Genomic DNA, 144,179 nt, shown 5'->3' on the forward strand with positions numbered 1-144,179 from the left:
AACTAGAATTTTTATTTTACCGAATATATATGCACTTTCCTTTATGTCTTGTATGTTTTTCTTAGTGAAAAGCCCAGAGATGCAAATTAGCCCCTTCTATAATCTACATGTACAATGCATCATTTTGTGCACTAAAATCATGCCTAATTATTGCACTGAAATCAAGCCTTTTCAGGGCTCTACAGCGGTGATTCCCAACCCTGTTCCTGGAGGCACACCAACAGTACACATTTTGAATGTCTCCCTTATCTGAACCATATATTTCTGGTCTTGGAGTTTCTACTAACGAACTGATGAGTTGAATCAGGTGTGTTTGATTAGGAAGATTTGGAAAATATGCACTGTTAGTGTGCCTCCAGGAACAGGGTTGGGAAACACTGGTCTACAGTGCGCTCATTTCACTCATATTTGCTCCTGAAAATAACTGCGTGCAACTGTGAAAAAATATTTAGGCACACTGGTGCGAGTGACTCGATCAATTCTCATGAACAGATCTACAATCGGAAAAAAAAGTACAACTCCCAAAACGCATCTAAACTGAACAACAGTTATGTTTCGTACTGCAATCGGCTGCTTTTCTTGCTTTAATTCAAAGACTTTGCTTCAGTCAGCAGAAGAGAGCAAGTGCACTTCAAAGATTGTTTATAAGGTGCAACTAGTGTGACAGCCACGCACTTACCAAACAGTCTCATGCTGCCGTTTCTTTGTTAATCCAAATGTATGTACAATTAATTTGGCTGCAATCAAGGTCGGAAATTAACGGGGGCTTAGGGCAAAAATGCCTCCAAAAATAAAAAAAACAAAAAAAACATTTGTGCTGCGACTCATTCGGCTCACTGAATTGAGCAGATGCATTCAGTTTTTAACTGTGGTGTTAAATTATTATTATTATTATATAAAAAAATAAATAAATCAAAACGACAGTGGGGCTGGCGCCGCGGTCACGGTGGGCAAGTGATGTAATCGGTGTTGCGGTCTGCAAGCCTAATATGTGCAAGTAAAGTACTATCACTATCACTGTTTCTCTGAGTATTGGCATGATTGCAAATGTGATACTTACTGATCTGACTGAAGTCCAATAAATAAGCTGATATTAAGTGACAATTTTAGCCACAATACTGTGTTTTTGCTCTATTTTGTGAAAATAGTTTCAAACAAAGCCACACCAGAGCTGCTGCGCATCTCCAAGCAATGTTGATTCCTGAATGAATCTGCGTTTTGAACGACTGAATGACACATTAAGATTTACCGCCACCTACTGGCCATTTTATTTTCACATTTATTTTCATATTTACACTTATATTATAATTAAGTAAAAACAGTCTAATTTTTAAAGATTCTTTTCCTTTTTTTATACATTTCTAAATTTAAAACATTCGTACAACATTATTTACCACTGAGCATTAAGCGGTCTATGTAAATGTCTAAACAATACCACTTCAAATGGAGCTTCTGTGCTACTTCTGCAGTGCAAAGATGGATTTTTTGATGATTTCTTTTGATTGGTAACAGCCTGATTGGGTCTTATTTGTCATAATTGAATTTATTGTTCAACATTTAAAAATACATTTTCTATTTTAATTTAATAAATTAAATATAATGCACACATTTAATAAGATTACAAAAATTGCTCTTATAATGATACAAATTTGGCCCTTTACATTAATTTCCTGGGGCATATCACCATGTAATGGGAAAGTTAATGTCTGTTACAGAACAGAACAGAATGTGCTCCTAAATTTTTGACTGTGCTCCTAATTTTTTTTTTTTTTTTTTTATTAGGAACACAAGTGCTCCTAAAGAAATTTTTTTTTTTACCATAGAGCCTTGCTTTTATACCATCCCTATACAAATTCTAGGCCAGAACAGCAAATTCTGGATGAGCTTGGCTGAAAACAAACTGCTTTTTAAATTTTTTTTATTTTTTTTGTATAATAGGTTGTTTGCACATGACGTCACTGCAGCAGCGCTGGAGGGCAGGAAGCGATTTTTCTATATAGGAATCCTATCAAAAACTCAATTCATGTTTTGCGTTGTTTATGGTTGCTCAAATAGATAAAATAGAGAACCCAAAGGGTGTTAATATTGTTTACATAACATACCATTTTTTATAACTTTTTTTTTTTTTTTTTTTTAAGTTGTCGCCTTTATTCATTTCAGTATCAGCAGACGCAAAACGCTATTATTGATACCTGCTTACCTTATTTGTTTTTGACTTGGTTAAATATCCACATTCATCATGGTATCATTTGCAGGGAAGAGATGCTATTTTATCCCATTGAATGATAATTTGGTGTTTTCACTTCAGTTTTGTAGTATTCCGTTCACAATGTTGATCTGGTTACCATGAGAACAGTGTCACGCGCTGCTGCTTCAGCCATCATATGGTAGAAAATGTCCAAATAAATAAATGGTGACATTTCTCACAATCACGACAGAAAATCAAAAATACTGCCCCTGACACTAGTAGAAAGGAAGCACGATATAAACAAGCCAGACTAGAACTGAACACGGCATGACGGCAGCTTCACATTCTCTAATCTACCTACTCGATGGCAGGAAAGTCTTTCAATTCAGTGGAAAATTCGCTCATCTTCATAAAGATCACGTCCAACATATGTTATAGTTTTCTGTTTATACCTTTCTAAACCAGCACAGAATGGACTTCTCTCCATCCCTTCCATTCTAATTTTCACTGCTTGCCCTCCACCGGTATTTCGCGCATCACCAGAACCACGTGATTGCAAACAACCTATTGTATTATTACACTTTGATGAAATATAATTTTAATGATACTGTAAAAAAAAAAAAAAATACAAGCCAATAGAATAAAACCACACTTTTTTTGAAAGTAACACTAAAATTGGACAAAATATATTAATGTAAATATTAATATATTATTCTTTATTTAGGTCTATGCAACAATCAGATTTAATGGGTTTATTTTTTGACCAATTATTATAATAATGTATAGTCCTACAAAGATGCCATTATCAGCGCATGTGAGCAGAGCGGATCAGTGAAAGAGTTTAGCGTCATTTAGTGTTGCCCAGCACGGCATGTTACAGCACAGTATAGGGCTATTGCAAACAGAAACAAGACTACTACAGAGAAATTTCACATCTGCGCATTATTTGAGCAGATTTTGCTTTTCGGGTGAGCATGAGCGGTACACGAGTAGAGCGTTCTCATGGGCCATGAGCAACTGAGCAGAGGTCACATGCATAGAGCAAAAAAAGCAAAGCGTCACACCGTGCAGTCATGATGGCTAGAGCAAAAGTGGAAACCCGAGTGCTGAACACTGAAGGGTGAGGGGGGGCATATATTTTCATCCGTTTTTCTCTTGCAGCCAAAAACTAAAAACACCATTTTCGGCCGATATTTTTCAGTGCATCCCGAATACAAATAATTTCATTTATGGATTACTTTTCTGTATTAAAAATTAATTTATAGCTGAATCATGAAAGCACATGCTGCTACAACCCACTGAAGGGCCATACAAATCTTGGAGGAAATGTTTACTTTATCAATAATGCAACCATTTTAACACCCCTGAGCTAAAAATCAGAGTAATTCATGGCCTCTCATGGATTATATTCTACAGGACAACTCAAACTCTTACCGGGGGCTTTGACTGGAGCACAAGGTGTCAGTGTTCCAGGGGGCGGGACGGCACTGAATTGGCCTGTGAATAGAGAGCTCTTTAATTTCAAATTTGTCTTTTCTTTTTCAGAAACACTTTTGCCTCATAAGGTGCACTAAAGTTGACAAATGTTCTAATATACTATATGACTATATAAATCATATATTGTCATATGGTCCAGAAAAGCAGTTTAATGTTACGTAGAGCTCACATGATCTGGTGAATGCTGCACCCATGGTGAAGTTGTTAGTGTAAAGTCCAAGATCACTGTAATATTGGTTGTTAAAATGTTAAAATGTTAAAATTGTTTGTTTCTTAGTGCACCTTCAAGACCAATGTGAAAGGAAAGCAGTAATACCAGTCTTGGCTTTCTTAGTAGGAGGGGCATCTTCCTCATCTGAGGATGACTCATCACTACTGGACTTTGCAGTGGCCGCAGGTTTGGCTGGAGGCGTCTTCACCGGGACTGCTGCTTTTACTGCTGTCTGTGATAAAGTGAGGGGAATATATCAAGCCCAAATCAAAACAAAATGCATTTAAATGTGGAACTGTGAAGATTTCTTCACCTTCACATTGATGTCATTGGTGTACATAAAAAGAATAAACTAGCCTTATAAATGTCAGGATTTATCTGAAACTGTAAAATTAGCTGGTTCTGGAGGGTGGAGGGTTTTGAGTGCCTCTACGGACTACATGAACAGTTATTAGTGATAGCATTAGATAGTATTAGCTGATAATCATCAATGAATGCTAAGAAAGTTTAAAAAGGAGATAAGCCTTCTTATATAGTCACAGTGAGTGAATTTTTGCAACGCAACTGCTTTGTGCAAAAACAAAAAACAAAACAAACACGTGTTCATTAAAGCACCACAACACATGCGTGTTGACATGAGAGCAGACATTGTGCGTTGGGGATTAATATTTTGTTAAAGGTGCCCTAGATTGTTTTTTTACAAGATGTAATATAAGTCCTAGGTGCCCCCTGAATGTGTCTGAAGTTTCAGCTCAAAATACCCCATAGATTTTTTTAAATCATTTTTTTTAACTGCCTATTTTGGGGCATCATTAACTATGCACTGATTTTTTCAGCACAGCCCCTTTAAGAGATGCGTTCCCTCTGCCCCATGAGCTCTCAACTATACATTGCATAAACAAAGTTTACACAGCTAATATAACCCTCAAATGGATCTTTACAAGATGTTCGTCATGCATGCTGTATGCATGCTTCGAATTATGTGAGTAAAGTATTTATTTAGATGGTTACGTTTGATTCTGTGTGAGTTTGAGGCTATGCTCTGTGGCTAAAGCTAACATTACACACTGTTGAAGAGATTTATAAAGAATGAAGTTGTGTTTATGAATTATACAGACTGCACGTGTTTAAAAATGAAAATAGCAACGACTCTCATCTCCGTGAATACAGTAAGAAACGATGGTAACTTTAAACACATTTAACAGTACATTAGCAACATGCTAATGAAACATTTAGAAAGACAATTTACAAATATCACTAAAAATATGATATCATGGATCATGTCAGTTATTATTGCTCCATCTGCTATTTTTCATTGTTGTTCTTGCTTGCTTACCTTGTCTGTGCACAGATCCAGACGTTAATACTGCCTTTCCCTGTCTAATGCGTCGAATGGGCTGGCATTATGCAAATATTGGGGTCATACATATTAATGATCCCGACTGTTACGTAACAGTCGGTGTTATGTTGAGATCCGAGTGTTTTCTGGAAGTCTTTTAAACAAATGAGATTTACATAAGGAGGAGGAAACAATGGAGTTTGAAACTCACTGTATGTCTTTTCCATGTACTGAACTCTTGTTATTCAACTATGCCGAGGTAAATTCAAATTCTGATTCTAGGGCACCTTTATAGTTGTGTTGTGCTGCAACAAAGCACTCGTCACTTCATAAATTTGAGAATAAACCACAAGGAGGCACATGGATTACTTTAATGATGTCTTTACCTTTCTGTGGCTTGAAAGGCATGAGGGTGAGTAAATAATGACAATTTTTGGGCGAACTAACCCTTTAATACTCTGAGGTCTGAAAACGCGCCGGCACGTTTTGCAGGTTTTTTTTCACATTGCAGCAAAACAGACTTAAAATACTCCGTCATTTTTTGTCATATAGACATAAGTAATATATCAATTGAAACTATAGAATGTCTTTTATTTGTGTACACTCAAAGTAAAAACAAAATGTTGTGATTTTTGTAAAATAAAGAAAACTAACATGATGCGTGATTTCTCCTCTCCCTCTGAACGAAACTTAGTGAATACTAATCACAGAAAAATTACACTTATGTCTTAAACGTTGAAATGTAAGGTTTTAAATCATGCAAGTCAAATCGAAAACAAACCTTCTGTGTTTATGTAATCTGTATGAAAAGAGAGCCATGTCAGAAATCCGTGATTCAGCTCATTATCCGCTAATGCAGCCACGCCCACGGAGGGAGCGCTATTCAGACGCAAATTCAGAGGCAATACATGCATTCATCATCTCAATCGTGTATTGTCTTGAAAAGTGTTTATCTGGATGTAAAAGTCATGGTTAGCGATCTCTAGAAGACATGCAGTTAGTTCCTGTTTACTTTTCTTCTATTGATGAATTTTAGATGAGTTTGTTTCTTTAGCGCCCCCCGGCTGCAGTATGTATTGGAAACTCCATTCATGGAATAGCCTCTTCTTTTAGATGAATTTGTGGACTAAAGCACAGAGCGCCCTCCGACTTCAAGGATGAATTGAAAACACAAGTGCTCATAGTAATGACAGTGAATATTAAATAAAAATAACTCCTCTGTATAGAAAATTGACAAACATATGAGAATCCAATATTTCTCCATATGTGCATGCTTTTAAACTAAAAGCCTATATTCAGACACTTTGCATCACAGAAATACATTATATTTTAAAGTATAATATAAAACCATTACTTTATATTGTAATAATATTTTTCTGTATGTTTCATATATCATTATGAGCTTGAGACATCACAGAAGGTTTTTTTCACATCCTACCTGACTGAAATGCCTCATTAATATGCAAGTCATTTCAGCTCATTACTATCAATTCTTTTGTCTTAGGTGAGAATGGCCCATTTTCAGTGGTGATTCACGCCTCCTCGCATACTGCGCTTCTTGGCAAAAAGTGTCTTACAAAAACTAAATCAATATATTGTTTTATATGAAGGAATAGGCAGCATAATGTTTACATAATTTTGAAGCAAAAACTCTAGTCTACAACCTCCAATACCCAGAAGTCTTGTAAACACAGATTTACTATACTTTTTTTGGCCTTATTTCAGTGACTTAAGTTTTTTGTTTTTTCAATAATCACGCATAAATGTTATTCCTTCAAAAACACAAACATCATGCACATACATGTTCCTCACATATTATTGTAGCCTAATTTGTGCCGAATACAGTGTAATGACACTTTTGTCATTAATATGTTTATGAACAACTGAAAAAAGCACAAATGTCAGGGCATGTCAAAACTTCTCCAAGCCCCAAATCAGCCTCAGACTCAGGGTTAAACTACAGAAAGACTGACATTTAAATTCAAAGTTTCCATGTTCTCCATGCTGTGCAGTACTTTGTTCGCCGAAAAATAAAATGAATTGTTCAAATCTCATTTGGCTGCACTTTAAAAGATTAATCTTATTGTTAATTTCATGCACTCATTTAGATAATACATTTATATAGAGTTAATATTGTGCCATAATTAAACAAATCCAGCATTTTGCAAACAAACATGATCTGCTTTGCAAAGGAAAACTCGACTCGCAAACAAACAAAGTGATGTGCAAATACTAGGGGTGTAAATCAGACAGTTCATCACGATTCAATACAATATTGATTCTCATAGCCAGCGACACGATACTTTCGATACCTCAAAAAGTTCTGCGATATGATTCGATTCAGGGGTATATCGATCAATATTTCGATATTACGTGCCTATTTTACACTAAAGGTCATTGCACACCGAGTCCAAAATTCGCATGCGAAATTTTCGCACGTTAAAAAATAAATTCGACCTCACGTTATGTCAATCACGTTTGGGGGGGAATAATTTCATATGTCATTTAAATTAATACATTTAGTTTGATCAATTCAATTGATTAGACATTTTTGCTTATTAAAATTAATAAAGCCATTAAACCAGAATTTACAAAAAATTGCGGACAAAACATAAATTTGTGAAAAAGAAAACTGAATTCTGATGCATGATTATATGATTATGTTGTATGTTAGCATGTTAAAGTACCTTAGCTGGAGCCTTGTCCTCAGATTCACTCGAGCCGTCCTCACTGCTGCTGCTCTCCTGCTTCTTCTGAGCTGCAGCTGCTGGAGTGGACACCAACTTAGGGGTCCCTGCCACAGGCTTGGCCCCTGGAGACCACAGATGATCATTTTGAACATGTAACGGACTTTAGTGAGCAATAGTGTTATCACGGTACCAAAATTCCAGTAGTCGGTACCGATACCACAAACATTTTACGGTTCTCGGTAACAATTTCGGTACCACAGCAAAATCTATTGGAACTATTTTACTATTTTATATAGCCTATTTTAAAAACATTAAATATGATTTGGAGTGTGTGTGTTTGTGTTTATATAGGCTACCTCAAATAAATTTTGAAATATAAAAAAAATAAATAAATAAATGCTCAAACATCCATTGTGTACTGTTGAAAAAACCAGCATGGTAAGGTAGGTTTTGAAGCTGTATGCTGGTCCTAAACTGGTCCTGCTGGTCCATGCTAGTCCTAAGCTGGTCCTGGACCAGCATAAACCAGCTCAAACCACCATACCAGCTTCAAAACCTACCTTACCAGCATATGCTCGTTTTTTCAACAGGGGTAACAGACGTGCATGTTCATTTTAGCTATTCCATCAGTGAAACAACACACTACAGCCTGTAAAACTATGAAATAAATATCGGTAAATAATGGTAACCTAAATAATAAGAAAGTTAAATATTATTTCAAAAACCATTCGTTTTTTATTTCCACACAAAGAAACGTCATATAGCCAAAGTCCCGTTATTACTTTGATATAGCCGCTTTGCGCTTTGAGAGGGATGCGGGACACGAGCAGGAAAGAGACCATTTCTCTTTAATAATATCTTCATGTTATCTCCTGATGTTAGCCTAACAACAACTGACACTAGTTGTAAAAGGTCTGAAGAGTGAGTTTTATCCTCCGCAGGGGCAAGACATTCAGGCGATGTTTGATTTAGTGCTGCCAGAGAAAACAAAAGTAAAAATCACTGGTGTGTGAAACGTGCTAACGTATAGGGATGCACCGATCCGATATTCAGATCGGTATCGGCACCGATACTGCCATTTTTGCCGGATCGAGTATCGACCAGACAGGACCGATCCAAAATCCGATACGTGCGTGTACTATTCTGTGTTACTGTTAAGCTCTACAAAAGGCACAAAAACATTAAAAAGCACAATAAAGTTTCTGTGCACTATATTCCAAGTGTTCTAAAGCCATTCTGTAGTTTAATTTGAGGTACAGATAAATATTTTAGTTCACGTAAATGCCTCCCTCCGCTGCGGCTGTCAGTCATTCTCCATTCAGCATTCAGACTGCGTTCGGTTACGACAGTCAACACAATGAAACTCTCTCTAAGATGAATCAATGTTTCTATTATTATACTTAATCAAGTACCGGCAATACAATACGCATCAATATATCTTCACTTTGTGCTTTGAACTTTTCCCTGTGGAGCGCTGCTGCTGCACGCTGTGACTCCATGATGCTTCAATCGCATCATTCTACACACGGGATGCGCATAAAAGCGCTTTGTGCCGCTCATGGGAGCCGTTCATATTATAATACTTTTGCGCAATGAAAGATTGTTTAATATCTTTTTTTTGGGGTCTGTCCTATCTATCATATGTTGCTGCATCATTTTAATTTTTAAATTTTAATTATAAGACATTTAATAGCTTCTGATTTCGTCCACATTTTCATATGTATTCACAAACGTATAAGATAAATAGGCCTAGGCTATGCAGTTATTTATATTATGAAAAGAAAGTATTATGAAAATCTCATGTCTCATGTCAACAGTTTTTGAGGATCGTGAGTGAACGCGATCATCTCTTCTTTACTACTTTACAGAAGGAAATAAACATGAATGAAAATCAAAAAAATGTTGAACGTTGCAGTAGCTTACCGAAATCTGTATCACGTCAGTTCAATCAGTGTTGTAAACAATGTCACGTAGGAAAAGCCATTCATTGACCATAAACTTATAGTCAGCAGCAAGAAAAATAAAAAACTATTTAAAACTGATTAGAAACTGCAATTATGAAAGCATAAGTATTATAATATTATATGTAATAAAATGGACAAACTGGGTGCGTGTAAACGCAATGTTTTCATTTTGTTCTGGAGACTGAACTCGCGCTCACACTGGAGCGCACTCGCCACCTACTGGACAGGGGTGGGAATTACAGTTACAAGCTACATCAGCCTCAGTAATCTATCAAAATGACGGACAGGCTGCAGATTTTTTCCGTCACTGCTAAAAAAAAAATTCCATCAATGACGGAAAATTCTCGGTTAAACCTACCTTTGAGATTATATATAATACACGCCACACTACCGCCGGTGACACTCCACGACCGCTGTGGCACGGTTGTCATGCCGACCGTCACAGCCCTAAGTGAGGCATACAGTTCATTAGGTAATTTAGCGCTTTTCTTATTACTTGAAGATCGGATCGGATTGTATCGGCCGATACTGAATCCCAGGTATCGGGATCGGAAGTGAAAAAGGCGAATCGGTGCATCCCTACTAACGTATATACAAATAAACTTGACACGCCTTATAAAGTCTAATAACGAGCACAAACTGTGTTAAATAGAAATTGACGTGCAAGCAAAAAGGTTTCTGTCCTACGGTGTTTTGTCTACCACAGTAAAGAATGCGAATAGCCTATAAGATTTGGGAAAAGAAACAGATGTTCAGTGGAATAACTAATGGAATATTGTTAAATTCTCTGATAATCAGTTGACCAGATCCTGATTCGGAAAACAGAATACGAAGCTTAAATATATGGACTCACATGCCTCTCATTCGGCATTAACCAAAATGTTTCCATGGCTGCGAAGTCACATTTAATTGCTAACCTATTATTTCTTCGTTAAACAAATCTTTGTGCTTCACTCGTGTCATATTCACGTAAATACTGGCACAGCCCTATCAGTGGGTACCAAATATACCCGGAATCTCGGTACTACAGAAATGCTGGTATCGTCACATTTTCAAAATTTCAGTACCGACTTGGTACTGAAGTACCGGTACTTTTGACAACACTGGTGAGCAATTATACCTAGAGTAATACATGGGTGTAGTGAATGAGAAAGTGAAATCACGCTTCAGCTCACCTGTTGCTGGAGTTTTGGCAGGCTCGTCATCAGAGTCAGACTCCTCACTGCTGGAACTGGTGTCTTTCTTCCTGGCTGCGGCCACAGGCTTCACAGCTACAGGTTTCTGTACAACAAATGAACAAGCAGAGATTCAGGAAGAGGCACCCTAGCAGAAAAATCCCACACACGCTCACCTAAACAGCATCAACTTCCTGACCTTTGCAGCTGTTTTAGCCTGAGCTTCATCCTCTGAGTCACTGGAGTCTTCAGAGCTGCTGCTCTTTTTAGCAGCTACAGCTGCTGGCTTCTTTGGAGCAGGAGCTTTCACTGTTAAGGACATAATACATCAAAACCGTTCAAATGTCTGGGGTCAGTAAAACGACAAAAAAAAAAAAAAAAAATATTTGAAAAATAACAAGGACATAAACTACTCAAAAGTGTCAGTCAAGATTTTTCTCAAATAAATACTGTTTGTTTGAACTTTCAATTCATAAACAAATCTTACACACATACACACAATACTAGAACCCAAATTAGGTTCATGACGTTTTTCTAGAGAGAACATGCATTAATCAAAAAACACATTGATTTTCTACTCCGCAATAATACATTTTCATTGCAATGTTGCTGGCTGCACCATCAATACAAACATACAGTCCAACCAATGAAGTCTAATTTGTGAATCATTAAGTGGAATCCTAATAAACACACTTGTTAAGTCCCCATGAGAAGATAACTAAGTGACAGCTATGTACCTTGTACGGCTTTCTTAGCAGGTGCTGCAGCTTCCTCCTCACTGCTAGAGTCTTCACTACTTGAACTTTCTGCATCTTTCTTTGCTTTCTTGGCCGATGGTCCGTTTACTGCCGCAGGGCCAGTGGTGACCGCTTTACGCTTTTTGGTTTCTGGGGACCTTGAGGAAGCAAGTTGATGTAAATTACAACCCAACAGTGGAAATGACCACAAAACTACCAGCATGAGCAAAATTTAACAATTGCAATATGAACAATTAAAAGACAGCTTATACATACTTCACCCAGAAATTGAAGATGTCCAGGAGACTGTCCTCATTTTGGTCCTGAGGTTTCTGATGAAACAGATTTTAAATGATAATATTTGTACAAAATTAAAATGTTATAAAACTTAAATATTCAAATGCTATATAAAAAGTAAACTCCAACTTTGTGGTGTAATTAGTGGCAGAGACACTCTGAAACTAAAAGATAGTAGACTAAGACTTCTATAGCTACATAAAACATTTGTGTGAGTCTTTAATGTAGTTTGTTTTTTATATAGTTCATTTTAGTCATCCGTTATGTTGTATAAATGTATTTTATATTCAGTGTTTTATATTCCAAGCTTTACATGTTTAACTAAGATCTATAAAATGTTATACATTTATAGTTCATTGATTCCAACATGGTCCAACACTCAACCTGTTGCAAGAATCTATCTTAAAAGAATCCTGATGAATTTAATTAATTTTGTACCGAGAAGAAAATGTTAAACGTATAACGAAACAGCTGTAATATGGCACAGGTCGAAATTATAAAACCAGCAGAAATGTAATGTATTTAAACCCATTCTACACAACGGCTCTTAAACACGTGTCCGGCTCAAACTGCGTGTCAATCCCCACGCGTGTGGAGAACTACACGCCACGACCGACACATTACTGCACTAACACACCCGCGCGCAAGACAGGCTCTAATAAACACGTGAAAAGCCTCTTACCACTTTAGCCTGCTTTAAAAACTCTTTCGCAGCTTTGGCGAACTTATTCTCCACGAGAAACGAGTACACATGTTGATAGAGATCGCTGGGCACCTTGCCGTCCTGCGCCATCTTCGTTGCACTCATGTGGAGGAAGAGCGCGAATGGCTATTTCAACATCACGTGGGCTGCTGAAAATGGCGCACAATGAGTGCGTCATACTAAATGTACGATTTTTACATTTTCGACTTTTAGAAACGTCTGTATATATTTTATTTGTGTATTATATATATATATATATATATATATATACGGATAGTTGTCAAAGCCCGACATATGAAATAACATAAATCTTTTTTTTTCTTTTTTTAATGACCTTGCAAAAAAAAGTTTTTATATGGCTAAAAAGTAAGATGAAATTCTGATAGCTTGTAGGCTAATGTAACTGAATTATATTTCATATCTTAAAGGTGCTCTAAGTGATGTCACGCGTTTTTAGGCCAAAACATTTTTTGTCACATACAACATCTCCTCACTCTACGCTAGCTGCCTGTCCCCTGAACACACTGTAAAAAAAACGCGGTCTCTGTAGTCGCCACAAGCTCCAAAAACGGCGTTAAAAAGAAACTGGTGCAGCCTGGACAACAAATCATAATAAACATACTCCAGCCAATAACCGACAAGAATGATTTTAAATGCGCGTTCATGACTGTGTCAGGAAGCACGGATGGGAGGGGAGGAGGATGCGGAGGGAGGGTCTAGCCAGCCTCTGTTTTGTTTGACAACACTAAGAACGTCAACAGGAAGTTACTCCATACAGGATCGCTTAGAGAACCTTTAAAGGGTTAGTTCACCCAAAAAATGAAAATTATGTCATTAATGACTCACCCTCAGGTCGTTCCAAACCCGTAAAACCTCCGTTCATCTTCGGAACGCAGTTTAAGGTATTTTAGATTTAGTCCGAGAGCTTTCTGTCCCTCCATTTAAAATGTATGTACGGTATACTGTCCATGTCCAGAAAGGTAATAAAAACATCATCAAAGTAGTCCATGTGACATCAGTGGGTTAGTTAGAAGTTTTGAAGCATCTAAAATATATTTTGGTCCAAAAATTGTCTTCTCTTCCGGGTCTGTTGTATATATCCGCTTTCACTCCGCAGTGACGCTGCTTCTTCTTCTTTCCTGTTTTATGGCGGTTGGCATCCAGCTTATTGGTGAATTACCGCCCCCTTCTGCTCTGGACAGTGACGCTGATGACGTGTTATCTAGTGCGCCCGAGCTTCGTTTACAGTCTGAGGGAGACGCACGCTGTATTCAAGCTATTCTACATTGTTTGTATTTTTGTATTGCTATTTTTTTTTTTAAATGGTGCGTAGGTGTGCATGTCGCGGATGTCCTAATCGCGTCACTGTCTGGAGCAGAAGGGGGTGGTAATGCACCAATAAGCTGGATGCCAACCGCCATAAAAGACCCGGAAGAGAAGAAAATGCTGAATAAAGTCATAGTTTTTGTTATTTTTGGACCAAAATGTATTTTAGATGCTTGAGAAACTTCTAACTAACCCACCATGGACTACTTTGATGATGTTTTTATTACCTTTCTGGACATGGACAGTCTACCGTACATACATTTTCAATGGAGGCACAGAAAGCTCTCGGACTAAATCTAAAATATCTTAAACTGTGTTCCGAAGATGAACGGAGGTCTTACGGGTTTGGAACGACATGAGGGTGAGTCATTAATGACATAATTTTCATTTTTGGGTGAACTAAACCTTTAAGTAGCCCCGCCCCTTTTCAGCGCTCGTGGTCTGTTGTCTTCCGGTTTGTATTTCCACAGTGATCTTATGTATTTATGAATGAGCTGCTTGTTTTAAAATCTTCCCGGTCAACTGACATTTGTTAAGACATCTTCTTTAAACTGCACAATGCTCATGATAACCTCCATTAACTCCACAACAAGTAAATCCACTTCACCAGCCCAGCTAATAGGGACTTTAAGCAGCAGCTGCTGATACAACGGCAACGGTATTCTGGCGTTCCATTGCGCATGCGCAAATTTAACTGCTACTTCTTGACGTTCTACTGTAACCGTCTACAACGGCAGGGTAGCCGATTTGCCGTAGTCGATAATACGTGACAGACTATATAAGTAAATGTTATGTTCTATGGTTATGTGGTATTTTAGTTGTATCTGTATGTCATTTAATGCCAACAGCAACCATTCTCTTGCTTTTATTTACATGTAATGTATTGTTTACTATGTCAAATGATTAAATGATCCACGCCATCCTCTTTGTTGTTGATTAGTGATTTTTGCGTTCTTTAGCTACGGCAGTTGACAGTTTACTTCCGGTCGTCGTTGCCGTTCCATCAACAGCTGTTGCTTAAAGTCCCTATTCTTTGACAGCGTTGCCATAGAAATATACAAAGCTAACGGAAGTTCAAAGACAATAATAAAAGATGGCGACACGCTTGTAGGCAAATGTTATTAGCTTGGTCCCTCATTTTTAAACACAATTTTACACCTCACTCACATATAATTTGGAATAATAAGGACCTACTGTATAAACATAAATCTCTTTTCTTCGATAGTTTAAAAATTGAATTATTTTTGTATCTTTATAACTTTTCAATCAGAATGGTTCAATTTGTAGTTATTCTGAGTTCTTAGTAAAGCGTGGGACTCCTGTTACTCCAAAAGAATTTGCGATTGTGGCTGATGCAGTGCCACAAGGAGTTCTTTTGCGTTTTAAAGGGTTTTCTTTTTCATCCTTTTGTCACTCAGTGGATCTGTGTAAAACATAAACAGTGCCTTTCTTCATCTAAATCAATAAACAATAATAATAAAAAAAAAAATTTCAGGAGTCTTGTTTCTTACTGGAATGGACTTGTAAGTGACATTCCCTGGAAAAAAGTTTGGACATACATTACCTCACAAGTATCTGATAACTAACAAAATAAGAGAAATAATCTTTAATTTAATTCATAGGTTGTACCCAGATAAGTGCTCTCTCATAAGACTTAAGAATGATATTAATACCCTCTGTTCTTTTTATTTCAGAGAAATGTGAATGTGAAAAGAAAAATATTTATTTTATAAACCTTATTTTTCTGTTAGCCAAATATCACATTCATAAATGTAAATTTTCAAAGTGCAAACCTCTTTTTTTAAAGATTCAATCATGAGATGAAAGTGTATTTTGACTGTTGAATCTTCTATGAGAACGGTGGCTGTGTTTAAGGACTTGACACTTAATCTGGACTGAAAGACTGTTGGACTCTGGCATATTGTTTTATTGCTATATGACAATGATGACAATTGTTGTTACTGTTATTTTTTGTTTTGTTTTTTCATTCCACCAAGCATTTAATAAAAATAAATAAATAAGGCCAATTCTTAATAATAAGTCTAAGTAAGATTATATTTAAATGTTAGTTTTATGAATAAAGCTCTGTAGTTTTATTGTGGGAGGAAAACATATCCTGTAATGTGATACAATGACAGAGATAATGTTCCTCAAAAGCCCGATGTTTGTTTGATACTCACATTTTAACATGATGCACGGATAATCAAGTAAACCTAAGTAGCTTCAATAAATGTTCTTCTTGAAATATTACTAAAATTAGCCAAAAGGTTATTCTTACATTTACTTTATAAAAATATTTAAACCTGATATTACGACCTGAATGTGGTTTTTATAATTATATTAAGGCTGCACTTGCTTAAAAAAAAAAAAAAAGATTAAGATAATAATCAGAAAGCATGTAGCCTAGATTGTTGATGTTGATCATTTAGATGCCTGGTCTGTAAAAATGTTATACATTTAAACACTTTATTGATTCCAACATTGCAAATTATTTTTATATTTTTTATTTATATATATTTTTTAATTAGCCTTTTTTTGGGGCTTCAATATCTAAAAGTTGCTATAAAGCCCCACACATGGGCAGTAGCCAAGGTTTTATTTATATATTTGCATTTTTTTTTAGGTGTAATGTCTGAAAGCCGATTCTTCTTCTTCTTGTACAATTCCGGCACTGTAGACGCTGTAAAGCGTATTACTGCCCTCCACAGGTCAAAATTTGAACTCATTTCTTATATACAGTCCTGTATCATACAAGAACGGAAGAACTGCCTTGGGATCAGTTTATGCTTGTTGTCACTGTATCCAAACAAAGATATATCAGAAAAAGCCTCAACTCCAAGTCCTGCCAGTTTAAAAATAATACTTTCTACATTACAGGAAAACATGTCCTACTGTCTCAAGACTCCCACATTCACACAAGCCAGAAAGATGCTGTCCTACAATGAATGCAAAACTCAAAGCCGAGCATAATCCTCCGATGCTGTAGGTGGAGCACTACAACCAAACCTACACGTGTGGTTCCACAGTTTCTCCTTGAAGAAGACACACACATGCACTTCAGAGCAGGCTCTGAGACAGATTTCCACTGAGAGACATTTATCTTTTTAGATAAACTCTCTAGTCCCTCCGTTCAAACAGCACCGGAAGATGCCGCGGTATGAGCTGTGTGTGATCCTGAAGGCGATGCAGAGGCCGGAGACCGCGGCTGTCCTGCGGCGCACGGTGGAGACTCTGTTCGAGCGGGGCGCTGTGGTCCGGAGTCTGGAGAACCTCGGGGAACGCAGGCTGCCCTACAAGATCTCCAAACACAACTGTCGCCACACGCACGGTGGATACTTCTCGATCGATTTCCACGCCTCGCCGAATATCGTCAGCGAGCTGCTGGATCACCTCGAGCGAGACGTTGACGTGCTGCGACCGACAGTTTTAAAGAAAGACACTGAGGTTTCAGAGGCGCAGGGCTGTGGCCTTCAAAATGAGAAAGCAAAGGGTGCCACATCCCGCTGAATGTGAGAATATCCATGTTTCCCTGATCTGTTTTTACTCCGAGATATTCTGTTCAGATTGGAACTAATATAAAAATATGAATAGAGTGTTAAAAGTTTAGTGTTTCTACATTATCAAGGAGTTAAGGTCATGAACCCCTCCGCTAGGACACCTGTGTGGATTGTAGGAGAGCTGAGTTCTTCACTAGTTAAGTTTATTTTACGGCAAGAAACGCAGTTTTCCATAGTCGATTTTGATTTTGTCCATTTGGGAATTAAGTTGTATGGTTGTGGTTTGCTATTGGTCGAATCTCATGTGAGTGACGGGTTGTCCCTCCCTCGCGCCATTAAACGCGTCATCAGAGAAGAGATGTTGTTGCAAATGGGAGGGGAAGTTATTTTGATTACGAGGCACTTGAATAATGATAAAAAAAGGTATACACATAAGTCATTTATGATAAATACTGCAATATTCCATTAAAAATTAGATTTTATTTCAAGTCATTGCAAAAGTGATAAAGAAAAATTAAGTTAGTGTTAGGGGTGTAACAATATATTGTCACAATATATCGCAATACAAAAATGCAACCATATGTATTGTGGATGGTGACAGCCCAGTTTCACAGGCAGGGTCTTAGTTCAGTTAAGATATTTAAGTAGCTTTTATAAACATACCCTAGAAAAACACATTACTGGTGTGCATCTTGACAAAACAATAGCACTGACATATTTTAAGATATGTCAATGCAAGTTGCTAAACAGCTCAAAACAGTTAAAACAGCTCAAACATGTATTTTAGTCTGAGACCCTGTCTGTGAAACTGGGGGAATATGTATTGTTTATAGTTCACCCAAAATTAAAATTACTGTGCGAGGAAAAAATGAAAATTTTTCAAGTTTTAGTGTCATTTCCTCTGAGCCCCTCACATGACATGCAAAAAAAAAAAATTAAATCATGCGCACAACTTATTAATACTTCTCTTGATTTACTAAATTGTGTGCACGATTTACTAAAACGTGCACACGATTTACTATTTTGTTCCATCGTTTTATAAATCGAGAAAATGAAAAGGTAAATTGTGCGCACGTTTTAGTAAATTGAGGGAATTAAATAGTAAATAGTGCGCACGTTTTAGTAAATTGAGGGAATTAAATAGTAAATAGTGCGCACGTTTTAGTAAATTGAGGGAATTAAATAGTAAATTGTGTGCACGTTTTAGTAAATTGAGAGAACGAAATAGTAAATTGTGCGCACGTTTTAGTATATTGAGAGAACGAAATAGTAAATTGTGCGCACGTTTTAGTAAATTGAGGGAATTAAATAGTAAATAGTGCGCACGTTTTAGTAAATTGAGGGAATTAAATAGTAAATAGTGCGCACGTTTTAGTAAATTGAGGGAATGAAATAGTAAATTGTGCGCACGTTTTAGTATATTTGAGAGAACAAAATAGTAAATTGTGCGCATGTTTTAGTAAATTGAAGGAATTAAATAGTAAATAGTGCGCACATTTTAGTAAATTGAGGGAACGAAATAGTAAATTGTGTGCACGTTTTAGTAAATCGAGGGAATGAATTAATAAATCGTGCGCATGATTTAGCCTACTATTTATTTTATTTTTTTCCCTGCATGTCATGTCCGGGGCTCCGTACAGTTCTACATTGAATTACTATATATAATGTATAATAATGCAATGGAATATTTGTGGGTCCTGATAATTACTATATATAATGTATAATAATGCAATGGAATATTTGTGGGTCCTGATAATGCCAAATGACTTGTTACCAGTGAAAAGTGGCCTACAGTATTTTAAATATATCTAGTCAATGACAGGGTGTAAGCATGTTCATATTTTTCTGTATTTTCAGTCTTAGAATCGTGAATATTTTTTGTTAACCTTTTACCATATGTCATGGAGTATCTCAATAATATAGTATCGTGATATGAGGGTATCGTTACATCCCTAGTTAGTGTTGAAAAAAGGTCAAGCATAGTATAATTATTTTCAGGTGCCACTTGCATTGATATACAATGAAATCTATGCCAAAGTGTTCAAATGTTTTTGGGGTCACAGCCCCCACTTTTGCTTTTCATTTTTTAATAAGACTGTTGTTGATCATATGTACCACAAGTAAATTCCTGTCATTTTCCCCTATAGGACGGTGACGGTCACCTCATCTGCTGGATTATGTGAATGGACTTTTGCAACAAGACAAGCTAGTAAATGCCAGCATCCTTTTTTTTGGTTTTGGAGAAGTGCATTTACTTCAGCTAATTATGTGTGATATGTATTTCTGTAAAGAACTCTGTACATATTATCTTTTTGCAGGATCAACTTTTTTTTTTGAGTATTTAATTTTAGTATGACAGAATCTGCTTCAACTACATGCTCAGAAATAAATTATATGAAATTGTTTATCTCTGTCTATGGCAGTCATTTTCTTCCACAAAAGGGCATGCAAATAAAGAAATACATTTAAGTGGTGTAGAGGAAAGCTATAGCATAAGTGATTTAACCTTAGTACATTAACAGAAGTATGCAAGACTAAAAAAAAATCATCTTTTCCTTGTAGAGAATATAAAATAAACATGCCAGTTTACACACAAAAGTGTTCAATTAAAATGTTAATCAATTCAAAAGCAAATCAAACAAGATGCTGCGATTAACAATACAAAGTTCTTTTTTTTCTCAGTCTCTCTTATCATAACAGTTCATAACCCTAACTACTTTGTTTCTTAATCTCGTTTTTTTTGTATAGTGGCTTTATTCATTCTTTATCTTATACAAAGAGTTGCCCTTGACTAATGTCATCAATATTTTCATAGTCATGGGTTCTTCATTTAAGATGTTTTCCAATTGTATAAATTTAAATTGTCTTAATCTTATTGAGTCACTTATAGCAATAGGTTAAAATTAAATAGGTGTTAACTTATTCCAACCATACTACAACTACAACCCCTGGTTTCACAGATAAGGCTTAAGCTAGTCTCAGACTAAAATGAATGTTTGAGCTGTTTTAACTGAAAGTAACTTGTACTGCCATATCTTAAAATATGTCAGTGCCATTGTTTTGTCTCAAGATGCTCATCAGTAATGTTTCTTTTTAGGGTACATTTATAAAAGCTACTTAAATGTCGTAATTGAACTAAGGCCTAATCCTGGCTTAGTCTGTGAAACTGGGTCCAAATGTGTCAAAAATGTGATTTGTAATTCATGGGGTTATATTTGATAATAGTAGCAATTATTTTTGGACCAGCTGTTCCTAGTCAAAACAATTTTTGATAAAAAAAAGAAAGAATGATACATAAATCTGGGACAAAGTAGTTTAAACCGCAGTAGAAGTATTGTTGAAAACCTAATATAACCAATTTGAGTGTAAATTTAGGAATGAACCACGTCAGTTCTATTACATTCATAAAGATATTATCTACCTTCAAGCAGAACTATATATATATATATATATATATATATATATATATATATATATACATGTGTGTGTGTGTGTGTGTGTGAACTTATTAAATGATGCAAAAACTCACACAAATGTAAATGTTTGAACAATGCTGGAAGGTAATATGGTACCACCGTGATATACAATTGAAATTGTCGTATACAGTGATATTTACATGTACTGTACATGGCCACAATAGACGTCCAACAAAACATGGTGATTTTGTAATTGCAGAAATAGCAATAGCAAATGGCAATTAAATGTAACATCAAAATACAGTTGATCTGTCACACATCGGCCTTTTGTGACAATATGCACCAATAGCTGCTCACGTTATGACACTATAATGGGTATAAAAATCCTATTCTAGGCTTTTCAACTAACATTAAACAATTACTAAGCACAAAAACGATTCATGAAACAACAAAATGGTATCATACAAAAGTATCAAACCATTGTTTTAATGTTAAACCATTGTAATTAATATATGAAAGACATAAATCACATCAATACTTTGTAAAAAAGTCACAAATACTACAAAAATACACAATTCAAATGATATTTTTTGTCCCCTATAGACACGCCCCAGTCACGCGGTCAGCTGACAGTGAGATCAGCATAAAGCCTCATCACACGACCTAACGATTCATTGCAGCACAAACACCATCATCCGACCCAGACGAGACTCAAAACACGACATTGCTGTTTGAAAGTAGCGTTTCCGAAGTCATGATGCTTCTCACGCTTCTTTTTATCTCCACGGGTAATATATGTGGTTTTACTAACCTCCACTTTATTCTGTGTGTGTTAGTTGTAAGAAATGTGTCATAGCCGCAGTTAATGGCGGAGGAAGTGTTTGGTAAACATGTCATGTAGGTTACTGAAAGTCGAGGAAGTGTTATCTTCAAATACACATCCTAACTTGGTCTTTATTCTGGCTTTCATGAACAGAATAATCTTATCTAATAACCGAGATATTAATGTTGTATACCAGTGTGTTTATTAGCAAGTCCGTCGAGTGTTGACGTGCTATGCTAACTGGCTAAGTGTTAGGCAACAGACTTGAGCCCACGATAAGTGTCTTATGACGTTTTTAAAATATTTTGTCCAAAATTAGTTGACTCAGCCGGTGTCTGTATTTTTATACGTATATATGCGTTTGTTGCGCAGATTTGTTTAAACTATGACTAAAACTAAAGTATATATGTTAACAAATTAGTTTGTCTGAAACCGACGTAAGTATGAATACTGGGATAAATTACTATATGTTGTAATCATGAATGTATTGCTTATATTTTAATTTCTCTTCTTGCACTTAATGCCAATCTTTTCCGCCTTACGACGCATCACTAACGGCCATCTCGTGCTTGATCGATTTAAATGATTTAATCAACTTTATCTCGTTCTCTTGATCTCTGACAGTAGTCATTGGATGTTGACACGGTAAATGAAACACTTTTTATCAGCGTTGCACTGATGCTGATGTACTCAGACTGTCTTTTAACCCCAAGTTTCCTTTATTCTGAGACCTGACCAATCATATGCGGCGTTGTTTGTATCCAAGCAAGTTTTGTTTCTCATGGCTTCAAAATGACTTCTGTTCTCGCTTCCAGGGGATCAGATCCGTGCTACATGCACATCCTCTTCTGTGTTCCTCTTTAGGGTTTTTGTTTAAAGGTTCAGTTTAACTTGATCATTTGCAGAAAGATCTGCTCATGGAAGCACAGAGGTCTGAACAGTCCTTCATGGTGTCTTTCATAAGTGTGGTCAGATAGAGCTTATAGCTTGTGAAAAATGGTTTTAATAATAAACCCACATATGCCTCTCAACTACAGAATCTTTCACTTCTCATTGATATGCAGTTTTCTCAGTAATTGCACAAGAGGAAGCTGGAAACTATTGGCCAAACAGACTCATGACTTTTTATAAAACTTTAGTGCTGTGATTGTAAAGGCATTTTGAGTATGTGACTGTTTTCTCTTGACTTATCACTGGGATCACTTCTGCATTTCATGTAGTTGATCAAAAAAAGACTTTCTTAATCCATTTTCTTAATGAAGATTTGCTTGATTCATGTCCATTTTGTACTTGTCAGTTTTAGCTTTTTGCTGTTCAGTCCAGTGAAATTTAAAAACTGATTCCATTAGTGTCTTATAATATGAGCATACACATAAACCGCATACGCTGTTATGAGAGAATTGGAAAAATGTTGTTTAGAGAGGTTTCATGTCGTTGCTTGACATGCTGTCAACTACCCATTTCACAATGAGTTGACTGTTTTCTGTCTAGCAATGATCTTTTATTGAATCCTCTTTCCTCATTTATCATATGTTGGTAAAATGTAAGTACTTTATGGTGTGTAACACTTTCATATTTGAATAATACCATGGTCATTCAAAGTGGGCCGTAAGTTTATTGCATAGTGCTCTGCCATAATCTGTACTGTCTGCACTTTCTCACCTCTTTTTATTGCTTTTGTTTTTAGGCAGTTTCTGATTTGTTTTTGACAACTGATAAGGATTGCAGTGGCAGACCAGAAGTGAAACCCTGGTGGTTTAACAATGTTTTTCATAGGGATGTGCATGAGTACTCAGTTTTGACTGTGACAATCGATCATAAAAAAAATTAAAGTTACGGTAATCTTTTTTTTTTTTTTTTTTCTGGATTGGTTATTCAGCATTTTGTGCGACACCCAAGGTCTGATTGGATGGTGTTAGTGTGCAGGGATATCTGAAATCTAAGGGTGCTCTGATCAAGATTTTTGGGGCTGATCCCCAATTACAGATCACTGAAAGCAGTATTGGATGATACGAATCACTGAAATAAATGAGATGAGCAAGTGAATTGACAACTCTTAAGGCCCTGTCCCAAATGGCATCAACCATTTGGGACCTTCTGAAAGCTAAAATGAAAAAATGGGGCACCCTACAGTCTCCTGGACTTAACGTACATGCGCAAGTCCACAAGAGCAAAAGTGCATATAAAGTGTGCCATTTGGGACCGGGCCTTATTAGCAAGCAACATGTATTCCATTCCCTCTTTTGGAGGTGATTAGGTACAGCTTAACAAATATAGCTTTCCTGTGAAATAGGTGGTGCAAATAAAAACCACAGAACAGACTTTATCAACAAAAGGTAATCAAATGTAAAACAGCACTGCATAGTCTTCACTGTATACATTTTCAATCTAGATTAGTCCTGATAAATCTACTAAAGAGCAGGGAGTGTTTTTTTTTTTTTTGTCTTGTTGTTTAACGTTAATTGGCTGCTGTTGCTTTAAGGCTGAATGCACAGATCCAATATACTGTTACACATGCAACTTATTTCACAAGTGTTTAATCACTTAAAGGGATAGTTCACCATAAAAATGAAAATTGTCATTTACTCGCCCTTAAGCAGTTCCAAACCTTTATAAATTTCTTTGTTCTGCTGAATGCTAAGGAAAATATTTGGAAGAATGTCAGTAACAGATCTTGCCCCCCCATTAACTACCATAATACTTAGTTTTCCTACTATGATAGTCAATGGGGGGTGAGATCTGCAAAGATGTTGCAAATTTATTGTCCTTTTCAGATACCTTGTAGAACTGACAGACCAGTGAATGTAGTAAAGCAATTTTGGCTGCGCATAGAAATATTTGCATGAGTTTTGTGTCATCTGATCGGCTCTTCTGACTGGCCTTTATAAAGACTACTGATTAAACTATAAAGGTTTTATCGACCCGGATCACCCTTAGAATCACTTTGATCGTGAAAAGTTAATTGTAAAATGTACAGCGCCAATCTGCCATAGCCTACATAACATTATAATGAGAACTCTATTGTAATAGAATGTGGAAAATTCTTTGTGCTTTAGTTGCCTGTTACAGAAGGATCGCATCCACGACAGGAGTTACACATTCAGACAAGCACATTCAAGTTAACGTGCGCATTCACATCCTTTTGTGCAGATTTTTGTTGTAATGTTAAAAAATTGATGCATTGATAATCCAGCAGTGTTATTTTTCTAGTCATATTTTGATTGATAAATAAAAATGACATGAAATATGTACAATGTTAATTTTCACAATAGTGTTTTAATTAATTTCGGGAAAGGACCACAAGCCAGAACTCCAACTCGGGTCCCCTGAAGTGCAACCCACAAGGCCATTAGCTTTGATGAAATAAAAAAAAATTGACAAATACCCATCCCCAGTTTAATTGGTTATTGGATACTTCATGTTTGTTGCTTTTGGTTTTAAGAGATTTGGCCATTAGGGATGATTTCAAGTTTACTCATGGGCATTGCACAGTTCATAAATCATGTGATGTTGACTCATGAATATTACTGTCATAATTCATTACAGTAAAATACATCGTCAGTCATTTGGTAAAAGTGCACTTGCTCTTTCACATCTGGGCAATGTGTCAACTAGTCTTGTTCAGTCAGCTATAAAGGCTGATGCTGAGCTGGTGGAAACAGAGGCTGGATCATAAGACTCACGCTTCTAGTTTTTGTCAGTGCATGTGTCATATGTCAGATGAGATTGCCTACAAATTTCAGACTGGAGTCTGCATGTTTCTTTTTTTTTTTCTTTTTTTTTAAATGGTGATTCAGCAGTAGGAGGAATAATCCTTCAGATATGTACATCTGTCCAAAACTGCTTTCCTGACTACAGAGTCCTATCATCCCTAGGTGGAAACTCTAGAAATCTGCTGGCACTGGCTTCACTTGAGTCTGTTTATTCCTGATTTGACTCTTCATTTCATGGGAAGTTTTAAAGGAGCTGTAATTAAGCATTGTACTTGGTGGAATCGGTATTAACTGGCCTAAGTTCTGGGGACTTTCCAGGCACGAACTTTTTTTTTTTCTTTTTTTTTTTTCTTCTTCCCTCTTCCTCTTTCCCCTCTCTTTAAATCCAGTGTCATTTCTTTAAAGCAAAGTAGCTTTGCTCTGTTTGCCCAGAAATTGATTGTGAAAGCCTAAGGTTTGTTTTTTGGCAGCTAAGATTTGCTTCTAAAATGTTACTTGATTAGAATTCAGTGGAGAACAAATAACAGGTTTTTCCAGTGTCTTTTCTGTGATTAGTCACTAGGATGTAATTTCACTTGTATACAAAATGTTAAAGCAGAAAATTGAATAGATGATGCTTCCTTATTCAATGTTGATGACAATCCAATTACAATACAAAACATGTTCTAAATGTTTTTTTTTTTTTTAACACATTGTGTGAAGTCATGACTCATTGCAGGCCATCATGTCTGTGACCATTGCAGCTGTTCTGAACCTGTTCTGAATCTGTTTTCTTGTTAGCTGTGGCGAGTCCCCTGTTGGGTACGGAGCAGTGTGCCCGCGGTCCCCCCTATTGGTGCCAGAATGTCAAGACTGCTTCTCTTTGTGGTGCCGTCCAACACTGCCAACAGAATGTGTGGAGCAAGCCTCAGATGGTGTGTTGATGGATTCTCAGAAGCGCTTTAGTATGCCAGTGTGTAATTTATGAACACCAAGTGTATTGAACATTCATTCTTGCAGAAATCTGTGCCATGTGATCTGTGCAAAGAGGTGTTGATGGTGGTGGAGCAGCTTTTGAAGGACAATGCCACAGAGGTATGCATTGATAACATTGATAACAGTGGAGTTTTGAGTACTTTTAATGGAGGTCAAAGTCTAAATTCTTGTTTTAATCTAGAGCGAACTCCTTGGATACATGGAGAAGGCCTGTCAACTGATCCCTGATGAGGGCCTGGCTAGCCAGTGTAAGGAGATTGTGGACGACTACTTCCCCATTCTCATGGGCATCATCCAAGGAGAGCTGGTGAGCTGAATACTTCCATTCCCTTTTAACTGGGTAACAATATCCCTTTTAGTTGAAAGTTTGTGATTGGTACATGGTGGGTGTTCCGTATACATTTTCATTACCTCTTTTCCAACACAGGCTGCTGCTTTTTGAGCAGAAAGACAAAGATTCATGCTGTTACAAACCTAATGAACAATCCTAACTTTGTGGATGTTTGATATAAACTTTATTTAAACAGTTATTTGCTTAAAATAAAGCCCAAAGTATACTGTGGTTTTTACGTATATGCAAGGGTCTGCGTAACGGTGCGCATGATGCAAATTTCGTCACAAATTGTATATGTGCTGCCTGACATTCATTTATTTTATTGTATTTTATTTTAATTTTTTTGTAACCGTGCATATTTTGTACACAGGTCACACATACGAATTGAATTTGTTTTGCATTTAATCAGTAGTTCAACAAGGTGGCAACACTGGTCTGGGCTGATGTTTCACATACCCCCTTTCCACCAGCATGAACCAGGTGCTAGTTCAGAGCTAGTGCTAGTGCCTGTTCTGAGTTTGTTCAACTGGAGCCAGGACTTATGTCACTGTATACGTCTCATATTTCACAGTAAAGCTAGCACCGCAGCGCCAAATACAAACATACCAAGCTTGTTTGAGATGCATCGGCTTCTCGCATAGCGATCGGTGCATGACAATAAAGCTCCATGAGAACGATCCAAAAGCACAAGGAGTCAAATGCTCTGCAAACGCTCCCGTGGACCCACGGCACCCGCCGAATCGGTCCGCTCTGCTCCGATGCATCTTGAACAAGCCTTCTATCAACAAGCGCGGATGTTTCACTACTGTTGATGCTCATGGCTTTGTGAACCTACACTGGCATCCAAACACGTCTCGCCGTAATTTGTATATAGACGGAGATTACAATCGAGCTGCTATTAGCTCGATTAGCTATTTCAAAAATGGCGGTCTCAAGTTTCTTGTTGGTCATGGTAACCCCGCCCCCAGCCCCTCATGCAAGTGGTTCTTACTTCTAGCCCAGCAATGATTTGGTGCTACTTACGAACCACTTTTCCAAAAGGCAAAGAACTGATTTGAAACTAGGCTCTGGCTCCGAACCAGCACTCAAACTGCCTTGGTGGAAAAGGGGTAACGGTAGAAAACAAAATTAAAGGGACGGAACAACAAAATACAGGAGACTGCAAAACTAGAATCCCTGGTAGTTCCTATTGTGCTGGGTTAGACTCTACTCTGAAGTAAGGGCTAAATTAGTTCCCCCCCCAAAAGGAGTTTCTAGAACTAAAATCGTTCCTGCAGTGTGAACACGCCAACAAGCAGGTACTTCTGCCAAAAGTTCTAGGAACTATGAAAAGGTTCTTCCTGTGCGAAAGCCTCTATAGTTTCATGTGACCAAATGTTAACCAGCTTTTTACCACCTTTCTGTAAAGGAAAAGTGTTGATGGCATGCATCAAAAAAACACGAAGACATTCATTTTGGCTGTTCTTTTACACAACTTCCTGATACTTTTAATCCATGGTATTATCTCATTGGATACTAAATCAGACCCTGTAGAGTACAACAGTAGAATATTTCTATTCATTACTACTTCATCAAAGTTGATTGTGGCTTTTACAAAACCAAAAAAATAAGCGACTTTCAAACATGCTGGTGAACTAAGCTACCCATGACCCTGTTAAGAGAATCAATCAAACCACCAGTTAGAGAAGTTGCTCAGCTGAAATATACTGTGGAAAACTGAAACTAAATGCATATAGACAAACTAAAGGCTTTAGGCTAACAACAAAGCAGCCTTTGTGTAATGGTCTCTTTCCTTCCTATTGAGCCTCATCTTTCATTCAAAGCATCAGTCACAATCCTCTTTAAAGAACTGAAGGGGGTCAGTGTATTCAGCTGCAGATCCTATTTGTGTTGATCATGTTCTACAATGCATCTGTGTTCCCTTCTTCTTGCAGGATGACCCCGGTGTGGTGTGCGGTGCCATGGGCCTGTGTGTGTCCCAGCAGGCAGCTCTGGCTAAAGCTCAGCTCATGTCCAATGAGATCCCTCAAGTGGACCTGAACCAGCGTGTCAACCCCTTCCTGCTCAACATCCCTCAGCTGCTCTACCCCCAAGAGAAAGTCAAGGAGACCCCCAAACAGGTGAAGCTGTCACACACCTGTATGTTTAATGGGGATTCTAAGTGTTGAGCCTGAATAATGTTATGCAGTGTTGTCAGCTGCTGATTAAAACATGATTGAATTCATCTCATCCTGTACGTTCACTAACTGATTGGTGTTCTTTTGTGTGCAGATGGATAAAGATGTGTGCCAGGACTGCGTTACGTTCCTCACTGACACTCAGGAGGAGGCCAAATCCAATGCCTCATTTATCAGTGCTCTGCTCACGCAAGTGGAGAGCCAGTGTGAACTTTTGGGACCTGGCATGTCTGATGTGGTGAGAACATGAGAATTGGGTTTACTTGGTTTGTGTGCTCAACGTAAAGAGAACTTAATTTGGTGTGAATTGCTAGTCCGGTACATATCATTTTTTTTTTTTTTTTTTTTTAACAGTGCAAGCAGTACATCAGCCAGTATGGCCCACTGGTCTTTCAACAGCTCATGTCTATGGTAAGTAATTTTGCATAATTAAAATGTCTTATTTGTGTAGGCATTTCAATGGTTTCATTCTTCCATCCTCCATTATCAAAATGGTGCTCAAGGTTCTCTTGTGGCACACCGCAGTGAGTTTTAAAGGGGTCATATAAGGAATCATTTAATGTTATTATCATAGTGTACATAATTTCCAGAACTCTACTTTCTCCCCATTGAAAGAGCATTTGTTAGAAGTTGAATAAGTTTCAGAATGAAACTCTTTTGCAGCTCTCTTGCAGGTGCCCACATAAAACTTTCAGGATAACACTTTATAATAGGCTTCCATTTGTGAACATTAGTTAACTATATTACAGTAATTAATAATAATACATCTAAAACATTGATTAATCATAGTTAATGTTAATTTCATCATTTACTAATTTAAATCGATGTTGTATCTGTTAATGTTTAATGGACTTGGGATAACCTGAACAATTAACAGTTATTAACTAAAGGTAACGACTATTAATAAATACTGTAACAAACATATTGCTCATTGTTATTTAATGTTAGTAAATGCACTAACTAATGGAAACTTATTGTAAAGTGTTACCCATTTCAGCAATGTGCATTTGACAGTGGATCAAATGAGCAGCTGAAGTTTTTTTTTAGGATCAGGATGATTGACTGTTGGGATTGAGTCTACAATCCTGTTTCGCAAAGAGGCACAAGCAGCAAAAAGCGTCCTGTTGAAAGGGTCAAAGACGGGGTGGGAAAATTGTTGAGAAATGTGGCATAAATGACTGACGTTTATAAGTGAAACTCAGGGGAAAAATGCTATTAAAATATGACCCCTTTAATATGTAGAGCTTGTTGGAAACTTGGTCAATCAAGTGAGCAAAGCTGCTTGTGTTCCCTTTCCTGTTAAGACACTGCCTGTCTGCCAGCTTTATTTGCATTTCTAATCACTTGTCTATTCCCCCCCCCCCCCATTCTTTATTCCCACCTTCATTTTTTTTTTTTTTTTTCTCTTGCGGTTTTGTTTGCTCTGGTCTTCAGGAGCAGGTATGTTTCTCTTGAGCTGCTAGTCTCATCCTAGTTTGTCTTTTAATCTGTCATGTGGCTAATCACTTGTGCTGTTTTCTAATCCAAGCGACCATTGCTAATCTGTGCTGTTGTGTAGAGTAGCCACTCGCATGCTCTTAAAATAGCCCTAACCTTGAGGGTTTCATGCTTGTTTGTAGATGTAGTACCAGACTAATCATCCATTATCATAACACTCATCACTCATAATACACTACCTGTGAGTAGGGTTGGGAACTATGTGCTGGTTCTTATTCAGTAACTTATATTTCACAACAACAAAAGATCACTAATTTCTGTGCCATTTTGGTTCTGTTTGCAATCTGCATTCTTCCCCAGAAGGATGGGAGTGACATTAAAGCCCCCTGTTTCCTGAATACCATTCAGTGGCAATTAAAAATAAGACTTCACATTTCCGCTAACACCGTAAAGTGGCCGGTTAATTATCCTCCATCAGTATCAATCAAAATTATTTATTTTCCTACTGTATTGGAGAGAAAAGTACCATGTTGATCTGCCAGTTGTGGGTCTTTTCATGCAGGGAACTCTTCTCCATATTTTTGCATAATGATGCATTTAAAACGGATATTTCCAGATTATATAAAACATTTCCAAAAAGATAAATTCACATTGTTGTTGCAGATGAAATATTATAGTTGAACATTTTATTCGTGTTTGTAGTTCTGAACATGATCCTCCAAAGCGCAATATTAGTGTGCATGGATCCACACTTCCACAAAATAAACCAGAAATAGTAGACCATCAGGGGACTTTTGGCATACTGTTCAACATACTATGTTTTGGGACACACACATTCTAATCTCACACATTATTTAGGCTTGATAGTATGCACATTGGGACGCAGGGTCAATTTATGGGTTTGAATCTGTCTTGAATTGACTCCTTAAGTGATTGAATCATTCTGTGAGGATCTTGACTTGGGGCCTGTCCCAGTACCGACGCTTACAATATTTGCACTCCTTTATTTGCATGAAGTATTTGGCCAGCGTTTAAGTGGGTACAAACTTTTGCTTTACCTGATGTGTTTATTTTTTTTGATGCTGTAAATGCTTGTCAATGGGTAACAGGTGCCACTGCTTATTAATTGTGGTGCTTTTTAATTGAATAAATTGCAAACATCTTAAATGCATTCTTATCGCTCACCAATAAAATGTGCAACACTTTAGTTTTACTTAATTACTAGGGCTGGGAGCCTGGGACAATACATAGTTTCTCGATTTGCGATAAATATTTCTGGATCGATACTGATATTTTCTCTCATTGATTCTGAGCTTAGTTTTAACATTCTTGTTTCAACACGATTTTGGTAAAGTGTTGAATTGAATGAATAAGTGAACCACCAGCAGCTTTTGCCATTCATCATACTTGAACACAATCCTGTTTGTATGCATGGCAGTCATTAGACTGACAGGGTGATGTGGGATAAATTGGGCATGATGTGGAGCAGTATCATGGATAATCAGTTATTCAATGTTGCAATGAATGCTGCATGATGTCATCCTGGAAGATGTTATAAGCATATCAGTCAGTGCATGTCTGAGATTCTGCTTATGTTGACACGTCATGGTGACATGCTGTTCAATGAATGTGTCTGTGCCTCCTACCATGCCTCTAGCAACCCAAGGACATCTGCGGTCGTGCTGGCTTCTGTCCCCTTCAGAAAAAGTCTGTGCCCATGGAGACTCTGATGCCTGCCAAATCCATCCCTGCTGTCAAGATGTTTCCTGCAACCAAAATTGAAACACCTGCCCTAGCCAAGCCTGCTAAGGTACAAATCCTATAGCTTCTGTATTCTTAACAGTGAAGTAGGGAACCGTTTAAAGGATTCCCCAAATGCAAGATGTTTTCTAGATGCACATGCATTTGTTTTGACAGAAGCTGGTGCGAGTGCGTGACTCCCCTCAGTGTGCCATCTGTGAGTTTGTGATGAAGGAACTTGAGGGCATGATTGAGGATCACACATCTGAGGTATGAAGCCAATGTTGATGATATTTTACGTGTTAAAAAAAATTGAGGCTGCAACAAATGGAGTACATGGAAATAAATTTGGTAAGCAAGACAGCAATGAGATGTCGAGGGTTGATTAACCCTTTTAGCTCTTAAAGGCATTTTTAAAGTGACAAACACAAAAGCAAAGACTCATAATTCCAAAACCATAGCAAGGAGAGTCAAAAGGTTATCGTTTGATAGAAAAGATACATTTGGACACTTTCATGCTGAGAAACTGTTGAGAATAAGACCTAATTATACATTTTAAATATATTTTATGTACATATTTATCTTATTTGACATGCAATAACTCAGGTTGGACTATATTATTTATTTTTTTATTTCTTTCCCTTGTTGAAGTTTCCCTACATATGAACTGCATTTGAATCAAATTTTGTGGTGATGGCATAAAGTAATCCAAAAGTTACAGCGTTTGGAACCAAGGTTCAGTTTATTGATCTTCTTAGGGAAAGTAAGGTTGCAGCGAACCCGCGCAGTATAGCAACTTGCACCCTTGATACTCCCCTAAAGGGTATTTAAAGAAGTAAACAAGGGAAAAACTTAACAAAGCTACATTTTAGTTTTTAGCCAGTGGTACACTTCTGGTTTAAAAGTTTTAAGCCAAAGAGACCTTATCAGCAAGTGGGACTGATGAAATACAGTCTTCATTAACTGAAGAGAAAGCAGATTTATGAAAATGTAATGGATGCTGGATTTGCAGCCAGGCAATTGGCCAACAATCCCCTGCAAAAAAAAGCACACATAAAACAAAGAATCACCACCACCACTAACAAAAACGCAGTACAAGTAAATTGTTTTGTTTTTTTAAGTTAAAATATTCGTATTTTTCTCGCCATAATTTGAACTCAAACCAAAAATTCATAACACATCTGGCATCAGTGGAAAAATTGCTTCATAATATGAAATACTTGGATTAAATACTCAAAACAAGACAACTAATATTTCAATATAGTTCTGTAAATTATTCTTAGAATAATGCTTGGATAAGCCACATTTCAGACTTAAAGGGATAGACCTTATGTAATTCCAAACACATAAGACTTTCGTTAATCTTCAAAACAATTTTTAGTGACGCTTAGAGTTTGTTCAGCTAGCTTCATGGTACAGGCCCTGTTACAGGATTGGCATTGACTCCATGATGCGGTTCATAAACTTCCTGTGAACTCTGGTGTTGATCCTGAGCTCATGGTTGACTATGGAGTGAGTGCACATGAAAGTGTGATATGGGTAGCAGGGACTTGTTGCAGCAGATGTTCACTTTGCTGACAGCTGATTGGTCCAATTTCAGTTTGCCCTCTTACCCAGTACAAAACCTGCCTCCCAACAGATTAGCTGTGGAGCACAAATTACTATGGTGATGAACACTGGTATAAGAATTCATGGTACCTAAAAACAAGGGTTGGTGTAAACTAACCTAAAACTAATCTGGTTAGCCTGCTAAACCAGCTTCATGGTGCAGGCCCCTGGATTTGTCCCTCATTGAAAGTCCAGTGACCCAAAACTACGAAGCCTCATTGGTTTTTGTGCATCAAGCACGATTGTGCTTATATTAACATTATTTGATGTGCTGTATGTGTCGACCAGTGCTTATGTGAATAAAAACAAACTAAATCGGTACATATAAAGTGATGTCTCTTCAGAAGAGTTTGATTTTTAAATCACTCAATTCATATTACATATGCATTATGAATTCGTTTTTGCAGCTGAAAAAGTTTGGAATGGACTTTCAATGGAGGGACAAATCTCTCATTTCATTTAAAAATATCCTCATTTGCGTTTCAAAGATGAGTCAAATTGTCAATTTATTTCACCCTCATGTCGTTCCAAACCCATTAATTTTTAGGTGAACTATCACATTGCTTTAAATCTGTAAGTATACAACATTCTCCTGTTTAATTTGTTGCCATTTTGTTAATTTTAGCAAGAGATTGTGCAGGCTGTGGAGAAAGTCTGTAATATTTTGCCCTCCTCGCTCACGGCTCAGTGCAAGGATCTTATTGACACCTACGGGCAGGCCATCATTGAGCTGCTCGTGCAGGAGGCCGATCCCAAAACGGTCTGCTCTTTCCTCGGGCTCTGCAATGGGGTCAGCCATGTCCGTAAGTGCTGATGATGATGTATTCAGCATAATCAATTTTTATTTTTTTGTCTATGTTGGATGCAAGAAATTTACATTGCCTTGTTCTTATTTTTCCTGTCTTGTAAAGCTGTAATGGACAAGGAGCAATTTGAGGCAGGCGGTTTCTGTGATGTCTGTAAGATGGCAGTGCGTTATGTGGATGGGATCCTGGAGCAGAACGCCACTCAGGCAGAGATCGAGGATGCCGTGAGGAAGGTCTGCAACTTCCTGCCTGATTCAGTCAAAGATGAGGCAAGTCAAACCTTTTGTGTCACACTTGCAGTAAATGGATATCATTTCTTACATCTATACTCAACACTTGCAGGGCTTCCAACAAATGATACAAATTCAGTTTAAATTTCTCAGCAAACTTTCTACTGAGCTGCTGTCCAACATGTATGGCCCTGTGAAATAGGTTTTATTTTTCCCAATATTTTTTTTTTTTTTAAATAGAAATTGTTTTAATTTTTCTGGATTTATGATTTATTATTAAATCTGTGGTAATCAAATGAAGGCATAATACATTAACAATTTATTTAATCAAAATGTAAAAATTAAAAAGTTTAATAATAATAATAATAATAATAATAATAATAATAATAATAATAATAATAATAATAATAATAATAATAATAATAATAATAATAATAATAATAATTTATTAATTATTATTATCTAGAGATGAAGTTCATGTTGAATGTCTGAAATAAGAGCATCACATGTCTTTTTTTTTTTTTTGAGATATTCAGACGCTAGTCCATATCGTGATTTGATCATGTACAACCCCAATTTTCATTTATTATATAGTTCCCTTTGAATTATACAATAAATTTCCGTTCCGTATGACTGGATTCAGTCTGTGCTTTCCACGTTGCATAAATCATAGGGCTCTAAACATGCAGTATACAATTCATTTGTGACATCCGATTTGCCAAAGCTGGTTCTGCGTTGAGAATCGGCCTGTAGTAATAGATCAGTGTTTGTCTGCGTATTAGGCTTGCTGTTGTAGTCGGTGTTGGTGTTTGGTCGTACACACATTACATTACTTGCCCACTGCGGCAATTTTTTTTTTTTTTTTTTTTTTTTTTTTAAAATGGAAAATAAAATCCATTTAGTTCAGTGGGACAACGGACGCTACAAATATAAACTGCAGCTTGTGCTGAGTGAAGCAGACGCTTTCAGAGTTTCAGCAGGAGTCAGATTTCACTTATGGTACAAGAGTAAGGAGATGACCGACAAGACAATGGCAGGATTGGGAGAACAGCTCCTGATTACAGCGTCCTTATAGGCCTCTATACAGAGTATGTGTGATTTGCTAAAGCAAAAGTTAAAAGTGAGCGCTCATTCAAATGCGATTCACTTCCTACTGTGTTATCAGTAAATACCAGTGTTGATGCAAGTTAATATACAAGTGAACATTTCCTCACCGTGACATTCTGTGTATGTGACTGACCATGTGCTGTCCTCCTCCCTGCAGTGCAACCAGCTCGTTGAGCAGTACGAGCCTATGCTGGTGCAGCTGATGCTCCAGGCGCTCGACCCTGACTTTGTGTGCATGGTAAGATTTACACAGCACTCTCAAGCTCAAATCGTGCCATCAAATGGTGAGCCTAGACTGAGCCTTATTCTCTTTTTCTCTCCCTTCTGGATACAGAAGCTGGGAGCATGTCCTGAGGCAGTGCAGAGGCTGCTGGGATTGGAGCAGTGCAGCTGGGGGCCAGCATTCTGGTGTAAGAATGTGGAGACTGCTTCTCGCTGTAATGTGAGTTTTGTCTTTCTGCATTACAGAAGATGCCAATTTATGTTTTGAGCATATAAAGATGTCTTGCACAACAATAGACTGATGTAAATGAAGCTTTGGTTTTTGTGTCGTAGGCATTGGACCACTGCAGGCGTCACGTATGGAGCTAAAGGATGAGAAGAGTGTTCCAGAACAATCTTAGGAAACTAAAGGAGAATTGCTGTAGCGCTGCTTTTCTTTTCTGAAATCAATACTTGGGTTTTCTTTTAAAGTGGCATTTGTAATTGATCTGTCACAGCTAATTTAACAGCCTTGTTTCAGGGGAAAGAAAGCTTTTACTGAAAGGACATGCACACTTTTGAGGGGGCAGGGGTTTGGAGGGAGATGAGACTGACAGGTGTAGCTATTTGAGAAATACTTGAACTGAAACTGGATTTTTTTTTTTTTTTTTTTTTTTTTTTTTTGTGCGCTATTGTGGGGATTTTTATTTTTAAAGTAATTTCTTTTAGTTGTACAATGCTTTAAATATGCACATGCATCTAAGCATTTCAAGAAGTATATATGGAAATGGATTGTGCCTTTTTAATGGAAGTGGGAGTCTGGCACCCCTGAGAATGAAGATGAAATGATTTAGGATGCTCTAATATCCCTGCCTCCTTTAACTGCAAATACATCTGCAAGGCCAGTGATTTAAACTTCTATTTTTTAATGGGTGACATTTTGGTCCTAATGGATGTTGATTCTCTAACTTTGTCACTGTGTCTGTTATTAATGAGCTAATGGGGAAAGTTATGTTGACATTCTTCATTTGATCCACTAATTGTTGCCCCTCACTGAATGATCAGTCACTGCTCCCTAAATGTTGATAAATGTCATTTTATCCTCGTGCTTCACACTGTTATGACTGAGCCTTTGTTTTTTTTAAAAATTAAAATTTAAATTCCAAACCCATTCTGTGGTTTCTTTGTTTGAAAGTTGAATGCCATTCAGCTCCTCTAAAGAATTTTCATATGTATAAACTTTAATGCATTAAATAACTTGTTATTCCAATGTAAACATCACTTTTCCAATCAGGCTTAAACCCCACCCCTTTAAGGTGTGGTCATATTTACCATCGCTCTATTGAATTTTCCCAGCAAAAGTTTCACTTGAAAAAGTTTGCAGATTTTGTTAGTATTCAAGTGGATCATGCAAATTCGCTACATTGACCAACAGAAAGCTACTCATCTTAAGTGACAGAGCAGTGCTTCATGAATTAATAATGGACCCTTTTTTTTTTTTTTTTTTTTTTGTCAGTGACCACACCACAAAAGCAAGTTCACATTCAGATCTGCCTCCATTTTTAACTGCAACATCCACCCCTCAAATGATGGATTGTATTCAACTCATGTTGTGGGGGGGGAAGTGTATCCAAGGTTTTTACTACTAGTGAGATTTGCTAATTTAACATCCTTTGCAATAGATGCTGCACGTCTCAAGATAAACGATAAAATTTTGCTTAGATTTAAAACGAGCCAAAATAAAAGCACATGTTAGCCATAAAATCAAAGTATAATTTTTCAGGTTCCCAGGATCTGAATTCAGTTCACAACAAATACAACTATAAAATTGTATTTTTAAATGTTTCATTTTTACAAAATCATACAATTTTATACTTCATGTCAGAGGTAGAAGACGAGATAACTGAGGTAGTGAGGTTTATGGTTGAAAGGCTGAAAAGTATTTCCTGATTTCAGGGTTCAGAATTTTAAAATGAGTGACGCTGATTACACAACCAGTGTCATTCCATCACTTCCAGCGATTGATCCGCCGCAGCTGCACATACGCAAGAATCAGACACACGCACATAATGCCTGTCAGAGCTACCTGGTTCTGCCAAAAACCCCAAGTGCTGTGGTCAATCTCTTGATGATCCAGGTACATGTTGCCTGTCATCCTGCCAGTCAGAGAGAGTTTCTTAGTTATGCAAGTGAAACTAAAACTTCTTACTGACCTCTTGTGGCTAATTCAGCTCAACAGTTTTTATAGTTCTGTTTTTTCCAGTTGGTGATGCTGTTGAGTGCGTCCTACCTGGTGTAGTTACTGGTGAAGACTTGATCTTTTAGTTCATTGATGGCAAGTGCCTGAAGAGAGACCATATGATTGGATTACTGCTAAACTGCATATACAGCCTCAAATGTGTTGTGATATGTTTTATGGTCTTACATTGTAGCCATATCGGAAAATACTGGCCCACTTCAGCCAGGACATCCAGCTCAGCATTGAATTCAGGTTCACCAGGAAACCCCCAAACACCTGAGAAAGCACACAGGACAGGAAAATCAGTGCTGTGTCCCCTAAAAATACTGTGCATGAATTCCATGATGTTTAGCATCTAGATATGACCATCTCTAAAATTCCCAATTACTTCCTAGAACTGGAATCTAAGAGCATTTTCACACCTGGATTGTTTGAAGACTTTATTTTGGAAACTGGCAATAGTTTCATTTAGGCACAATAGTGCAACAAAGTAATTCATATATAATCCATGTGTTTGTGTGTGTATATTATATATATATGTATATATTATATACATAAACACACACACACTGTTAAAAAGCAAACCCAAAAAAGAAAATGTTCTGAAAACACTCTCTAAAGGGCCATTTAGTCAGAACATATTTTTGCATTTAAAAACGCAAGACGCAGGTTATAGGAACAAAAAAAGCAAGGTCTAGTGATGTGTGTTTTTGTTTTTTTGTAAAGTTGAACTTTTAACTTGAGTGCGCAAGACGCAAGAAGTGTGAAAGTCACGCAAGAAGAGAGTGCAGCGGTCAATCATGTCCGTCTAGTGCATCACTATGGAAAAACAATAGAAAAGTAGCACAGTATAATGGAAAAAATACACACTGTGTGAATCAACCCCAAAGCAAATTTCATCTGTTCCACTAAACCAGGGATGGACAACTCCGGTCCTGGAGGGCCAGTGTCCAGCAGAGTTTAGCTCCAACCCTAATCAAACACACCTGAACCAGCTAATCAAGCTCTTTAGGATTAGTAGAAAGTTATAGGCAAGTGAGTTTTTATCAGGGATGGAGATAAACTCTGCAGGACACTGGCCCTCCAGGACCGGAGTTGTCCAACTCACCATCATAAAGACGAAAGGCAGTGCGATGAGGATGTTAGCCATGGCGAAGGAGCCCACGCTGGCACTGACCAAGAATGCCAAGCTCACCGCTGACAGACTGACCATACTCATGGTCAAACAGTACAGGAAGAACGCCTCCACATCAGACTTCAGACCTGAGCTCGTTCAGAAAAAAAAAAAGCCAGTTTAAAAGTTATTAATGTGATTCATGTTAATACATTTCATTTTAGGAGATGCTATTGCTAATCATTTGTGACACAATAACAATGAGAAATTTTAACTTTATTTTATTTTGGCCACTTCCTTTTGTCAAAATAGAGAAAAACAAGAGGACAAACCCCCTTTCTTGCCGTCTACATAGGGAGCTGTCTTTTATGGCGGCAAGAGTCTGATCTGAAAAACTCTACATGTGCATCAACTCTTTGTGTTATACAGATAGCGTTCTTCATCACAATTGATTTCAATAGCATTTTGTTAAGCTAATAACACCATACTCTAATAAAAGCATTACATTTATCAATACAATCAATTTATAAAATTGTGACATTTCTCTTGCTTCATTCATCATTTTGGATTTTTGTTACAATTCACTAAGGGATTGTCGTCTTGGAGATGGATAGATGCAACATTTGCCCAGAGAAGGTAGTGCCACTACTTTACCCATCATGAAGTACGGGATGGCAGAAAAGATGAAGACGGGGAGGATACGGTTTGGAATGAGGTCAGCAAACACTTTAGACAGGAAGTAGACAGAGGTGCGGTAGAAACCACTGGAGTTCTCGTGGCTGAAGATGAGAGGAACATGTGATGATGGTCTTCATCTATTAGGAATAACAGGTTGGAAAGCTCGTGTTTAGAGGTTGACTCACATGAAGAGCACTCTCTCGCTGATGAAGAGCTCCACCGCTGACAGATTGCCAAACACCATATTGATGACCAGAAAAAAGAAAGCTCCTGTTCTGAAGAGAGAAAAAATGAAAAACATTCAATATATGCAAAGAGTCAATATTTACAGTGTTGACCCTTCTTCTTCATAACCTCTGCAATTCGCTCTGGCATGCTGAATATCAGTTTCTGAGCCAAATCCTGACTGATGGTGATCCATTTTTGTCTTATTAGATGATCACAATACATGGGCTGTTGACTGTTTACTCGATATTTGGGGATTGACCACAGGTTCTCTATGGGATTAAGATCCGGGGAGTTGCCTGGTCATGATCCAAAATTTTAATGCAATGATCTCTGAGTCACTTCATTATCACTCTTTGCCTTGTGACATGGTGCTCCATCATGCTGGAAAATGCATGGATCATCACCAGACTGCTCCTGGATCATTGGGAGAACTTGCTCCTGCAGGAAGTTTTGATACCATTCTTTATTCATGGCAGAGTTTTTGGTCACAATTGTGAAAGAGGCCACTCCCTTGGATTAAAAGCAACCCCACACATGGATGCTCTCAGAACGCTTTACTGTCGACCTGACACAGGACTCATGGTAGCGTTCACTTTTTCTACTCTGGACAATTGATTTTCTAGATGTCCTAAACAGTCAGAAGGGGAACTCATCAGAGAAAATAACTCTGCACCATTCTTTTAGTCTATCCTTGATGTTTTTCTTGGAGAAAAGTGGCTTTTTTGCTGCTGTTCTTGACACCAGGCCATTGTCCAAATTCTTCACCTCACTGTGCATGCAGATGCACTCAAATCCACCTGCTGCTAATATTGAGCAGCTCTGCACTGGTGGTGCAATATATATATTCATAATTCACATACCATGAATGCAAATTCAACAGTTAAGTTAGGACCCAATGAACACATTTTGAGCCATGGATCTGGTAGCAGGTACTCACCTGTTCTGAAGAGCCTCTGGTAAAGTGTGTGGGATCTGGTAGTAGATCAGTCCCACTAAAATACCAAAGAAAATGTTGAGGAACAGTTGGGCATAGGAGGTCTGAGGATTCCTCAAGATGTTTCTTACAGTGCGGCCACTCACCAAAAGGAGCTGCAACATAGACATATGCTCATCACAAATGTACAGAAGTCAGGTCAAGTCACCTTTATTAATATTATATAGCGCTTTATACAATACAAAGCAGCGTTACAGGGATAACAGGAAAATAATAATTCAATGGCCCTGTTTCCACCTGGTATTTTAATCCATCTCTTTTGTCCACTTTCAACCACTTCTGTCCTGATTTCTTCGAGAAGAGAGAGTCTATGGGTGGGTAAATGTATGGGTTTTTTCAAATCTTTTGATCTAATAGATGAAATAAGCTCTGCAATTTACATATGAATGTGCACAGAGATGAAGAAAAACATACAGAGAGCATCAGCTTTCGTTTTTGCTCTGAACACCGCAAGACCAGCTGAACGCTGTGAGTGCGTGTTAGAAATCAGGAAAACGTTGTGTTTGGTACGTTTTTCATCTTCAAACCAAACTTGGGTCTTCAGCTGACAAAGTATTAATCCCATCTGGCTAGCGCACTTCCCATAATGTTCATGCATTAGATCAGTAGGCAGAGAGAAGGCAGTCTTTTGTGGCTGTTTGAACACATTCGACCACATGAGCATCTACACTACGAAAGCAATCTGGTTGAATGCTTTTTCGACTACCTCTGGAAGTAGTCGAAAGTGAACAAGCTCAAAATGTTTTAGGCCACTTTTGATCCGATCGAACAAAACGCATCTTAATACCAGGTTTAAACAGGGCCTATTGATGCAAACAGACTTCAATTCTGCTGTAAAAAGACAATAGTATATTCATTATTCAGCTGAAATAAGTGCAGTGTTGATTCAGTTTAGTTCAATAGCTGTGTAAAGTTCATAAATTATGGAAGGCCATCTATTGATGTTACTCTTGGTTATCTACCTGATGTGTCAACATAGGTAAAGCTAACCAGTCGCTTCTACGTACCTGGTAATAGAAAGGTGTGGCATAACTGACCCTGTCACCTTTAGTGACCTCAGGGTCAAGCCCATCTGAAATCTGGTTGAGTCGGTCTTTCACTTTGATGAAATGAGGGGACTGTTTGTAAATTACTGCCAGAGGGTTCTCATTTTCCACAATCTCCTCACTGCTGCTACACTTTTCTAAAAAACACCCCAAACACGGATGGTTAGCTGATCACATAGTAGTCGATAAATTAAAAAATATATATATTTTAGAGTTTATTTTAGAGCAAGAAATGCCCATGTGAAGTACCAAGAATGATATACAGTAGTGGCCAAAAGTAATGTCTGGAGGTTATATTTGTTTTTAATGATCATACAAGTTCAATTCAACCATCAAAATAATATATATATTTTTTTTTTTTTTTAATATTTTAAATAATAGGGAAGAACAAAAAAAGACTAAACTTGGTTAAGGTTTTTATCTGACAAAATTGTTTGGCAAAAAGGCAAAAACTACAGCTACAGGTTTTATTTTACTATGTTTAAAAAAAGAATGCATAGAAAAATAAAAAGCATACACTGACTACAACATAGTTTTTGCATTGGTTCGCTCTTGTTTTTGAATATGTTCATAATTTCTTTGTATGTCAGCCTGGCCAAAAATTATGTCCGCACAATTTGGCATGTTTCATTGCGTTATCGCATATAAAACAATTGACTCCAAACACATCGAGGGAAAAACCTTAAAAAATCTTTAACAACTTTTTAATAATATTTAAATGAAGGGTGAAGATGTCAATTCTCCTAGGCCGGATATAACTTCTGGGGACTACCATATGTTCATTCAAATGTATCTTTAAACAGACAGTTCCAGTTCTGTATTCTGATTGGTCAATATAGACTTACAGCCAAGCTAAAATATATAGAGTATAAATCACTGATTGAGACAGTGATTTATTTCTGGGCAATTTGTCTTTTTTTCAAATTTGTATCCTTAATTTGTAAGGATCTTGCAGCAAAAATTATAATTAAATGATATTATATTTTTATTTTTATTTATGAGTATGATCAATTTTTTTTTTTTTTTTTTTATGTGTGTGTGTGTGTGTATATGTGTACAATATTTTTTTTTTTTTCAGGATTCTTTGAAGAATAGAAAGTTCAAAAGAATTTGAAATCTAATCCTTTGTAACATTATAAATGTCTTTACTGTCACTTTTGATTGATTTAATGCATCCTTGATGAATAAAAGTATTAATTTCTTTAATTTCTTTTCAAAAAAATAAAAATAAAAATTCTTACTGACCCCAAACTTTTGAAGGGTAGTGTATAATGTTACAAAAGCTTTTGTATTTCAGATAAATGCTGTTCTTTTGAACTTTCTATTCATGTGACACTGAAGACTGGAGTAACGATGCTGAAAATTCAGCTTTGCATCACAGGAATAAATTACTTTGTAAAATATATTCAAATAGAAAACAGTCATTTTAAATTGTAATAATATTTCACAATATTACTGTTTTTACTGTATTTTTAATTAAATAAATGCAGCCTTGGTGAGCAGACGAAAATTCTTTTAAAAACATAAAAAATCTTACCGATTCCAAACTATTGAACAGTAGAATATTATACACGTATACATTTTCAGTTTTATATATATATATTTTATAATGTGTATAAATTTATTCCTGTGAATTTTCAGCATCATTACTCCAGTCTTCAGTGTCACATGATCCTTCAGAAATCATTATAATTCTGATTTGCTGCTCAAGAAACATTTCATACTGTTATCCGCATAAAAAGATGAATAGAAAGTTTAAAATAACATTTATTTGGTAACATAAGCATCTTTACGGTCAGTTTGGATCAATTAATGTGTCCTTGCTGAATAAATAAAAATAAAAAGCACCTGATTTATTGTTGTGAATTTGAGGAAGGACAGTTCCATTTGTGACATCCAGGAAGAAGTCTGCCGGGTTGTTGAATGGCTCACACTTGTATCCTATGACACAGTGACAAATTTGAGAATCATAGTACACATACAGTGATTAGCGAATTACTGCTCATTTGCATTTGAATGTTTGGATTATCATCAGTACTGTATGTCTCTCAGTACCCAAGTCCTCAAAATAGGTAATGGCTTTGTCGGCGGCCCCGGCGTAGATGATTTCTCCTTTATTCATGAGGGTGAGGTGGTCAAACTGCCTGAAGATGGAGTAGCGTGGCTGGTGAATGGAGAAGATGACAGTCTTACCCTTTTTTGAGAGCCTGAATAACAAAACAAAAAAGTGTAAAAACTAGTTCACATGGGTTCTAAGTAAATATCAAAACATCAATCAATCTCTAACTTGCCCAAATCTGACAAAAAACACCTTGCTTTGCATTTAAAGTGGAATGTGGTTTCTTCTGACAGCTACTGCACGAAAAACTTGAAGGTGAAATCATGGTGAATACATGTTGTGCATTTTTACGAGAGTTTCAATACAACTTAAACTCATCTGTGACAGGCTGTCATTTACCACACATCATTATTTTGACCTGTCCCTAAATTGGAAGCACAGCAATACATGTACAGGATGCATTTTGAATGGATGTCTATGGGAGGAATGCACCAGAGGGTTTCAAAGCAAAAATATGAAGCTTGTACTTTTTTTAAAAACACTTGAAACAATGTTTTGAAAGACCAAAACACACTTTTATGAAAAGGTTCAAGAATCCTACAAGTGACTTATTGTTGTCTCAGCATATTAACCCTAAAGCCTACTGTATCATATTTGATGCACACATTTCTAATGCCTCTAAATTATCAACATGATCAAAACTTTGCTGAAAAACCTTTGGACACAATCTACTTCATGACTTCTGTTGACTAATTGATAGTTTATATTTTTTTAGTGAAAGGCCGTTTCATATAATTCTTTAAACATTCACCTTCAGGTTGTGGTACACGTGTATTTTTGCCGTGAAATCTTTACTGATTTTTAAAAACTGAACATGATAATACATTTTATATTCAGTAATATTTTGAGATGAACATTTATTGGAATGAAGCAACTTAGGTTTACTTGATTATCCATACATAAATTTTAGAAAAATCATGTTAAAATGTGACTATCAAATATGATCCATCAGGCTTTTGAGGATCAATTATTTGTTAATCTCTCAAACATTGTATTGCACTGCATTATATGTTTTGCCCCACAATAAAAACTACAGAGCTTTGATCATAAAACTAAGCATTTAAATGTCATCTTATTTAAACATATTATTGGGAGATATAGAGTGACAACTTATATTTATATGCAGTTTAAGTAATCTGCTGTACTGTTATGACGATCTTATGGATTTACATTACATGCTATCAGAATTTCATCTTACGTTTTGACCATATAAATATCAGCAAATGCACCAAATTTCATATTTTTGTTTGGGCCTCTGAATAAAAAATGTGTTTATTCCTCCTTGAGTATGAGCTCCATATTCTCAATAAACATACTATATGAGCCACAAAAGCCTGATGTATCAAATATGATACTCAACAAAAAACTTTTATTTATTTATTTTTTGGTTTTGTTCTATTCTGTTTTTAAGTCTGGCGTCATGCGGCAGCGCTTCTGGGTCCAAACGCTCTATTTCATACCACAAGAAAACAACAAACGGCGATAATGTACGCACATGATGTGGTGTAATACTACCAAAAGATTATAATCATAACCTTTATCTCCATACCATAATCCCAGAAGGCCGGACAGTGATTCATCATTTATAAATCGTTAATATATTAATGTCTGTGACGCTGTGAGCACGGAGACTGTTGTGTAGACTTGTAAGTATTTTTAATATTTAACTTTAAAATGTTAAATGTTTCATATGAATAAATAGCACTTATAAACGGCCGTCAAGATGGCATTCTCAAGTGAAACGAGCCGGGGCTTGGACCCTGAAACAACGTTCCTTATGTCATGACTTAAGCAGATAGATCAAGGTTCAATAAACTGTTCCATTAAAAAAAAAAAATGTGACTATTATTTCATATGTCTGGCTTTACAGGATGAAAGGAATGAATATAAAAATGAAAATTTCCTGATTATTTACTGACCCCAAGGACATCCATGGTGTACGCTATATTGCCAAAAGTATTGGGACACCCCTCCAAATCATTGAATTCAGGTGTTCCAATCACTTCCATGGCCACAGGTGTATAAAATCAAGCACCTTGGCATTCAGACTGCTTCTACAAACATTTGTGAAAGAATGGGTCACTCTCAGGAGCTCAGTGAATTCAAGTGTAGTACCGTGATAGGTTGACACCTGTGCGATAAGTCCATTTGTGAAATTTCCCCATTACTAAATATTCCATGATCAACTGTTAGTGGTATCATAAAGTGGAAGCAATCAGGAACAACAGCAACTCAGCCATGAAGTGGTAGGGCACATAAAATCACAGAGCGGGGTCAGGAGGTCTGGAGTGATGAATCACGCTTCTCTGTCTGGTAATCCGATGGACGAGTCTGGGTTTGGCGGTTGCCGGGAGAACGGTACCTGCCTGACTGCATTGTGCCAAGTGTAAAGTTTGGTGGAGGGGGGATTATGGTGTGGGGTTGTTTTTCAGGCGTTGGGCTTGAACCCTTAGTTCCAGTGAAAGGAATTCTTAATGCTTCAGCATTCCGAGACATTTTGGACAATTTCATGCTCCCAACTTTGTGGGAACAGTTTGGGGATGGCCCCTTCCTGTTCCAACATGACTGCGCACCAGTGCACAAAGCAAGGACCATAAAGACATGGATGAGCGAGTTTGGTGTGGAGGAACTTGACTGGCCTGCACAGAGTCCTGACCTCAACCCGATAGAACACGTTTGGGATGAATTAGAGCGGAGACTGTGAGCCAGGCCTTCTCGCCAACATTACTGCCTGAACTCACAAATGCGTTTTTAGAAGAATGGTCAAAAATTCCCATAAACACACTCCTAATCCTTGTGGAAAGCCTTCCCAGAAGAGTTGAAGCTGTTATAGCTGCAAAGGTTGGGCCAACTCCATATTAAACCCCATGGATTTAGAATGGGATGTCATTAAAGTTCATGTGCATGTAAACGCAGGCGTCCCAAAGCTTTTGGCAATATAGTGTATATAATTTTCTTCCCTCAGCCAAAGAGAAATTAAGGTTTTGGAGGAAAACATTCCAGGATTTTTCTCCATGTAATGCAAGTGAATGGTGCACAATGTAGAAAATGTACAATGTACAAAATCCACATTTGATACGTTGTAAATAATAGGAAAACAATAAATCACACAATATAATACACAGTAATAAATCAACAAGAGAATCAACAAGAAAACAACTGCAGAAGTAAATAATTTGCATTTTTGCCAAAACATTAAACACCATTGTTTGCTGGATAAATAGCATGGACACAACCGACGATTTTAGACACTTTCCTTTGTTGGATTGTTGGAAATCATTAGAGGCGTTGTGCCGAATTTTGACTGCCTGCCAAATTATTACTCCCCTTGTTGAAGTCACTACCTGATTGCTTAATCTTAACCCCACCTCTAATCCTAACCCCTCCCCCACACCTAATCCTAAACCTACCAATACTATGGGGGTAATAATTTGGTGGGGGTCAAAATTCAGCACAACACAGGAAAAATGATCACTACACATTCTGTTATTTATGAGAATGTTCAGGTGTGTTGATAGCCAAGTGCAGCATGAGTGACCAAAGCTTCAATCGCTCAATATCATCTACAGGCAATCTGTGAAAAGTTATGTTTTTTCCCATAACTGCGAAAGTAAACTTTTGGGTTTTGTGTGATTGAGTCATCCAGGATACACATGAACAGACCATTTTTAACAATAAACTGAAAAAAATACTTATATACAGCAATGACCAATTGTTTTGGACAGCGCTCTTTTTCCACACTTGTGAACAATTCGTGCCGCTCTCCTCCATTACAAGGTGAATTCTTGCCACATGACCTTCCCATCCCAACCAGCGAAAGGTTGTGAACTCAACCGTCTTGTGAACGCACCTCACAGAGCATTTGTAGGCAAAATGTATATGTTTTTGTTTTTGTTTTTTTCTGAAAAAAGGAAAAAAAATATTTATTTAGGATATTTAGGAGCCCTCTGAAGCTGCCTAAATATGGATATTTGACTCAAAATGGTTTACATTGGGCACTATTCACTTGCATTACATGGAGAAAAATATTGTAATGTTTTCCTCCAAAACTTTAAAGGGATAGTTCACCCAAAAATGAAAATTTGATGTTTATCTGCTTACCCCCAGTGCATCCAAGATGTAGGTGACTTTTTTTCTTCAGTCGAATGCAAATTATGATTTTTAACTGCAACCGCTGCCGTCTGTCATTCAAATAATAGCAGTGATTGGGAACTTGAACAATAAGAGTCGAAAAAACTTCCATAGACAAATCCAAATTAAACCCTGTGGCTCGTGACGACACATTGATGTCCTAAGACACGAAACGATCGGTTTGTGCGAGAAACCGAACATTATTTATATAATTTTTACCTCTAATACACCACTATGTCCAACTTCGTTCAGCTTCCTGTTAGTGAGGTCAAAAAACGCGTTCTGAAGACGGAAGTGATGTCTCGCCCATATACTTCAATGAGCGCGAAGTATTCGACACTTCCGTTGTCAGAGCGCGATCAGACCTCACTAGCCGGAAGCTGAACGAAGTTGGACATAGTGGTGTATTAGAGGTAAAAAATGATATAAATACTGTTCGGTTTCCTGCACAAACCGATCGTTTCGTGTCTTAGGACATCAATGTGTCGTCACGAGCCGCAGGGTTTAATTTGGATTTGTCTATGGAAGTTTTTTCGACTCTTATTGTTCAAGTTCCCAATCACTGCTATTATTCGACTGACAGACGGCAGCGGTTGCAGTTAAAAATCATAATTTGCGTTCGACTGAAGAAAAAAAGTCCTCTACATCTTGGATGTACTGGGGGTAAGCAGATAAACATCAAATTTTCATTTTTGGGTGAACTATCCCTTTAATTTCTCTTCAGCTGAGAAAAGAAACTTATATACATTTTGGAAGACCTTCCGGCGAGTAAATAATCAGGAAATTTTTGGGTGAACTATTCTTTTAAGCTGGGTTAGGAGAAAGTGTGTTTTTTTTTAATGTCTCACTTGCAGTGAATCTAAAAACACTCTGTTTACAGCAGGAAGTAGGTATATTTGATAAGAGCGTGTGGTACTTCTGCAGCAGTTCCATGATGGAGTTGGCAGTGTTGGCGTCCAGGCCTGTGGTGGGCTCGTCCAGGAATAGGAGAGGGGGGGAGGTGATGAGCTCCATACCGATGCTGCACCTCTTCTTCTCTCCACCAGAAACACCACGCAAAAACATCGTCCCTATCTGAGAGAAAACAAGCCCGTATAAAGTCCTGTCAGTATGGAAGGACACATACTGTAACTACCATCATACAGGATATACTGACATAGCACCAAACCCAATTGTTGTTGTTTTAGAAATAGTTTTTGTGTGACTAAAGCACATATGACCTTGACCCAGTTCTTTCACACACTCTTTGTTCATACCAACACAGCAAATCATTTTCAACATTCCTCTTCACGAGGCTGAAGTCTATTACCTTAGTGTCTGCGCAATCTTTGAGGCCGAGCTCCTGGATGACGGAATCCACCCTCATCTTTTTGTCAGATGAGGAATACTCCTTTCGTGACAAACGAAGATTGGCAGAGAATGCCAAGTTCTCCCTTATTGTCAGAGTACCCATCAGAATGTCATTCTGAAAGATAAACAAAAGGAAATGATGTATGATTTCATCACATTTGCTTCCAATTATCTAGCAATTAATATACAAGACATGCTGTGTAAAATACAACATTATACACACCTCCGTTCAAAAGTTTGTGTTCAGTAAGATTTTTTATTTTTTAAAGAAATTAATACTTGGACACATTAAACTGATAAAAACTGACAGTAAAGACATTTATAATGTTACAAAAGATTTCTATTTCAAATAAATGCTGTTGTTTTGAACTTTCTATTCATCAAAGATTCCTGTCAAAATATTAAGCAGTTTTCAACATTGAGAATAATAAATATTTTTATATTCATATCAGCATAATCAACAACATCAGAATCAAGTAATGATGCTGAAACTCAGCTTTGCATCACAGGATAGAAGTTATTTTAAATTGTAGTACTATTTCACAAAACTACTGTTTTTACTGTATTTTGGATCAAATAAATGTAGCCATGGTGAGCAGAAGAGACTTCTTTCAACAACATAAAAAAAATAAAAAAAATTACTGACCCTAAACTTTTGAACAGTAATGTATATATCAATTCTTTGTGTATTTTGGAGAATTAATTTATTTAAATTATTTAGAAGCCACAGAGAGTTTTGTCTCCCTACCTGAACTACATATGCTGAGCAGAGCCTGAGGTCAGAGGTCACGATGGTGTTGTCAACTAGAACTTGACCTGATTTTAAACCCTTAGGGTCTTTTCGTCCTGCAATGACATCCAGAAGCCTGAAGACAGACAAACTTAATTAATGCCACATACACTGCGTTTCAAATTATTATGCAAGTGACATATCAGTAAGATTTCTGTACAATAAACATTCAGATTTTAGTTTTTCTAAGAAAATGTTTGTTTGTTTATTTATCCATGTCTTTTTAGATAACTGGTATCAATCTCAGACAAAATAATTTACCAGATCTATGGAAACCCTACTTAGAGGTTGTTCCACATTATTAAGCAAGTCACAGTTCTCATGCCATATGGAGAGGAAGAAAGATATTTCTGAAGATGAAAAGCATGAAATGGTGCAATGTTGTGCATAAGGCATGAAAACAACTAATATTATGTGAAACTGATTGGAGATTATCGAATTATCGTAAGATTTGTGAGTGATTTAGAGCACAGCAGAACTCGGTCAGATAAAGGCTTATTGAGGAAAGTTCCTGTCAAAAAAATGTATTGTATTAAAAGGGCAGCTATAAAAAAAGCCAGTGTTGAGCAGCAAACAGGTATATGAAGCTGCTGGTGTCTCTGGAGTCTCAAGAACCTCTTCATGCAGGCTGGCAGTTGTGCGTAAAGATGCATTTTAGACACTTCGCTAACCAAACCTCACAAAGAGAAACATTTACAGTTTGTGTAGAAATACATTTTCAAACAGTTTTAGTGCTGTGGTGTTTTTTTTTTTTGCAGCATGGGATAGTGCATTGTGCATTGTATTTCAGAAGGCACTATCCTACTTTTTATACCATAACTGAAAATGGCCAGTTATGAACTCCACATATCTTGCAAAAGTCATTTTAATACCCTCATAGACCCTAAAGGGACCTTCCATCTCACTTCCCAATATTCCAGCCCATATCATCACCCGCCAGCTCCCTGCTGACATCTTGTTGAAACGTGGTGGCCATTCACCAACTATCCAGAAATCCATCCATTTAGACCATCCATTGTAGTACGGCATTAGTCAGTGAATAAAACTATTTAAAAATGAGTCTTCATGTATCTCTACACCCACTGTAAATGTTTCTCTTTGTGAGGTTTGGTTTGGAGCAGCTGAAATGCATCTTTACGCACAACTGCCAGCCTGCATGGAGAACATCTTGAGACTCCAGAGACACCAGCAGCTTCAAATACCCGTTTGCTGCTCAACACTTTATAGCTGCCCTTTTAATGCAATTAATTTTTTGGACAGGAACTTTCATTAATAAGCCTTTATCTGACCGAGTTCTGCTGTGCTCTAAATCACTCACAAATCTTACGATAATTCGATAATCTCCAATCAGTTTCACATAATATTAGTTGTTTTCATGCCTTATGCACAACATTGCACCATTTCATGCTTTTCATCTTCAGAAAGATCTTTCTTCCTCTCCATATTGCATGAGAACTGTGACTTGCTTAATAATGTGGAACAACCTCTAAGTAGGGTTTCCATAGATCTGGCAAATTATTTTGTCTGAGATTGATATCAGTTATCTAACAAGACATGGATAAATAAACGGACAAACATTTTCTTAGAAAAACTAAAATCTGAATGTTTATTGTACTGAAATATTACTGATATGTCACTTGCATAATAATTTGGAACGCGGTGTATGGTATGCAGATAACAACTTAAAATTGTGAGGTTAAAAAAAAAAAAAAAAAAAACTAACAAAAAAATTAAATTGAACACTTAAAGGGATACTATACAGAACCAAACTACACTGGACTTTCATTGTAGGCATACAGGATTGTAAATAATAACTTCCCAATCTGAACCAATTCATTTTCGCATGAAACTTGTGATCGTGATATTTTTCTTTAAAATGAATTTCACTTACTTTGATTTTGTGTCTAATGCAATAAGATTCAGAATTTGTTTAGCATCCGAATACTATTAAATTGAACCAAAAGAAGTAAATGAATTTGCGCTTACGATGTCTTTCCACTTCCAGTGGGGCCCATTATAGCATTCATTCCAGGGTTCATGATGCCACTGCAACAGATAAACCAAATGAATATTGATTTTTAATGATACCACTGAAAAACCAAATGAAAAAAAAAAAAAAAAAAAAACTTTTTAGACTGCTTTCAACTAGACAAGAAGTTTGTTGCATTGAGAGCAGCTTTAAACTGTACATCACTGTTTCTTCTCCATACAGGGCTGATATTGACTATACAAGAAAATACCCATTAACAATGACATTAAAAGTAATGGTGGATGGCCAATATGAGTTTTTCACTACCTAGACTAGAGAACAGGGTGGCTGATATTAATGCAGACATAAACGGATGTCCTTTACTTTTGAGGTACATCAAAAGTACAGAAATTGAGTCTTTATTACAAACTGAAATAAATTTTTAATTTTAATATATTTTAAAATGTAATTCATTCCTTTGATGTCAAAGCTGAATTTTCAGCATCATTACTCCGGTCTTCAGTGTCACGTGATTATTCAGAAATCATTCTAATATGCTGATCTGCTGAAATGAAACTTTTCTGATTATTATCAATGTTGAAAACAGTTTTTGTTGCATAATATGGAAACTGATACACCACCATTCAAAAGTCTGAGGTAAGTAATATTTAAATAAAAAAAAAGAAAAAATATATTTTTTTTCCTGCAGAAAAAGTGACAATAAAGAGATTTATAATGTTACAAAAGATTTCTATGTCAAATTTTTGTTCATCATTCATGTTATATGGTTTCCACAATAATATATCACAGAGGATGTTTTGTTTTATACATTTTTGCAATATTACTTGAAACTGTCTTTACTAACTAATATAAGAATATTTATTAGGTGCACTGAAAGGAATAATATTAATATACATCATCTGTGCACAAGGTAGGGCCTTAAAAACATCAGACCAATCGTTTACGCGATCATCGCATAAACGTTTGGTCTGATGTTTTTAAGGCCCTACCTCGTGCAGAGACGAGCGCTGCTGCGTGCTCCAGTAACTTTCCACACTCCACAGGTGCCGTATGCAATGTTTTTGTCAGGAGACAGGAGTAACAACTGCAGATTATGAGTTACCTGCGGTGAGTCCGACATAATGAATCCAAAAAACACGACACAGCGAATGCCGGTGTAAACACTCATTTTCCAATACTCGTGCATGAGTTTTGGGAGGCGTTCCTTTGAAATTGCTGTTTTTGGGGTTGTTCTTACGCATGCGCTCATTTCAAAAACTCACTAACAGTCTTTGGTTTCTCAGTCGACGAAAAGATCCTCTTTAGCACCTTTAAGCAGCAAAACTTTCAGGACTGATACTGGTGGATCCAAAATGATCAATATTCATATTCATACATTTTATTAATATTTCATGTTAATCATTTATACCTTATGATTTATCAATATTACTTTTGATTTCATGTACTCCTACTCCATGTATTAATCCTCATCATATTTTCTCATTTATGGTTATTCTTCTTTTATCTTTAAGAGTATGTATATTCAATTGTTCTTCAAGTGCTCCAGTGTGACAGGTCATGTTGACACGTTTGTGGTTAGATATTGGGTGCCTGCCAAATTTCACAAATGAAGATATTCTCCGAATTGATGTTCTTGTGCACCTTTTCCTGCAATAATATTTTGTATTCCAATGAAAGGGGATATTTGATGTTACTATTCTTTGGTTCTGACAAAGGTGTTAAACCCACTCTTTGGGTGCTATTTTTACTCTATCTGATAATGTCTACAGTCACGGGACCATAAAATTACCCAATGACTGTTTTGATAGCAGGAAACCCTAAAATTTAATAATTTCTTTAAATTATCCAAAACAACGTAAAGGTTTGAGCTGACCTCTCTTATCTATCCAAACAGACCAAAACATGAGTTTGAGTGGGATGTAAGTTTTCCTATGCTTATGGTATAAAACGGACTGGGTCTTTGATAGTTTAGTTTTTCTTTGCTCTTTTTGCTTCTCGCATCTCTTCTGCATGTTCTGCTTCTTCTCACCTACCTCTCATTTCATTCTGCAATATCTTAATTTTCTCTATATTCTGATCTTCATCCTCAACTGTTAGATATAATACTCTGGATCTCATTGCCTCAAGTTTTTGCATCAGATACTAATAAGAAACGTTATTAATAACTGAACACCAATAATAACTGATGATAATTTAGCAGAATAATTTCTGAATTATCATGTGACATTGAAGACTGAAGTAATGATGCTGAAAATTCAGCTCTGCATCACAGGAAATTACTTTTTCCAAAATATTTTAAAATAGAAAATAGAATATTTTAAATTGTAATAATATTTCACAATATTACTGTTTCAACTGTTTGTTTGATAAAATAAATGCAGTCTTGTTGAGAAGAGACATCAACCACATTAAAATGATTCCAAACTTGTGACCTGTAGTCAAAAGTTTAAATTTATGTTTCACGTGACCTGCAGGTTAATGCTTAAAGAACCAGTAGTTGTCACCAAACATGTCTAACCATTACCTGACATCTTTGAGAATGTCCTTTACAACCCACTGCCTACTAAACATTCCTAACCGTTCCTTGACACGGTAACGGAGTTGATGGAAGGTGACAGTGGGGCCTGGAGTCTGGAAACATGGCATCGACTCCTCTGTGTCTGTGGACGGCTGCTCGCTCACAACCACCTCATCCAGCATGATGCCTTCCTCTGTCTGCAGGATACATGAGGATTTAAATAACCTACACAACTACTTTTAATTTGCACCACATCTAACATGTAAAATGCTTTAAAAATACAAGGAAAAATCTAATTATCTGCAGAAAATCATTACTGCAGGAGAAAGTGATCAACGCAGTAAATAATGTCAATGATAATGTTGTGTCATATGTGTCAAACGAATACAATTTTGTCATTTCTGATTGTACCTCTTGAAAATTAATCTGATTATGTTTAGGAATGTGTTTAAAATAGTACATTGAACATTTAGAAATATTTAGCTTTATTAATATATTATGATAAATTTAACTATTACACAATGCCAAGAAATCGATTAGGATACCTATCGGGATGGAAATAAAGAGCCATTGATCAGTGAGTATTAGCCTTTACAGTCTATGGTATTAGCTTACACAAGGGTTTTCATATTTTAACCACATTTTGGAAGATTTCTGTCATCCTATTTAAACGATATAAAGTTTTAAAGTTGGACAAACCAAGTCATAGCACAGAACATTCATTAAATTCATTGCTACGACTTACTGATGCTGGTGCTGTTGTTATCCCACAAAAATGATGTCACTTCCTGGAGTATGAACCAGAGTATGAACCTGGCTTTTGTTACGGTATGGCACTGCAGTAGGGTTAATAACGAGAAGCGGCTCTTATTTAGAACAAGCTTCGTTGTTTAGTACGAAATACCGTGGCTGCGTCCGAAAACCTAGGTAACGTTAGCTGTCTTGCTGCCTCGCTATCTTATAAGAGAATGACTTGTACAGCAGCATTTGTGCATGAAGGTACCTCACGAAACTGATTTCGGGCAGACTTCTGAGGCAGTTTAATGATCTACAGCAATATAGCGTGAGCTTTGGTGAGAACTAAACAAATATTTAATTATTACAGTAGTAATTTTTCTCGATAGAAATGATATCAAAATTGAAATATGTTGGTCAAAATCGTACATTTATACACAAACTGAGCAGCAAATGCAACTTTCGGACGCCATCTTTATTTTTCTAGCTCAACTGTCACAGAATGGAAAGCACAGGATTGTGGAATATCAAAGGCAGCTAAGGATACATCTATGCTTCCTTTAAAAATCGATCTGAGGAAGGTATCTCATGAGACAGGAAGTGAAGCTAACATTGGATTCGAACGTGCCTTGATGCCTTACTACTTTGAAATGTGTCCTCAGAAGGCAGCATTTTCCAGTTTTCGGACGCAGCCCGTGTTTACTACAGTAGTATTCACTGGTGCCGAGTAACAACGTGAAATCTACAGCAGGTTATTTATAGAGAATCATACAGCGTCCGATTCCCGAGCGAATCTTGTGAGTCGATTCATTTCAGTGAATCATACAAAGCAGTCGGTTTAATCTGACTCCTGAACAAATAAGAGCTGCCTGCTTTATTTTAATGGATCAAAAACCTACTACTTTCTTTGTTGATAACTTTACTTCCTGATTTACAAAGTTTCAAACGACAGATCAGAAAAGCAGCTATGAGAAACTGACACATTAACCTGGGTGATTTTAGGTTGGCTAGTCTTTCACTGGCATAAAGTTGGTTTGACGTTTGATATTCGCAAATTTAGGGATCGTCTCTAAAGTTACACTTGAAAATGGTATGCATGATTCTAACTTCAATAACATTTGAAGGGAATAATTTACAGCCATAAAACCAACTGTAAAGTGTTCATCTACATGTCAGCTATGATGCACACATTTATATTTTTATTATTTATTAAAATAAACTGTCAAATCATGTGTAAAAATGGCAGTGGGTTTTATGACTGTAAATTATTTCCTTCAAATGTTATTGAAGTTAGAATCATGCATACCATTTTCGGATGTAACTTTAGAGACGGTCCCTAAATTTGTGAATATCATCAAACGTCAAACCAACTTTATTTTTCACCTTCCTGCAAGACAATTTTGCCGTTATGCTTTCAAATGTAACGTTAGAGAGGAAACTGTAATATCAGTGGATTTCGATAGAATAGGCCTATGCGACGTTATCTAAACACACAAATCAGGAATAACAAAATTTATCACGTTTTAGTATGTGTTCCGGTGTCCAATAAATCGCTAACATACAACTTTTTACTACGTTTCCGACTTAAGAAGAAAACTGTGATATGACTTGTGTAATTTAACTTTATCATTATTGTGTTCGTGAAATAATGCTGATGCTCCTCACTGTTCGTGGTAAACACTAACCTATCGTTATAAGTAACTTAATTCAACTAGTTTAATGCTAAAATCGTGACGGGTAAAGTACAGACACAACTTCACACGGAATTTCCCATTTGTTTACCTCAGTCGCTGATACATTCTCCCATCTCAGGTGGTCGTTTTTAATATTAAACTCCTAAAAATATAAAAAAGGAATATGTGTTTACATACCATGTCTTTGAGGAGATGTGCTCTGGTGGGTTTACCTGTGGTGGTCTTTTGGTCAGTTTGTATGGGTGGGTGGGCTTTAACTCACACTTCCAAGAGCATCACAAACAGCTGATATCTCTCCATATTTGCACATCAATGCACATCACAGCTTTACAATCACACAGGATATACATACAGACACATGAACAGGTTTGTCTGCATATGAAGAGTGTGAAGTTTGTTTTCTCATGCAAAAGGCAAATAATTAAGGGGGAAGGGAGGTCAGACAGAGGTGATCGGTGAGGAGTTTTTTCAGCTTACTGTGTTAGGTTTTCGATTTTTTTTTTTTTTTATTTAGATCACAAAGGAACATGAAAAATGTTAATGGTTTTGCCCAGTTGTCAGCAATAATTTTTTACTCATTTAAAATGCAATACAATTTAATATGCTCACTTCTTTTATATATTTTAATATGTACAGGTCAGAATAAGTATGTTATTTCCATTTTCACATAAAAAAAAAAGTGATACACTGAATGACAGTGGACCATTATTTCACCCACATTTTGACATTTTATTCCCCCAAAACACATTTTAAAAACCTTAAAAGTAGATATTTTACTTGCATTTAATGTGCTTTCTATGTATATTAAATAACTTTTGTACATTTGATACGGACATCTAAATGCCTTTGACCCATGAATGAATGTTCTGATAAGAAAACTATAAAACAGTATATTATATTAAACAGAAGAATCCTGTAGACCCTCATGGTTGCACGGCAAGGTCAGTATGTGTTTAAGAATTATACTGATTATATACAGTGCACAGCATAAATGAGTACTCCCCCTCTGAACAAATACAAAAGATATATTTTCTTTATGATCACTAATACAATTCATAGAAAGATGGCAAAATTATAATGTATTAAACATGTACATAATAAAAACTGAGAAATATATGTCAGTAATAGCCATAAAATAAGTAAATTAGCCAATTTTGTTTAAATTACGGATTGCAGAAATGAGTACACCCTAGATTTAATTCAACAAATGTATAATATTCTAGTACTTAATATGAATATATTGAATATACTGCTCTGACCCTTCTTGGCATGGAGTGTATAAGTTCATGACAAATTGTCACATCTGTCCTGTTTAACTCCTGGATGATGAGCTACTTAAATGCTCTGATCTTTAATGGGGAGTGTTGCTCAACTCGTCTCTACAGAATCCCCCACAGGTGCTCAAGAGTGTTAAGATTGAGTGCAATACATGTCCACGGAAGGTTTTTCACCTTGGGAGAATGCATATCCTCATTGTCATGTTGAAAAAATGCCCAACAATGCAGGGAATGAGGAAAGGGTAACATCTTCAGTTTCAGGTTTGTGTATTAAATTACACAGAAGTGTGGGAATTCATGACAACATTGATAAAGCACAACTCCCTCACACCTTCAGCACTCATTCATCCCTATATAAGAGCTTTACTACCACTGAACTTTACTGTGGGAACCAGGCACTTCTCACTGTACTCCTCCTCTAGCAACACCATAACATTTTGGATGCTGTTAGATCCATAATGATTGATTTGGTCTCATGAGACCAGAGTATTGATTCCCAGAATCGATATTTTGTAAATATGGGCTTTGGAAATGGCTAAGTGACTTTATTGTGCTTTGGCTACAGTAGGTAGTTCCCGTGAGAACAACAACCATGCATGTCATTTCTGCAGGCTGCATCTTATTCTGTGAGATAAACAGTCACTCTTTTCATAGCTTTTGCTGGCTCTGAGACACTCGCTTGGTATTTCTCCTGCTCTTTGTCTAGCAAAAAAAAAAAAAATCCCTCATTACTAAATGAAATCTTAAAATGAAGGCCTGATTATTTCAGGGGCCTTGTCACAAATCCATTGTTTTTGAATTTCTGTGTTACTTTTGCTATATTTCCACACTTAAAACAATGTTTTGGTAATCCTCTTGTACCACTGTCCTCTTTTGTTCTGAGAAATAAGTCTCCTGACAGTTCACTCCCAAGTGCTTCCACTGTTGTCAGCATTAAGTCTGAGAATGATTCAGTGGGCTATATAACACTTTTAAATTGTCAAGAAAAAATATTTCTCTTTAAATGTTTTGGTTTAACATACTTACCTGTTGATCAAACATTGCCTTAAACTTACACCTGAAAATTTTTATTTCATTTTATTTAGTAACTTTTTGGAGGGTGTACTCATTTTTGCAACAACATTTTATCACCTTAATAAGAAAATCGAAGAAACAGAAAATTGAAACAGACTTGCTGGAACATTATATCTCTAAAGAACCCTAACATGTCTTCTAAGTAATTGAGTAATTGCTGACTTTCAGAGGGGGTGTACTCATTTATGCTGTGCACTATATAAAAATGCTGATATCATGTTACTTGACCTTTGTTTCAACACTGAACTGACTTGAAAAATAAGCTGAATAAAGAGAATTAGAAATTATCAAAAAATGTACTTGACAAAATACAAAATGCATCGGAGCTTCTTTGTCTAGTTTCCAGCTCTGCACAGTCCAGGCTTCTAACAACCAATTTAATGAAGTGCATCCTGGGATGCTTATTTATCAGTATCTAAGGAGTTTAAACAAAAATAACATTAATGTCAAAATTTGCCAGCAAAATTAATTTCAAACATTTAAGCAAATGGTTTCAGGTCAAAGGTTAACAGATGATTGTATGCTGATAAGTTTATATTTCTGCATTCATTTATATATATATATATATTTTTTTTTTGCATTGAACATTAAACATGACAAAACCCTTAAAAAAAGCACTAAAACCCTTCCAGTGTATCTGTGTATTATGTCAGGAAAATAATATACAATGCTTTTTATACAAATGTTTTATTATAAAATGTCTAAATGGACTCCAAACATGACCACATATTTTCTATTAAAAGATGAGATAGAATTCAACTTAAAATGCTTATAAAATGAATTTTGATAATAAAAACATTTTAATATTAAAAGATTAAAACCAATTAAAAAATATCCATGTCATTGAGACCATTATAATGCATAAAGACTGCATAAAATGCATAAAAAATATTTTTTTATAAATGGCATAAGACCCCTTGAGTGCTGTAGTGTAAACGATCAGTCCTGTGGCAACACTTTAAAAGTCATTGGCACTCAGATACCGTGAACGAGCGCCACAGAGAAGGCTGAACCCACAGCTAGCCCAAGTGTGAGGAAGAAGGACATGACGACACCCGCAGGTTCAGCCAGCTCCCGCGGCACGACTTTGGGCCCGTAGATCATGGGCAGTGTGCCCAGGTACCCGTTAGAAATCCCCAGCAGACAGATGAAGACCACGGGGAAGAGGTCATGTGCAAAGAATACGTTGTGCAGGTGATACCGCGGCTGATAGTTGCAGAACATGAACAGAGGAACTAAGACGGTTCTGGAGATGACTAGAAATGGCAGTACGCGGCTGGTCGGGCCCGGCACCTGCAACCAGGCGGTGACCTGCCGGCCACAGAAGTCTGCAACATTGTACAGTAAAAAACTAGTCAGTGGCACAAAATATGTGGTAGCCAAAGGGCTTCCAGAGTCTTTATTCATTGACTGGATTCCCGAGGAGACGGCAGGGAAAATCATGATGGAGATGAAAAAAACGTAGAAGACGCAGGCACCCAGCACCCATGTCTTCTTCAGGATGGGTTTGAGGGGCGGGATGGATACAGCTGACGAGTCTGAGCTGCTGTTGGGGCCGTCAGACTCACTAAAGGGTACAGCATCCAGTTCCATGTAGTATCTGAATGAGAGATAAATTAACAACTGGTATTATGGTCAATGAAAATGAAAAAAGAAAATTAAAACTGCAATTTATACAGACAATGACTGTGATGAATAAGTTTTCCATTTCTGTATTGTGTTGTGGGGCTTAGATATATTTTTTATTATTTATTTATTTATTTATTTTTTTTATTGGCTTTTGACAAACAGGGAACATTAATGACACTGAATATGTTATGCAGTTGTAAGTATACAAATCAAGGTATTATATACTGCCGTTGTTAGAGATTAATATACTTAACTTAACTTACAAAATAAACAACTAAATAATCAACTAACTACATAAGACATAAATGTTCTGTATGAATATACAATATATATACATACATTCCATATATACATACACTCATACATATACACACACTCATTATATAGACATATATACACATGTATATGTACGAGTACATAGTCTCATTATACCTTCACATACACCTTAAACATACACATTCCTAAACTTGCATGTTAGCAATTGTTTAAAGCATACATACAGCCCACATATACATATTCAACACCTAAAATGGAAAAAATATAGGCCTACTACTTGTTCCTTTAACATGAACAAAAACTAAACAAAGGCGGTAGAAGGGCTTAGATATTTTGAAGAATATGGGTAACTAAACAGTTTATGGACCAAACCCATCCAAAAAATTACTATGGAAGTCAAAGGAATCCAACTTGGTTACTGACATTCCTCAAAATAACTTTGTGTTCAGCTGAAGAAATAAATTCATACAGGTTTGGAACAACTTGAGGGTGAGTAAATGATAACAGAATTTTCTTTTTCTATCTATCTTTTTTTTTTTTGGTGAACTATCCCTTTAATACGAGGAGTTTACATTCACTTTGTTGTACTGTTTACCCCTCTCAACAGCTAGGACCTGTGGTTCTAATCTGCGGGGCCCCAAAGGCATCATAACATCTCCAAATTATCCCGTCCAGTACGAGAATAATGCACACTGCGTGTGGGTCAGCGGTGGATCCAGAAAAGGTACGTCTGTAATTTAAATCTAAATTGAAACCCAAGGCTGACTCCAAGTCATAGGAGTATACAATTCCACAAAACACGCATATGGTTCATTTTTAATCTGCCAAAACAAAACATGATATGCTTCTGAATAGCCTCCAAGACATAATTGAATGAGACCTCGCATAAATGTCAAAAATAATCTTAAAGATAATTTGTGAGGACATTTGCATTGCAGTCCACAGTGTTTGCATAATTGTCAACCTCTTACCCTGGTTGTCTCTTGCTATTACTGCGTCTCCAGAATTGATTAGGTTCAACCACACATCTTCAGCTCTGTGGCAAGAGTGACGGTTAATACATCCAGCATGACCTCAACACACACCGCGAGAGTGACTCATGCTTTTGTTAATAACATATTAGAGTAAACAGGAGCTCCCCATGTGTTGCTTCTTTCCATGGCAGATTTTAATGTTAGGAATGTTTGTGTATGTGTGTGACCTAATTGAGTTTCCTTGCAGATCCTGAAATTACTCTAAAATGATGTAACATTAAAGGGGTAGTTCACCCAAAAATGAAAATTTGATGTTTATCTGCTTACCCCCAGCGCATCCAAGATGTAGGTGACTTTGTTTCTTCAGTAGAACACAAATGATGATTTTTAACTCCAACTGTTGCAGTCTTTCAGTCTTATAATGCGAGTGAATGGTAACAACATTCGCTTAGTGAGGTCTGACTGCGCTCTGACAACGGAAGTAATGTCTAGCACTCATTGAAGTATACGCACGAGACATCACTGCCGTTGTCAGAGCGCGATCAGACCTAACTAAACGAGTGCTGAACGCAGTTGGACATAGTGGTGTATTAGAGGTAAAAAATGATATAAATACTGTTCACAAACCGATCATTTCGTGTCTTAGGACATTAATGTGTAGTCACGAGCTGCAGGGTTTAATTTGGATTTGTCTATGCATATTTTTTGACTCTTATAAATTGTGTTACCATTCACTCGCATTATATGACTGACAGACGGCAACGTTTGGAGTTAAAAATCATCATTTGTGTTCTACTGAAGAAGCAAAGTCACCTACATCTTGGATGCGCTGGGGGTAAGCAGATAAACATCAAATTTTCATTTTTGGGGGAACTAACCCTTTAATTAATGTAACATCATATTACATATATTAGCTTTGTGTCTAGGACTTGATGATACTTTGTTTCCCTTTTTGGATTATTCTCGTTGTCATCAATGTGTTTCAAACTTTTTTTTGTCCTTTGTTTGAAAAGTCAATGTGGTGTAACTTATAAATTATATTGAGCAGAAAACCACTGTAGGCCCTCATGGTTGTGTGTTATATACTGATTTAAAGAAATACTGATATAATATCTAATAATGATGCTTGATGCTTGATGTTTTATGTCATGGAAATGTTATTAATTCAGGTTGTCAAATGGTGAAGCCCCCCCAAAAATTCAAGATTTTTAAATAATACATCTATGTAAAAATGTGTTTAAAACTCTATTTGCAAAAATAATGATTATGATGTGTACACTTATGCAAAAACATGGTTTACTACTTTGTGGTTATTCTTATTTTTGGGTGAGAAACACACAAGAGCAGCAGGGTCCAGGGACACAAAGAGAAAGGGTAAATTAACACAACAAAAGCAGACGTTCACCTCTCTCAGGGGAGCTTCTACAAAGACAGTACAGTGTATTTGCATCACAGTTGTATCAAATCACATCAACAGGCCATTAACAGCTAAATGTCCCATAGGTGTGCAAACAGGAACAAAGAATGTTAATGTTATGCATACATGTTAACCCTGAATTAAAAGATTAAAATTCTTAAAATTCTTTTAGCAGAAATAAAATTCAGCACTCCAAAGTTCCAAAAATATAAGAATTTAATAATATACTCTCACACATATTATTATGTTTTTGGAGCTTTTATGTGCCAACATTATATATTATTTTTCTGGTCTAATAATTTTCTTGGTGGAGCACCCGATTTGAGCAGTTTGCCAGTGAGGTGTGTGCTGTCGTTTTGTTATTGCTTTATTCTATTCCAATTATTCCAGTAATAGGAATGGACCACAAAAAATGTTTTTCTATTTTCATCTGCATTTGTTTGATCAAAAATACAATATTGTCAAATATAATTACAATTCAAAACAACTGGCTTTCTATTTGAATATATTTATTCCTGTGATGACAAAGCTGAATTTTCAGCATCATTACTCCAGTCTTCAGTGTCACATGATCCTTCAGAAATCATTCTAATATACTGATTTGCTGCTCAAGAAACATTTCTTATTATTATCATTGTTGTGCTGCTTATTTTTGTGAAAACCATGATACATTTTTTTCAGGATTCTTTAATGAATATAAAGTTCAAAACAGCATTTATATCAAATAGAAATCTTTTGTAAAATAATAATAAAAGTATTTTATGTTACTTTTAATAAATTGAATGCATCCTTGCTGAATAAAATTATTAATTCCTTTTAACAAATAATGAAAACAATTCTATGTGCCATGAAAATAATGCTATGAAGGAATAGAAAATATTAAATGTTCTTCTTGAAAATAAGGATTTACAAGCAATGAATTAGAAAAAAACAAAAAACAAATAAGAAGTGCATCATTATTTAAATCATTTCTTTTGATTTAATTATTTAAGTAATAATTGAATGATTTAGTGACATTGTCTTATATATGTTATATAGTTCTAGTGCCACTTAATGGTAACTCTGAGTACTGCATATATACCACCAGTTGTAGTCCAAAAATTCATTTACTCACCCTTATATTATTCTAAAATCTGTATAGCTTTCATGGAACAAAGAAAATATTTATCAGAATCTCCAAGATGCTCTTTTCCATTATTCCATACAATGTAAGGGAATAATTGAATGTGAATGAGATTCGAGAGCTGTTCTTCAAACAGTTCCATCATATGGTTTCAGAAGATGTGAAATATAATACACAGATCATATGAACTGTTAATTATTCTTTCATGGTTATTTTATTACATTTTTGGGGCTTGATAGAGTCTCTCACCTTTCAGTGATATTGTATGGAAGAGAGATTCAGCTAAACTTCTCCTTTTGTGTCTGACAGATTTGATAATCAGCATGGTATTGCTGAATTTGGTAGATGTAGGGTTTTGAAAAATCCTTAACCCAAGTGTATAATAATAGTACACACTGGCACATCAGCAACTGCTGATCTCTACATCACAACTGTGTCACGAAACTGCGGTTTGACCCCAGACCACTGACGAAACTCATGGATTCACTATAAGCAGCACAGTTCCTCTTTCTGCTCGCTTTCAAAAGTGTCTCTCAACAAAAAACACTGTGAATATCATGTGGTCATGAGGTTTTATGGGAGACACTCACGAGACATGTGAAAGAAAACTATGCTCCTTTTGTATTTGCGGGGTCAAATATTTAGTGTAGTGAAACGTTCATAATGGTTATCAAGTGCTGGGTGGTATGACGGTATATACAGTGCAATGATAGAAATGTGTCAGCTGGTCTGTTCATACCTGAAATGGGTCTGTGCTACATGTTAAGGAGACTCGCTCACCTGGAGTAAGGCAGTATGGGCAGCAGCAGGTACATGACGATACAGATAACAGTGAAGACGTCAGCTGTGATGAAGTACACCAGCGCGCTGTCGGTCACGTCACTTGAGGCAGCCAGATCTACTATTGACGCCACTGCACTCAAAGTGCCGCCCATGGCCTGACCTGAAGTCAAAAGATGCAAGCTTAAGCCTGGTTTGTACACGCCATTTGAACATTTGTGGATTGCTACACACATTTGTGGATTTTGAAACATTTCTAACATCAAGATGCACACAATTTCACAAATATAAATATAGGTAGATTCCACCCACCATCTACTTAAGCCAATCGGATAACAGCCACATTGCACTGACCAATCATGTTTTGCTTTACAATCATGGTGGGTCAGTTTAAATCATGGTCAGGTTAAAGGTGCTAAAGAGGATGTTTTGTTTTATACATTTTTGCAATTATTACTTGAAATTGTCTTTACTAACTGATAAAAGACTATTTATTAGGTGCACTGAAAGTAATAATATTAATATACATCATCTGTGCACGAGGTAGGGCCTTAAAAACATCAGACCAATCGTTTATGCGATGATCGCGTGAACGATTGGCCCTCTGGCTTGTCAATCACTGCTATGACGTTCCTTGTGAGAGACGAGCGCGGCTGCACGCTCCAGTAACTTTCCACACTCCACAGGCGCCGCATGCAATGTTTTTGTCAGGAGACAGGAGTAACAACTGCAGATTATGAGTTACCTGCGGTGAGTCCGACATAATGAATCCACTAACACGACACAGCGAATGCCGGTGGTAAACACTTGTGTTCCAATACGAGTGTTTACAAGTTTTGGGAGGCGTTCCTTCGAAGGAGGGGGGTTGTTCTTACGCATGCGCTCATTTCAAAAACTCAGTAACAGTCTTTGGTTTCTCAGTCGACGAAAAGATCCTCTTTATCACCTTTAACTCGCTGTATAGAGTGGTGCAGGGATGACGTATTTTTGTAGGCCAAAACCTAGAAACAATTTAGCATTTTAGCACTTCCAGTTCCATTGTCCTTTTAAACAAAGACTGAAAGAGTTGTCAGAAGCTGTCGTTGAAGTCATGTGACTGTGGTGAAGTTCATTTATAGCCTATGCTTAGCTTTTGACTTCTACCGATTTGTGAAGATTATCACAATGAACAAGTAAGTAATGAACGTGTAAGAATCATAAGCTTTTGTTAGTCACAGACCTTATTTTCTGCAGTAATCCAAAAGCAAATGGAAAAATCCTAATGGGTTTTTATTGAGGGAATGAGGACAATTTAAACTTCCAGGCTGGCCTACAAAAATGCGTCATAACTGTGACCACGAAAAAATTATGTTGCTACCTTTAGAAGTTGTTATCTCGACAAAATGATTTAGGGCCACCCATGATATATTCATTCCCATGAGTTAATATGTTGTGGCCACAACAAAACTAATCAACAGAATAATAGTGAGTTTGGTTAAGCAAAACATGATTAGTTGGAGTGAGAGCGTGCTACAATTGGACAGCACAATGTGGCTGTTATCTGATTGGCTTCTACCTATTTGTTGCTTTGTCTGTGTCTTGATGCTAGAAATGTTTCAAAATTCACAAACGTATAGGACGTGATCCACAAAAGAATGAGAGGAGTTATGTTTGTGACATGAAAACATATTTGTGGATACTTTCTTATTTGCAAATCTCATTTTATTTATTTGTGAATTTAATTTATTTGTATATATTTGTGGATCTAATTGTTTGTGAATTTGTTTAATATTTGTGAATCTCTTCACATTATTTATTTGTGGCTCAAAATCTATTTATCTGGAAATATGCAACAAATCTAATTCCATACATTTTTGAAAAACACAAAAACTACATTGAAGTTTGAACTACTTCTTGCTGCTACTTTCAGTTTCTTTAGAGAATTTTGTATCCAAACTTCCCCCTATTTCAGAAAACCGTACAATGGCAAGCACATCAACAACAAGGCCGTGTGTCCACCAAAGCAGTGTTTGTCATGAAACAGAATACCATGGAAGTGTTACTAGTATCTGATTTTGCAGATAGTTTGTTTCTGAATACAAAAATGTTGACACAAATGTTAAGTACTTGGTCTGGCCCTTGTTTTAAAAGATTTTGTTCCATAGTTGTACTTCTTGTTGTCGTCTCTTGTCATTGTGCAAACAGGATGTGACGGTTGGTCAGTGTGATATTTGTCCCACCCCTCCTCCACTGTGATCTGATGGCCGAGTATATTTTACCCAAAGTTGAAAGTTTTTCACCTCACAGCAACCAGAAAAAAGCCATGCGTGCAGCACTCAGCGCCTACTCAAAACTTCTGTCATTAATTATTCACCCTCATATCATTCCAATCCCATAAGACTTTCGTTAATCTTCGAAACACAAATTAAGATATTTTGATGAACTCTGAGAGCTTTCTGTCCCTCCATTGACAGCTACGCAACTACCACTTTGACGCTTTAAAAAGTTAATAAAGCGATCGTAAAAATAATCCATAAGAAAATGGTTTTGTCCAAATTTTCTGACGAAACTCGATCACTTTATATGATGAACAGATTTAATTTAGTCTTTTACACACACATATAAACATTGATCAGCAAACATAAACAGAAGCTCAACCGAACCTGCTACATAACACGAGAATGAACCTCATTGGTTCTTGAATGTCAAGCAAACATGCTTGAGCTTCTGTTTACCACAACTGATGTGTGCATTGATTAATGTTTATATGTGAATAAAAGCCTAAATTCAACCTCTTCATCATATAAAGCAATCGAGTCTCTTCAGAAAATTTGGACTAAACCACTCAAATCATATGCATTAGTTTTACGATCTCTTTATGAACTTTTTGAAGCATCAAAGTGGTAGTCTTTGGAAGGAAAGATCTTCATTTGCGTTCTGAAGATGAATGAAAGTCTTACGGGTTTAGGATGACATGAGGGAGTGTAATTATGCTGCCTTCACATGCTCTCGGAATTATCGTTTCCTTGGTAAAAATTGCACATGAACGCCCTCCCATTTCGACTTTACAAACTTCATAAGTGGGAATTGTCAAATTTCCGACTGTACATGAAGGCAGCACAAATGACAGAGATGTAATTTTTGGGTGAACAAACCTCTTAAAATCTTGGCGTTCCCATTGAAAACTGTAGGAAAAAAGGCTATGGTTGATACACAACCCAAATGAGGTGCACGCGATAAGTGGAAAATATAGCCAAAAGTGTTGTACAATGTGCTGGTGAAATATGGGAAATGTTTCATTCAGTCAACTCAAGAGGATGGACAGTCAGGAAGTTCAGTGGTACCTGATATGATAGCTTGAGATATCCTCATGGGAAAATGGCCACTGATACCGAACACACTGCCAGAGAAGATGTTAGATGCCCCACTGACCAGCGCCACACTGGCCAGTGTACCACCAAAAAACTGCATCCTACAGCCAGACATGTCCACTTTCACCAGCACTGTGGTCACCACAAACACAACCAAGATCACCAGGAGAGAGAACAATATCCGGACCCGAGAGGAGAGCCTGAAAGAAATACACATTCAAAGTCACAAAGAGAACTAGGTTGTTGTGGAGGGTTGCCAGGGTGATGCTTGGGTGGTTAGTTGTTCTGGGTGGACTTTAGAATATTACTACATGGTTGCTAGAGTGTTCTGGCTTTTTCCATGGCACTGGTTAGTGGTTTCTATGGGCTAGAGCCTTGCTATGTGGTTGCTACGTTGTTCTTAGTAGTAGTTTTTAGAACATTGCTATGTGGTAGCTAGTGTTCTGTGTGGTCACCATGGTGTTGGTAGGTGGTTGCTAGGACATTATTGTGCAGTTGCCATGTTGTGCAGCTGGTTCTGAGTGTTATTTAGAACGTTCTAGGGTTTTCTGTGTGGTTGATAGACAGTTACTTACAGGCTTAATTTAAAATAGCCCAATCTCAAACTGGCTTGTTGGTGGCTTCAATGCTATAACATGTTAGCAATGTGCTAAAACATGCTAACAATGGGCTAGCTGGCTAGAAATGTGTTAAATATGGTAGCAACATGCTATCACAGCAGCATGCAACATGCTAACAACCTTCAACGACATGCTAAAACATGCTAAGCATACTAGTAACACTTAGCTACATCTAGCTTTATACTTCAAGCTTTTAAAACTACTTCAAACTTTGTGACCAGGATTTCTCAAGTTAAAGGTGCAGTATGCAGGATTTCGGTCTGCCAGAGGCCTATTCAAAACAAAGGCTTGGCTTGATGACGCCAAGTTTTAGCGCGGAATCTTGGGACATGTGGTCTTCACCTCAACGGACGGTGCAAAAGAATTGGGATAGGACTTGAGAGCAGGACCGAGTGTTGTGGGAGCTGAACAAGGCCGCTGGAGCGATTGTGCTACACACTCCCCGAGCAGCAGAACTTTTATTATGCCACAGTCGCTGGCGCCACTTCCGCTTTTCCAGTCATGAGTATGAGGAAACACAATGACCTATGTTTATCATATTAGATACATTGGAGTGTGTTGAAAATGTTATAACGTTACTCTGAGCGTTCGCTTGGCGGCTGCTGTGAGACACTGTTACACACTGCAGTAAGATAGATCGATTTTAGAATATCATATTAAATCCTGGATGCTTGTGTTGATAAATGGCATGCGATTAATTTTGAAACGTATTGTATGATGGAGAAAATGCTGTATTACCGTTACTAAAAATAAAGCTGCATCTGATTATGCTATGTTAGGTACTTGACCAAATAGTGTTTTTCTCTGAGGCATGGTAAAACATGGTACTCGCAAAAAAATCAAGAAAATTAGATTTAAACAATAAGACTAAACGTGTTGAGCTATATAACAATAATTCGTTTTCTGTCTATAAATATATCAAAACAGATGTTCCCTTGTCTATTAAAATGTGTAAAGCGTCTTTGGTGTTTCCATGGTTTCTTCAAAATAAAACCGGAAACCGAGGGTTAACGCGGATATGACGCAATTGACAGGCGACTCCTCACATGTCCCAGAGCCTTGGTTAAAATTTCAATTTTCTCACAATTTACAAATAGTTACATCTGCAACATCTACAGCAAACATTTGGGATATTGTAAGTACTTAAGTGAACAAAATATATAACACTGGCCTAGTGGTTTTTGGATATTTTACTGCAAAAATATTACATATTGCACCTATAAGAGAGCCCAATCTCTGATATGTTGGTATCTTGATATGGTTCAGTCCTTTTTAGTCTGGGATTATGATGTTGGCTTGAGAAAGCCAACTGGCTTGTTACTACATGCGAAATCATCCAAGCAATGTGCTAAAACATGCTAAAAATGTGTTAAATATGGTAGCAACATCCCAAATTACAGCAAATTACAAAATAAACATCATAAACATCATAGTAACATGCTAAAATATGCTTGCTAGCAACATGCTAACAACCCTCAAATACATAAGGCTGATGGTATATTCAAAGATCGGTGCACTCCTACTTGCTGTTTTTTTTTCTAACAGCAATTTTTTTGCTGTGTAGGCTTGTTGACATGCTGGTTATGATCTGTCAGTATTTGCAGAAAGGCAGGGAATGTTCTAAAGCCAATTTAGCCCTTGTTTACAGGCCTACATAAATGCAGAGGGTCAACATTAATTTTTTATTTTTGGTCATCCAGTTTGTATGATCCAATTGCTCATCCCAATTCAGTCAGTCTTCAAGCAAAACAGCAATGTGCTCATCAGACAGGATGTTTGTCCCCTATTTGCTGGCCACATATATCTCAATTGCAAATTGTTGTGACTATATAAAATTAGAGCCCAAAAAAAAAAAAAACCCACAAAAAAGGGAATCCTGGAGATGAACATGTAATGTCGGAAAACAGACACAGAGAATCTTTATTCTTTGAGTCTACAGGAATTGGCAATGGTTACAAAGATACCACAGTTCACTTGAACAGGACACTGTGTGTGTTAACTGATTCAATTTAGGCTGAGCCAGAGATGCTTTGTTTGTGCTGCATAAAAAGTTGCAAACTTTTGCGCCTGTTAGAAAACATTTTGTTTTTTTATGGGAAGACAAACTAATGCTACTTTTCAACCACTGTAGAATCCGAAATGCAAATCTCAAAGTCCATCCTGGATTTAAAGGCATTTGAAATCATAAATCACACGCTCTGGATGGGTAATACAGAAAGTGTGCAGATGTGTTTGTTTTACCTGTTGACCAGGAGGTAGTTGAGGATGAGACACAGCACTGAGGGAATTGTGGAAGCGATGGAGATATAACTCTCAAAGTAATCCTGGACACCAGACAAAAAAAATAAATAACAACTCATGTTACTCAAAATCAATACTTTTATCACAATCACTGGTGTATGTAAGGGAACGTGTCAGTCATTTTCCCCTAAATAACACTTATTTGACGGCTACTTGCCCAATAAATAAATGAGCATGAGGTATTTTTATTATGCAAGAATAATGAGAGCGCAGAATGATAAAAGAGGAAACTGGCACAGCTACATTGGGCAATGGTTACTTGGGACAACAATCAATGACACAGTTAGCTTGAGATCAATATACAAATAGAATACCACAACTGACCAATCAGAATCAGGCATATTCCAGAAAGTATTCAGCATTAAATTCATATCATATTGTGGCAGACCAATAAGCTGTTCTGCCTGATTAATTGCCTGATATTTCATATTATTTAGCATGACATCATTATAATAGTAATTCTGTGTTTATATGTCCAGTGTCAGATTTGTAAATGGAAAATTTACATATTCTGTTTCCAAATATTTTTGAGAAATCCTGTGTACAATCAAGGTTTTTTAGCAATTGTATCCATTTCATTTGCAATCATTAAATTGTATAATTTAATTGTATTTTTATTGACATTTATTGGACACCCAGGTCTCTAGATGTCATCCACTGAAAAACCCACTCTTTACAAATGAAACTACAGACAGAAAAATACAGTGAGTAAAAATCAATGATTCACAAGTAAGAAGCCATAAGCAGTGCTTGATGTCTAATGCACATTTTTGTCGTTTATAGCCCTATGCCTTAAGCCGGGATAGTTCACCTAAAAATGACATTCTGTCAACATTTACAAAATATATTTTGAAGAACATTGGTAACCAAACAGCTTTGTTGTCATTGACTTCCATTGTATGGACAAAAACACTGAGACTTTCCTCAAAATATCTTTATAGGCGTTTATGGAATGATAAGAGGGTGAGAAAATGATGAGCTTAATTTTTATTTTTTGGGTGAACTTTCCCTTTGAGGTCTCCTTTGAAAATATCTTAAATGCTATAATAGAGCACAATTTAGTGGTGAATGAAAGTACTGTCATAATATAAAAATGGCTCCAAAATAAGGACATGCTTTCATAATATTCACCCTTAAAGGGGCTATATGTATTTATCACTTTTACTGTATATTGCCGATGTGTGAACAGCTTGTAACGAAACTTAAAAAAAAAAAACAAACAAACAAAAAAAAAAGATCTCTCCCAACTTCCTAGGTTGCCTACGAAAGCCTATAGACAAATTTTTATATCAAAAACTTGAGACGTTTTTGCTGGGAAAATCAAAAGGATGTGACGTTTACAAACCTCTCTTCCATACTAAATGCTTATACAATGTTCAGGATAATGCTGAAAGAGCTATTCTGTACTGTAATGTAAATGTATCATGCCAAGAAATGTAATTAAAGGTGCCGTAGAACGTCTTTTTAAAAGATGTAATATAAGTCTAAGGTGTCCCCTGAATGTGTCTGTGAAGTTTCAGCTCAAAATACCCCATAGATTTTTTTTTATTCAGTTTTTTTAACTGCCTATTTTGGGGCATCAATAAATATGTGCCGATTCAGGCTGTGCGGCCCCTTTAAATCTCGTGTTCCCCACCCACAGAGCTTGCGCTTGCCTTAAACAGTGCATAAACAAAGTTCACACAGTTAATATAACCCTCAAATGGATCTTTACAAAATGTTCATCATGCATGCTGCATGCATGCTTCGGATCATTTGAGTAAAGTATTTATTTGGATGTTTACATTTGATTCTGAATGAGTTTGAGGCTGTGCTCTGTGGCTAACGGCTAATGCTACACTGTTGGAGAGATTTATAAAGAATGAAGATGTGTTTATGAATTATACAGATGCAAATATTGGGGGCGTACATATTAATGATCCCAACTGTTACGTAACAGTCGGTGTTATGTTAAGATTAGCCTGTTTTCCGGAGGTCTTTTAAACAAATGAGATTTATATTAGAAGGAGGAAACAATAGAGTTTGAGACTCACTGTGTGTCATTTCCATGTACTGAACTCTTGTTATTCAACTATGCCAATATAAATTCAATTTTTAATTCTAGGGCACCTTTAAATCAAACTATAGTCTCACATAGCCAGATTTATAGTCTATATAGTCTCAAATATACTTTATAATCAAACTATCATAACTGTAATTTTACCTCATCTGTCGACATGCCAGTCAATTGCAGAGCTGGTGCAAACATAGCTACATCACTATAATAAGATGCTTTCTTAACTGCTGCTTTCTCATCGCTGTCATTTTTGTGTGTTTATTTTGTTATTGAGAGGAAAGAGCGCAGCACATATTTACATATTCATCTAAACGTCACTGTCAGCAGCGTAGACAGCATCGGGATGTTCGTTAACAGTCTATCGCTGCATAGGTATTTCCAACTTCTTTTACTTCTAAGCAAAGAACAAAAAAGAACTTCACCGTGAGTATATCGGGCCTTGAACCATGTTCAGTCTCTTGTGTGTTACGTGTGCACAAATGCGAGCATGAGCAATAAGTTGCTGGCTGCAGTTCATTTAACAGCCACAAGTAATAACAAGGGTTTCTGAATTCTGCATATAGACCCTTTAAAGCTAAGCAATCTGTCAGTCATCCATTGTGATGCATCTTACACCTCCTTGAGAAATATACCAAAGGCAAAGCTCACATGCTCTTGAAGACTAACACATACTAACATAAAATGACACGCTTTCATTTTCACCATTTCCTGCCCTGTCAGATAGAACTAGGGTTTGAGCAGAAGTGAGAGTGACAAACAGAAAAAGACCATCAAATCATTACTTATGAACTCACAAATTGTGTTAAATCTCTTTAGAAAAATGACCAGATTTCTGTTGATGGCAACTTAACTAAGAATTCTTAAATTATCTTAAAAATGAATGATCCAAATACTAGAATTCATTCATTGAAAGCTGTTTTCTCTTGGTTTTTCTTCCTGTTTAAAATCATGTGATCTGCTTTTGCCACCCAAGCAACTATGAGGGAAATACAAGCATAAAAGCTAAGACACTTCAGTGTCCCAGGATGCACCTCAGCCTGCTAATTCAATACATTTAGAAACAAACATGAAAATGCAGCCAGTGGGCATAATCAGATCAAGTGCAGTCTAGAAGGAATGACAACAGTAGACTAAGGAACTTTACACACAGAATGCCTTTTTGCGCAAGACGCTGCAAAAGACGAGAGCACAATGGTCAAACACATCCGTCTAGCACGTTTACATTAAAAAAAAAACATAGGAAAAGTAGCGCAGTGGAATTGAAAAACGTGTTCTGTGTGAACCAGCCCTAACACTATAAATCACACACTAATGTACCCATCAAAAGGGGACATATTCTACCCATTATTACTTTCTTTTACCTTCAGTGACCCTAGAAAAAAAAAAAGAGGCCCTGTGATTCTGCATATGAAAAGAACGTCAGCTCTGTCAAATATCACAAGACCTTGAGAGTGCTGGGGTGAGCAGGAAGCGCAGAAATTGTTGTGATTTCTTTAAATAACTCTTCAGTGTGGTAGCAAGTATGTGAAAAACACTTACTTGGTCATCTGACATGCTTTAGCAACATCTGGCACATGGCTGAGAAATGTTATATATATACTGTGTATAACCTATTATTCTTCAAAGCTGCACTGTAATTTTTATTAAGCAATTAAACCAGAAAGAAAAAAAACTGTAAAAATGCCACAGTCAAATGGTTTACTGTAAGTTACCTTAACATAAATGGTGAAAAATTGTAACTAAACACACTAAACACTAAAACACTCATTTACAGTACCTCTCAAAAGTTTAGAAACATTATACATTTTTTAATTTTTTGAAAGAAGTCTCTTATTCTCACCAAGGCTGCATTTATTTAATCAAAAATACAGTAAAAACAGTAATATTGGGAAATATTGTTACAATTTAAAAGAAATGTTTTCTGTTTGAATATATTTTAAAATGCAATTTACTCCTGTGATCAAAGCTGAATTTTCAGCATCATTACTCCAGTCTTCAGTGTCACATGATCCTTCAGAAATCATTCTAATATGATGATTTGCTGCTCAAGAAACAGTTCCTAGCCATATCGGCCTAGAAAAATTGCAACTTTTCATTTTCCGTCGCTCTTAGTACACAATGTAACTACAGAAGAGTCAAGTTTTAAATAGGAAAAATATCAAAACTCTTTGGTCATTTTTGAGCGAGATGCTAACGGTCTAATCGGATTCAATGAACTATGCTAAGCTATGCTAAAAGTGGTACCGCCAGACCCGGAGACCAGCTGAATGGATTCGAAAACGGTGAAACTCAACTGTTTAACTCTAGGGGAGTTGGAAAATGAGCCTATTTTCAAAAAAAGTGGAGTGTTCCTTTAAGCCTTGTCTGTGAAACCAGGGGTAAATGTATGAATTTTGGTACTTCAGGAAGATTGGTTTATAATTCATATATTGCGATATACAATTATAAGTGGTAAAATACACACACATTTTTCTGGCAAAAGATGATTGGTTAACACACTTACGATGAGGTCATTGTGAGGTTCTTCCTGACTAGCAGGGCTGGAGTTGTTACTGAGCTTGTACAGCCAGTACTGTTTGGCTGTGATGAAGACATTCCAGGGCAGCAGAGAGCCGATGCCCATCAGGAAGAAGATGATGTACACTAGATTGTAGGAGTCCTCCGGGCAGCGACGGGCCACCAGGGGCCCCGCTGGCTGCTGTCGGGACAGCAACGGGGAAGTGTCATCCCCTGCCGCCTCACCCTCTGAATGCTCTTCGTCAGACATGGAGGAGATTGCAGTGGGAATGTAGGAGGAGTTCGTGCTGGCCTGAAGAGATGGCTTACCATCCATTCTCAAAGAGAGGGGATGGAGGGAGGGAAATCCAAAGGATAGTATATGTGAGGCTGGCCAGGATAAACTAATGCTGGAGGAGAGAGAAAAAGAGGAGAATACAATACAATAAAGGGTTAGTTCACGCAAAAATTAAAATTCTGTCATTGATTACTCATCCTCATGTGTTCCACACCTGTAAGACCTTCGTTCATCTTCAGAACGCAAATGAAGTTCTTTTTGATGAAATCTGAGAGGTGAGGTAACCAATGAGGTTCATTCTCGTGTGTTATGCTGTGTTCACACCAGACGCGACTTGCGCAAATAAATCGCGCTATTCGCGCGTAGTTGGACGCTTGAACATTTTGAGTTTACTCGCTTCATTTGCGCGTGACATTCGCTTCATTCGCGCGTGAAAATCCCTTCACAACAGACGCGAATTCACGTCATGAGAGGGGCTCTCCCGCTCCTTTATGTGTCCCAGACTCTCCCACTGCTTTCTGCACACTTCCTCTGAATAAACACAACTTGTCAGTGGGGAAATAATTGTAAATTAAAGCTGCAAGCAGCGATGAAAGGGCCCTCGCACCCGGGCTCACCGCCACCCGTTGGCCTTAAGAAAACAGTGAACATTGGGCGATATGATGTAAACGTGTGAATACAGGAGAATAATGCCAAATTCATTTTGAAATGCCACACTTCCTGCTATCAACAGGTGGTGCATTGACCGTAACTGAATATTGCTATGTTGATGTCTTCAGGCCAGGACTATTATCGAACATGTGAAGTTTGGAGCAGATCGGACATTGTATGCCTGAGTTACAACAACTTCCTGTTTCTTTCGTGCCATTAATTGCATACATTAGCACTCAGCCAAGTGTTGCATGATTTAACGTGTTTCTAGCATTTTTGGTACTTCGTGGCATAAAGAAATGTGAATCTGGTAGTGAATTACAGTGTAAAGCATTCCATTTCCTGTTGCCAGCAGGTGGTGCCATGGCTCACTGAATATTGTCATATAGATGTCTTTAGGCCAGGACTCTTATCACACATGTGAAGTTTGGAGCAGATCAGACATAGTATGCCTCAGCTACAACAGCTTCTTCTTTCATGGCGAAACATCAGACTTTGTCAGTCCGCCACGGACACGCCCTTCAGCGACAACTTAAGATCTTTGATATTTATCATCACTAAGGTCTTAAGATTAGACTGACAATATATAATGTTGATCTGGTTAAATCTCTATGAGGAGTTAATCACAGTGTAAAACATGTCATTTCCTGTTGCCCCCAGGTGGCGCTATGACTGTAACTGAATATTGTTATGAAGATGTCTTCAGGTCAGGACTCTAATAAAACATGTGAAGTTTGGGGCAGATCCGACATTGTTTGTCAGAGTTACAACCAGGGGCGGCGCCAGCCGATTTTGCCGGGGCTTCAGCCCCGAATGTTTTGAGTCAAGCCCCGAATGTAATGACTGTCACTGAGAAAATATGAAACTGGACAATAGCCTATGTAAACCCCCGAAATCATAAGTTGCTTTATTTCATTGCGCTTTGGCTTTGCATATACTGCATACAGCCTGTAAAAATAGACCTTAAAAATAATCTAGCCTATAGAATACATTTCTTTGCTGTCGGTAGCCTATGGGCTACTCCGTTTCTTCCTCTCTGTTGAATATGCAGCAGGTAGGGGAGGAGCTAGCACAGTCAACCGCAAGAGTGCGAGACAGTCAGAAAGCAGGAATTTCAGGTTAGAGGTTTCTTAACTGTGCTCTCAAAATATAATTTTTCTTAACACATCTCTCTATTAAAATACGTTAACCAGTTCAATACCACTTTTCTACAGTATCCGACCATAAACCGGCCGCGCTTTCTCTCTCTCGCACATTTGCGCACACGATCAGCTGGTGATGATCAAAATAAAAGCTCAAGGATTTATCTTTTAAAAAGAAATGAGTACAAAAGTATTGTAAAAAAAGATGTTTGAACCATTTTTAATGTCCAGGTACAAGTCAATGCGGTTTCTTTGTTCAATTTGCACACTGTACATGTGTTGAAGCTCTTAATTTTGAGTTTCCAGAGTGCACCAGATTGATGCATTTAACCTTAAAATGTACAAAATTTTCTCACAGGGGAGCATGCCCCCGGACCCCCCTAGAGCTGGTACGTTCAATAAAGTTTTACAAATTACAGTGTCAAATAATGTACATTTTCTGAACAAGAATACGACAACAAAAGCTCATTTCATGGCAGTAAAGCTGTTAATAGAAAATTAAAATGTCTTTGGACAAACATAGATTTGTTTACAATGTCTGGCTCCGCCCCTGGTTACAACAGCTTCATCTTTCATGGCGAAACATCAGACTTTGTCATGCCACCACGGACACGCCCTTCAGAGAAAACTCTAGATCTTCGCAATTTAACGTCACAAAGGCATTTAGATTAGACTGACCAAATATGATGTTGATCTGATTAAAGCTCTAGGAGGAGTTCGTTAAAGTACAACATGTGGAAATGGCAAAAACTGCCAAAATTTTGTAGAGAAAATTCAAAATATCTCACTTCCTGTTGGGTTTACAAACTTTGCACCCAGGGGCTTTTTTGTAGGTATTGGGCTGTTACATCTGTCTACCGAATTTCATAACTGTACATGAAACGTAGCACGAAGGGCACTTAATTGAAATTTTGTAGGTGGCGCTATCGAGCCATTTTGTCACACCTAATTCTAAAACCCATATCAGATGTAAATTTTCACCACTTCTGACGCGTGTGCAAAGTTTCATGAGTTTTTGAGAACGTTTAGGCCCTCAAAAATGCGATTCATTTTGGAGAAGAAGAATAATTGACTGAGCAATTCCAATAGGGTCCTCACACCATCGGTGCTCGGGCCCTAATTACAGCGAATAAGCTCAATTGGTCGTCTTTAGTTGGCTTGTAGTCTTAATATGTATATATATGTATTATATATATATATAGCTCAAATTGAGTAAAGACTGTTTTTTACAACTTATCAGATTGTCTGACCTCCTCACTCACTTTCTTTCAAAAACACGATCCTTTTTATTTCTGTTTCTATACATGTATGAAGATGTACAGCGATGATGATTTTGTCCTCCATTGTTGTTTCGAATTTCTGCCTCAGCTCGCTACGTCACGTCACTACTAGAGCAAGCTCCTGATTGGTTAATGCGGCGCCAAAGTTCAGATTTTTCAACTTGCACCGCGTCATTCGCGCCGCTTCATTCGCGCCGCTTCATTCACGCGAATCGCGCCGCAGGATGTCAATTCGCGTCTTTGCATTGACTTAACATGTAAATCACTCGCGCTTACTGCTTCATTCGCGTCTGGTGTGAACACACCATTACACAGCACTTTTGAGCTTCCAGAAGAGGTTTGTTCTCGCACATCAAGCAGGTTCGGTTGAGCTTCTGTTTTGTTCACTGATCAAATGTTTATAGATGAATAAAAGCTTAAATTAAATCTATTCAGTGTATAAAGTATTCAAGTCTCTTCAGAAAATTTGGACTAAACCACTCAATTCATATGGATTAGTTTTACGATCTCTTTTTGAAGTGTCAAAGTGTCAGTTGTGTAGTTGTCAATGGAGGGACAGAAAGCACTCAGATTTCATCAAAAATATCTTCATTTGTGTTCTGAAGATGAACGAAGGTCTTACGGGTTTGGAGCGACATGAAGGTGAGTAATTAATGACTGAATTTTCATTTTTGGGTGAACTAACCCTTTAAAAGGGGTAAATCTGACAAAAATATTCAGAAATATAACTATATGTAATTATTTCAGCCCAAAATCACAAAAAAGGACAAAAAAATAAATAAATATTATTTTGCTTATACATTTCCATTTAATTGTTTAGCAAACGACTTACAAATGAGGAAAACAACAGCAGTTTAACCAACAAAAGAACAACAATATTTAAGTCAAGACAAGTCTAGCACAGTTAACTTAGCAAGGTTTATTCAATTAATTTTTATATAGAAAACAGATTTTGAGCCTAAATGTGACTGACACGTTGAGAATCGCTCATGGATTGTTGCAATATAGTTTCTAGGGTGTTCTGGGCAGTGGTTAGGTGGTTTTCATTTGCGCATAAAGAACCATTGCAACAACCATGGGAAGCTTTTTTTGCCTCAAGCATTTCAGAATGACTAAAACAACATTTGAGATGGTGTGTATTGAGATTGGTACACTGGTTAGTCCAATTATCCAATCACATGAAGTTTTTTGTTGTGCATTAAAGGGATAGTTCACCCAAAAATTAAAATTTGATTTTTATCTGCTCACCCCCAGCGCATCCAAGATGTAGGTAACTATGTTTCTTCAGTACAATACAAATGTTGATTTTTAACTCCAACCATTGCAGTCTGTCAGTCATATAATGCGTGTCAATGGTAACAAAATTTATGAGAGTAAAAAAAACATGCACAGACAAATCCAAATTAAACCCTGCGGCTCGTGACGACACGAAACGATCGGTTTGTGTGAGAAACCGAACAGTATTTATATCATTTTTTACCTCTAATACACCACTATGTCCAACTTTCTCACATAAACCGACTGTTTTGTGTCTTATGACATCAATGTGTCATCACGAGCCGCTGGGTTTAATTTGGATTTGTCTGTGCATGTTGTTAAAAATCATCATTTGTGTTCTACTGAAGAAACAAAGTCACCTACATCTTGGATGCGCTGGGGGTAAGCAGATAAACATCAAATTTTCATTTTTTGTGAACTGTCCCTTTAAGGAATTTAATCAGTAAAAGCATTTACAATGTAGTTTATGCATGTCTTCATAAAAAAATATCCACTTCAGTTGAGCACATTAGGGTTTTTGTTGTTGTTTTTATACACACCTTAGCAATTTCATTCAGCGGTTTTAAAGGTGCCCTAGAATTAAAAATTGAATTTATATTGGCATAGTTGAATAACAAGAGTTCATGGAAATGACATACAGTGAGTCTCAAACTCATTGTTTCCTCTTTCTTATGTAAATCTCATTTGTTTAAAAGACCTCTGAAGAACAGGCGAATCTCAACATAACACCGACTGTTACGTAATAGTCGGGGTGTACACCCCCAATATTTGCATATGCCAGCCCATGATCGAGGCATTAGACAAGGGCAGAACGTCTGGATGTGCACAGCTGAATGATCAGACTAGGTAAGCAAGCAAGGAAAACAGTGAAAAATGGCAGATGGAGCAATAATAACTGACATGATCCATGATAACATGATATTTTTAGTGATATTTGTAAATTGTCTTTCTAAATGTTTCGTTAGCATGTTGCTAATGTACTGTTAAATGTGGTTGTTAACTGTTAAAAGTTACCATTGTTTCTCACTGTATTCACGGAGACAAGAGCCGTCGTTATTTTCATTATTAAACACTTGCAGTCTGTATAATTCATAAACACAACTTCATTCTTTATAAATCTCTCCAACAGTGTAGTGTTAGCCAGTTATCCACAGAGCATAGCCTTCAATATCAAATGTAAACACCCAGATAAATACAATACTCACACAATCCGACACATGCATGCAGAATGCATGACGAACACTTTGTAAAGATCCATTTTGAGGGTTATATTAGCTGTGTAAACTTTGTTTATGCTGTGATAGAGTTGAGAGCTCGGGAGGGGGCGGAGAGCGCGCGATTTAAAGGGGCCGCAACCTGAAATTGGCTCGTTTCTAATTATGCCCCAAAATAGGCAGTTAAAAAACTTCATTAAAAAAAATCTATGGGGTATTTTGAGCTGAAACTTCACAGACACATTCAGGGGACACCTTAGACTTATATTACATCTTTTAAAAAAAGTTCTAGGGCACCTTTAATGCAATATCACAAAATGTGCATAAAAATACATGAGTGGAAACATTGCTGGTGCTTGAGAAAGGCTATTTAGATCTCTAGACACTCGGTTTCTCCCTCTTGGGAGCTTTATGCCAGTTTATCATACACCAGGTGAAAATCGTAAGTCTGATCAAAAAGAAGAAAAAGAAAAAGTAAAATAACTCATGATTTAAAAAGTAATAGCATGCCTCACCTCCACAAGTCACATGATCATTCATGTACATGTTTGCTTTAGCAATAAAGAGGAAGGAATTTCAAAAATACAGCAACCACTTTAATAAAACTCAGAACCTATGAAAAACAAAGGAAGGAGAGTATCCAAACTTACTAGCCGTCAGCCCCTCTGCTGCTGTGAGATTATGGTCTGCTGGCCATCAGATCACAATGAAGAAAGAAGCAAACAGTCCATCAGGAGGACTCACAGCGCTGCAAGAAACAGACATGAGAAAACACCTCCACCACATTACTGAAAGTACACAGAATTTCACACCGGTAGAAAACAGCATGTGAGTCAGTTACACAGAACAATCTGTCTCTATCCCAATCCCGTCTGATGCGTCACTCAAGGAATGCTGGAGTGGCTGCTGAAGCCTTACGTGCATCATCACACTAATTACAACATGCTCACATGCTCCTCCTGTACTCCACTCAATCACATGACACCAGACTGACATTTACCTAGGAGACTACAAACATACACACCGTGTTATTAACAAATCCCTCTACAGCTGATGATATGTCCTTATCAATGAATAGTGCACATTTTCTATTTCATATATATATTGTGTAACATGAATTCAGCAGTTCTCAGAGCTTTAGCTGATGTCAGGGTTCTCTGAAAGTTATGAGCAAACATTCTTACAGTAATGTTTATATAACATTCATTATTTATACAGCGTTCATGGGTTGTTGTTTTTTGAAACATTTTAGTTGCACGTTTATTTATTTATTTTAAATCTTACTACTTGTTTCAGAATGTTCAGAGAACATTCAAAAGTAGCATTCCCATAACATTTGCAAAATGTTCAAATGGAATGTTCCCTTAATATTCACATAACCAAAAAACTTGACATTTCGAATGTTCAGAGAACATTCAAAAATACTTAATGGGAAAGTTATTAGAATATTCTTAGAACATAATTTTGTTAGCTGCTGCCCTGTCAAAAAAGACTTAACAGTCATAATAATAACTGTGGTGAATATGATAACTACAGTCAAAAGGATTTACGCAGAGCCATTAGAAAGATAAGATTTCATTACAATAGGGTACAGTGGTGGTACCATGGTACATTGATGGTGTCCGATGGTAATATCATGGTACTTTGATATATTCCATGGTACTAAATGATAACCATACACATGTTCTATGGAGTTCTAAAGGAGTTCTTAAAAGGTTTCACTGAAAAAGGCAACTTTATCTCAGTCAGAGGTTTTTCCTAAAATTCCTTAAAGAAAAAGACACTAATGATACAACTGTTAAGAGTATAAAAATATATAATTAATGTAAAGAGGAGCTCAGATAATTTGGTCTTGGTAGAATTTGCAGCAGAATGTCTCAGCTCTCTCTCTCAGTGCTGTCTGAGAGAAACAAATGAGACATTAAAGAGGGTTAAAATGTAATTTTGTTCTTTCCTGTAGGTGTTTCTAGGCAGCAATATTTCTGGTTATCGTCTTACCCAAAAATGTTGTGTCAGCTGGGTTTCGAGACACAGCCCGTATGTCATGCGAAACAGCGAAAGGAAGTGTGCTTCAATATGACAGCAAAGACAGATTAGTGTTCAGCATTTTTAAAATGTGTAGCCAAATGACATTTCAAACAAAACACTATTGTATAGATAAGAGAAGAAGTTGGATTCAAAGTCAGATAAAGTAAATGTAACGTTACATAAGTACAGCTGTTATGGGAGACGAAACAGCTGTTTTGTAGGCTGTAATGACAGTATAACTTACAACACATAAAAGTCTCGTGTTTATCCGTGTTATCATAATAAGGTGACTGTATATGACATTCCTTCACATATGAATCAATTCAAAGCCGATGCATTGCAACAGCGACAGCTTTCACTCACCAATAGCTTGATTTTAGCTGAATTCATCGTTCTTGCACCTGATCTCCGCATATAGACAATAACAACACGATAGTTCTACACTATATGCACTATAGGCGAACATCAATAACACGACTACAAATTAAAAGCTCCACGGCAAGTTAAAAGTCATGTAAGCAAAAAAAGAGAGAAAATAATGATAATTAATTCTTAGTGGACGAACTTCATTTGCAGGTGATGAAAATTTGCAGTCAGCGGAGGATTTTATACAGAAAAGTTTAAGATAAAGTCTCAACAGGTAGAATTTATTTAAACACACAAAATAATTAAAATTAAATTGAAAGTTAAACTCATTTTACTTACAACCTGAAACATGACAAACGTCCACTAATGTAAACTAAGTTAATAAAATACTATGCTAGCACAGCTTTTTCACCATTTTATGCAAGGTATCTGAAAAGAGGATGAGTGATAAACAATATTTTAGAATAATAAATACTATTTAAGTGTGCGGTGTTATTTATTAGTGTAATAACTTAGTGTATTAGTGTAAAACACTAAATAAAATTAAAAGATTTAGATTTCGCACATTGTGGGCTTAATTTGCTTGTCAAATTAATCTTGCGTTCTTTTATTTTGAAATACGTAGAATTGAACGTCGCTTATTTTTCCTGGATTCACCGGAGGTTCCGTGTCGTGTGTGTGATTATATCAGGTAAGGGCTTTTTTAAATAACATAAACGTACTTGTGTGTAAATATTATTTACATTAAGTGTTTAATGAGCTGTCTCAGAGTGCGTCGCATTGATTTTTTTTTTTTTTGTCCTGAAAAGCAAGTGTGCTGTTACAACACTTTGTCACCAACACACGTGGATAAAGCTGGACATCTCCATACTAACTATCTCTCAGATGAAATCTTTACACTTGTTATAATCTTGTATGCTTTATATTTATTAGATATTCTTTTGTCACATAATATAACATCATTAACATTAACCATGTGTCCACAACTGTGTATTTAAATATCTCTCATGTTCCTAAAGTCAAATATCAAGAAATTAAAAACGTCCCGGCCTGAAAAGTTAAGCTAATTTATGCTTAAAATATAATGTAGGTGTCTAAATGTTTAGTTAAGCTTAGTTTTGAAAGATTCCCATTTAAATGTATTTTAAAAATAAACGAACTAACGACTTTTTTCAGGTCATTCAGCGGTCAAAGTTTGTAGGAATCCTGATATAATATATAATATAATGTAATATGTGTGTGTGTGTCTGTGTGTGTGTGTGTATATATATATATATATATATATATATATATATATATATATATATATATATATATATATATATATATATATAACGTGATATAATATAATGTTTTCAGTCAGTTGGCAGACAATGGCTGATGATGGTCTAGCAGAGGATTATCCCACCGAAATCGAGGAAAACCTCAATGATTTTGACTCCTCTGTCGGCTCTGTCCAGAATATGGTCCAAACACTTGTGTCTGTATCCAGAAGTGATCATCTGCTTAAAGTATGTGGAAAAACATGCACAAATCAACAGTTTTATGAACTTGTCACATATGAATGACTTATTATTGGAATGTTTTGATCTTTCTGTATCTCATTCAAGCTGGATCCTCTTGATCAAGCTAAACTGGATCTGATGTCTGCATATGCCCTCAACTCTATGTTCTGGAGTAAGATTTTACACCTTTGTGTTTTACTTGTCAACTGTAGTGACATTTAACCAGTTATGACAAGATTTAACTTTCCTTCTTAGTGTATCTGGTGACACAAGGAGTCAATCCAAAAGACCATGCAATCAAACAGGAATTGGTAAGAAAAGATTGTCATTTTACTTGTAAATGTTTTAGGTTCGAATCACAAGTTAAAAATCAGTAGCATTTGTGACATTGTGGATTATCACAGTAAATAATTCTGGATTGCCTCTAGTCTCATTGTCAAGTTGAGTTTTTAATAATTAAACGGCTTGTTAAAAAAAAAAAATTCTCCTTATTTAGAACCTTTTTGATACCTTCAGAATCCCTATTGAACTTTTTTAACTTGAGAGTGATAAACTGACATTGTGAGGGCATCAGGGTTCCCACTCGTCCTGGAAAAAACATGGAAAATTAGAGAAAATGTAAAATGTCCTGGAAAATCTTATTGTTGTCCTTGAAAATGATTTTTTTCGAAAGTTCTTCAGCTGAGATCAATGAGTTTATCACTGGCCAAAAACAATTACTGTTAGTTGCAGAAAGTGCGATGTTCAGGAATGCTGAGTTTTCAATGATGATGTTTAGTTTTGTGTTGCCACTTGCAGCAGTTATCTATAATAGTAATATTATAATAACTTATTTAAATGCGGGATTGAATCCAAAATTATATTGATTGACATGGTGATAACCAGCATTGGACGGGACAGAGAATTCTAATGTCAAAATAGATGCGTAAATGCAGACTAATAGACCTGCCACATATTCTATTACGTGTTGTGGATGTCTTCGTTGTTCATCAACTTTGTCTTTGACTAATATTTTTATTTTTAAATAGTTAAACAAAACATTAAAATAGTTCCAATATTTTTTGCTATGAAATGGACACTGGTATAGCGAGAACAATTTGTCATAATGTATAATTAAGAGCTCATATTAAAAACTGATTTTATAGTTAAGTCATGGCAATAAAATATGGAAGTTTGTTTCTGCTGCTGAATAAAAAAAGAAAAAGAAAAGGGTAATTGCAACTTTTTATCTCAAAATTCTAAAAAATTCTTGCAACTACAGGCTTACATAATTGTGATATAAACTCACAATTGCATGTTAAAGTCAGAATTGCTTGATATAAACTTGCAATTGTTTGTAATAAAGTCAGAATTGTGTGATTATAAACTCGCAGTTGTGTTACAAAGTCAATTATAAATCGCATAAGTGTGATATAAACTTGGAATTGTGAGAAAAGTCAGAATAGCGATTTAAAAAGTCGCAATTAACTTTTTAAATTTTTTTATTCTGTGGCAGAAACAAGCTTCCATAGACATAATGTATGATTGAGAGCTCAATAAAAACTGATTTTATAGTTAAGTCATGACCATAAACTATACACCTTTTTAAAGACTTGGTAAGCAATATATTACTTTAGGGCATGATCCTTGTCTTTTATTCCTGCCATAGTAAAATTGAAAATGTCCTGGAAAATGATCGCTGAAAAAGAGTGGGAACCCTGGGGAAGGTCTGTAACCACATTAAAAACAAACAAACATTTTTCTTTTCTGTGATGACCAACATTATACCATAAGTTCAAAGTCCATAGCGCATTACTTAAATTTAAACTGGAACGGTATCGGGGCATATATTAACAGGATATATTTTCTGTGGGTCTTCAAATGGTCTTAAAAAGTCTTAATTCACCCATACACAAATTAAGGCCTTAAAAATGTTAAATGTTGCATGCATTGTAAAAAAAAAATTATATTTTCCTCAGTATTTTTGTCTTGTTTTCCATTACAAATATCTAAATATCTTTAAATTAAGATACATTTACAATAGATGCAAATGTAAAATGAAGTCTTGGAAAACTGAACAAAATTAAAACAAGAACAAATATCTGTCAATAAATTATGAAAACTTCTTTGAATTAAGTTCATTATTTTGAAATCACTGGCAGATATTCTTGTTTTATCATGAAGTCACTTCATTTTGATCAATTTCACAGAAAGCAAGACTTCATATTTTGTAATTTTGTATCTCCAGTAAATGTATCTTGATTTAAGAATCTATAGAGAGTTGTACTGGAAAACTAGGCATTTACATTTAGAGAAACTATTGACATTGTTGTCTCTTCAGTTTATTCCTTACGTTTTCTTTACTTGGTCTTTAAAAAAAGTCTACAATTTACCTTTAAAGCCTGATTAAATCTGTGAACAGAAATCCAGTATGTGAAAGTAGAATTCTATGTAAAATCACTACTAGTCTTTATGAATGATGGTTTAATATATGTACTGACTAACTGAGAAAGGAAAGTAACATCCCCCTCCACCTCACAGGAGAGAATCAGGACATATATGAACAAAGTTAAAGAGATCACGGACAGAAGAAAAGCTGCACGTCTGGATAAAGGTGCAGCATCGCGGTTTGTTCGGAATGCACTGTGGGACGCTGAGGACAAGAAAAGAAAGGACACAACTGAGCATTCCCGCAAAGGAAAACACACAAGGTTTTCTTGATTGAGTTGACTGGTGAAACATATTGAAGTTTCTCAACAAATATTTAGCAGAGTTTGAGATCAAGTGCAACATTTCTCAACTTGCTTAAGAAGTGTGTCATTTGACCTGTGACTGTTCATAATGTAGTGTTGCTGATGGTGTAGGCCTACATTTTGAGTAGGATCATTATTTTCAAAATGGCTTGTATGAAACCCCATACAAGTTAGATTTTTAAAAAATATAATTTCTTTTATTGTTTTATTCTTATTTCTTTCCTGTAGTCTTGAGTTTGTTTTATATATGGGGTTACATAATCTGAAATGTGTGATGTGGACCATCCATAATACCAGTCCCATTAAAACTTCTAAATCCCCTTTGTATTGTTAATTAATTTGGAATTATTGTTGTCTATGATTCAATAATTTTTTTTTTGTTTTGTTTTTTGTATCTAGGTTACATATGTTTCTGGAAATTCTGAATCCTTTATGTAGTGATTGGATAAACAAAGCATTTCGTAACTTTGAATCAATTGAGCCAACTGCTTCGCAAAATGATTAACTGTTTCGAACGCTCAAAGATTTGGCATCACTGAATGTGATTTTGTGGAAACGATGACGTCATGCGTATTGCATGTTCAGTCTATAGAGTGGTGCAGGTATGACATCACTTTGTAGGCCAAAACACAGAAACAAGTTAACATTTTAGCACTTCTGGTTCCATTGTGCCGAAGTCAATGTTTTTTTGTTTTGTTTTTTTTAATGGGATTTTGGGTAAATGGCTGAAATAAGGTCTGTGGTGAACATTAAACATCATCACGCAGAACAGGCAAGCTCAGTCCGCTTACAGCCTCGTTATGCTTTTAACTGCTCTTATAAACTATTCTAACTCAAACTTTCTGGGAAAAAAAAGAGTTGTCGGAAGCTTAGTGGTGGTGACACTGAAGTTGTGGGACCGTTTGCTTAGGCTAGTTTGCTTATAGCCTCTCTTCAGCTTTTTACTTCTGGCGACTGCATTTAGGCTTCAAAATTTGTAAGTTGTGTTCATCTGTGAGCAAAACTTGCAAGTATCATAAACTTTTCTTGATCATAGAGCTTGTTTCTTGCAATAATCCAAAAGCCTATGGTAAATTCTAAAATTCTTTTTGTCAAGGGAACCGGTGTGATGCGCACATGCGCATGATGTCACCGTTTTCACAAATTTGCGTTTTTGTTGTTTTTCAGTCAAAAGGCATGTATTATTGGAAATGTTGATAAAAAATTTATTTTATAGTGCAAAGAGGTTCTTTTATGTATAATTGTAAACTCCAAAGATAAACAAACCCACACTTAATTGATTTATTTATTTTTTAAATGGCTAAATTTCACATTCATAAATGTAAATTTTAAGGGAAAAACCATGTTTTAGAGTATTTAAAAATGAAGTGAAGCATTATATTGTGTCAATATTGCCCTTGAAGAAACAATAAGATTAAGTCAGGATTAGGCCTTAGTTCAATTAGGGCATTTAAATAGCTTTTATAAACGTCCTTAGAAAAAAACGCCTCCTCGTGAACCGGTGTCTGAAAACAATTATCAAATCACGACAATCCTATTGGCCGGTGGCAGCCTATGACGCCATCATTGCACGACCCGGAAGTATATAAGGAGCGCCAAGAGATGCAGTCAGTCCCTGCGTTCCAATGTCCATACTATCCATCCTAAATAGTATGTGAGATTAAAATAAGTGTGTCCCAAAGCATAGTATGTTGAAAAGAGTATGCCAAAAGTCCCCGGATGGTCTACTATTTCCGGTAGATTTTCGAAGTGTGGATCCGTGCACACTATAAAGGCTAATATTGCCCACAACCCATTGCGCATTGGACGAGGATTCAGTTCAGAACTACAAACACGAGTAAAAAGTGTTAAAAAACTACAAAACATGGCGGATACGCGTGATTGACGCTGAGAGATTTGAGTGACTAATAATCATTTTAACCTGATAGAAAATATATATTTAATGTTACCCGTGTTATTTTTCATCTGCAAATACCAATGTGGACTTTTATAAAGATCCGAATGGCCATTAACTTTTAAATGCATCATTATGCATAAATATGAGGAGAGTTCTCCACATGAAAGACCCGCGACTGCAGATCAACGTGCTGCATTTCTCTCCGATACGGTAGGAAATTAACTAAATGAAATGTGGAGGATGTAAGATGATTGACAGGCCAGGTTACGGTGACAGGATGCGACAGAGAGAATTGACGCGATTGTATGACGTGTTAGTATGTCCCAAAGCTTGTCTACTCTTTTGCTACACACTCAAAAGTAAGTACTTTTTGTTCACAGAAAGAGTACATACTTTTAGGGCGTAGTATAAGTAGGCGAATTGGAACGCAGCAAGTGGCTGCGTTCCAGTTCGTTTTTTAAATGACCTTCCCTGGCTAACTTCCCTCAGTCCCATTGACTCGGATGTACGTCATTGCTTACGTTGCCCACTACTGGCGGAACCTTTGCAATGGGCTGAACTGGAACGTCCTAAGCCCTTGATCACTTGAAATCCGCAATGGAGCTGATTTATTATTTATTTTTTCCCCTCACAAAATTGTTTAATACAGCATTCTATATGTATATATGTGTGTTTTAAATGTTTAAAAAATAATTAATATATAATTGAGTTGTTTGTGGTGGGGTAAATTAAACGCGATATGCGGTGACGTCATAATCGTGTTGCATTGTGGGTTATGGAGCTGCCTGAAGTGTACATATGAAGTAGACTCGAGGGTCTGTCCATATAAACTTCCCTCGTCCACTTCATGAAGTGGAATGCACTTCAAAATGGTGGCAGGGATTCCCCCAAGTATCTTTTGGGGCAGCCAGTATATTTTTCATCTTCAGGAAGTGTTTTGTTTGAAAGCAAGTGTTGTCAAACTGGTGTTAAGGTAAGACTAATTATGTCTGACAAACGTTTCAGGAAGTATGTGCATCTGTGTCCCATAGTGTTGACATCTGATCACATGCATAACTTATGTCTTTTATGTGAAAAATTGAGCATGTACAGGTCTTGTGGATCTGTCTGTTGTTATTGTGAGTGTGTTTTACTTGTAAAATGCACCCACTCTCTTCTGGTCTACTCCTCGAGAGAAGGACCGGCAGCTGCACCTAATGGTTCGGGTCTTACTCTTGCTGAGGCAGGGTAGAGACTAGACCATGGGGTTCTCGGCTGGAGCTTGTTGAAGAGTTGGAAGGGGTAAAATTCCCCGCGACCTTTGACGACTGATGGGAGAGAGCTGCGGGATTATGATGATGTGTTGTCTTTGACATCATTAGATTCAGCAGCAATTGCTCTTCTTGTTCTAAGCCAAATGAGAACGCAGGGGATGGCTAATGACGATGAAGATGGTGAGCCTCCTGAATCCTCTAAACCACCTTGGCCCCGCGTATATACAGCTGTGTGGGATTATGGAATGCGCCTCTGGCAGACTGCAGCTGCCTTTGGAGCAGGTTAAGAAAGAAACCGCTCGCAGATTGCTCGTCGAACGGTTCCTTTTTTTGCCATAATCCTCCAGCCACCGTAAGCTTTCCATTCCTTCTTGATCTTCATACTGAGATTGAGAAGGCATGGAAGAACCTGTACTTAGCTCGCATTCCTCAACATCAGCAGGTTAATTCGCCTTCACAATGGATGATCTAGTTGACTCAATCTCTGCTGATACTTCAGGGCTGCGTTCTGGTCATGTCAAGGTGTAGGTCCTCGATCTCGCCTGGGATACGGCCTGGATCCAGTTGACTACGGTAAACCTCGGGATAAACAGAAAGACTAATATTAGCGTAGATGCCATTCTTCTTCAGATGTAACGAGTACATCTAGTGTTATAGGAAGTGTTCCCGGTTCTGGCTGACCTAATTTATGTAGCCAAATAATCCTTTAACGGATTTGAAAATATAAATTGATAATGTGTTATGTGTATGTTTTTACTCTAGACTTAAACTGACAGAGTGTGTCTGCTTCCCGAATAATGCTAGGAAGATTGTTCCAGAGTTTAGGTGCCAAATAGGAGAAGGATCTACTGCCTGTGGTTGATTTTGATATTCTAGGTATTATCAGCTGGCCTGAATTCTGAGATCGCAAAAGACATGAAGGACTATAATGCATTAAAGTCCCTGTAAAGTCAATTCTGAGAATTCTTTCTAAACACTTTATAAATGTTACAAATGTATTGCTAAAACACATTACAAAGTGTGTGAATTGAGTAATGCTTAATTGTGAAGAGCGTTAAACAGTTTTTTCACCAAGTCTCTGCTCAGGATTTTTTGGGCGGAGCTAAAACGGGGGTCTAATGACGCACATCGTCCCCCGAGAATAGCCCCTCCCCTAACACTATATAACTGTCGATGACGCACCGAGCGTGGCGCCGCCTCTACAGCGGTTCACTCGCTGTGTCTCAGGCCTATGGTCTCGAGTGTCATTACAGTCATACAGCCCTTTGTACATTTAGCTAGTAATGCCTTCGTCACGCAAATGAATATAACATGGTTGTTATAATATACAATACAGCTCGGTCTTCTTATTTCCTCCCATCTCGCGGCACCGTCATTTGTCGACTCGACAACAGTCCGGCAGTAGGCTCGCTCAGGTACTTGGGAGCTAAACCATTTAGTGCCAATACAGTGTTGACAGAACCGGGCTAATATGGTCATACTTCCTGGTTCTTATAAGAACTAGCTGCTGCATTTTGGACCAGCTGTAGTTTGTTTATCAAGCGAGCGGAACAACCACCCAGTAGAGCGTTACAGTAATCTAGCCTTGAGGTCATGAATGCATGAACTAACTGTTTGCATTTGTCATTGAGAGCATATGTCATAGTTTAGATATATTTTTAAGATGGAAGAATACGGTTTTACAGATGCTAGAAATGTGCATGCATTCAAATGAAAGATTGGTATCAAAGAGCACACCCAGGTTCCTAACTGACAACGAAGACTTAACAGAGCAGCCATGAAGTGTTCCCAGGTGAAAAAAAAGTACATTTCAATAATGTACTTAAAGTGAGTATCATCAGCGTAACAGTGAAAAATGACATGCTTCCAAATGATATTTCCCAAGGGTAGCATGTACAGAGTGAAAAGCAACGGTCCTAGTACTGAGCCTTGTGGTACTCCATATTGAACTTGATATGACATCTCTTCGTTTACTACTACAAACTGATAACGGTCAGATAAGTATGATTTGAACCATACCAATGCAATTCCACTAATGCCAACATAATTTTCGAGTCTATTTAAAAGAATGTTGTGATCGATAGTGTCAAATGCAGCACTAAGATCCAGTAAGACTAATAGAGAGATACAACCCTTAATACCCCTACTCCATGAATGTGGAGAAGTTCTCTGTCGGACCGCCCGCTGGAATGTGTGCCTTGGACCGCTCGCTCAGGCTGGTGTGATAAAATACACAGAGCGAGCGGTCCAGGAAGTGACACGCAAGCTGGATAAAGTCAGTAGTGTGTTGTTCCAGTGAGCGGTCTCCCTGCTCCAGGCAGAGAAGCTGGACGGCGGGTAGATCCATGGGGACAAGACACGAACAAAAAACTGAAGAAAAGCGGCGCAAACATAAATTCACAGTTTGGTCCATTCTTCTGTTACGTGACATGAGTGTAGGCACAAGGATGAAGGAGAATACGAAGAGTAATATTTAATCACAAAAACAGGCAGGAACTCAGTAAACACAGTATAACAAACGAGAACAGACGAGGAAGGAGGGAGAACACAGGGTATACAACAGGCAAACAAAGGGAACTTAAGATAATTAATGGGACACAGGTGAATGAAATGACTAATTAAACAGAATGGGGAAAACTAGGTCACAGAAAATACAGAAGACACGGGACAATATGTTAAAAAAAAAATTAAAGGTGCCCTAGATTCAAAAATTGAATTTACCTCGGCATAGTTAAATAACAAGAGTTCAGTACATGGAAATGACATACGGTGAGTCTCAAACTCCATTGTTTCCTCCTTCTTATATAAATCTTATTTGTTTAAAAGACCTCCGAAGAACAAGCGAATTTCAACATAACACCGACTGTTACGTAACAGTCGGGGTGTACGCCCCCAATATTTGCATATGCCAGCCCATGTTCCCAACATTTTGAAAGGCATTAGACAAGGGCAGAACATCTGGATGTGCACAGCTGAATCATCAGACTAGGTAAGCAAGCAAGAACATGGCAGATGGAGCAATAATAACTGACATGATCCATGATATCATGATATTTTTAGTGATATTTGTAAATTGTCTTTCTAAATGTTTCATTAGCATGTTGCTAATGTACTGTTAAATGTGGTTAAAGTTACCATCGTTTCTTACTGTATTCACGAAGACAAGAGCCATCGCTATTTTCATTTTTAAACACTTGCAGTCTGTATAATTCATAAACACAACTTCATTCTTTATAAATCTCTCCAACAGTGTAGCATTAGCCGTTAGCCACGGAGCATAGCCTCAAACTCATTATAAACATCAAAATAAACACTGTACTTGCGCGATTAGACATGCTGCAAGACGAACACTTTGTAAAGATCCATTTTGAGGGTTATATTAGCTGTGTAAACTTTTTTTATGTTGTTTAAGGCAAGCGCGATTTCTTGGGGTGTGGAGCACCAGATTTAAAGCGCCACACACCCTGAATCGGCTCATTTCTAATTATGCCCCAAAATAGGCAGTTAAAAGAATGAATAAAAAAAATCTATGGGGTATTTTGAGCTGAAACTTCACAGACACATTCAGGGGACACCTTAGACTTATATTACATCTTTTTAAAAAAAGTTCTAGGGCACCTTTAAGCATTATAGTATATTTTAATAAAGCTAAAATGTTTTACAAAGCTATAAAATGCTAAACTATTCCATGTTTGTCTCATATTTAAATTATTAAAAGAGTTTCCTTTCTATTGTCTATTCAGTCAAGGTTTATAGGGATTTTAAGAAGTAATTAGTTGAATTACTTATTGAGTAATTAAATTACTTTTCAGACAGAGTAATTAGAAAGTATTTTAAATACAACATTGATGTAATTAGTAATTAATTACTTTTTTTGAAGTAACTTACCCAACACTGCTGTTAATGTCTATCCCCTTTACAGGACAGACTCAGCATATCTATTATATCTCAGCCAATGGGAGACTCAGAACTTGGATGATCTGTTACAGTCTCACCCTTGCAAGTCAGGACTCAGAACGAGGAGTTTCTGTTGAAAGGGTACCTTTATCCCTTTTCGATGAGGAGGAGATTGCAATTTGACGCTTCTCCATTCCACTGCTGCGTTTGGCTGTTGGCATCAGATCCTTCTTTCCCCTGTGGAACTCATTTGCATAAAGCACAAAGTTGGAAGTCTTTAAAGTGTCTTTAAAGTTTACCAATGCATTTCTCACTTTCCAAACCACCACCAGAATACCTTTGGCAATATTATAAACAAACAAAATGTTGCACTACAAATAATTGTCACTGAGAATACTTATTTCTCTGAATAAGTGTAACCTTTGGCTAAATGTGTTAAAATAAAAACCCCACTACGCCACCTAGGTTATTTCTTCACCTAGGAAAATAAGAAACAAACAAAACAAAAAAAGAATTAAACCAAAAGAAATTACAATAATATGATGGACCCTGCTGGTTCAGATGGGATTAGAGACCTGGGGCCGTATTCACAAAACATCTTAAGGCTAAAAGTAGCTCCTAAATTGCCGATTTAGGAGAAACTCTTAAAAATAATGGGCATGTCAGTCCTAATTTTAGGAGTCCTACATTTTTGCTCTAAGAGTATTTCACAAAGCATTTTAGCGTTAAAACTAGCTCCTAAATCTGTGAAACGTTAGGAGTAGTCAAGAGGACTCCTAAGTCACTAAGACCAAATCACAATCAGTCCTAATCCACACAAAGACACTGAACACCATTGAGGGAATAGAGGATAGAGCCTTAGGTGTTGATCATTTTCTTCATAAATGCAATAAAATGCAATGCAATAAAAAAAAAAAAAATGTAATTTATAGATTTGAATCAATGCCAAAAATTAATCTTTAACAAATAAATAAATAAATAAATAAATATTGTCTGATTACCTGTGGCAGTGGTTTACATGGGTTCACACTTACAAATAATTGAATAGAGTAAAAAAAAAAAACAAAAAAAACATATATATATAATCTCATCTGTGTATTTATTCCTCTTCTCGTGCTGATTAGAAAGACCGTTTGAATGTGTTTCTCCCAAACTTTGTTTATAAAACATAATTTGTCGGTTGAATTCTGCATTCTCTTGAGATAAAAACATCCAAGAGGTGGACAATTAACTGTATAGTTTAATTAGTGAGACAGCCTACATTTTAAAACCTTTATGGCAAAAATATGTCAACATTGTATTTTGACTGTGGGAACATTTTTATTAAAAAAACATTTATTTGAATAGGGCAACATTTGTATTTTTAAACCTTTATTTTAATATGGAAACATGACACCTCATTCTACAATATTTCTATGATTAAATCGCTGACTCCTCCCCATCAGCCAATCACTGTGTGTATAGTCCATAGCAACGAGGTCAACCCCGCCCTTACTCTTAGCTTAAGACTTCAGTCTATTCTTTAGTAAAAGTTTGTCTCAGCAGCTTTGTGAATAGGTTTTAAGAGAAAACTCTTAGCTAAGAACTTTTAGGTGGTAAGATAAAATGGTTTGTGAATACAGCCCCTGACTTTCCGAAACAGTACAAATATATTTTGAATAAATAATTTACTCTAAAATGTTCTAAAAAAACATTTACAGTTTACCAGTTATTTACCCACAGTTAATAAGAGTTATAACAATGTTCATAACAATTCTTAAAGCAAGTGATAATCCAAAAACAAAAGACAAGACCAAAAAAGACAAATATACTCTCCCATTCTGCTCAGCCTCAAAATCACAGCTCAAAATCACAGCTATATGGTAACAGGCACTTGTACAAAAAAAAAATAAAAAAAAATAAAATAAATATCGAGATAGATATATAAGACAGCCAAAACATAATAGGTAATTCACAATTAATATTTAAAAATTGTCCAAGCTGCTTCACTGAACAAGAATACAAAGCATGTTAGTTTAATATACTTGCACATAAGACAAAAAAGTGCTACTCAAATATATCGTACAGATCAATTGGGCAGAATAATCTTAAAACTCCCTGTAAATCAGCGGTTCAAAACCGTAACGTCCACACAGTCGTACCATATCATTGAAACAGGGGCCGTATTCACAAAACATCTTAAGGCTAAATGTAGCTTCTAACTTGCCGATTTAGGAGAAACTCTTAAAAATAATGGGCGTGTCAGTCCTAATTTTAGAAGTCATACATTTTTGCTCTAAGAGTATTTCACAAAGCATTTTAGCGTTAAAACTAGCTCCTAAATCTGTGAAACGTTAGGAGTAGTCAAGAAGACTCACTAAGAGCAAATCACAAACAGTCCTAATCCACCTAGAGACACTGAACACCACTGAGGCAATAGCGATAGAGCCTTGGGTGCTGAACCTTTTCTTCATAAATGCAATACATTGTGATTTATAGATTTGAATCTACAATGAGACGCCAAAAAAATAAAGGGCTCCGTGCTTGGAATTTAGCCCAAACCCAAAGTTCTCCCTATATCCCCAGCCAAGAGTGAGGGACGGGGTGGCGGAGGCATGTTGGCTCTCGAGTCGGCTCTCGTCTGTGTATATATTCCTCCTCTTGAGCTACCGTTTCCATGTGTTCCTCCCAAACTTTGTTTATAAAACATAATTTGTTGCTTGTATTTTGCATTCTTTTGAGATGCAGACATCCAAGATGCGGTCCACAATAAACTTTATATACTAGTTTAATTAGTGACACTTAGCCTACATTTAAAACCTTTATTTGAATATGGCAACATGACAACTCATTCTACAATATTTCTATGATTAAATCGCTGACTCCTCCCCATCAGCCAATCACTGTGTGTTTACTCCATATGGCAACAAGGTCAACCCTGCCCTTACTCTTAGCTTAAGACTTCTCTCTATTCCTTAGTAAAAGTTTGTCTCAGCAGCTTTGTGAATAGGTTTTAAGAGAAAACTCTTAACTACTAACTTTTACTGCTATTTAGGAGAACTCTTAGTGGTAAGATAAAATGTTTTGTGAATACTGCCTCTGATCTATAAAACAGCAGCTAGCACTCTTAGGCCCCGTTTACACGTACATGGTTAATTTCCCTTCATTTTTGCGCCCTTCGTTTACACGCAAACGGAGAATTCGCCTCTGAAAACAAGTCTTTCTAAAAACTCCGGCCAGAGTGGAGATTTTGAAAATCTTCGTTTGCATGTTTGTATGTAAACTGAGACAAACAGGTGTTTAGGCAGCCAACGTCACAGTATGTGCCAGAGCTCACACCTACGTCAAAAGTACGACTTATGTTTACATGTGATCATGGAAGTGTTCAGAGTAGCAGTCGCATTTATGTTGGTGCAAACTCTTCTCGTGTGGTATTCGTTGCTATTTTCGGGATTCTGATTATGTGGGCTTGAGCTTCTCGTTACACCGCCACCTACAGGTTTGGCATGCTCTTGACGGCATATATACATACGTGTAAATGAACACTTTTCTGAAAACTGACATGTGTGCACAATGTTATTTTTGAAACCTGAGAGGCTGAAATGTAAATAGCCGCCCACGTGTAAACGTAGCCTTAGGCCGCACCTGAAAAACAAACAAACAAAAAAAACAAATAGTGAAAGCGTTTCAAATGATTTCCCCCTTCCCAAAAAGAACCCACATGTGGCGACCAGGGCGAGCAAGAGCCGTGAGGGAACGGCGCGAGGCCGGTGGCGCGAGAGTTAATGAGCCCCACCTGGGAGGCGCACCAGCCTTGAGTCTCTCACGGAGGAGCTCCGGGAGCATAAAAGGAGGAGCGACGACAGTGAAGGAAGAGAGAGGACCAGGCCTGGATATTATTTATGTTTTATTATGTTTGTGTACTTTCGTTTTGTTCTTTGTTTATTTTGGTATTAAAGTTTTGTTGAATGTTCGCCGGTTCCCGCCTCCTTCCCACATCTACGAACTACATTCGTTACGTTTGTTACATTGGTGCCGAAACCCGGGAGGAAGGAGGGACATGCTGTCGGAGAGCCCTCGCTGCTGAGGGGGATTTCGGTGCTGCGGAGTTCAGGCAGGAATATGAAGTCCACGAGAGGCTGCCCGAGACGGTGGTACTGGAGCTTTGTGAAAGGTGGGATGGAGACCCGGATGCCGTGCTCCTGGGACGAGGTGGGGTGGCTGCCATCCAGGAGGGAGCGGAGGAGTCGCCGCCGTCTGCCATGGGCCGGAGCCTGCTGCCGTCCGCTATGAAGGGGAGGAGCAGGGGACGGGGGACTCGCTGCCGGCTGCCCTCAGCCGGAGGAGCCATCGCCGGCCGCCAGGAGGCGGTCGAGGATCGGGCCGTCCACTGAGCGTCCAGTGCCATCGCATGGCACCGCGAGGAAAAGCCTCTTGGCAGGCTGAGGACCGAGCAGCAGTGTGTCTGGGAACCGGACCCAGAATTTTTTTTTTCTCTTTCTTTTTCCTCTCTCCCCTCTCTCGTCCTGTCACTCCCCTTGCTTCCGTTTCCTTTCTCTCGTCTTGTCTGTCCTTACCCCCAGGTGCTGCGGCCACCGAGACAGGCCCTGGGGGGGGAGTAGAGCATAGTCTCGGTCTCGGGTGTATCCCCCGGCCTGCGAGGGGCGATGGGGGTATGTGGCGACCAGGGCAGGCGAGAGCCGTGAGGGAACTGTTACAGATCCCTTGTTCTCCTAGACTCCATTTCCCATGATCCTCCTGTTCTCCACACCTGCACTCACTTCCCTCGTCATCTCCCCATCATCACGGATCACCTACACCTGGACTCTATTGTCAGCACTCCCCATATATTGCACTCACTCCCTTCACTCCTCGTCCGTTCTCTGTTGTGTTACCGTGTATGTTTGGTGTTCCTGCCCAGTTTCTATTAAAGAAGTATCTATATTGTGGAAATCCGTATCTGCCTCATCTCTCTACACCAGCAACCGTAACAGAAGAACGGACCAAAAACTTTGGATTTCCACAGAATGGAGACTTTCACCAGCTCCCTGGCTCCTGCTCCTCCAAGGCCTCTCTCCCATCTGGCAACTGGCGATCGGCTCATCGGGCTTCTTCAGGTGGGTCGTTCGCTGGAAAGGTATGTGGAGGAGTTCGTTGAGCTTGCTTTCTTGTCTGACTGGCCTGAAGCATGTTTAATCTCCCTGTTTCTGGATGGACTGGACGACAACACTATCCGTTTTGATGAACCTGATTATCGTTTCTCCTTAAGCGAAACAATCAATTTTATTTTGTGGTTAAATGGCTCCAAATTCTTCGTGGATGAGGTTCAGGATAAGTGTATGTCTCCAGTCCATCCAGAAACACGGCTGGCCGGGCCAGTCAGTCAACCTCCGTCTTCCTCCGCATACCCCTCCAGCGAACTCCCTGCCTGCCCCAGGCTGGACCCATATTCCGCTACTGGGCCCAGTAAGCGGAGGAGGAGGAAGAAAGCGGCTCCAGTGTCTCCAGAGCCCGCTCCAGTGTCTCCAGAGCCCGCTCCAGTATCTCCAGAGCCCGCTCCAGTATCTCCAGAGCCCGCTCCAGGATCTCCAGAGCCCGCTCCAGTATCTCCAGAGCCCGCTCCAGTATCTCCAGAGCCCGCTCCAGTGTCTCCAGAGCCCGCTCCAGTATCTCCAGAGCCCGCTCCAGTATCTCCAGAGCCCGCTCCAGTGTCTCCAGAGCCCGCTCCAGTGTCTCCAGAGCCCGCTCCAGTGTCTCCAGAGCCCGCTCCAGTGTCTCCAGAGCCCGCTCCAGTGTCTCCAGAGCCCGCTCCAGTGTCTCCAGAGCCCGCTCCAGTGTCTCCAGAGCCCGCTCCAGTATCTCCAGAGCCCGCTCCAGTATCTCCAGAGCCAGCTCCAGTATCTCCAGAGCCAGCTCCAGTCCCCACAGAGCCAGCTCCAGTGCCTGTGGGGATTTTAATTGTATTTGAGGGGATGAAATGGCCCTCAACCCCAGTCTCCTCCGAGCAAAGTTCTCCAGTCTCCGCCGCCGAGCAAAGTTCTCCAGTCTCCGCCGCCGAGCAAAGTTCTCCAGTCTCCGCCGCCGAGCAAAGTTCTCCAGTCTCCGCCGCCGAGCAAAGTTCTCCAGTCTCCGCCGCCGAGCAAAGTTCTCCAGTCTCCGCCGCCGAGCAAAGTTCTCCAGTCTCCGCCGCCGAGCAAAGTTCTCCAGTCTCCGCCGCCGAGCAAAGTTCTCCAGTCTCCGCCGCCGAGCAAAGTTCTCCAATCTCCGCCGCCGAGCAAAGTTCTCCAGTCTCCGCCGCCGAGCAAAGTTCTCCAGTCTCCGCCGCCGAGCAAAGTTCTCCAGTCTCCGCCGCCGAGCAAAGTTCTCCAGTCTCCGCCGCCGAGCAAAGTTCTCCAGTCTCCGCCGCCGAGCAAAGTTCTCCAGTCTCCGCCGCCGAGCAAAGTTCTCCAGTCTCCGCCGCCGAGCAAAGTTCTCCAGTCTCCGCCGCCGAGCAAAGTTCTCCAGTCTCCGCCGCCTACGAGCCCTCAGCTCCAGCCGCCGCCGCCGAGCCAGCCGCCGCCGCCGAGCCAGCCGCTCCAGCCGCCGCCGCCGAGCCAGCCGCTCCAGCCGCCGCCGCCGAGCCAGCCGCTCCAGCCGCCGCCGCCGAGCCAGCCGCTCCAGCCGCCGCCGCCGAGCCAGCCGCTCCAGCCGCCGCCGCCGAGCCAGCCGCTCCAGCCGCCGCCGCCGAGCCAGCCGCTCCAGCCGCCGCCGCCACGAGCCCTCAGCTCCAGCCGCCGCCTACGAGCCCTCAGCTCCAGCCGCCGCCGCCGAGCCAGCCGCTCCAGCCGCCGCCGCCGAACCAACTGCTCCTATGAACTGTGTTTTTGAACCCTCCAGCCCAAAGACTGTTTCCCCTCCCTGCCACCCACTCCCACCTCCTCTCATTTGTCTCCACTCGTCACATCCACCTCAAGCCCCTTCGCCCAGATCTCCACCTCGGACCTCTGGGCGATTACCTACACCCTGGCTCCAACCTCCCTCGTCTCCACCATGGCCCATCAGTCCACTAGTCTCACCAGTCTCCATCCTGCCCCCGTTCACACCTTGTTCCTTCGTCGGCCTGCCCTCACTTCTGGACTGCACTCCTCCGTCTCTGCTCCGTCCCTCCGTCCCTCAGTTCCAGTTGGCCTCCTCACTCCCCCCGGTGTTCACTTTGTTGTATGTCGTCTGCCTTCTACTGCGGCCTTCTGGAGCCCCGGCTGCGCTTCGGTCGGCGGAGCCGTGGATTCCGCCATCTCCCGCCGGTCCTTCAGCGCCGCCTGGGCTCGACGGCTTCAAGGCTTCGGCTCCTGACCCTCCATGGCCGCCTTCGGCCCCTGACCCTCCATGGCAGCCTGCTGCACCTGACCCTCCATGGCAGCCTTCGGCCCCTGACCCTCCATGGCTGCCCACGGCCCCTGACCCTCCATGGCTGTCCACGGCTCCTGACCCTCCATGGCTGCCCACGGCCCCTGACCCGCCATGGCTGCCCACGGCCCCTGACCCGCCATGGCTGCCCACGGCTCCTGACCCGCCATGGTTTTTGAGCCTGCCCTGGAGACCTCCACTCCAGTCTACTCCTCCCCCTGCTCCGGTTTGAGGTCTCCAGGGCGCCCGCCCCCCTCCCGGTTGTTACATCTACGGCGCGAGGACGCGCCTACCGGGAGGGGGAGGTACTGTTACAGATCCCTTGTTCTCCTAGACTCCATTTCCCATGATCCTCCTGTTCTCCACACCTGCACTCACTTCCCTCGTCATCTCCCCATCATCACGGATCACCTACACCTGGACTCTATTGTCAGCACTCCCCATATATTGCACTCACTCCCTTCACTCCTCGTCCGTTCTCTGTTGTGTTACCGTGTATGTTTGGTGTTCCTGCCCAGTTTCTATTAAAGAAGTATCTATATTGTGGAAATCCGTATCTGCCTCATCTCTCTACACCAGCAACCGTAACAGGAACGGCGTGAGGCCGGTGGCGTGAGAGTTAATGAGCCCCACCTGGGAGGCGCACCAGCCTTGAGTCTCTCACGGAGGAGCTCCAGGAGCATAAAAGGGGGAGCGACGACAGTGAAGGACGAGAGAGGACCAGGCCTGGATATTATTTTATGTTTTATTATGTTTGTGTACTTTCGTTTTGTTCTTTGTTTATTTTGGTATTAAAGTTTTGTTGAATGTTCGCCGGTTCCCGCCTCCTTCTTCCCGTACAAACGAACTGTGTTACACCACAATAAAGTTTCTTACCTCACAAGTGAGATTGTTCCTGTGCTTGTTACTTCATGCACACACACACATCCCTAATAACAAACACATATTTAGACTGTGGTCTGCGACTGGAAAAAGAGCAATAAAGCAGGCGACTCACCAGGGGAAAGCGACAGGAAATGTAAGCCGAAAGACCTTTTCTGCACACACAACATGCACACAGGAGAAGAATCAAAATGCCACACTTGGATATGCTTTTCATAAAGCCACTAACACACCTTAGTGATTGCACGGCACATGTGTGCTCAATGTCAGGACGCAGCTCCACGCCAGTGGACGTGTCTTCCCATTTGAAATGTACACAACCATTAAAAATGGAAACAAATAATAAAAAAAAAAACAAAATAAATATTAAAGATACTTATCCGGTCACATAAGCATAAACTGGATGTGTGTAGTTTGTGGTTTTAAAGTTTGAAAACATAGTTATGAATGGATTTGGATGGATCTTTGTGATCTCTGCTGCTGCATCTGGAGGTCCTGAGGAATTTTTATGGCAGTTACAGGCCAAAACCTTAAGAAGTAGTCTCTAGATGGGTAAAGGGCAGAAATTGCATGTGACCAATTAGAGGTCCTGTCCTTCCCGAGCTTTGTACCAGAGGTCTTCTTCTTGCCCTCTAAAATGTGTCTGGCAGTTGTCCTAGCATCTTTATCTAATGGCGTTGGACAGTTTGTTTGTGTTAGTCCAACAAGATCCAAAATGTAGCAAACCTTTGTTCACTGTTATGGACAGAGAGTGTTCCAGCCATAAATTGGGGCCTGGAATGTGCTGTTCCCTACATTAAATGTCATTAAATAGATAAAACATTTTACATTTGTGTTCTTAATTTATGACTTTCACCATTGGCTCCCTCCTCTTTTTAAGACATAGGGACCCCATTATAACATTTTCCCAAACAGTAACAGACTTTAAGGGTTTTGTTTGTACTATTATCTTTTTATGGTACATTTTTTAAGAATATTTGCATTATTACACTTTTAAACTGTCAAGTTTCTAACATAAGGAAAAACATTTTTAAAAAAAAAATCACATTATATAAAAATGTTGCATTTCTGTTTGGTGTCCTTAGTGGTGCTAGAATCACAGACTCAACCTTCACATGAATAGTTCTCTCTCACTCTTTTATTTTTGTAATCCTTAATGTAGACACAGTCTACACTCAGACAAACCACCCCAGCCCTACAGAGGGCAGTAAAACATGCTTTCCAAAATCTATTATACTCAGAGTTGGCGCTCATCTGTTTGTTCAGTGGAACCTTTGGGGCTTTGATTTTAAGAACATGCAGAGTGAAGTTTCATGTTCTTGGAAAGTCTTTGAAAGGCAGTTCGAAAGTGGAAGGAGTCTGGAAAACTGGTGTTTCTAAGGGACTAATTAAAAGCTTGGTGGACAAGAAATTCATAATGGCTATTGTTGGCATTGCTTCAGGGTTTAATTAAACAGCCTCATGTCTAATGATGTGATGTGGGATATTGCATTTGTCTTACAATCCTTCAGAGAGAGAGAGAGACTGTACATAAAAAAACAACTTGGAAGAAAGTTTAGTCGATACAGTTTGGGTATGTAGAGGAATGGCTATTGGCTAGTAGATGATGGAAAATTACATTATTACTAAAGTTATTTACAAAAAAGACTTCTGTCAATGGTTCATTCTCTGTTGGGACACAAGCAGCTCTCAAACATGTAGACTTCCAATAATTATGCCTTCAAGTTATATCTGAATGATCATATTTAAGAGATGAGAAAAACATGCCACTATAAAGTCTTTTAATAATTACCAGTGAGACACTCAAGATTTTCATTGAGCTTAGACTTTCTGAGTTGTGGGTGTGTCAATTAAAGGATTAGTCCACTTTCAAATAAAATTTTCCTGATAATTTACTCACCCCCATGTCATCCAAGATGTTCATGTCTTTCTTTCTTCAGTCGAAAAGACATTCCAGGATTATTCTCCTTATAGAGGACTTAAATGGACTCCAGACGGTTGAAGGTCCAAATGTCAGTTTCAATGCAGCTTCAAAGGGATTTAAACGATACCTGACAAGGATTAAGGGTCATATCTAGTGAAACGATTGGTAATTTTCTACAAAAATACAAATGTATATGCTTTAAAAACACAACTGATCGCATTGCACCTGCTTCCGCTTTCCGTATTCTTCAAAAAGCTTACGCTGTATGTCCTACCCTTTTCTATTCTACTTATGGAACGAACTGAATTTTATTTGAAAGTGGACTAATCCTTTAAAGAATCATGAACATTTCATGAATCATGAATTGGAACACTTTAATGGCTGAAAGTTGGAGAAATAAATAAGCATATGATATTGAATGTAAAACAGCATAAAATGCATAGATAAAGCATCAATTTCACACCTAATGCACATCCTTTGCTACTCTTCATTTTATTGCACAAGTGCTTAAATGTATTTCGTATTTGTTTATAAGTGAAAAAGAGAAAGAATTATGCAATGTGCTGTATGTAATTTTTGTAAGTTATATTTTTGGCCTTTCTGCTTTTATTTTGCTAAAGACTGGGAGGGGATTGGGAAAGATTGGGTCGCTTAATATAGTGTTGTGTCATATATAGGACTGATGCCCACTCTGACATTTTCTCCCATTTTATCGTAATAAAAATTGTTGCCCATCACAATTCTAGGTCTACATATCTTGTAAACATTTACTCCCCAGGAGAACTTGTGGTCAGCATTAGCCCTTCTATATTTGTTTTTCATAAGCTAGATGTTTTCTTGAAATTTGGTTGTAGAAGCAGTGATGTGTCGTGCCAACTGGGTGACAGCAATATTTTACTTTATGATTTTCCTCTCTCAAACTCTCCAATTTGTTTTTACTATGTGTTTGTATATACTGCCCAAAATTGTGTGTTTCATGTGGCTAATGACAAACTAATGGCATTCTGGGAAGTTCAGGGTCAGTGTTGAAAGGTCAGCGGGTGTACCTCATCTGTAGATCAGTGCTAACAAAGCTGTCGCTGTCAGTGACTTTGGTCATGGGGTGGAAATGGGCCATAGAGAAGGGGAAAGTCAACCCCTGGCCGTATTTAAAGAGGCTGAGGTGGTCTGTCAAAGAACGTTTTTACAGAACTTGGTCTCCAAGAGGAGTATGTACACTCTGTCCAATTAGCATTCATGAATTCCCTTCTTGCAGCACAGCCCAGTGAAGTATTACAGTCTAATAACCTGACTCAGTGAGAAATTAATAACAGTAACTGCTGATGTAATGGCAACTGGCAAGTGGCTTAACTCTTGACTAGTTAAAGGAATAGTGCAGTCAAAAATGATAAATTCTGCCATTTGTTTTACCCACCCTCATGCTGTTCACAACCCATATGCTGTGAGTTTAAAGGGTTAGTTTACCTAAAAATGAAAATTCTGTCATTATTTACTCACCCTCATGTCGTTCCACACCCGTAAGACCTTCGCTCATCTTAGGAACATAAATTGAGATATTTTTGATGAAATCCGATAGCTGTATGACTCCTCAAAAGATAACAATTTAACAACCACTTTTTTTAAGGTCCAGAAAGGTACTATTTTAGCGACCTCTTTACTAGTTTTCTAGACCTTGTGGTTGGTAAATTGCTGTCTATTGAGGAGTCATACAGCTATAGGATTTCATAAGAAATATCTTAATTTGTGTTCCGAAGATGAACAAAGGTCTTATGGGTGTGGAACAACATGAGGGTGAGTAATTAATAACAGAATTTTCATTTTTGGATGAACTAACCCTTCATTTTTGGGTGCACTAACACATGAGACATCAAACATTGCATGAAGCAATTAAAGTTTCATTTCTGAATCTGAATGTGATCACAAATGAGATTACAGAGCTTTAGCTTCACGTCTGTTCCTCATACTAACCTTCTATTTTGACATGTTCTTGAGGTTTTTTGGTGCTTGATAAGTCAACTCAAGTCACATTTCTTTATATAGTGCAGATTGTTTCAGATCAGCTTCACAGTAATAACAGTGAAAATAACAGGAAATATAACAGTAACAGTGTTGATTTTGCACAATGCATTAATTTTGAAACAACTTCAATTTAAGCTGTAAAGCAGCTCTACAGAAGACAATAATTTCATTATTAAGCTAAATTTAGTCCAGTGATTCATTTCAGTTCAATAACTGAAGATGTTGCAAAATTCATCAATTATGAAACAACTTCAAAAGCAGCTACAATACAATAGTGTCATTATTCATTTTTTTATTTTTTTTTTTGGTTACAAAAAGTTACATAAGTTACAATAAACTATAGGGAGAAGAGCTGCATTAAGCTTTTTTTATTATTCCTTTAGGCCTTCAATTAACAATCATTTTTAGATTGATGTCTTATGACTTCATTAGTTAGCTTGTATTCAGCCTGTGGTGTCCAACTATCATCTCAGAAATACACTTTCAGGTTTGGACAACTACTCATTCTTAAATACTATTTTCCACATTTTAGTAAAATAGAAAGGTAATCAAATGAACAAATAGAACTATGCTGGACACGTGTTGACTGAAGTTACATCTTATCTAATTAACTAAATTAAAATATTTTTATAGTAAAGAAATTCATATGGTTTGTCTTCAAAAATAATTTCAAGCTTTTAACCCTCTGGAGTCTGAGGCTGATTTGGGGCCTGGAGAAGTTTTGACATGCCCTGACATTTGTGTTTTTTTCATTTGTTCATAAACACATTAATGACACAAGTGTCATTACACTGTATTCAACACAAACTAGGCTACAATAATATGTAAAGAACATGTATGTACATGTTTTTGTTTTTGAAGGAATATGTTTATGCGTGGTTATTGAAAAAACAAAAAACTTAAGTCACTGAAATAAAGCCAAAAAAAGTATATTAAATCTGTGTTTACAAGACTTCTGGGTATTGGAGGTTGTAGACTAGAGTTTTTGCTTCAGAATTATGTAAAAATTATGCTGCCTACTCCTTCATATAAAACAATATATTGATTTAGTGTAAACAAATGAAAGAAGATATTCAACAGATTAAAATGGTGTATAACTCTTAATTGTATGTGCAACATTGACGGAGTATTTTGAGTCTCTTTCACACTGGTAAGAAAAAAAACGCGGTGGTATCGCCGGCGATACCCTCAGACCTCAGAGTGTTAAGCATAAATATTTTAGATCAATCATGAGAAATATAAATCCAGGCATATGACTTCAAACCTTTGACTGGTAGTTTAAATATTGTGTTTTGCATTTAAATGTCCAAATCAATTTTTGGTCAAAACGTTTGTCAGTCAAATCAAACAAAGAGGCCTGAATTAGCCAAGTGCGTTGCATTGCGGGATACAGTATTCCATTCAGTGTACTCAGAATATTCAAAGTACTTATAGAAATGTCAGCTTCTACACAAATATTAGGAGCAGTATGCTATTTTAAACATTCCCTGCGTGTGATGAATGCATAACGGAAAGAATAGGAAAAGAACAGAGGAAGTTGTGGGAAGAACCCAGACTCGGTGGGATCACCTCCCCTCTCTCTAATCACTACTCGTGACCTCACCAGTGCTGTTGTTGGCTCTAAATAAATGGTCGAGGCCTGGACCCAAGGGGGGTGGCCCCTGCCATGAGTGATGGAGCGGAGCCTGACCCACAGGCTGTTTACACTAGCACACCAAACATTCTTCACCCTCATTTGTGCCAACTTCCATTCACCTTGTTCGGTGTAGAAGGACAGATTAATCAGGATAAGAGACTTTTATTTACCCTCACTGGGCTGAGCGGGACAAATTACTTTTGAAAGTCAGACTCGGCTGTGAGCCCGGTCCCTGCCGCAGAGCCTAAGGGTCCTCAAGCATCTACCCCCCTCTCTTCTCTTTTCTTCCGTTTTTTCGCTCCCTCTCACAGGGGTTTTGCATTAAGAGGAAATTACGGCATGCTGAAGGCACGTGTACAGGTTTTTGATCTGAAACTTAAGCTTGCGTTCACATATGCAGGTCTATGGATTGTGAAATGATCTTTTATTAGACTGTTTCATTTGCCAAACAATATCGTTTTGATGTCTTAAAGGTATAGTTCTGTCATATTCTGTCATCGTTTACTCACTCTCATGTTGTTTCAAACCCTGTATGACTTTCTTTCTTCTGTAGAACTTAAAAGTAGATATTTTGGAGGAAAAAATCATAGTTGCCAGGATATATTTTCCAGGAAACTGCATACAGTACTTTTATCATTCATCTGTGCACGTTTACATCATAAAATATATAAAGTAAAAACGGTCATGCTACCACTATTTGCAGTGGAAGTAGCCTATCTTGAAGCCTGAAAACTGAACAGCTGAACCTCAAGTTTGCAAGCAAAAAGGGAAAGTGACAGTACCTGTATAATAAAACAGAGGTTCCCAAACTTTTCAGCCCACGATCCTTGAAATAACGATGCCAGAGACTCGCGACCCCCACTATCTTCGGAGGTGGTTACTAAACAAGTAACAAACGTTGAGCGCAATGGCGCACATGCACTAACGCCTGTTTCACACATAGGCTTACTCTGTTTGCAGTGCGCCCATATTAATGGTTAGAGCGTTCACACTGTACACGGATGCAGTCCGGGAGTGCGTTCCAGGAGCGCTACGTCTGCAGCAGTGCAGCGATTGCGAAGTCTATTTTTCTTGCACTGCGCTGAATTAAAATGATAGCACACTGTTCGCATTAAAATAAACATGTATTGACTCAAAAAACAAGTAATTTCACCACAGATGCATGTAATTTAAAGTCTCTGTTTCACAGTTAACACTTTTTTTTGCCTTGGGTAAAGCAAGGAAAATGGCACCTTACCTGGCATTTAGGTAAACAAGGAGACATAAACGATAGCACTCATCTCTTCACGAAGGTGGAAAAACAAAATTATTTATGACCTGAGGGATTTCTTGTAAAAAGATTTAAAGGTGCCATTTTTAAAAGATGTAATATAAGTCTAAGGTGTCCCCTGAATGTGTCTGTGAAGTTTCAGCTCAAAATACCCCATAGATTTTTTTTATTAATTTTTTTAAATTTTGGGGCATCATTAAATATGCGCCGATTCAGGCTGCACATTACATTACACACTGTTGGAGAGATTTATAAAGAATGAAGTTGTGTTTATGAATTATACAGACTGCAAGTGTTTAAAAAATGAAAATAACGACAGTCTTGTCTCTGTGAATACAGTAAGAAACGATGGTAACTTTAACCACATTTAACAGTACATTAGCAACATGCTAATGAAACATTTAGAAAGACAATTTACAAATATCACTAAAAATATCATGATATCATGGATCATGTCAGTTATTATTGCTCCATCTGCCATTTTTCACTATTGTTCTTGCTTGCTTATCTAGTCTGATGATTCAGCTGTGCACAGATCCAGACGTCCTGCCCTTGTCTAATGCCTTGAACATGGGCTGGCATATGCAAATATTGGGGTCATGCATATTAATGATCCCGACTGTTACGTAACAGTCGGTGTTATGTAGAGATTCGCCTGTTTTTCGGAGGTCTTTTAAACAAATGAGATTTATATAAGAAGGAGGAAACAATGGTGTTTGAGACTCACTGTATGTCATTTCCATGTACTGAACTCTTGTTATTTAAATATGCCAAGATAAATTCAATTTTTAATTCTAGGGCACCTTTAAAAGGAAAGAAAAACAAGAGTCGCCTGTTTTTCTCTATTTTAAGTTTTAATTTAAAGTGTTTGTGATTTTCACATAAAGCTTGTTTAAATGTTTTGCCACTTGTGTGAGCAACGTAAAATATAAATCAAAAGTATTATTTTATATAAATATAAAGTAAATTAATTAATCGAATAAAATGTTTAAATGTAGTGCGTTTAAATGTGACATCTATGAAATACAGTGTATACAAAGAGAATCGCAATGCTGACAAGCCATGTTCAGTAACAACTTTTGGATTTGAAATAAAAATAAGTAAATGTTGTATTTGTGATAAACAGCCATGGATTAGTTGCGCACTGCAAACGCGGCATATGTGAAAGCTCAATAGCGTGTGGTGCTCCGCATATCTACTGCAAAGGGATGATGGTGCTTCCCTGCTCTCCTCCCTGCATTGTCTTTGGTCGATATTAACCAACGTTTCATTTCGACAAAAATAATAATATCCAAAGCCTAAAGAATTACCTACATGCACTTGTCGGCATGTTTAACATGGTGCTGTAGATTGACCTGATACAGCTGATGCTGTTGCTAATATGTCATTAATCTGTCGTAATCACCTCACGGTTGAGGGGAAAGAAAATCGAAAGGTTGATAGCTTTTTTTTTATTTGCATGGTTTTTGTTTTTAATTTAACTACTATTTTAGTATTTTGTTACAGTTATTGATAAAATTTGCTATTTCTAATCATTTAAAAAAAAAAAAAACGTTTTTTTGATTTTTGGAAATCATCTCCTGACCCCGACTTTGGGAACCACTGTAATAAAACATGAATCAACATAGTTTGCATATCATCACATTTCCTGTGCTCGTTTTATGTTGGTAACTATGCCAATTTCTAAACCAGTTACTACTTTTTTGTACTATTTGCCTATAAATAGCCCTACTGTCGGCATGAAACAGAAGTTGCCATAGTCTTTTCTTCCCTTTGACGTATATCCATGTGAAACGGTCTCTCGTACAAGAAAAAAAAAGGGCAGCTGACTTGTTGCCTTGCTGCCCTATCAAGCTATGACTTTGCAGGCAGCTTGAACGTACCTCACGAAAGTGCTTTTGGACCGACTTCTGAGGCAGCATAAAGGTTTAATGATCTACAACAAATAGAGAGAGCTTTAGTAAATAACTAAGTAAATATTTAATTACTACATACTATCTGTACCATGAGCACCAAAAAGTTGGTGAAAAAAGTACAATTACACACAAACTGACCTCAAACCGCAACTTTCAGATGCCATATTTATTAACTGTTATGGAATGGAACAATGTTTGTGGGATATCAAAGGCAGCAAGGATACATCTATGCTGTAAGTTAGACATCCTCTGCAAGTAACTTGTAGTTTTATGCTTCAACCACTAGAGGGCCAAAAGTTATGGTTTCTTTCAAATATCTTTGTATTCTGCAGAAGAAAGTCATGCATTTTTTGATCTACGTGAGGGTGAGTAAATGATGACACAACGTAACTTCCATACAGCCTTTTAAATATGGGTTTTATGGTTAATCACAAGTGGCTTTTTCCTTTTTTTAATCATTTATACTCACATCCATTCAAAAGTAGGTCAATTTGTTACAGGCCTATTTAAAACAAAACCTGTGCAAAAGCTGACCAAATGCTTGTTTGGGTTTTGAAATTTTGCCAAGCTTTCAAAGTGCACAGACCTTCCTAAAGGTCCTTCTTCATGATGGATCTTGCATGCTGAGGTGGTGTGAAATGGATTTGATCCAAGACAGTGGTTTATTCAGCAGTCTTAGTGGGAGTGGACCGCAGCTGTCGCTACAAATATTTCCTAAAGAACGTTTCTGCCTTGTAGCTGAAGGCTGTGAATTCATATTTCTCCCAAATGACAGATTATAGGTTTTAAGGAACATCTGTATATACACGCACTGTAGTGGGAAGTGTGTGTTTTGCATTTGAAAGGGAGATGAGCGAGATCAAATCGGTCCTGTGACTTCCACCCAGTTAAACGACAGCTGGCTTTAGCAAAGCAGCTGACAAACATTTCTCTTATGGCCATTATCCCTAAACAGTTGCTTTGCACATTTACTGTAATGCACGTCGCTACATACAGTATGCACTCTCCAAGTGACTGTCTAATACACATTTTAATGAAAATAGCATCACTGAGCGAGCTGTTTGAACGTAAAGAACTCCAGCTCAGAACTCCAGAACTCAACTCCAGCTCAACCTTCTCAGTCTCATTCTATTTGTAGAATGCAACGTACATCAAATTTGATTATATACACCAACGTCATTTTTACATAGTTTGGTTCTACCACATACATTTACACACAAAAAATGCACAATATAGACGTATTTAAAGCACTAACACGTAAAATACATACATGTTGACAGCAATAAAACATAAAATATTTACGTATCCAAGTGTGCATGTGTATGAATTCCCATGTATTAATATTAAAATCGTGGCATTGTTTTGATTCTGTTGTATTCAGTTGTCACATCAATACATGTTTTTAGTCGCATTTATTAAATGCAGTTTATTCTACTTAACATTTCTGATTGTGACTTGTGCTGCAAACTCGTTTTGCATAATGTTAAACAAGACTACACTTCAAAACCTTCAAATAAATAACATTTCTGTAATTGTTTAACCATTTTGTAATATTTAGTTTGTTTGCTGTGAGACACAAAAGGTGTTTTCTTCCATGCAGCGACTGGAATTTTGGATTTGAAATAAAACACTGTGCATTTTATATATATAATTAAATGTTACATAGGACAAATGAAAATAAATAAAATAAATTGTAGTTAACTGATAACTGATACACCAAAACACAACATAAATTCACAAATCACATATTGCTGTACTTCAAATCTTTAGAATCCATATGTTTGCAATGAACAGGTCCAAATTCAGCCCCTTATCCGGCGATTATCTTCATTCTCAGCAGCGATCGTCACGGTCAAAACCTGCACTCGTTATGATTCAAATTTAAAAAGTTGAGCCCTCAAGAAGCGTTACGTCATGGTTTACGGCACGGATATTGAACATGGATATTGCATAGCAGCTCAAAATGTCATTTTGATGCTAAATTGCTATTAAAATTTTAATTTTCCTACACATTTCTGTCCATTATGTTTTATTATTTTAATATTCTGTATAAAATGGGTATGTTTAGGTTCGGGGTGGGATTTAGGGATCTTACATTTATCTATATAATGATAAAGGGAAATTATACATATATCTTTATGACATGAAAGATTCTTAAATATTTTACATTTTTTCGTTGTCCATATTGTACGTTTCAGCACCTATCCAAATGTACAAAAATGTAGGTTTTGTGTCTTTGAAAGTTGCATCTTAATACCTACATATTAACAATGAGACCAGGCTGGATACACTAACAAAAAAGTACTGTGGTGTGCTGTAAAAACCATTTAATGATTCAAGTTAATTAACTGTAAGTTACCTTACCATATATCAAGAACATTATAATTAACAAAACAATACAAAAAAGTATGATATAAAAGTTAATATAAAAAGTAAAAAGTGTGAAAATCTATTTTATATTTAACAAAACAATACAAGGTTTTTTGTAAGCAAGTGTATGATTTTCCTCATAATTGTCTATGAAAATGTAAGGCAATATAATGCAATCAGTTAAGTACAATTTATGTTATTTAGTCTCTGTTTGTTGCTTGATTTTCGTGTGTCATGCGTTTTGCCTATGTGACATTTAATTATATATATAAAACGAGTTTTTCACAGTAAATAAAGCATATTTTTTATTTACAAGTTATTTATTATTTAAATAATGTGCAATAAAATTGCATTATATTGTCTTACATTTTCATAGAAAATTATGAAGTATATCATACACTTTGCTTACAAAACAACGTAACTAAATTTTACAGTAAAATTACTTGTATTGTCTTGTTAAATATAATTGTATTGCATGATTTTCGTGTGTCGTGTGTGTTTTGACTTTGAAGTCACATATCGTCTGTCTATTCAAGTTTTAGGCATATCAAATGGATAGGCCAATTTTGATACACAAAATTGTATTTGTATTGTATTTGTATCACTTGTATTAACACAGTGGTTATCAAAAGAAGTTCAAGTAGTTTTGAATATTAACAGTTTATTAATTAATGGCATACTGCAGTGTTCATCAAATCAAGGGCTGGATTTTACTGATATATACTGATTTGAAAAGGAATTATCAAAGAGCGAATTAATGTGTGTGTTAAGAATGCCACTCAAGCTTGACATATGCTTGAATTTATTTATTTAGTTAAAGTGATTTTGCTGTTCAGTGGTGTTAGAAGAGTTTGAATGATATGGAAAAGTATTCCTGTATGGCGTTCTGCACTCGTCCACTCCCCTCCAATGAAATAAACGCTTTATAGAATGTCAGGAGAGGCTCTCTTCCCTGTGTGATGTTTGTGTTTTATGGCTGTATGTGGGAAGCTCGTATGCAGTGGGCTCAACACTGATGTGAGTCCACTGTAACTGTGGTTAAGGGTGTAGTAAACCCTGGGCCCTTCACTTTTATGATCTGAATGAAGTAGCTGGAAAACACTGTTGGGAAGAACAGCCAGCTTTCGTCCTCCAACCTCTCAAACAGCCTGCAAACAAAACTGGCTGGATAGATTAGATATAGATGGAACTTACAAGCAGTTTCTAATGCAGAAATAGGATTATTTTCAGTGATTTTGACACAACGTGAACATTTTGAAATGTATGTAATTTATTTATTTATTTATTTTAAATGTAATTTATACCCGCGATGGGAAAGCTGAATTTTCAGCATCATTACACCAGTCTTCAGTGTCACATGATCCTTCAGAAATCATTCTAATATGAAACTTTTCTTAGTATTATCAATGTTGAAAATAGTTGTGCTGGTTAATATTTTTGTGGAAACCAGGAAACAGGTTTATGAAATCTTGTTTAAGATTTTAAATGTCTTCACTGTCACTTTTGATCAATTTATTGCGTCCTTACTGAATAAAAGTTTTTTTTTTTTTTAAGAAAAAAAAAAAAAATCTTACTGACCCAACTTCTCAACTGAATAGTTATCCTTTTATGAAGTCTCACAACCTGTATAACTATTAAACAAAGAGCTGTTTGCATTATGAATTAAAATGAATTCTTATAACTGGTGGAGGCATTAATCAGTCATACCGGACCAATATTGTTCACCATTACAGAAAAAAAAGAATCCATTTTGTATCTAAGCCTGATGAGAATGAGAATTCAACTTCAGCACAAAATGACCACTAGGTGGCGCTCTAAGACAGCTTATTTTTGAACATATGACCCTGTTGGCATGCAACATTAGGGTGGAATGCTTCTCAACCTCTAAAACTGTAAACAAATTAACACAGAGTCTGGTGACAATTATACAAATGACAATAATTAACTGCATGAATGCCAGTAACAGTTGAAGCAATCGGATTCATTTTACAGTTTAGTAGAGTTACAGCACAAATGTGTTTTGTGTGTTTGCCCACCCAAAAGTGATATTTTGGTCTCTAGATATGTCTTGGGTCCCTCCTAGTAAGTCTATATGATTTTTGTAAAACCCATATCATCCAAAGATGAAAACTGAGTCTCATTGCTTAGATAGCTCAAAAAGAAACATGATTTCAAATGTTCATGGTTGCGTGCCAAAGTTTAATACTTAAGGTACGATCAGTAATTAATATTGTTTTTATTAATTATAGATATAAACATATCAAGCAATGCCTTCTGGAAATTAATGACCAACTATTAGATTTCACTCTTCTAATATATCTCTTCAGCCTGTTTAGCCTCTATATGGGTTCTAACAGGTGCTCTTTAACACTTCTATGCCTGAAAGCGTCAATGCCCGTGTTTACTTTGAAGACAGTTTTGATGGAATGTTTCCGTGGGGCACACGGTCCAATGAAACCCTTATCTTCAAGCAAATATGCAGCGAAAGCCGTGCTTCCCCTCTGACTGGGCTTGAATAGAGACAAATGATTCCTGCTTGTAGGAGGGACTGATGTCTCATGTGGAGTTTTGGAAAAGTTCTCAGTGAGACAGCTGCTGTCTAGACTGTCACCCTGACATCTCACGGTTGCGCCGTAGGGCCAGATCTGTGAAGAGGAGCACTTGACAAGAAGCTTAACCGAACCTTGCGGCCTGTAAGACTATCTGCTCTCCTTTAAACATCCTATGCCTCTGTCATACCTGCTTCAGCAAAAGAAAACGCAAGCAAAAGAGCTCATATGACCCGTGAACCTGAATGCAGACTCTTTCTTTTTGACACACATGCAGGCTGACCTAATATCAAAGGTCCACTGCACTTTTTGATGGTAAAAGTACATATTTTGTTGAAACACAATGTGCAATTTTTAAGTTGTTTTATTGAGGGACATATGAGGGACTGGTAGTGACATTTAAAATAAAATGAAGGAATAAGTTATCAGAATAATCAGTTTAATTCAAACATTAAAATAGAAATAAATCACTTTTAAAAGGACAAATTAGAAGGCATGTTTTAATAAAATGATGAATAATTTTTAAACTGAAAAATAAATGTACATTTTAACAGTTTATTTAATTATTTTTTTAAATGCAGTTAAAACAATAAAATAGTAAATAGAATTAAAAATTATTTTTAAATGCACATTTTAATTTGCTAATTGTTTTTCTTTGTCCATTTGCCAAATGCTTTTTACTTTGTCGTTTTGTCAAATGCTTTGCTTTATCCATTTGTCAATAGAGTTAAAAATGTCACTGGCTCTCCCATGACTTTTCCGGACAACAGTCTAATGAAGAACTAATATAGGAGCACTGGTGACTTAAAACACCCAGGCAGAGTTCTTAATCATGCCCAAAGTCTTAGCTAAGATGATGGCTGATGATACCGCATAGTCAGCCTTGACCAGAAAATGAGTGTACATTGTATGATTTTTCTGCCCAATATGATTCTGCTGGGGTCTACAAAAATCACACAATGTACCCTCATTTTCAGGTCTTATAGGTATTTTAATCTAGTTTAGCTGGTGTTTTTTCTTTGTGAAAATAAAACCCTTTAGGAAAGAGTATAGAAATAATATACCCTCTTTATAAAGATATACTTTAGTGTGAACTGACTGTAATGCTTTTGAACACTATGTTATTTACAAATGTTGTATATAAATGTATATTAAATGCAATTAGTATAACTTAAAATGGTACTTCACCGCTGGCAAAATAGGCTTTCAATAAATCTTGGCTGCCTATAGAGTAGAAAAGCAAATCAGATTTGAAATTGGCCCTACCTGACTAGAGAAAACAGACAAAAAGGATGTTGTCTTGCTTTGCCAAAGAGGTAGGAAAACTTCAACACCCATAATGCACCGGGCATGTAGTCATCCTAGGCCACTCCCACAAGTTTGCTATGGATACACTTGACCAGAGTCAAATACCTCCGGTAGGAAATACTTCTTAGCAAACTTTTAGTTATAATGGTGTTGACTTGTATGTTTCCCGGGTACAAGAATTCAAAGAGTAAACATTTAGTGCGAGTGAGTTACTTACGGTTTCCAGTGAAGTATCCAGTTCGTGGTAAAACGCTGCAAAGATTAGTAAATACAGAGAGAACATTTGTAGTCAACTTCAAACCAGATGACCACAAACACATTGTTTTAGGCCAAACAGATGGGAAAAACTGAAAGAAACTGCCGTTTGGTCAGTTCCTCCCCACACCCGAAGCAAAACAACTTCCCGTACAGTTAAGAAAGCTGTTGCCATTGTCCCATTTTTATGATAATGCTGTTTATAGAGTAGGTAATGTTTGATACAATTTTCAGTGATAAGCTTGTACTTTCTGTCATGAAAGTGTATTCTCTTTAAATACACTTAAAGTGCCCCTATTATGGATTTTTGAAAATGACCTTTCATGTAGTGTGTAACACAGCTCTAAGTGAATGAAAACATCCTGCAAAGTTTTAAATCTGAAAGTGCACCATATATTAAGTTATTGTCTCTCAAAAGTAAGAGTCGACTCTGAATCAATTAAACGAGTCGTTTGTAAAATGAATCCCAAGCCGTTTTGTTGTGACGTCACAACGAAACATTAGCATATTGCCCGCCCACTTGTTGCGCGCATAGACTCCAGGGAAAACTTGAAACCCTAACCTTGCGCTGTGTTCCCATCATTTTACTGACGACTGCTTCTTCAACCTAAATGCGTTCAACGAGGGATTCGTAGGCCGATTGTTATTGAAGGATCGGTCAGTACCCAGTTTATTTGGACCAGCTTCTCCCTCCTCGGAATCACAACCTGTAAGTACGATTATTACCACGTTTGACAGAATGACTGTTTTGTAGGAAAGAATGAAATTATAATTCTCACAGAGAAAATTATTTAACTTAGTTAAGTTTTTAAGGAGCCAAGATATAAAACTGCCCCTAAACAAAAAGACTCACCAGTTCTGATGTGCAATCCAACTGAAACAGCACAAGTCTACATGTCCTCTAAGTAAAAAAATAAATGAAAATCTTCTTGACAAACATGCTATTAACAAGGACTAAAATCCAGTGTCTAACATCCACACGGTTCTGAGTTTCAGTTCAATGACCTAAACGTTGCTGAAACCCTTATAGGGTTCAGTCCGAACATGTCAGTGATGTCTCCACGTCCAAATTCCGAGCCAGAGTCACCACATCCTCTGTAGCATGTACAAATACGTGTGTTGTGTACGCTCCGCGCAGCTTGTAGGTCTCCAGCTAACCAGCTAACAGCAATATGTGTTCGCTCACAATTGTCTAGAAATGTGTCAAATGTTCGTTGTCATTACTAGGAGTTATGATAAAGAATAGAGCAATACGTTGATGTACAACTGCAGTGCTTTATCAATACATTTCTGCGTTGGGCTAACGAATGTACCACTGTTTGGGTGTTTACCACCGAGCTGTGGGCCAGGTTCGCTAACAAACACAAAACAACTTAATTCCTCTCTGAGTCTTTATTTTTAGAACAGAGCGAAGCACCATCATTATTATAATATAATGTAAGTGAGGCAAGCACTATATATACTGTACTCCATGTTAACCAGCAGAAGTCATCTGACCAATCACCGCAGATTAGTGTCACGCAAATGAGGGGGTCGGCAAAATGAATCGTTGAGCGAATCGTTTGAGAGTCGTTGAGCAAATAAGGTAAAAATTAATGCAGATTATAAGACAATTGAAGTGTTTTTTGACCTCGCATGCTTGTAAACCTGTTGTTATGGACTCCCAAAACAAAAACAGAAACCTTTCAAATGACATAATAGGGGCACTTTAAGTGGCCTTTTATTTCACTAATATTATATTATATGCAAGTACAGTTTAAAAAAAAAAAAAAAAAAAATCAGATTTGAAGTATTCTACAAGTGCACATTCACTACAATTAAGTGCACTTATTTTTCACAAGAGATAGCTGGCAAGCATGTCCTGACAAATAACCCAAATCAATACAAACAGACTAGCGTAAGTTACCACCTCAACCTGGCTAGAAGACTAGGCAAATGAGGCTAATGTAAACTGTTATTCCAGCAAGAACAGCGTTATCAGAATAGCTAACAATAAAACCATATACTGTGGAAAAGAATCAAACTTCCTTTCTCAATTCTGCTGATTCAGGCCCAGACCTGTTGTAATGTAATAAAGTCTAAATGAGGGCTGGCAATGCAACTGTCACATTCTCAGCCTCTTTCCTGTTTTTCCTGCACAATGTGCAAAGCTATTAAAAGCAGCTCTGCCAATAGTAGGAAATACCACAGCTGATGTGAGCTGCTTGAGTGGCTAATGATGATTATGCTTGATTTAAGCCGAATGTGTCATTAACTAATCACGCGGTATTCTCCAAGTCTGAGGTCTGCCAAGTTCTGCCCTTTCAAAGGAGCCCATTATACTTCAAGAGAGAGTAAACAGCCGGTCCCTAAGAACCGTGCTCTCTAGAGTTTAAAGAAACATCATCTATCACCCCGCCAGGCACCTGCAGGTGTGACCTTGCTCTCTCAACACAACTGACACTGAGGAGAACGGTCTCCCAGGATGCCCTCTTCAGGCTGATGGTGAGGTCAAATGAAAAGCATGATGGGATATATATGAAGTGGCTTCAGGTGGATGCACAATTTGTGACATTCAAGGTTTAGGCCTGAAACATACTATTACTCTGCCATGACAGCGGTTGACCTGAGGATGAGATGACTGAGCATATAAGAAGGCAGGTTATGCTAATGGGGCCCTTTTCACAGCTTTCTCAGAAGCGGAAGTCGTCATAGTTGGGTGAACTTCTATACCGATCAATGGGAGATAACTACAAGTAAATTTATTTTATTTCCATTTGCTGCAATAGCAAAAGAAAAAAAAAAAAAAATCTGTGATAGAGTTTACACAACTTTCCAAAAGAGGGAAAAAATATAGAGAGATTGATTACATTGGTCAAAAGATGTCAAATTTGCCATCACTCCCTCAGCTGTTGAATTACAAACACCCTTGCAGCAGCGTTAATTTTTTTTTTTTTTTTTTGTCATTTACTGACAAATTAATATAACACAATATATAGCATTCAAAAAAAAAAAAAAAAAAAAAGTTTTAAGAAATAAAAATATAAAAAACTAGATTTGCAATGTTTATAACTCTGGAAATGCGCCATCATAGTATGTGAAAAGGGTCCACGGCTGCTAGCACCCCTGGTAACAATGCCAAGAATGCAATGCATATCTGTGTTGCATTACACAGCAAAAACATTACACAGTTTTTAATAATTTTTTTCCAGTAAAAATATAGTCCTTAAAACAGGTTTGTTTACTTGAGAAGCAACCATGCATATCATATTAAGACATGTTTTCATAGAATGTATTATAGAGTATATTTGAGACTATAGACAATATAGATCTGGTTATGTGAGACTATAGTTTGAATTAATCCCTTTTCTGTGCATGACACATTGACATTACAGTAGAGAATGGTACTTTCGGCATTATCCTGAACTTTGTGTAAGCATTTGTTTCATGTGTCATAGAACAGAAGACAGGCTCTTGGGAACGGGCATAAATGTCACATCCTTTTGATTTTCCTGGCAAAAACATCCCATATCTTTCACATAAAAATCAATCAATCAATCAATCAATCAATCAATAGGCTTTCATAGACAACGTAGAAAGTTGGGAAAATTTCTTGCTTTTTAAGTTTCATTACAATCTGTTCACACATTGGCAATAAAGAAGTGATTAACACATGAAAATTCATACATATAACCCCTTAAACCTACATGTTGCAGACATTAAAGGCAGGGTAGGCAGTTTGTTCCAGAAACATTTTTTTGTTATGCTGGTTGAAAGTCTCTTCACATCCTGATAGCAATCACTAAGTTAAGTGGTCTAAAGGTATTTATTTGTATCTTTTGTGCGTTTCATGCTATGCAGAGTTAAACAGACGTTAGTGCCGCAAACAAACAGCAGCCACCTTTTACAGTTCCTCCTGAACCAAAACAATGAGCTTATGCTGCGTTCATGCCATCACTGGCAGGGATAGAAACCTGTGACGTTATACCAAAGTCCCTTTAAGACAAGTCATTTCACTCGGCAGCCATCTTTGAAACGCCTCTCGGACATTCAAGTGCAGTTCCTATCTCTTTGAATTGGGAAATATCAAATTCTCTAAAGCTATTTGCCAAGCTTTCTATTAAATTTCATATTTGAAATCACCAATGAAATCTGACAACAACTGTCAAACAATCAATTTCATTTCTAAACACGCAAATCATGACTAAAAACTGTATTTTTTAGGCTGGATCAAGCTAATACGCATGCACAGTCCTAAATGCGCGTCTGACTGTTTATATAGGAACCGGAGCTTCTAATGACCGCTGCAGTGATGCGATGACTTTACCAGTTGGCGATTGGCTCTTATTTAGAAGGCGTGACTTATTCTGCCATATTGTGTGTTGCACTTTCTCTCATTCAAAACAATACGAGTGACTTGACTTGTGTTATTCTGTGGTCTTTGGTTATACTGGGAGCGGTTCGTGACTCAATGTCAACACTATCAATTGCGAAATGAATCTGCAGCGGTCAGGTAATACAGGTCAGTGCTCTTTAAGTTGTTTGTATTCATTATTATTTTAATGTTATCTGCTTTGAGAAATTAGGTAGTTTAACTCTGTCTCTCGTCTCGTGATGCTTTGCAAACTCTGCTGTGTTTGTTCATGTGTTTTGAAGGAGGCATGGTTTTGGAGGGATCTCATGCTAACTTGCTATTGCTAGCTGCTCTGAACATTGCCAACCCTACCTTAACTTCACTGTGACTTCAAGTCGTCTTTAGACATTCTAAAAAAATTGTCAACTACCGGTCATTAGAGTATAAGTAGACTGTCTGGATAATATCTGCTAACACTTTATTGTGATGGTCCCAACAGACATTCTACTGACTATAATAACTTTGCAGATACATGTCAACAGTGTTGGTGAAAGTTAATTTTAAAAGTAATGCATTACAATATTGCGTTACTCCCTAAAAAAGTAACTAATTGCTTTACTTAGTTACTTTTTATGAAAAGTAATGCGTTACATTACTCTTTTTTTTTTTTACAGTACTTTTTCTCACCTGCGCTGGTCTTGCTTGTTTGTTTTTTTAATAACAATAAAAAGTTCTGTTTTTGGCAAATGTTAAGGCCCTTTCACACCAAAAGAGGGCGCAGCTCAAACAAACCTTTCAGCTTGCACATGACATACAAGAAAAAAAATTAATTTGTGTGCACGATTTACTATTTCGTTCCCTCGATTTTTAAATCATGCGCATGATTTATAAATTGAGGGAACTAAATAGTTACGGAGCCTCGCACATGACATGCAAGAAAAAAAATTTAATTGTGCACACGATTTACTATTTCATTCTCTCGATTTACTAAATCGTTTGCATGATTTACTAATTTGTTCCCTCGATTAGTAATTAGTAATTAGTAAGTCATGCGCACGATTTAGCTATTTTTTTCCCTGCATGTCATGCCTGGGGCTCTGTAAATAGTAAATCATGCACATGTCCAGATCATATTTTACCTCAAAATCATAGAAAGAAATATAAAATTTTGCTTAAAGAAAATTAAGATCTTAAAGATTTTTTTTTCTTTTGCATTGAGAAGAATAAAACAATTGACAAAAAACATCACATTCTGACCAAAAAAAAAAAATCTGATGCAGAGCAAGCTGTTTTGCTAAAACAATAAACGAAGATATATTTTTAAATGACGAATAATTTGTCTGAATGATGAATAATTTACAATGATGAAATTGTGTACAACAAGACTAGGAATGAGTATTAACAGAGTAAATAGGGTCCATTTTGATTCCATGTTCACTTAAGGGAATTACGTACATGTTGGCATTGTGGATGGAAAGGTAGTCGCTAACATTCTTGGCTGTTTATCCATAATTTTGTCCGCTTGTCCTTGCGTGCCAGTCATGAGAATGTGTGCGTTTGTGTGCAGGTATGAAATGGAGTTACATTTTCAAGAGTTTTGTGAGGTCCAGAGGTGCAGTTGGGTAAACAGAGCCGAACAGCCTGTGCTGTGTCCCTGGGACGGAAGCCAAGGTGACACCAACAAGGCAGCTCAGACACACATAAACACACTGTGGGTGAGAACGAATTCTGAATGTGAACTCAATGTGCTAGAATCTACACATAGGGTTGAGGCACCTGCCCACCCCAGCGGAGGTGTTTCAATACTACCAAGGCCAAATACCTCCCTGCTAATATTGACTCAGATAGTGGAAAGGATATTGATGGGTCTTCTGTGTGTACACAAGAAGAACAGTGGCATTGTGTCGGCAGCTCTCTTTTCTGCTGAGAGGAGACCTCTTTATCAGTGGCTGTGTGCAGAGAGCTTATGTAAAGTTGGGTTTCTGATAACATGTGCTGCAAACACCACAGCAGATGCACTGTTATGCTATTTGCTCAAATGATAAGCCAGCAAACTGAAATAGACTTACAACTACATGTTTTGCAGACTTAAAGCTTCACTGACTTCACTTCCTAGTTTTAAAAACAAATAATTGCTGGAATATTTTAACTATTTGTTGCCATTTTATTTTCTTTTTGGCTGAATCTCACAAAACCTGTCATCAACATGTTCAGATCATATTTTACCTCAAAAAACATACAAATAAATATACAATTTTGGTAACACTTTATTTCGATGGTCCACTTTAGACATTCTACTAACTATAATTAACTTTGCAACTTCATGTCAACTAGCAGTCATTAGAGTATAAGTAGACTGTCTGCTTAATATCTCCTACACTTTATTTTGATGCTCCCCAACAGACAATCTACTGACTATAATTAACTTTGCAACTACATGTCAACTTATTCTACTAACTAGAACAAAAACAGTCTACTAATACTCTAGTGAGAGTTAGCTGACATGTAGTTGCAAAGTTACTTAGTTAGTAGTATGTCTATGGCCCTGTCCCAAATGGTGCATTTCATGTGGACTTTCGGTCTCGTGGACTTAAATTGCGCATGCTCGCCGAGTCTACGAGTCCGTAGGCCGTCCAATTCAGCATTTTAACGCTCTGAAGTGTGCTCAGTACCCCTTTGTACCCTTGAAGCGGTCTTCAGCGAAGCCCGCATAGATGCAGGCTCCGCACACTTTAACTACCCAGGAATCCTTGCGTAAAGCCAATCAGACAATGGATGGGAGGAGATATCGCTCAAGAGCAATTGATGACATGGCTGAGGAGAAAATATTTAAGTGTAGGTATCATTATGGTTTTTATTACATTGTACCAGTTGTTACCTACGGGGGGGTTTCCGGCGTGACGTTCGAGTCTGTCCCAATAATACCTTCCAATGCGCCCTCATGGACTCGCGCCAAGGGCCCTATAGGTCTGCACTACATGACGTCACCAAAGTGTGGACTCTGAGGAAGTCCACAAGTCCGGAGTGTGCCATTTGGGACAGGGCCTAAGTTACATTCACGCCTTCCCAGACTTCAGGTCCCAGCATCCTCCTGTTCTCCACACCAGTCTGCACTTCCCTCATTAGTCTTCCCGCCATCTCCCCGGATTCCCAGCACCTGTTGTTCCTCGTCAGCACTCCCTTTAAGTTGGACTCACTCCTAGCACTCCCTGTCCGTTCTTGTTGTTGGTTAATGTTGCATATCTGCTCCTTGGTTGTTAATAAAGCCTTTATCATTGTGGATTTCCGTACTCGCCTCATCTGTCGCCAGCACAGCACGTAACAGAAGAACGGACCGAAACTGCTGGAAGTTCACTACAGAATATGGGCTTATTCTTCACCGCCGAGGTCCCTGTGTCTCCCGTACCTTTCAAGCCATCGACAGCCTCGGATCACCTTGTTGGGTTCCGGCAGGACGGTCGTTCGCTGGAGAGGTATGTGGAGGAATTTGTTGAGCTAGCTTATTTGGCGAATTGGCCAGATGTGTTTAAACGCCTGTTTTCTGACGGGACTGGATGAGGACATGATTCGTTTTAAAGAACCTGCCTGTTATTTTTCCCTAGTCGATGCAATTAATCTGGTTTTGTTTCTAAATTGTTCCAAGTTTGTTATTGAGGAGGTTCTAGATAATCCTCGTCCAGTCCCCCCAGAAACACAGGCGGCCTAGCCAGTTTGCCAATCTCCATTTTTTTCCCTCCGCCTGCCCCTCCAGTGAGCATTCCCCTGGTGTCCTGCTGGACCCAAAAACCCCAATGACCACTGAGAAACCTTCCGCTGAGCCTAACAGCCAAGAAGGAGAAAGAAGAAGGCCAAGTTTTCTGCCTCCGTGAAGCCCAAGCCTCCTGAGTTTTCTTCCACTGAGCCCGCTCCAGTTCCAGTGGGGCTTTTAATCGAATTTGAGGGGATGGACTGGACCCCATTTCCAGACCCTGCTCCAGCCACCGCCGCCGAACCCACTCCAGCATCTCACGAGCACCCCCCCTCCCCGTTGTATCATCTTAGGCGCGAGGACGCGCCTACCGGGGAGGTAATGTTACATTCATGCCTTCCCGGACTCCCGATCCCAGCATCCTCCTATTCTCCACACCTGTCTGCACTTCCCTCATCAGTCTTCCCGCCATCTCCCCGGATTCCCAGCACCTGTTGTTCCTCATCAGCACTCCTGATGTCCAACTGATGTCACTGCCATTACACGATAGGCTGAGAGGTGACGCACGTGATTACATTAGCCGTTATGCTTTCTCCAATGGTAAGAGATACAGACCCTCTCATCTCCCTATTATATACAATCTCTGGTTGAACACCCTGTTCTGATGATGCAAGAGTTGCAACTATGGCAGCTGAGAAGGCCATTGTTTGTGTTCTTTTTGAAGAATATTCAGAGCCTGATGAAGTTGGTATAAATACGTGTTTAATACTGCAAAATACGCTCAATATTAGTCACTGCCCTCGCCATCCAGAATAAAAGAGAATATCCCAATCGAGTGAAGGGATTTGTGGAAACTGTGTTTCCTAATTATTGTGATCCAACATTTGCCTTGCATTTCAGGATGAAAAGACAAACATTTCAGATGAAGGATAATCCACTTCTTACCTCCGAGACGGTGTTATGATCTATATGACCTTATTATTTTTATTGTGAGTATTAGGCTTATCATTATTGATGATCACTATTGTTGTGCTATGATATTGTAATATTTGCCATTATAAAATCAGAGGAGAATAGAAAAGTTAGTGTCAGAAAAGAAAGTGTCACTCCAAAATACAATAGCAAAATATATAAATATTTATAGTACTTCTATGTTACATTCATACCCATTGTGCGAGCTGTCTCTTTAATACCGTGTGGTTAATATACATGTTGTTGCTGATTGGGCTGTCATTTTTGACACACCCACCAAACAAGAGAAAACGCATCTCAAACCCCTTTGCACACCATTGCACATCGTTTCCAGGAAACAAGCCGTTCAACCCGGAAACCGTAGCAAAACGCTGTGCACCGGTTTGAGCTTGACCGTGCCCCTGGTCTTGGCTGATAATGATTTAGGAATCTGTTACAAAACAGCAGCATTTTCAACAAAATCTGTAAAATGTAGTTCTTACTCTCTTGGGACAATATTGGGAGTTTCTTTTTAAATGGCTGCACTGCAGAGAACAGACATTACCAGGGGACCATATTTAGTTGTCATGAGGCCAGTACGGAACTGCCTTCCACATACACATGCTGAGAAAACAGCCGCTAATAACAAACCAAACAATAGTAGAGATGAAATGACGTGCCAATGCACACTAATCTTGGCAGAATAATTGTGTGAGAGTTGTTTGAGTTGAAAACAGTGCAATTTGAACTCTTTGTCAAACACGCTTGTGCAATTAACAACATCTGTTAAGAGGGAAGGGTAACAGGGTTTGAAAACAAGTGAGCCAGTCTTTTTAAGTGAGTACATTTGATTCTCCCATCAAAGCATATGAGAAACTCAAAGCGGTGGGTATGTGGGTAAACTCTACTCTCTCATACAGCCTCTATCAAAAGATGCTTTCAGTGAGGTTTATTCTCTCTATTCCTGTAAAATAATGTTTATCACTGATTGTGCAAATGGATCTCCCGTAAATAGAGGATGGACATGTTACAATCTGTTATTTTATAAGAGGCTGTGGCTTGCCTACACTATTGTGTCATAAAGTGTTTGTGTGCCTCCTCTGCACAGCACTGAGTTACTAAATATTTGTGACATTTAATGTTGATTTCTTGGGTCTTCTATATTTAAATTGACTGCTGGTTTGATGGATTTATCCCTTACTCTATATACACTACTCTTTGGGGTCGGTAATACAAACAAACAAAAACAGTAATATTGTGAAATATTATTGAAATTTAAAATAGCTGTTTTATATTTGGATATATTTTAAAAAGCAGTTTATTACTGTTATGGCAAAGCTGAATTTTACTCATTACTCCTGTCTTCAGTGTCACATGATCTTCAGAAATCATTCTAATATGATGATTTGCTTATGATTATCAATGTTGAAAACAGTTGTGCTGTTTAATATTTTGTGGAATCCTCAGCATTTATGCAGCATTTATTTGAAATTTAAATATTTTGCAACAATGTAGAAGTCTTTGATGCCACAGTGCCATTTTTTGATAAATGTAATGTGTCCTTGCTGAATAAAAGTAACACCAAAAATCACCAACCCTAAACTTTTGAACATTATGTAATCATTCAATAAAGTGTGTCAGATTGATGGAGTGTCTAAATTTGTATGAAAACATTTATTTTTGCATTTCTTGCAGTTTGCCTTTTGGATGGTAGTCAACTTTAGGCTTCCATGTTTCATCCTGAAATTGACACCAAACATCAAAACACAATACTTTAGCAAAGGTAGATAAATGTTTAGTATTTTTATAATCAGGCATAGAAAAGGAGATTCAGCTGTTTCTCTAACCACATGACCTCCAGTGACATGAGCTATATGTTAAGCCTCATTGTTCCACTGGGTATTCTCTTCACAGTCAGCATTCTTCTCATGGATTCTTCAGTGTTTTGTGGTGAGGAGGATCTGTCTTTGCAGATTGGCTTTGTTCTAATTATAAGGTCATTTGATGGTCCCAAGGCTGGTTTCACACATGGTTCAAACCCAAGTTCAACTCCACCCTCTCCCCTTGCGGATTTCTTTCTGTACGCTCTATTATTTGGGGCTAAACCAGAGTACATTTGCGTCATCAGTACGAGTACCACTGTGAATATTACATTAGTGGCAGCCTTTTTATGCTGCATTTAGAAAACAACTCGGGAGGAGAACTGGGAACCATACATGAAGTCCACATGAAGCACTATGTTTCAAGAGATTTTGGTTGTGTTTCACTGCTACCCTCCAAGTTCAAGTTAATGTTAATGGTTCATGTTAATGCCAACAACAACCATACTCTCATGTCAAACATACTCTGGTCCACACCAAATGTTCTAGTGTGAAAGCTTCCAAGAGAGAGTGTGTGTTTCTGACATGGCTGTAGTGTCCAGGAAGTTATCGAAAGGAAAATCTTCAAAAAGAGACTTAATAATGGCTTTTGTTCACTTTCATAATGCCAAAATGTGTCATTTGTAATAAGAACGACAGAAATCAATAAGTACCCATTTCAACTGGTGTTTAAACCTGTGTTTGTAAGGATGAGAGTAAATGTACAAGCAGTTTAATAGTCTTCCCCCTAATAGTCAACTAATCATTAGTCGACTAGAAGAGGCTTAGTTGACCAAAATTTTATAAGTCACAGAAAAACAAACAAACAAACAAAAAAACATGGTGAAATCACGCAGTCAGTGAGGGACAGATCGTTAATGGTGGATTCTTGGGGTAATTACATTATGTTGGGCAGGAAATCCAAACGTTCGCCTATTGTTCCTCAACCTCAAATATGGCTTATCAGTTGAAACCTGCAAGTAGTAGCAACTTTTCATGGCTGATCGCTCTAATATTAGCCTAGATTATTAGGTGCATAACCAAGTGTTTGTGCGGAGTGTGGAAGCTAAAGTATAGTGCGCTTACTACACGAGATGCAGGCACAAGAGTGATTAAACATTTAAACATCTACGTCATGCATGATTTTCCAACGTGATAAGCAATGCGTAGCGCATCGCAGAGCAGTGCAAGACAAGCATTTGTGGCTAAAAAGTATATATATATATTTTTTTTTTTAAGAAAATGACAGATTGTTTCACTAGATAAGACTCGTATTCCTCATCTGGGATCATGTAGAGCCCTTTGAAGCTGCACTGAAACTGCAATTTGGACCTTAGACCCGTTGATACCCAAGTGAAGTTCACTGTATGGAGAAAAATCCGGGGATGTTTTCCTCAAAAACAAAATAAATTCTTTCCGACTGAAGAAAGAAAGACATAAACATCTTGGATGACACGGGGGTGAGTAAATTATCAGGAAATTTTAATTCTGAAGTGAACTAATCCTTTAAATTCAATTTCTCTATGTTTGTGTCCCTATCAAGAACAGGTGTCCTCTCAGTGCCATTTCCCATCTCATTGTGTTTCCGTCGTGTGGTGAGGTTCCGGCCCATGGAAACAGCTGTTACTCATATTGAAAAACTACTTTGAAGGTCACTCGGCTCATTATCAGCTTGTGCCCACTCAAAAACTAAAACCATTTTTACAAAATGACATTGTAGGACATTAGAACGGCTAGATTCTTCCTGCATTGTACCCTTGTGAAAAAGAAGTGCTCTTAATTGTATTGAATGTGCATTGTAGTGTATTTCAAATCTTAACAGTATATATTTAAAAACTATATTACAAAACATATAAATTAATTAAATAATAGTAAAGGCACTAAGAAAACTACTAAATAATCAGACAGATTTTGGGCCCAACTGACCGTTCGCAAAGACAAGTGGCTCGTTACCCGATTATCTCTTCTTACTAGTTCATTTATAGCATCTAATAAACATGAATGAACATCATAAGGAATGTTGTTTCATTCGTGGAAAGACACAACATTTTTCAAGTTAAAGTCCACCTACATTAATCTGCTAACTCCCCTGGCTGCTTTGTCGGACAAAGTGCCGGATTCGGTGTTATGACTGGTTAGATCGCCTGTCAATCAAACTCCTGGCGAAGGGTCAATTATCCCCTTCCGACAATCCAAGGTAAAGTCCTGATTATCTTGATGGTTCTACGGATTATCTTATCAGATTTTCCTGTAGTGTGAAGTGTGTTATGGGTTACTGAATTTGCTCGGGAGAACGTCGGCCTGCACTGATCTCAAATTGTATATATCCAACATGTTGAATATTTACGATCAGAAATGCTGTTGTGTGGGGGAAACATTGAGGACAAACACACGCACTCTGTAGATTGTCACGTGGAATGAAAAGATACCAAATCAGAAAGCAAGCTGACGAAAGATGGAAGCATAACACGACTTCATCCAAACCTTTTCCTTTTTTTTTCAGCAAATCTGTAAAAAGCAGTGTTTTCACCATTATCAAAAACAATATTATCATAATTTCTTCTTGCCTGTAGACAACCTTGTTGTTTACTCTAAAGTCAGGTTTAACCGTGAGAGATTTTCTTATCAGAAAAAAACTGATAAGATTTTAAAAATCTTTTAATGTAAGCCAGCTTTAACTTAGAGTACACTCTCAAGACTATGTTCATGACACTTAAAAAGTTCACAAATGACAAATTTAAAGTTTTATTTTAAAGTACATTTACATTAATTTTTTTTTATAATATTTTGCTGTGTACACTTAATTTGATTTGTTGAGCATATACTTTTAACTGTAGTGTGTTATTCAATATTACATTTTAGGTTAACATATTTTATATGTACTAAATGTATGCTTAAGTATTCTTTAATAATATATTATTTCCATAATAATTACTCTTTTTATAACTATGCAAAAAAGTGTTCCTTTTTTCCACAAGGGTATTCCCCACAATGTTTTGGTGCGGGATAAGTTTCGCATTGGCAGGCACTTTTTTTTTTTTTTGTGATGGAGTCTTATGTGATAAAGTGAAGCATAGCTGACCTATTAGACACCCGTTGCATGGATCTGTGCCTGATTTAATGTAAATCAATCATGTGGTGGTAGTGATCTATGTATGCACGTCTTGGACCACCCACACATTATAAGACTAACAGCTGGACTCCCTCCCAAACACCTCCTCCCCAGCTGTAAATCGATTTTTTTTTCCTGTTGCATATCAACATCAAAAATGTATATTGGGACACTATTTTATAATTAAGTTTCAGAATTATATTGCAAATTCTCTCATTTATTTGGGTTCACTCATTTATTTTGGTTTATTTACTTTACAATAAAAATACTACCATGATGTAGAAATACCTTACAATTTACATAATATAACATATATTTGCAACATTTTCTATTTCTTTTTATGATGTTGATGTAAAATATATCCTGGACATGTTCAAGGCAAGTTCGTCAAGATTCATAAATAATTCAGAATTTTTTATTATTATTGTTATTATTATAAGTTGTCTTATTTTTAGGATGTTTTGAAAGTTTTACTGAAAATTCATACAAAAAAAATACCACAGCACAGATGTGATGTTTACTTATAAGGCACAAATCTGCTTAGTAATTATAACTTGACACACACACACACACACACACACACACACTGTGAATTGTGGGGACATTCCATAGGCGTAATGGTTTTTATACTGTACAAACCGTATTTTCTATCGACCTACACCAACCCTACCCCTAAACCTACCCATGACAGAAAACTGTGCACATTTTTACTTTCTCAAAAAAAAAAAAAAAAAAACTAACAATGTATGATTTATAAGCCTTTTGATAAATGGGGACATGGGGTAATGTCCTCATAAGTCACCCTCTCCGTGTAATACCTGTCATACCCATGTCATTATACAAATTTGTGTCCTGATATGTCACAAAAACACGCACACACACACAAAACATATTCAAGTTTCTTTGACGTTTCACCTGCTTCTTTCAAACCCTGATCAGACAGGATATTTACGGTGCTAAGCAGACTATATCGCTCCAATGGAATAATAGACAGGGGATTGCCGGCTTAGATGACACTTTTTGAAAACATGATCATGTCTTGAGAAGCAGCTCTCCTCTTTTTCCGCCCCAAGTCCCCAAGGTCTGTATTGAGGAACACATAAAAACAGGTAATTGAACCGGTCTGGCTGGCATTACGCGACTAGGATTTCGTTTTTCATCCTTTAGGAACCTCGAGATATTAGTTTTAATATCTGTCACGGCTTTATTCGGAAAAGGTCAGCTGTCGGCTTCCGTCACAGCCTCCTTATGTGTGTTGATCCACTGCACTGCATTGGCTACTTCACTAATCCTCATAGTACTTGTGCCTCAGGTATCGAGGGTGGAAATGTGTCAACTATGGAAGTAGGTTATAAGCTCAGGGATAAGTCTAATAGCTTCATTTCTCCCTCTCTCTCTCTGCCTTAGCGACTGTATTGTTATCGACCTGGCTTCGCTCCAGCACTTCAATTCAAAGAAGTTTGTCTTATTGAATTTCATCCAGAAGAGATATTATAACCTCAAAAGGTAAAGTTACCCCAAGGCCTTCCCTTGAGTCTATGATAGTCTCTCTGTCCCTTTTTCTGTCTGAGAAAGTCAACAATAGCTGTTTGACCGAGACCCGTGGAGACACCTTCTTCAGACGGTTGTTTACATTATCCACTCCCGGGTTACAACCTCTGGAACCCACTGTGGGTCTCAGGTGAGCAGCAGGTGCAGATGCCAGGACCGAGTCAGTGTTGGAGTGTGAATGCAAGGGAAATTCAATCTGTAGAGAATATATTAGTAGTAATGAGCTCCTGTGTGCACTGATAACTCCTGTTGATTCAGGATGTGGACTGACAATCAGCAGGATTCTCAGAACTCTCTGGTAAAATAATAACAATCTGGGCGCTGCCATGATGGTTTTATATTCTTCTATAATTACACTACCATTTTAGTACTAATGTATTTGATGGTAATCAAACAGTACTATGTATATAACCAAATATCTTTGTTTTATCATCTGATACTATCGCTGAACCAAATTTAACACAGTATATTGGTAAATGAGTTGCAACATAAGCTTACTGGAAATCTGTGTCTCTACCTACATTTTTGCAAAACTTCAGGGGCATTTCCTCCGAGGAAGGAAGGGAGGCAGTGTCTCCTCGAAAAACTTGACGAGAAAAGAATCAATATTACAAAAAAATTAAAACAATGCAAATATTACAAAATGTGACATTAAAAAGTGTTATAGTCTCTCATTCTCTACAAAGAGACAGTGTCAAACAGCGACACCCACAGGTAAAGGTACAGCGGGAGGCTTGCCTCCTCTGTCCCCATTGAGTTAAAACAGATACCCTAATGTGTGTGATGGGTTTAGTGGGGGATGATTGAGAATGAATAAAGTCATGTGAGAGGAGGCAATGCCTCCATCGTGCTTTGATTGGATATGATTGGTTCACATGATAAATCCTGCCTCGTGAATGAAGACAATGATGGCGGGAAGACTAATTAAAAAGTAAGTAAGCAACTCTGCCATTTCACTGCTTTATGTCACATCAAACTTAAAACGGCCTGAAAACATGATGACTTTGGGGTTTTTAGTGAGCAATCAGCTTGGGGAAATTAAAGGTAAATCTTTGTGTCTGTGACCAATGTGTACAAGCTTGATGACTTCTGAAAATAAGCTTAAGCTGAAAAGCAAATCATGATTACAGTGGCAGATTATTGATTAAAAAAGAGTCTGTGGCACAATACCTCAAAATGCTTTTACCATAGTGCATGATTTGTAAACTAATGCATATAGACATTTGCATCACAAAACCAGATCCATACGTTTGGCTTTTCCGACTTGCTCGGTACCTCGCCTGGTACAGCATTGCAATTGCTGTTACAGTGATTTTACTCTACCATGAGTAAGGGGGTACAATACGCAGCAGACAGTAATATAGTTCATTAAAATAAAAGCAGACTGTTGACGGTTGATAAGGGTTGATAAGCTTTTAAATTATATTTTAGCAGTCTATTTTAGTTTCTAGGCCCTTAGCTTAAAAAAAAATGTAACCCTAGCTAACCATATAAATATGAATATTTGAAGATAAAATGTTTTCTATATAAAAACACTTTACTCATATTGGTACAAAATAGAGCCTGACACACAAAAAAGTGAAATACTTTTTTTATTTTCCAGCAAATGGTCAGTGAAAAGAGGTGCTTAACCTTCAGAGCCTCCGGAGGTTAAACTAAATATTACATGAGCAGTTTTATTTATTTTGTATTATTATTATTATTTTTTTAATGAGGTTTCCAATTTTTGCAGCCCTCTTTCCAAAACAGAATGTCTAAATAAATTTTAAAACACGGATTTGTGTGATTTTAGTTTTTTTTTTTTTTTTTTTTTTTTTTAGCAATAAAAGCTAAATATTACATTTTGGTCATTAGAATCAGAAGAATTTAACTACAAAGAATATCAATTCAATATAATTTATATTTAAGGGTGTGGGGATACAGATATTTTATGTGTCCACAAAAATAGCAAATTTTCATTCTAGGTTTTTTTTTTTTTTCTTTTTCTTATTAGATTATATGAATTCCAAAAGCATGGAATTTGTACCAAAATTATTTTCAACCAAGAACCAGTGACAAAATGGGTGCTGTATTAGTCACAATGCAAAAGACAGATAATGACTCTCCTCATTAGCTCTATGCAGATCTTCTGCTCAGCAGATGGAGGTGTTACCCCATCACTGTTACCCTCACAGAGGCCAAAGCACTCTCAGGTTTCGTTCCCCACAGTGGCAGTCTGCTCCTCGTGTCTGAGTGTGCCAATGTAAAGTGGTGTAAACATTAGTTCTTAGGCTAACACCACAGAGTGTTTTCAGCTCTTAACATTTCCAGTAAGCAGCTACTGGCACCACTGCTATTAATAATGCATGCAGAAGAAGGAAGTCCTTCAATTTGTCAGCTTGTGTCGACCAACAGATGGATCACATGTCTAAAAGCAAACCATCATATTAAATTAAATACACTGACAAAGGTTAATAGGAGAAGGAAAGGGCATTAATTAATATGTTGTCATCAGTAATCAGTTTTGATGGCTATGTTAAAAACCTAGTGAGCTGCACAAAGTCAGCATTTAAAGGCATCACAGGCATACGCCAGATGTAAAAGCTGTTCCAGAAACTATAGGAGAATGATTATGCATGAGCTCAATAAAAAAATTATCCTAGATGGTGGATGAAGTGAGATAAATTGTGCACTTATAATTAATTTTATACAAAGTTTTGATATTATAAAAAAAGAACAACATGGTTATACTTTATTTCACGGTGTCCTTGTTGCAGTCTAATTTTACATTTAAGTACAAAGTAATATTTATTAACAACATGAACTTGCGATATAATTAGGTTAGGTTTTAGTTTAGGGTTAGTTGCTTGTAATTATGCATAATTTACTGTTGTTATTTATTATTATAGTTGTCAGGGTTTGCTCTTGTTTAGTTGTATTTTTTTTTCATATTTCTTGGTTTCATGTTTCACCTTTTCAGTTTAGTCTTTAGTGTGTCCTAGTCAGTTTCCTTGGTTACTGATTACATGTTAATCCTGTGTATAATATACTCCCTGTTCTTTTCAGTCCTTTGTCAGTTCTTGTCGTGTGCTAAGTGGTGTTAGTGTATTGATTTCCTTGTGTATCTACTCCTTGTTTATTAAAAGTATTGCCTGTGATTCCTCTGCATCATGCATATCCTTAACACCTGTATAGATGTGACAGAAAAACTGACCAACAACACTAAGGGCCCTATAATACACCCGGCGCAGTGCGACGCAAGGCGCAGCGCAAGTGTGTTTGCTAGTTTGCGTCCGGCGCCGTTCGCGTTTTCCCGTTCAGCCCCACGTCCTTAAATTAGTAAATGCATTTGCGCCAATTAGTGCGCCCATGGGCGTGCTGGTCTAAAAAAGAGGTGTGTTCAGGCGCATTGCCGGCGCATTGCTATTTTAAGGAGCTGAAAATAGACCGCGCCATAGACCAACTTAAACCTGGTCTAAAGTCTAAAGTCAGTGGCGCATTATTTTTTTGTTAGAGCGCGTTGGTAGAAACTGCACCTCTGGGCGCGTCCACAGTGCGCGTTGACTTTGCTTTTTACACACAGGGATACGCATCACACAAATATGCCAGATATTAAAAACAAAAGGATTACAGTGTAAAAGAATATTATTGTGTAGGCTACATAAATATAAAAATGTAATGATGAATAGTCATTGTGTGTATTAGAATTAGGATACCTATTTTCAATTCAGCCTATTACTACTTATAATGATGAACGAAACTGGCTAATTAATTGAACAATCTTGCCAATACACACACATATTAACTGACTGATCGCGCGGAGCTATTTGAAAGCCTGCATCCAACGCAGACGACTGAAAGATTGACTGGCCACAGGTAATTTCAGCAAAACATCACTCGTTGAACTCCTCAGTTGAATCGGTGTGTTTAATAAGTCAGTGTATTTTATAATGTTATATGTTATATAATATATAATTATATAATATATATAATGTTATATCCTGCTTGTCCCGTAGATGATCTGCTCGCGCGCTTTAACTTCGCGCACGAGCAGATCGGTTTCTTTGCTTGAAAAGCGTTCAGCTTTTCCGCCAACAAATTCCGGCATGTAAATAGCAATCCGCCATGGCGCGAGTGCATCTCGCTCTTAAAGGGAAGGGGAGATGACACTCTGATTGGTTTATTGAACGTTACGCCCATTACTCATTAAGAGAATAGGGACAACCCATTTCAAAAATGCGCCCCGGCGCACGGACCGTTTTTCCGTCGTTAAAATAGCAAAAGTGGATTTGGACACGCCCTGAGTGCACCTGCGCCGTGCGCTTCACAATTTGCGTTTAGATCGTTAAAATAGGGCCCTAAGTATTTAAAAGAAGACTGTTACCTCCAGAATGGCTGGACGCTGGATGAATATGCCTCCTCCTCTGTCTGCAACTCTACAGTGAGGCACGCTGGGATGACGAGACTCTGAAACATCTCTTCTGGAGCAGGATGGATGAAATCTTCAGCAAGATGTTATTGTTGAGGGATAATCACTGTACCTTTGCCGAGTTCGTGGACTACACACTGTGGCTATGTGGATCCTCCCTCACCTTGGGAGTCATTGAGAACGATGCTCTCTGACTCCCCACCCTTGTTCCTGCCCATGAAAGTCTCAGTCATCTGCCCACCAGATTATCTCTGTTCTCCCTGCTGGTTACGTCTAAATTCAAGACTCACCTGCCCTGCTGGTATTGCACGTATCCGACTCCAACTCTGGTCTCCTCTCCACCGGCTAAGCTCTGCAAGACAGATCCCCTGGCTTCACTGCAGAACTCCAGGCCCATGACACCACCTCCGCCTGTCAGCCTGTCGGCTCTATCTTGGCTCTGCACTCCCTGAGCTAAGCCATGGTCTGCCATCACTCAGGCTCCACCATGCTTCCTCGTCCTTCTGGCTCCACCTTGGACCATCATCACCCTGGCTTTGCTGTGGACTTCTGACTTCCCCACAGTGATCCTCCTTCCCTCTGGTTCTACCTTGGTCCTCACGTTGCCCAATTCTACCAGTCTCCAGTCGTTGCCTTGGTCCCTTGAGTTGGCAACATCGCCTTGGACCTCCAGGCCTAGGATTTTATCATCCTTGCTGCTTCGCTGAGGTCTCTGCCCTTACCTGGCTCTGACTCTGTCAATAGGCCCCAAGACTTCATCCAGGAAAGCCATCGGGACTCTGCCTTGGCTTCTCCCTCTCTCGGCTCCTCCTTGGTGTTCCCCTTCTCCAGATCCAATTGTTCCTGGTCTTTCGTTTACTCCATGTCTTCGTCATCAACCTCTGAAGTCCCCTCCCGCGCTCCACCATTTTACTGCTATAGATGCCGTGAGGGTGCACCTTGTGGGAGGGGGGTGCGCTGTCAGGCTTTTTTCTTGTTTAGTTGTGTTTTTGTTCAAATGTCTCGGTTTCATGTTTTACCCTTCAAGTTTAGTCTTTAGCGTGTCCTATTTAGTCCTCTTGGTTACTGATTACGTTCACCTGTTTATCATTAAGTTCCTATGTTAATCCTGTGTATATATATGCATTTGCATTTATGACAATAGTTAGTACATGTAACATATGTAATAAGGACACTCAAATAAAGTGTTACCAACACCACTTATTTTAGACTATACAAGTTTAAATATTTTACCCAATTCAATAATAAATTCATTTGTAAGTAGGTTCCCCTGTGAAGTTAACTTCAGTTAGGATGCAGCTAGAAGGTATGACTGTATATTAAAGGAAAAAAAATGAAAAATTTAATTTATCTTGGCATAGTTAAATAACAAGAGTTCAGTACATGGAAATGACATACAGTGAGTCTCAAACTCATTGTTTCCTCCTTCTTATGTAAATCTTATTTGTTTAAAAGACCTCCGAAGAACAGGCAAATCTCAACATAATGTAACAGTCGGGGTGTACGCCCCCAATATTTGCAACAGACTAGGTAAGCAAGCAAGAACAACAGCGAAAAATGGCAGATGGAGCAATAATAACTGACATGATCATGATATCATGATATTTTTAGTGATATTTGTAAACTGTCTTTCTAAATGTTTCGTTAACATGTTGCTAATGTACTGTTAAATGTGGTTAAAGTTACCATCGTTTCTTACTGTATTCACGGAGACAAGAGCCGTCGTTTTCATTATTAAACACTTGCAGTCTGTATAATTCATAAACACAACTTCATTCTTTATAAATCTCTCCAACAGTGTAGCATTAGCCATTAGCCACAGAGCACAGCTTCAAATTCATTCAGAATCAAATGTAAACAATATAACAGTATACAATACTCACATAATCCGACGCATGCATGCCGCATGCATGACGAACACTTTGTAAAGATCCATTTGAGGGTTATATTAGCTGTGTAAACTTTGTTTATACCCTATTCAAACTCCGTGGGCATGGAGCAAGAGAATTAAAGGGCCAGTAGCCCTGAATCGGCTCATTTATAATGATGCCCCAAAATAGGCAGTTAAAAAAATGAATAAAAAAAAATCTATGGGGTATTTTGAGCTGAAACTTCACAGACACATTCAGGGGACACCTTAGACTTATATTACATCTTTTTAAAAAAAAGTTCTAGGGCACCTTTAAGGTAGTAAAGTAGTATTAAGGTAGTAAACAGGCAGCTGTATGTAGATATCATATATTATTCCCTTATGTGGTATCCTTAAAGGTATTGCCACATTTTTTGGAATTGGTACCTTGGCAATACCATGATTTTTAGACATTAATATAGTCAATCACTTTTTTTTTATTTATTATTATATATATATATATATATTTTTTTTTTTTTTACCTTGGAGTGCCATGTAACTACTCCAATATGATAGGAATATGGTAGTCTCTCAGTACCTATGTATTTATCAAAGTACCATGGTGTTACAATATGATCACTGTACTATGTTAGAATTACTCGCTGTCTTTCATTTTCTCTCTCTTATTGAATGACTAGCACACAACCACTATGAATGAAACTTTAGACAGTAGAAGCAGGTGCCATAACAAATCTTAGCTCAGATTCGGACTGGTGGAACGCGTGTGCGTGTCTTTGTGCCATTACAAACAACAAAGAGGAGTCAAAACATTCAGGCACTGCTGTTCAGCCCATGTTTTGGCCACCACACAGAATCCTGTGGTGGAAATGTCAGAGGTTGAGTCAGCACAGAGACATGCTGCTGGTCTGCTAAGAGGGAGAGGAAATGTACTGATTGAAGGAGACGAGGAAAGTGTATGTGTGGATTTGCCCAGCTCCAAGTTAAGATTTTTTTCGACAAAACAGTCCTGACTTGCTTGCTTTGTTGGTCATTACTTAGTCTCGCTTGTCAGACCTTTGAGGGGCATGAAGTCATGGTCCACATTGCAGCTTGGACCAGAACCACCAACAACCACCCACTATTGTGTACAGGAAGGTATTGTCTGACTGACATTTAAAAAGACTGTTTGTTGTGTTTTTAAGTGCCATTCAGTGGTGGTTTTATCTAAATTAGTTTGTACCACAATAATAGACCTACATGAAAAAAGAGTAATAATAATAATGTGACAGACGCTGAGTATGGACAGAGAACACTTATAACACATGTAGACATTGTAGTCAGTGTCTGCTGGTTGTTTATATCTAGTTTATGAACCATCACGTGTCTCAGACTGAAGATTTGATGCCACTAAGCTAGTAAACTTAATTTTACTGCAATTCTACAATTCTACTATAATTCTACAGACAGGTTTGTTACAGTAAAGCAATCTTATTGCAGCTCGCAATTTCGCAGTTCTGTTCAGTTGAGCCTGAACCACTAAACCACACCACCCACATGGAAGTTTTGCACCTTTTATCATATTTCTGCAGTTTTTTCAAATAGAACATAATCTTGATTTTAAGTTGATTAACACTTGCTGAACTGTCCTGCTGATTCCATCATTTAACAATGGGCACAAGATCAAAGCACTGTTGAATAAATGTCAAGAAAACAGTTGAATATCAAATGTCAAGTCAAATGTCAAGTGTCCCCAACAAAGCAAGCCAAAGGCGACATAATAGCTACATAATAGCTTTAACAAGCTCTTTGCTTCTGTCTAAATTAATTCATGATGTTAGCCAACTACATGATTTGTATTATCGTAGAACTGTACATTTCTGACATATGGACATTACTTTGACACAGTCACCTGATAACAGATTGCAATGGAGAAACATGCATTTTAGCTGCTTTGAAACAACATGTATTGTGATAAGCGCTATACAAATAAATGTGAATTGAACTGAATGTAGTTACAAAGTTACTTAGTAGAATGTCTAAAGTGGACTATCGAAATAAAGTGTTCCCATTTCCTTTTTTATATGAAAGCTTTACATAAAACCTGCTCTGGAAATATTTGCTTTCAATGATGAACCATGCTTTCATCATTTATTTTTTGCTTTATTTTTTCTATATATGTTATTGTTTTACCCAGGTCACTGAC

At 37.7% G+C, this 144,179-nt stretch overlaps 6 protein-coding genes across 17 annotated transcripts in view; 3 read left to right on the plus strand and 3 right to left on the minus strand.

Moving 5' to 3' along the window:
* Positions 1–12,911, minus strand: part of nolc1 (nucleolar and coiled-body phosphoprotein 1) — a 24,636-nt gene extending 11,725 nt beyond the window's left edge. For 3 of the 4 annotated variants that reach the window (XM_067386721.1, XM_067386720.1, XM_067386723.1), the window contains exons 1-8: positions 12,781–12,911; positions 12,078–12,133; positions 11,802–11,959; positions 11,264–11,373; positions 11,065–11,170; positions 7,923–8,047; positions 4,002–4,128; positions 3,623–3,685 (exon numbers count right to left, since the gene is read on the minus strand). In XM_067386721.1, coding sequence (XP_067242822.1) covers positions 3,623–3,685; positions 4,002–4,128; positions 7,923–8,047; positions 11,065–11,170; positions 11,264–11,373; positions 11,802–11,959; positions 12,078–12,133; positions 12,781–12,906 — 871 coding nt within the window. In that variant the 5' untranslated portion in view covers positions 12,907–12,911. The remainder of the gene's footprint in view (positions 1–3,622; positions 3,686–4,001; positions 4,129–7,922; positions 8,048–11,064; positions 11,171–11,263; positions 11,374–11,801; positions 11,960–12,077; positions 12,134–12,780) is intronic. The other variant, XM_067386722.1, reaches the window with a different exon arrangement.
* A 4,228-nt stretch (positions 12,912–17,139) lies between these two features.
* Positions 17,140–19,984, plus strand: mrps6 (mitochondrial ribosomal protein S6). Its single transcript, XM_067385425.1, has 2 exons — positions 17,140–17,636; positions 19,772–19,984. The coding sequence occupies exon 1, from the start codon at positions 17,275–17,277 to the stop codon at positions 17,632–17,634; it is 360 nt and encodes a 119-aa protein (XP_067241526.1). The 5' UTR covers positions 17,140–17,274; the 3' UTR covers positions 17,635–17,636; positions 19,772–19,984.
* A 1,689-nt stretch (positions 19,985–21,673) lies between these two features.
* On the plus strand, positions 21,674–37,358 carry psap (prosaposin). 2 transcript variants are annotated; one of them, XM_067386728.1, is made up of 14 exons: positions 21,674–21,828; positions 26,357–26,490; positions 26,576–26,650; positions 26,733–26,858; positions 28,820–29,005; positions 29,157–29,300; positions 29,417–29,473; positions 32,157–32,309; positions 32,417–32,509; positions 34,473–34,650; positions 34,759–34,922; positions 36,148–36,228; positions 36,325–36,432; positions 36,546–37,358. In XM_067386728.1, exons 1-14 carry the CDS (start codon positions 21,795–21,797, stop codon positions 36,579–36,581), a joined length of 1,569 nt encoding a protein of 522 aa, XP_067242829.1. In that variant the 5' UTR covers positions 21,674–21,794; the 3' UTR covers positions 36,582–37,358. The 2 variants fall into 2 exon arrangements, with proteins under 2 accessions (XP_067242829.1, XP_067242830.1); XM_067386729.1 differs by having other exon boundaries at positions 32,420–32,509.
* On the minus strand, positions 36,991–58,058 carry abcg2c (ATP-binding cassette, sub-family G (WHITE), member 2c). Of its 3 annotated transcripts, none has more exons than XM_067386724.1 (16): positions 57,995–58,058; positions 55,395–55,585; positions 52,867–52,926; positions 50,839–50,956; positions 50,050–50,205; positions 49,657–49,814; positions 44,546–44,697; positions 44,339–44,431; positions 42,452–42,627; positions 41,388–41,539; positions 40,408–40,497; positions 40,199–40,323; positions 39,539–39,693; positions 38,617–38,706; positions 38,482–38,534; positions 36,991–38,347 (listed from the first exon to the last, which is right to left on the minus strand). In XM_067386724.1, the coding sequence occupies exons 1-16, from the start codon at positions 57,995–57,997 to the stop codon at positions 38,200–38,202; spliced, it is 1,920 nt and encodes a 639-aa protein (XP_067242825.1). In that variant the 5' UTR covers positions 57,998–58,058; the 3' UTR covers positions 36,991–38,199. The 3 variants fall into 3 exon arrangements, with proteins under 3 accessions (XP_067242825.1, XP_067242828.1, XP_067242827.1); XM_067386727.1 differs by lacking the exon at positions 57,995–58,058 and adding an exon at positions 56,768–57,057; XM_067386726.1 differs by lacking the exon at positions 57,995–58,058 and adding an exon at positions 56,134–57,057.
* A 346-nt stretch (positions 58,059–58,404) lies between these two features.
* Positions 58,405–85,562, minus strand: slc29a3 (solute carrier family 29 member 3). 6 transcript variants are annotated; one of them, XM_067386731.1, is made up of 8 exons: positions 85,445–85,562; positions 85,052–85,122; positions 83,704–83,801; positions 77,198–77,600; positions 72,579–72,661; positions 69,691–69,917; positions 66,368–66,530; positions 58,405–61,768 (listed from the first exon to the last, which is right to left on the minus strand). In XM_067386731.1, exons 4-8 carry the CDS (start codon positions 77,525–77,527, stop codon positions 61,144–61,146), a joined length of 1,428 nt encoding a protein of 475 aa, XP_067242832.1. In that variant the 5' UTR covers positions 77,528–77,600; positions 83,704–83,801; positions 85,052–85,122; positions 85,445–85,562; the 3' UTR covers positions 58,405–61,143. The 6 variants fall into 6 exon arrangements, with proteins under 6 accessions (XP_067242832.1, XP_067242833.1, XP_067242834.1 ...); XM_067386732.1 differs by lacking the exon at positions 85,052–85,122 and adding an exon at positions 85,269–85,320 and having other exon boundaries at positions 85,445–85,524; XM_067386733.1 differs by lacking the exon at positions 85,445–85,562 and adding an exon at positions 83,895–84,953 and having other exon boundaries at positions 85,052–85,249.
* A 510-nt stretch (positions 85,563–86,072) lies between these two features.
* Positions 86,073–90,944, plus strand: c1d (C1D nuclear receptor corepressor). Its single transcript, XM_067386737.1, has 5 exons — positions 86,073–86,138; positions 86,807–86,958; positions 87,058–87,124; positions 87,208–87,263; positions 89,473–90,944. Exons 2-5 carry the CDS (start codon positions 86,821–86,823, stop codon positions 89,650–89,652), a joined length of 441 nt encoding a protein of 146 aa, XP_067242838.1. The 5' UTR covers positions 86,073–86,138; positions 86,807–86,820; the 3' UTR covers positions 89,653–90,944.
* The last annotated feature ends 53,235 nt before the right edge of the window (positions 90,945–144,179 follow it).

The sequence above is a fragment of the Chanodichthys erythropterus genome, chromosome 5, assembly GCF_024489055.1.
Source record: "Chanodichthys erythropterus isolate Z2021 chromosome 5, ASM2448905v1, whole genome shotgun sequence".
In the NCBI taxonomy this organism is placed as follows: Eukaryota; Metazoa; Chordata; class Actinopteri; order Cypriniformes; family Xenocyprididae; genus Chanodichthys; species Chanodichthys erythropterus.

Excerpts from the sequence above, each read along its gene's own strand:
- slc29a3 (XM_067386731.1), bottom strand. The coding sequence starts at position 77,527 with ATGGATGGTAAGCCATCTCTTCAGGCCAGCACGAACTCCTCCTACATT. Across the intron at positions 69,918-72,578 it reads AACTACCTCCTGGTCAACAG|GCTCTCCTCTCGGGTCCGGA; the intron begins GTAAAACAAACA and ends TATTTCTTTCAG. Across the intron at positions 66,531-69,690 it reads ATCTCAAGCTATCATATCAG|GTCAGGCCATGGGCGGCACT; the intron begins GTACCACTGAAC and ends TTTTGACTTCAG.
- mrps6 (XM_067385425.1), top strand. The coding sequence starts at position 17,275 with ATGCCGCGGTATGAGCTGTGTGTGATCCTGAAGGCGATGCAGAGGCCG.
- psap (XM_067386728.1), top strand. The coding sequence starts at position 21,795 with ATGATGCTTCTCACGCTTCTTTTTATCTCCACGG. Across the intron at positions 21,829-26,356 it reads GCTTCTTTTTATCTCCACGG|CTGTGGCGAGTCCCCTGTTG; the intron begins GTAATATATGTG and ends TTTTCTTGTTAG. Across the intron at positions 36,229-36,324 it reads ACCCTGACTTTGTGTGCATG|AAGCTGGGAGCATGTCCTGA; the intron begins GTAAGATTTACA and ends TTCTGGATACAG.
- abcg2c (XM_067386724.1), bottom strand. Across the intron at positions 42,628-44,338 it reads AATTCACAACAATAAATCAG|AAAAGTGTAGCAGCAGTGAG; the intron begins GTGCTTTTTATT and ends GGTGTTTTTTAG. Across the intron at positions 38,535-38,616 it reads TTTTCCGATATGGCTACAAT|GCACTTGCCATCAATGAACT; the intron begins GTAAGACCATAA and ends GTCTCTCTTCAG.
- c1d (XM_067386737.1), top strand. The coding sequence starts at position 86,821 with ATGGCTGATGATGGTCTAGCAGAGGATTATCCCACCGAAATCGAGGAA. Across the intron at positions 87,125-87,207 it reads CCTCAACTCTATGTTCTGGA|TGTATCTGGTGACACAAGGA; the intron begins GTAAGATTTTAC and ends TTTCCTTCTTAG. Across the intron at positions 87,264-89,472 it reads ATGCAATCAAACAGGAATTG|GAGAGAATCAGGACATATAT; the intron begins GTAAGAAAAGAT and ends TCCACCTCACAG.